The following is a 144,179-nucleotide window of genomic DNA, read 5'->3' as shown; positions in this document are numbered from 1 at the left end:
CGTTGTATTGGTTTTTCGGAAGTGTTAGACCTGTAAGAGAAAAATTTAAACGGTTGGGAAAGGCCATGGGATGTAGAAATATTTTTTTCACATTTACTTCCTTGTAAAAACAGGTAAATCAATAGGGTTTTTCGTACGGATAAGTACCCAGTGAACGGTTCGTTTAGCTTTATATATTGTTCCGGGTGGGCGTTGTATTGGTTTTTCAGAAGTGTTAGACCTGTAAGAGAAAAATTTAAATGGTTGGGAAAGGCCATGGGATGTAGAAATATTTTTTTCACATTTACTTCCTTGTAAAAACAGGTAAATCAATAGGGTTTTTCGTACGGATAAGTACCCAGTGAACGGTTCGTTTAGCTTTATATATTGTTCCGGGTGGGCGTTGTATTGGTTTTTCGGAAGTGTTAGACCTGTAAGAGAAAAATTTAAACGGTTGGGAAAGGCCATGGGATGTAGAAATATTTTTTTCACATTTACTTCCTTGTAAAAACAGGTAAATCAATAGGGTTTTTCGTACGGATAAGTACCCAGTGAACGGTTCGTTTAGCTTTATATATTGTTCCGGGTGGGCGTTGTATTGGTTTTTCAGAAGTGTTAGACCTGTAAGAGAAAAATTTAAATGGTTGGGAAAGGCCATGGGATGTAGAAATATTTTTTTCACATTTACTTCCTTGTAAAAACAGGTAAATCAATAGGGTTTTTCGTACGGATAAGTACCCAGTGAACGGTTTGTTTAGCTTTATATATTGTTCCGGGTGGGCGTTGTATTGGTTTTTCAGAAGTGTTAGACCTGTAAGAGAAAAATTTAAATGGCTGGGAAAGGCCATGGGATGTAGAAATATTTTTTTCACATTTTACTTCCTTATAAAAACAGGAAAATCAATAGGAATTTTGGTACGGATATGTACCCAGTGAACGGTTCGTTTAGCTTTATATATTGGTCCAGGTGGGCGTTGTATTGGTTTTTCGGAAGCGTTAGACCTGTAAGAAAAAAATTTAAATGGTTGGGAAAGGCCATGGGATGTAGAAATATTTTTTTCACATTTTATTTCCTTGTAAAAACAGGTAAATCAATAGGGTTTTTCGTACGGATAAGTGCCCAGTGAACGGTTCGTTTAGCTTTATATATTGTTCCGGGTGGGCGTTGTTTTGGTTTTTCGGAAGTGTTAGACCTGTAAGAGAAAAATTTAAATGGTTGGGAAAGGCCATGGGATGTAGAAATATTTTTTTCACATATACTTCCTTGTAAAAACAGGTAAATCAATAGGGTTTTTCGTACGGATAAGTACGCAGTGAACGGTTCGTTTAGCTTTATATATTGTTCCGGGTGGGCGTTGTATTGGTTTTTCGGAAGTGTTAGACCTGTAAGAGAAAAATTTAAATGGCTGGGAAAGGCCATGGGATGTAGAAATATTTTTTTCACATTTTACTTCCTTATAAAAACAGGAAAATCAATAGGGATTTTGGTACGGATATGTACCCAGTGAACGGTTCGTTTAGCTTTATATATTGTTCCGGGTGGGCGTTGTATTGGTTTTTCGGAAGTGTTAGACCTGTAAGAGAAAAATTTAAATGGTTGGGAAAGGCCATGGGATGTAGAAATATTTTTTTCACATTTTATTTCCTTTTAAAAACAGGTAAATCAATAGGGTTTTTCGTACGGATAAGTGCCCAGTGAACGGTTTGTTTAGCTTTATACATTGTTCCGGGTGGGCGTTGTATTGTTTTTTCGGAAGTGTTAGACCTGTAAGAGAAAAATTTAAATGGTTGGGAAAGGCCATGGGATGTAGAAATATTTTTTTCACATTTTACTTCCTAATAAAAACTGGAAAATCAATAGGGATTTTCGTACGGATATGTACACAGTGAACGGTTCGTTTAGCTTTATATATTGTTCCGGGTGGGCGTTGTATTGGTTTTTCGGAAGTGTTAGACCTGTAAGAGAAAAATTTAAATGGTTGGGAAAGGCCATGGGATGTAGAAATATTTTTTTCACATATACTTCCTTGTAAAAACAGGTAAATCAATAGGGTTTTTCGTACGGATAAGTACCCAGTGAACGGTTCGTTTATCTTTATATATTCTTCCGGGTGGGCGTTGTATTGGTTTTTCGGATGTGTTAGACCTGTAAGAGAAAAATTTAAATGGTTGGGAAAGGCCATGGGATGTAGAAATATTTTTTTCACATTTACTTCCTTGTAAAAACAGGTAAATCAATAGGGTTTTTCGTATGGATAAGTACCCAGTGAACTGTTCGTTTAGCTTTATATATTGTTCCGGGTGGGCGTTATATTGTTTTTTCGGAAGTGTTAGACCTGTAAGAGAAAAATTTAAATGGTTGGGAAAGGCCATGGGATGTAGAAATATTTTTTTCACATTTTACTTCCTTGTAAAAACAGGTAAATCAATAGGGATTTTCGTACGGATAATTACCCAGTGAACGGTTCGTTTAGCTTTATATATTGTTCCGGGTGGGCTATTGTTTTTTCGGAAGTGTTAGACCTGTAAGAGAAAAATTTAAATGGTTGGGAAAGGCCATGGGATGTAGAAATATTTTTTTCACATTTTATTTCCTTGTAAAAACAGGAAAATCGATAGGGATTTTCATACGGATAAGTACCCAGTGAACGGTTCGTTTAGCTTTATATATTGGTCCGGGTGGGCGTTGTATTGGTTTTTCGGAAGCGTTAGACCTGTAAGAAAAAAATTTAAATGGTTGGGAAAGGCCATGGGATGTAGAAATATTTTTTTCACATTTTATTTCCTTGTAAAAACAGGTAAATCAATAGGGTTTTTCGTACGGATAAGTGCCCAGTGAACGGTTCGTTTAGCTTTATATATTGTTCCGGGTGGGCGTTGTTTTGGTTTTTCGGAAGTGTTAGACCTGTAAGAGAAAAATTTAAATGGTTGGGAAAGGCCATGGGATGTAGAAATATTTTTTTCACATATACTTCCTTGTAAAAACAGGTAAATCGATAGGGTTTTTCGTACGGATAAGTACGCAGTGAACGGTTCGTTTAGCTTTATATATTGTTCCGGGTGGGCGTTGTATTGGTTTTTCGGAAGTGTTAGACCTGTAAGAGAAAAATTTAAATGGTTGGGAAAGGCCATGGGATGTAGAAATATTTTTTTCACATTTACTTCCTTGTAAAAACAGGTAAATCAATAGGGTTTTTCGTACGGATAAGTACCCAGTGAACGGTTCGTTTAGCTTTATATATTGTTCCGGGTGGGCGTTGTATTGGTTTTTCAGAAGTGTTAGACCTGTAAGAGAAAAATTTAAATGGCTGGGAAAGGCCATGGGATGTAGAAATATTTTTTTCACATTTTACTTCCTTATAAAAACAGGAAAATCAATAGGGATTTTGGTACGGATATGTACTCAGTGAACGGTTCATTTAGCTTTATATATTGGTCCGGGAGGGCATTGTATTGGTTTTTCGGAAGCGTTAGACCTGTAAGAAAAAAATTTAAATGGTTGGGAAAGGCCATGGGATGTAGAAATATTTTTTTCACATTTTATTTCCTTGTAAAAACAGGTAAATCAATAGGGTTTTTCGTACGGATAAGTGCCCAGTGAACGGTTTGTTTAGCTTTATACATTGTTCCGGGTGGGTGTTGTATTGTTTTTTCGGAAGTGTTAGACCTGTAAGAGAAAAATTTAAATGGTTGGGAAAGGCCATGGGATGTAGAAATATTTTTTTCACATTTTACTTCCTTGTAAAAACAGGAAAATCGATAGGGATTTTCATACGGATAAGTACCCAGTGAACGGTTCGTTTATCTTTATATATTCTTCCGGGTGGGCGTTGTATTGGTTTTTCGGATGTGTTAGACCTGTAAGAGAAAAATTTAAATGGTTGGGAAAGGCCATGGGATGTAGAAATATTTTTTTCACATTTACTTCCTTGTAAAAACAGGTAAATCAATAGGGTTTTTCGTACGGATAAGTACCCAGTGAACTGTTCGTTTAGCTTTATATATTGTTCCGGGTGGGCGTTATATTGTTTTTTCGGAAGTGTTAGACCTGTAAGAGAAAAATTTAAATGGTTGGGAAAGGCCATGGGATGTAGAAATATTTTTTTCACATTTTACTTCCTTGTAAAAACAGGAAAATCGATAGGGATTTTCATACGGATAAGTACCCAGTGAACGGTTCGTTTATCTTTATATATTCTTCCGGGTGGGCGTTGTATTGTTTTTTCGGAAGTGTTAGACCTGTAAGAGAAAAATTTAAATGGTTGGGAAAGGCCATGGGATGTAGAAATATTTTTTTCACATTTTATTTCCTTGTAAAAACAGGTAAATCAATAGGGTTTTTCGTACGGATAAGTGCCCAGTGAACGGTTCGTTTAGCTTTATATATTGTTCCGGGTGGGCGTTGTTTTGGTTTTTCGGAAGTGTTAGACCTGTAAGAGAAAAATTTAAATGGTTGGGAAAGGCCATGGGATGTAGAAATATTTTTTTCACATATACTTCCTTGTAAAAACAGGTAAATCGATAGGGTTTTTCGTACGGATAAGTACGCAGTGAACGGTTCGTTTAGCTTTATATATTGTTCCGGGTGGGCGTTGTATTGGTTTTTCGGAAGTGTTAGACCTGTAAGAGAAAAATTTAAATGGTTGGGAAAGGCCATGGGATGTAGAAATATTTTTTTCACATTTACTTCCTTGTAAAAACAGGTAAATCAATAGGGTTTTTCGTACGGATAAGTACCCAGTGAACGGTTCGTTTAGCTTTATATATTGTTCCGGGTGGGCGTTGTATTGGTTTTTCAGAAGTGTTAGACCTGTAAGAGAAAAATTTAAATGGCTGGGAAAGGCCATGGGATGTAGAAATATTTTTTTCACATTTTACTTCCTTATAAAAACAGGAAAATCAATAGGGATTTTGGTACGGATATGTACTCAGTGAACGGTTCATTTAGCTTTATATATTGGTCCGGGTGGGCGTTGTATTGGTTTTTCGGAAGCGTTAGACCTGTAAGAAAAAAATTTAAATGGTTGGGAAAGGCCATGGGATGTAGAAATATTTTTTTCACATTTTATTTCCTTGTAAAAACAGGTAAATCAATAGGGTTTTTCGTACGGATAAGTGCCCAGTGAACGGTTTGTTTAGCTTTATACATTGTTCCGGGTGGGTGTTGTATTGTTTTTTCGGAAGTGTTAGACCTGTAAGAGAAAAATTTAAATGGTTGGGAAAGGACATGGGATGTAGAAATATTTTTTTCACATTTTACTTCCTTGTAAAAACAGGAAAATCGATAGGGATTTTCATACGGATAAGTACCCAGTGAACGGTTCGTTTATCTTTATATATTCTTCCGGGTGGGCGTTGTATTGGTTTTTCGGATGTGTTAGACCTGTAAGAGAAAAATTTAAATGGTTGGGAAAGGCCATGGGATGTAGAAATATTTTTTTCACATTTACTTCCTTGTAAAAACAGGTAAATCAATAGGGTTTTTCGTACGGATAAGTACCCAGTGAACTGTTCGTTTAGCTTTATATATTGTTCCGGGTGGGCGTTATATTGTTTTTTCGGAAGTGTTAGACCTGTAAGAGAAAAATTTAAATGGTTGGGAAAGGCCATGGGATGTAGAAATATTTTTTTCACATTTTACTTCCTTGTAAAAACAGGAAAATCGATAGGGATTTTCATACGGATAAGTACCCAGTGAACGGTTCGTTTATCTTTATATATTCTTCCGGGTGGGCGTTGTATTGTTTTTTCGGAAGTGTTAGACCTGTAAGAGAAAAATTTAAATGGTTGGGAAAGGCCATGGGATGTAGAAATATTTTTTTCACATTTTATTTCCTTGTAATACAGGTAAATCAATTGGGTTTTTCGTACGGATAAGTGCCCAGTGAACGGTTTGTTTAGATTTATACATTGTTCCGGGTGGGCGTTGTATTGTTTTTTCGGAAGTGTTAGACCTGTAAGAGAAAAATTTAAATGGTTGGGAAAGGCCATGGGATGTAGAAATATTTTTTTCACATTTTACTTCCTTGTAAAAACAGGTAAATCAATAGGGATTTTCGTACGGATAATTACCCAGTGAACGGTTCGTTTAGCTTTATATGTTGTTCAGGGTGGGCGTTGTATTGGTTTTTTGGAAGTGTTAGACATGTAAGAGAAAAATTTAAAAGGTTGGGAAAGGCCATGGGATGTAGAAATATTTTTTTCACATTTTACTTCCTTATAAAAACAGGAAAATCAATAGGGATTTTCGTACGGATATGTACCCAGTGAACGGTTCGTTTAGCTTTATATATTGTTCCGGGTGGGCGTTGTATTGGTTTTTCGGAAGCGTTAGACCTGTAAGAAAAAAATTTAAATGGTTGGGAAAGGCCATGGGATGTAGAAATATTTTTTTCACATTTTATTTCCTTGTAAAAACAGGTAAATCAATAGGGTTTTTCGTACGGATAAGTGCCCAGTGAACGGTTTGTTTAGCTTTATACATTGTTCCGGGTGGGCTATTGTTTTTTCGGAAGTGTTAGACCTGTAAGAGAAAAATTTAAATGGTTGGGAAAGGCCATGGGATGTAGAAATATTTTTTTCACATTTTACTTCCTTGTAAAAACAGGAAAATCGATAGGGATTTTCATACGGATAAGTACCCAGTGAACGGTTCGTTTATCTTTATATATTCTTCCGGGTGGGCGTTGTATTGGTTTTTCGGATGTGTTAGACCTGTAAGAGAAAAATTTAAATGGTTGGGAAAGGCCATGGGATGTAGAAATATTTTTTTCACATTTACTTCCTTGTAAAAACAGGTAAATCAATAGGGTTTTTCGTACGGATAAGTACCCAGTGAACCGTTCGTTTAGCTTTATATATTGTTCCGGGTGGGCGTTGTATTGTTTTTTCGGAACTGTTAGACCTGTAAGAGAAAAATTTAAATGGTTGGGAAAGGCCATGGGATGTAGAAATATTTTTTTCCCATTTTACTTCCTTGTAAAAACAGGTAAATCAATAGTGATTTTCGTACGGATAAGTACCCAGTGAACGGTTCGTTTAGCTTTATATATTGTTCCGGGTGGGCGTTGTATTGGTTTTTTGGAAGTGTTAGACATGTAAGAGAAAAATTTAAATGGTTGGGAAAGGCCATGGGATGTAGAAATATTTTTTTCACATTTTACTTCCTTATAAAAACAGGAAAATCAATAGGGATTTTCATACGGATATGTACCCAGTGAACGGTTCGTTTAGCTTTATATATTGTTCCGGGTGGGCGTTGTATTGGTTTTTCGGAAGCGTTAGACCTGTAAGAAAAAAATTTAAATGGTTGGGAAAGGCCATGGGATGTAGAAATATTTTTTTCACATTTTATTTCCTTGTAAAAACAGGTAAATCAATAGGGTTTTTCGTACGGATAATTGCCCAGTGAACGGTTTGTTTAGCTTTATACATTGTTCCGGGTGGGCGTTGTATTGTTTTTTCGGAAGTGTTAGACCTGTAAGAGAAAAATTTAAATGGTTGGGAAAGGCCATGGGATGTAGAAATATTTTTTTCACATTTTACTTCCTAATAAAAACTGGAAAATCAATAGGGATTTTCGTACGGATATGTACCCAGTGAACGGTTCGTTTAGCTTTATATATTGTTCCGGGTGGGCGTTGTATTGGTTTTTCGGAAGTGTTAGACCTGTAAGAGAAAAATTTAAATGGTTGGGAAAGGCCATGGGATGTAGAAATATTTTTTTCACATATACTTCCTTGTAAAAACAGGTAAATCAATAGGGTTTTTCGTACGGATAAGTACCCAGTGAACGGTTCGTTTATCTTTATATATTCTTCCGGGTGGGCGTTGTATTGGTTTTTCGGATGTGTTAGACCTGTAAGAGAAAAATTTAAATGGTTGGGAAAGGCCATGGGATGTAGAAATATTTTTTTCACATTTACTTCCTTGTAAAAACAGGTAAATCAATAGGGTTTTTCGTACGGATAAGTACCCAGTGAACTGTTCGTTTAGCTTTATATATTGTTCCGGGTGGGCGTTATATTGTTTTTTCGGAAGTGTTAGACCTGTAAGAGAAAAATTTAAATGGTTGGGAAAGGCCATGGGATGTAGAAATATTTTTTTCACATTTTACTTCCTTGTAAAAACATGTAAATCTATAGGGATTTTCGTACGGATAATTACCCAGTGAACGGTTCGTTTAGCTTTATATATTGTTCCGGGTGGGCTATTGTTTTTTCGGAAGAGTTAGACCTGTAAGAGAAAAATTTAAATGGTTGGGAAAGGCCATGGGATGTAGAAATATTTTTTTCACATTTTATTTCCTTGTAAAAACAGGAAAATCGATAGGGATTTTCATACGGATAAGTACCCAGTGAACGGTTCGTTTAGCTTTATATATTGGTCCGGGTGGGCGTTGTATTGGTTTTTCGGAAGCGTTAGACCTGTAAGAGAAAAATTTAAATGGTTGGGAAAGGCCATGGGATGTAGAAATATTTTTTTCACATTTTACTTCCTTGTAAAAACAGGAAAATCGATAGGGATTTTCATACGGATAAGTACCCAGTGAACGGTTCGTTTATCTTTATATATTCTTCCGGGTGGGCGTTGTATTGGTTTTTCGGATGTGTTAGACCTGTAAGAGAAAAATTTAAATGGTTGGGAAAGGCCATGGGATGTAGAAATATTTTTTTCACCTTTACTTCCTTGTAAAAACAGGTAAATCAATAGGGTTTTTCGTACGGATAAGTACCCAGTGAACTGTTCGTTTAGCTTTATATATTGTTCCGGGTGGGCGTTATATTGTTTTTTCGGAAGAGTTAGACCTGTAAGAGAAAAATTTAAATGGTTGGGAAAGGCCATGGGATGTAGAAATATTTTTTTCACATTTTACTTCCTTGTAAAAACAGGAAAATCGATAGGGATTTTCATACGGATAAGTACCCAGTGAACGGTTCGTTTATCTTTATATATTCTTCCGGGTGGGCGTTGTATTGTTTTTTCGGAAGTGTTAGACCTGTAAGAGAAAAATTTAAATGGTTGGGAAAGGCCATGGGATGTAGAAATATTTTTTTCACATTTTATTTCCTTGTAATACAGGTATATCAATAGGGTTTTTCGTACGGATAAGTGCCCAGTGAACGGTTCGTTTAGCTTTATATATTGTTCCGGGTGGGCGTTGTTTTGGTTTTTCGGAAGTGTTAGACCTGTAAGAGAAAAATTTAAATGGTTGGGAAAGGCCATGGGAGGTAGAAATATTTTTTTCACATATACTTCCTTGTAAAAACAGGTAAATCAATAGGGTTTTTCGTACGGATAAGTACCCAGTGAACGGTTCGTTTAGCTTTATATATTGTTCCGGGTGGGCGTTGTATGGGTTTTTCGGAAGTGTTAGACCTGTAAGAGAAAAATTTAAATGGTTGGGAAAGGCCATGGGATGTAGAAATATTTTTTCACATTTACTTCCTTGTAAAAACAGGTAAATCAATAGGGTTTTTCGTACGGATAAATACCCAGTGAACGGTTCGTTTAGCTTTATATATTGTTCCGGGTGGGCGTTGTATTGGTTTTTTGGAAGCGTTAGACCTGTAAGAAAAAAATTTAAATGGTTGGGAAAGGCCATGGGATGTAGAAATATTTTTTTCACATTTTATTTCCTTGTAAAAACAGGTAAATCAATAGGGTTTTTCGTACGGATAAGTGCCCAGTGAACGTTTTGTTTAGATTTATACATTGTTCCGGGTGGGCGTTGTATGGGTTTTTCGGAAGTGTTAGACCTGTAAGAGAAAAATTTAAATGGTTGGGAAAGGCCATGGGATGTAGAAATATTTTTTCACATTTACTTCCTTGTAAAAACAGGTAAATCAATAGGGTTTTTCGTACGGATAAATACCCAGTGAACGGTTCGTTTAGCTTTATATATTGTTCCGGGTGGGCGTTGTATTGGTTTTTTGGAAGCGTTAGACCTGTAAGAAAAAAATTTAAATGGTTGGGAAAGGCCATGGGATGTAGAAATATTTTTTTCACATTTTATTTCCTTGTAAAAACAGGTAAATCAATAGGGTTTTTCGTACGGATAAGTGCCCAGTGAACGTTTTGTTTAGATTTATACATTGTTCCGGGTGGGCGTTGTATTGTTTTTTCGGAAGTGTTAGACCTGTAAGAGAAAAATTTAAATGGTTGGGAAAGGCCATGGGATGTAGAAATATTTTTTTCACATTTTACTTCCTTGTAAAAACAGGTAAATCAATAGGGATTTTCGTACGGATAATTACCCAGTGAACGGTTCGTTTAGCTTTATATGTTGTTCAGGGTGGGCGTTGTATTGGTTTTTTGGAAGTGTTAGACATGTAAGAGAAAAATTTAAAAGGTTGGGAAAGGCCATGGGAGGTAGAAATATTTTTTTCACATATACTTCCTTGTAAAAACAGGTAAATCAATAGGGTTTTTCGTACGGATAAGTACCCAGTGAACGGTTCGTTTAGCTTTATATATTGTTCCGGATGGGCGTTGTATGGGTTTTTCGGAAGTGTTAGACCTGTAAGAGAAAAATTTAAATGGTTGGGAAAGGCCATGGGATGTAGAAATATTTTTTCACATTTACTTCCTTGTAAAAACAGGTAAATCAATAGGGTTTTTCGTACGGATAAATACCCAGTGAACGGTTCGTTTAGCTTTATATATTGTTCCGGGTGGGCGTTGTATTGGTTTTTCGGAAGCGTTAGACCTGTAAGAAAAAAATTTAAATGGTTGGGAAAGGCCATGGGATGTAGAAATATTTTTTTCACATTTTATTTCCTTGTAAAAACAGGTAAATCAATTGGGTTTTTCGTACGGATAAGTGCCCAGTGAACGGTTTGTTTAGATTTATACATTGTTCCGGGTGGGCGTTGTATTGTTTTTTCGGAAGTGTTAGACCTGTAAGAGAAAAATTTAAATGGTTGGGAAAGGCCATGGGATGTAGAAATATTTTTTTCACATTTTACTTCCTTGTAAAAACAGGTAAATCAATAGGGATTTTCGTACGGATAATTACCCAGTGAACGGTTCGTTTAGCTTTATATGTTGTTCAGGGTGGGCGTTGTATTGGTTTTTTGGAAGTGTTAGACATGTAAGAGAAAAATTTAAAAGGTTGGGAAAGGCCATGGGATGTAGAAATATTTTTTTCACATTTTACTTCCTTATAAAAACAGGAAAATCAATAGGGATTTTCGTACGGATATGTACCCAGTGAACGGTTCGTTTAGCTTTATATATTGTTCCGGGTGGGCGTTGTATTGGTTTTTCGGAAGCGTTAGACCTGTAAGAAAAAAATTTAAATGGTTGGGAAAGGCCATGGGATGTAGAAATATTTTTTTCACATTTTATTTCCTTGTAAAAACAGGTAAATCAATAGGGTTTTTCGTACGGATAAGTGCCCAGTGAACGGTTTGTTTAGCTTTATACATTGTTCCGGGTGGGCTATTGTTTTTTCGGAAGTGTTAGACCTGTAAGAGAAAAATTTAAATGGTTGGGAAAGGCCATGGGATGTAGAAATATTTTTTTCACATTTTACTTCCTTGTAAAAACAGGAAAATCGATAGGGATTTTCATACGGATAAGTACCCAGTGAACGGTTCGTTTATCTTTATATATTCTTCCGGGTGGGCGTTGTATTGGTTTTTCGGATGTGTTAGACCTGTAAGAGAAAAATTTAAATGGTTGGGAAAGGCCATGGGATGTAGAAATATTTTTTTCACATTTACTTCCTTGTAAAAACAGGTAAATCAATAGGGTTTTTCGTACGGATAAGTACCCAGTGAACCGTTCGTTTAGCTTTATATATTGTTCCGGGTGGGCGTTGTATTGTTTTTTCGGAACTGTTAGACCTGTAAGAGAAAAATTTAAATGGTTGGGAAAGGCCATGGGATGTAGAAATATTTTTTTCCCATTTTACTTCCTTGTAAAAACAGGTAAATCAATAGTGATTTTCGTACGGATAAGTACCCAGTGAACGGTTCGTTTAGCTTTATATATTGTTCCGGGTGGGCGTTGTATTGGTTTTTTGGAAGTGTTAGACATGTAAGAGAAAAATTTAAATGGTTGGGAAAGGCCATGGGATGTAGAAATATTTTTTTCACATTTTACTTCCTTATAAAAACAGGAAAATCAATAGGGATTTTCATACGGATATGTACCCAGTGAACGGTTCGTTTAGCTTTATATATTGTTCCGGGTGGGCGTTGTATTGGTTTTTCGGAAGCGTTAGACCTGTAAGAAAAAAATTTAAATGGTTGGGAAAGGCCATGGGATGTAGAAATATTTTTTTCACATTTTATTTCCTTGTAAAAACAGGTAAATCAATAGGGTTTTTCGTACGGATAAGTGCCCAGTGAACGGTTTGTTTAGCTTTATACATTGTTCCGGGTGGGCGTTGTATTGTTTTTTAGGAAGTGTTAGACCTGTAAGAGAAAAATTTAAATGGTTGGGAAAGGCCATGGGATGTAGAAATATTTTTTTCACATTTTACTTCCTAATAAAAACTGGAAAATCAATAGGGATTTTCGTACGGATATGTACCCAGTGAACGGTTCGTTTAGCTTTATATATTGTTCCGGGTGGGCGTTGTATTGGTTTTTCGGAAGTGTTAGACCTGTAAGAGAAAAATTTAAATGGTTGGGAAAGGCCATGGGATGTAGAAATATTTTTTTCACATATACTTCCTTGTAAAAACAGGTAAATCAATAGGGTTTTTCGTACGGATAAGTACCCAGTGAACGGTTCGTTTATCTTTATATATTCTTCCGGGTGGGCGTTGTATTGGTTTTTCGGATGTGTTAGACCTGTAAGAGAAAAATTTAAATGGTTGGGAAAGGCCATGGGATGTAGAAATATTTTTTTCACATTTACTTCCTTGTAAAAACAGGTAAATCAATAGGGTTTTTCGTACGGATAAGTACCCAGTGAACTGTTCGTTTAGCTTTATATATTGTTCCGGGTGGGCGTTATATTGTTTTTTCGGAAGTGTTAGACCTGTAAGAGAAAAATTTAAATGGTTGGGAAAGGCCATGGGATGTAGAAATATTTTTTTCACATTTTACTTCCTTGTAAAAACAGGTAAATCAATAGGGATTTTCGTACGGATAATTACCCAGTGAACGGTTCGTTTAGCTTTATATATTGTTCCGGGTGGGCTATTGTTTTTTCGGAAGTGTTAGACCTGTAAGAGAAAAATTTAAATGGTTGGGAAAGGCCATGGGATGTAGAAATATTTTTTCACATTTTATTTCCTTGTAAAAACAGGAAAATCGATTGGGATTTTCATACGGATAAGTACCCAGTGAACGGTTCGTTTAGCTTTATATATTGGTCCGGGTGGGCGTTGTATTGGTTTTTCGGAAGCGTTAGACCTGTAAGAGAAAAATTTAAATGGTTGGGAAAGGCCATGGGATGTAGAAATATTTTTTTCACATTTTACTTCCTTGTAAAAACAGGAAAATCGATAGGGATTTTCATACGGATAAGTACCCAGTGAACGGTTCGTTTATCTTTATATATTCTTCCGGGTGGGCGTTGTATTGGTTTTTCGGATGTGTTAGACCTGTAAGAGAAAAATTTAAATGGTTGGGAAAGGCCATGGGATGTAGAAATATTTTTTTCACATTTACTTCCTTGTAAAAACAGGTAAATCAATAGGGTTTTTCGTATGGATAAGTACCCAGTGAACTGTTCGTTTAGCTTTATATATTGTTCCGGGTGGGCGTTATATTGTTTTTTCGGAAGTGTTAGACCTGTAAGAGAAAAATTTAAATGGTTGGGAAAGGCCATGGGATGTAGAAATATTTTTTTCACATTTTACTTCCTTGTAAAAACAGGAAAATCGATAGGGATTTTCATACGGATAAGTACCCAGTGAACGGTTCGTTTATCTTTATATATTCTTCCGGGTGGGCGTTGTATTGTTTTTTCGGAAGTGTTAGACCTGTAAGAGAAAAATTTAAATGGTTGGGAAAGGCCATGGGATGTAGAAATATTTTTTTCACATTTTACTTCCTTGTAAAAACAGGAAAATCGATAGGGATTTTCATACGGATAAGTACCCAGTGAACGGTTCGTTTATCTTTATATATTCTTCCGGGTGGGCGTTGTATTGTTTTTTCGGAAGTGTTAGACCTGTAAGAGAAAAATTTAAATGGTTGGGAAAGGCCATGGGATGTAGAAATATTTTTTTCACATTTTATTTCCTTGTAATACAGGTAAATCAATAGGGTTTTTCGTACGGATAAGTGCCCAGTGAACGGTTCGTTTAGCTTTATATATTGTTCCGGGTGGGCGTTGTTTTGGTTTTTCGGAAGTGTTAGACCTGTAAGAGAAAAATTTAAATGGTTGGGAAAGGCCATGGGAGGTAGAAATATTTTTTTCACATATACTTCCTTGTAAAAACAGGTAAATCAATAGGGTTTTTCGTACGGATAAGTACCCAGTGAACGGTTCGTTTAGCTTTATATATTGTTCCGGGTGGGCGTTGTATGGGTTTTTCGGAACTGTTAGACCTGTAAGAGAAAAATTTAAATGGTTGGGAAAGGCCATGGGATGTAGAAATATTTTTTTCCCATTTTACTTCCTTATAAAAACAGGAAAATCAATAGGGATTTTCGTACGGATATGTACCCAGTGAACGGTTTGTTTAGCTTTATACATTGTTCCGGGTGGCCGTTGTATTGTTTTTTCGGAAGTGTTAGACCTGTAAGAGAAAAATTAAATGGTTGGGAAAGGCCATGGTATGTAGAAATATTTTTTTCACATTTTATTTCCTTTTAAAAACAGGTAAATCAATAGGGATTTTCGTACGGATATTTACCCAGTGAACGGTTCGTTTAGCTTTATATATTGTTCCGGGTGGGCGTTGTATTGGTTTTTTGGAAGTGTTAGACCTGTAAGAGAAAAATTTAAATGGTTGGGAAAGGCCATGGGATGTAGAAATATTTTTTTCACATTTTATTTCCTTTTAAAAACAGGTAAATCAATAGGGATTTTTGTACGGATAATTACCCAGTGAACGGTTCGTGTAGCTTTATATATTGTTCCGGGTGGGCGTTGTTTTGGTTTTTCGGAAGTGTTACTGTAAGAGAAAAATTTAAATGGTTGGGAAAGGCCATGGGATGTAGAAATATTTTTTTCACATTTTATTTCCTTGTAAAAACAGGTAAATCAATAGGGTTTTTCGTACGGATAAGTGCCCAGTGAACGGTTCGTTTAGCTTTATATATTGTTCCGGGTGGGCGTTGTTTTGGTTTTTCGGAAGTGTTAGACCTGTAAGAGAAAAATTTAAATGGTTGGGAAAGGCCATGGGATGTAGAAATATTTTTTTCACATATACTTCCTTGTAAAAACAGGAAAATCAATAGGGATTTTCGTACGGATAAGTACCCAGTGAACCGTTCGTTTAGCTTTATATATTGTTCCGGGTGGGCGTTGTTTTGGTTTTTCGGAAGTGTTAGACCTGTAAGAGAAAAATTTAAATGGTTGGGAAAGGCCATGGGATGTAGAAATATTTTTTTCACATTTTATTTCCTTGTAAAAACAGGTAAATCAATAGGGATTTTCGTACGGATAAGTGCCCAGTGAACGGTTCGTTTAGCTTTATATATTGTTCCGGGTGGGCGTTGTATTGGTTTTTCAGAAGTGTTAGACCTGTAAAAGAAAAATTTAAATGGTTGGGAAAGGCCATGGGATGTAGAAATATTTTTTTCACATTTTATTTCCTTGTAAAAACAGGTAAATCAATAACGTTTTTCGTACGGATAAGTACCCAGTGAACGGTTCGTTTAGCTTTATATATTGTTCCGGGTGGGCGTTGTATTGGTTTTTCAGAAGTGTTGGACCTGTAAGAGAAAAATTTAAATGGTTGGGAAAGGCCATGGGATGTAGAAATATTTTTTTCACATTTTATTTCCTTTTAAAAACAGCTAAATCAATAGGGATTTTCGTACGGATAAGTACCCAATGAACGGTTCGTTTAGCTTTATATATTGTTCCGGGTGGGCGTTGTATCGGTTTTCTGGAAGTGTTAGACCTGTAAGAGAAAAATTTAAATGGTTGGAAAAGGCCATGGGATGTAGAAATATTTTTTTCACATTGACTTCCTTGTAAAAACAGGTAAATCAATAGGGTTTTTCGTACGGATAAGTACCCAGTGAACGGTTCGTTTAGCTTTATATATTGTTCCGGGTGGGCGTTGTATTGGTTTTTCAGAAGTGTTAGACCTGTAAGAGAAAAATTTAAATGGTTGGGAAAGGCCATGGAATGTAGAAATATTTTTTTCACATTTTACTTCCTTTTAAAAACAGGTAAATCAATAGGGATTTTTGTACGGATAAGTACCCAGTGAACGGTTCGTTTAGCTTTATATATTGTTCCGGGTGGGCGTTGTATTGGTTTTTTGGAAGTGTTAGACCTGTAAGAGAAAAATTTAAATGGTTGGGAAAGGCTATGGGATGTAGAAATATTTTTTTCACATTTTACTTCCTTATAAAAACAGGAAAATCAATAGGGATTTTCGTACGGATATGTACCCAGTGAACGGTTCGTTTAGCTTTATATATTGTTCCGGGTGGGCGTTGTATTGGTTTTTCGGAAGCATTAGACCTGTAAGAAAAAAATTTAAATGGTTGGGAAAGGCCATGGGATGTAGAAATATTTTTTTCACATTTTATTTCCTTGTAAAAACAGGTAAATCAATAGGGTTTTTCGTACGGATAAGTGCCCAGTGAACGGTTCGTTTAGCTTTATATATTGTTCCGGGTGGGAGTTGTATTGGTTTTTCGTAAGTGTTAGACCTGTAAGAGAAAAATTTAAATGGTTGGGAAAGGCCATGGGATGTAGAAATATTTTTTTCACATATACTTCCTTGTAAAAACAGGTAAATCAATAGGGTTTTTCGTACGGATAAGTACCCAGTGAACGGTTCGTTTAGCTTTATATATTGTTCCGGGTGGGCGTTGTATTGGTTTTTCAGAAGTGTTAGACCTGTAAAAGAAAATTTTAAATGGTTGCGAAAGGCCATGGGATGTAGAAATATTTTTTTCACATTTTATTTCCTTGTAAAAACAGGTAAATCAATAGGGTTTTTCGTACGGATAAGTGCCCAGTGAACGGTTTGTTTAGCTTTATACATTGTTCCGGGTGGGCGTTGTATTGTTTTTTCGGAAGTGTTAGACCTGTAAGAGAAAAATTTAAATGGTTGGGAAAGGCCATGGGATGTAGAAATATTTTTTTCACATTTTACTTCCTTGTAAAAACAGGAAAATCGATAGGGATTTTCATACGGATAAGTACCCAGTGAACGGTTCGTTTATCTTTATATATTCTTCCGGGTGGGCGTTGTATTGGTTTTTATGAAGTGTTAGACCTGTAAGAGAAAAATTTAAATGGTTGGGAAAGGCCATGGGATGTAGAAATATTTTTTTCACATTTACTTCCTTGTAAAAACAGATAATCAATAGGGTTTTTCGTACGGATAAGTACCCAGTGAACCGTTCGTTTAGCTTTATATATTGTTCCGGGTGGGCGTTGTTTTGGTTTTTCGGAAGTGTTAGACCTGTAAGAGAAAAATTTAAATGGTTGGGAAAGGCCATGGGATGTAGAAATATTTTTTTCACATTTTACTTCCTTGTAAAAACAGGAAAATCAATAGGGATTTTCGTACGGATAAGTACCCAGTGAACCGTTCGTTTACCTTTATATATTGTTCCGGGTGGGCGTTGTATTGTTTTTTCGGAAGTGTTAGACCTGTAAGAGAAAAATTTAAATGGTTGGGAAAGGCCATGGGATGTAGAAATATTTTTTTCACATTTTACTTCCTTGTAAAAACAGGTAAATCAATAGGGATTTTCGTACGGATAATTACCCAGTGAACGGTTCGTTTAGCTTTATATATTGTTCCGGGTGGGCGTTGTATTGGTTTTTTGGAAGTGTTAGACATGTAAGAGAAAAATTTAAATGGTTGGGAAAGGCCATGGGATGTAGAAATATTTTTTTCACATTTTACTTCCTTATAAAAACAGGAAAATCAATAGGGATTTTCGTACGGATATTTACCCAGTGAACGGTTCGTTTAGCTTTATATATTGTTCCGGGTGGGCGTTGTATTGGTTTTTCGGAAGCGTTAGACCTGTAAGAAAAAAATTTAAATGGTTGGGAAAGGCCATGGGATGTAGAAATATTTTTTTCACATTTTATTTCCTTGTAAAAACAGGTAAATCAATAGGGATTTTCGTACGGATAAGTGCCCAATGAAGGCTGCATTTAGCTTTATATATTGTTCCGGGTGGGCGTTGTATTGGTTTTTCAGAAGTGTTAGACCTGTAAAAGAAAAATTTAAATGGTTGGGAAAGGCCATGGGATGTAGAAATATTTTTTTCACATTTTATTTCCTTTTAAAAACAGGTAAATCAATAGGGATTTTCGTACGGATAAGTACCCAGTGAACGGTTCGTTTAGCTTTATATATTGTTCCGGGTGGGCGTTGTATTGGTTTTTTGGAAGTGTTAGACCTGTAAGAGCAAAATTTAAATGGTTGGGAAAGGCCATGGGATGTAGAAATATTTTTTTCACATTTACTTCCTTGTAAAAACAGGTAAATCAATAGAGTTTTTCGTACGGATAAGTACCCAGTGAACGTTTCGTTTAGCTTTATATATTGTTCCGGGTGGGCGTTGTATTGGTTTTTCAGAAGTGTTAGACCTGTAAGAGAAAAATTTAAATGGTTGGGAAAGGCCATGGTATGTAGAAATATTTTTTTCACATTTTATTTCCTTTTAAAAACAGGTAAATCAATAGGGATTTTCGTACGGATACTTACCCTCTGAACGGTTCGTTTAGCTTTATATATTGTTCCGGGTGGGCGTTGTATTGGTTTTTTGGAAGTGTTAGACCTGTAAGAGAAAAATTTAAATGGTTGGGAAAGGCCATGGGATGTAGAAATATTTTTTTCACATTTTATTTCCTTGTAAAAACAGGTAAATCAATAGGGTTTTTCGTACGGATAAGTGCCCAGTGAACGGTTCGTTTAGCTTTATATATTGTTCCGGGTGGGCGTGGTATTGGTTTTTCGGTAGTGTTAGACCTGTAAGAGAAAAATTAAGATGGTTGGGAAAGGCCATGGGATGTAGAAATATTTTTTTCACATTTTACTTCCTTGTAAAAACAGGAAAATCGATAGGGATTTTCGGACGGATAAGTACCTAGTGAACGGTTCGTTTATCTTTATATATTCTTCCGGGTGGGCGTTGTATTGTTTTTTCGGAAGTGTTAGACCTGTAAGAGAAAAATTTAAATGGTTGGGAAAGGCCATGGGATGTAGAAATATTTTTTTCACATTTTACTTCCTTGTAAAAACAGGAAAATCAATAGGGATTTTCGTACGGATAAGTACCCAGTGAACCGTTCGTTTAGCTTTATATATTGTTCCGGGTGGGCGTTGTTTTGGTTTTTCGGAAGAGTTAGACCTGTAAGAGAAAAATTTAAATGGTTGGGAAAGGCCATGGGATGTAGAAATATTTTTTTCACATTATCTTCCTTGTAAAAACAGGTAAATCAATAGGGTTTTTCGTACGGATAAGTACCCAGTGAACCGTTCGTTTAGCTTTATATATTGTTCCGGGTGGGCGTTGTATTGTTTTTTCGGAAGTTTTAGACCTGTAAGAGAAAAATTTAAATGGTTGGGAAAGGCCATGGGATGTAGAAATATTTTTTTCACATTTTACTTCCTTGTAAAAACAGGAAAATCAATAGGGATTTTCGTACGGATAAGTACCCAGTGAACCATTCGTTTAGCTTTATATATTGTTCCGGGCGGGCGTTGTTTTGGTTTTTCGGAAGTGTTAGACCTGTAAGAGAAAAATTTAAATGGTTGGGAAAGGCCATGGGATGTAGAAATATTTTTTTCACATTTTATTTCCTTGTAAAAACAGGTAAATCAATAGGGTTTTTCGTACGGATAAGTGCCCAGTGAACGGTTCGTTTAGCTTTATATATTGTTCCGGGTGGGCGTTGTTTTGGTTTTTCGGAAGTGTTAGACCTGTAAGAGAAAAATTTAAAAGGTTGGGAAAGGCCATGGGATGTAAAAATATTTTTTTCACATTTTACTTCCTTGTAAAAACAGGAAAATCGATAGGGATTTTCATACGGATAAGTACCCAGTGAACGGTTCGTTTATCTTTATATATTCTTCCGGGTGGGCGTTGTATTGGTTTTTCTGAAGTGTTAGACCTGTAAGAGAAAAATTTAAATTGTTGGGAAAGGCCATGGGATGTAGAAATATTTTTTTCACATTTACTTCCTTGTAAAAACAGGTAAATCAATAGGGTTTTTCGTACGGATAAGTACCCAGTGAACCGTTCGTTTAGCTTTATACATTGTTCCGGGTGGGCGTTGTATTGTTTTTTCGGAAGTGTTAGACCTGTAAGAGAAAAATTTAAATGGTTGGGAAAGGCCATGGGATGTTGAAATATTTTTTTCACATTTTACTTCCTTGTAAAAACTGGAAAATCGATAGGGATTTTCATACGGATAAGTACCCAGTGAACGGTTCGTTTATCTTTATATATTCTTCCGGGTGGGCGTTGTATTGGTTTTTCGGATGTGTTAGACCTGTAAGAGAAAAATTTAAATGGTTGGGAAAGGCCATGGGATGTAGAAATATTTTTTTCACATTTACTTCCTTGTAAAAACAGGTAAATCAATAGGGTTTTTGTACGGATAAGTACCCAGTGAACCGTTCGTTTAGCTTTATATATTATTCCGGGTGGGCGTTGTTTTGGTTTTTCGGAAGTGTTAGACCTGTAAGAGAAAAATTTAAATGGTTGGGAAAGGCCATGGGATGTAGAAATATTTTTTTCACATTTTACTTGCTTGTAAAAACAGGAAAATCGATAGGGATTTTCATACGGATAAGTACCCAGTGAACCGTTCGTTTATCTTTATATATTCTTCCGGGTGGGCGTTGTATTGGTTTTTATGAAGTGTTAGACCTGTAAGAGAAAAATTTAAATGGTTGGGAAAGGCCATGGGATGTAGAAATATTTTTTTCACATTTACTTCCTTGTAAAAACAGATAATCAATAGGGTTTTTCGTACGGATAAGTACCCAGTGAACGGTTCGTTTAGCTTTATATATTGTTCCGAGTGGGCGTTGTTTTGGTTTTTCGGAAGTGTTAGACCTGTAAGAGAAAAATTTAAATGGTAGGGAAAGGCCATGGGATGTAGAAATATTTTTTTCACATATACTTCCTTGTTAAAACAGGTAAATCAATAGGGTTTTTCGTACGGATAAGTACCCAGTGAACGGTTCGTTTAGCTTTATATATTGTTCCGGGTGGTCGTTGTATTGGTTTTTCAGAAGTGTTAGACCTGTAAGAGAAAAATTTAAATGGTTGGGAAAGGCCATGGGATGTAGAAATATTTTTTTCACATTTAATTCCTTGTAAAAACAGGTAAATCAATAGGGTTTTTCGTACGGATAAGTACCCAGTGAACCGTTCGTTTAGCTTTATATATTGTTCCGGGTGGGCGTTGTATTGTTTTTTCGGAAGTGTTAGACCTGTAAGAGAAAAATTTAAATGGTTGGGAAAGGCCATGAGATGTAGAAATATTTTTTTCACATTTTACTTCCTTGTAAAAACAGGAAAATCAATAGGGATTTTCGTACGGATATGTACCCAGTGAACCGTTCGTTTAGCTTTATATATTGTTCCGGGTGGGCGTTGTTTTGGTTTTTCGGAAGTGTTAGACCTGTAAGAGAAAAATTTAAATGGTTGGGAAAGGCCATGGGATGTAGAAATATTTTTTTCACATTTTACTTCCTTGTAAAAACAGGAAAATCGATAGGGATTTTCATACGGATAAGTACCCAGTGAACGTTTCGTTTATCTTTATATATTCTTCCGGGTGGGCGTTGTATTGGTTTTTCTGAAGTGTTAGACCTGTAAGAGAAAAATTTAAATGGTTGGGAAAGGCCATGGGATGTAGAAATATTTTTTTCACATTTACTTCCTTGTAAAAACAGGTAAATCAATAGGGATTTTCGTACGGATAATTACCCAGTGAACGGTTCGTTTAGCTTTATATATTGTTCCGGGTGGGCGTTGTATTGGTTTTTCAGAAGTGTTAGACCTGTAAGAGAAAAATTTAAATGGTTGGGAAAGGCCATGGTATGTAGAAATATTTTTTTCACATTTTATTTCCTTTTAAAAACAGGTAAATCAATAGGGATTTTCGTACGGATACTTACCCTGTGAACGGTTCGTTTAGCTTTATATATTGTTCCGGGTGGGCGTTGTATTGGTTTTTTGGAAGTGTTAGACCTGTAAGAGAAAAATTTAAATGGTTGGGAAAGGCCATGGGATGTAGAAATATTTTTTTCACATTTTATTTCCTTGTAAAAACAGGTAAATCAATAGGGTTTTTCGTACGGATAAGTGCCCAGTGAACGGTTCGTTTAGCTTTATATATTGTTCCGGGTGGGCGTGGTATTGGTTTTTCGGTAGTGTTAGACCTGTAAGAGAAAAATTTAAATGGTTGGGAAAGGCCATGGGATGTAGAAATATTTTTTTCACATTTTACTTCCTTGTAAAAACAGGAAAATCGATAGGGATTTTCGGACGGATAAGTACCTAGTGAACGGTTCGTTTATCTTTATATATTCTTCCGGGTGGGCGTTGTATTGTTTTTTCGGAAGTGTTAGACCTGTAAGAGAAAAATTTAAATGGTTGGGAAAGGCCATGGGATGTAGAAATATTTTTTTCACATTTTATTTCCTTGTAAAAACAGGAAAATCAATAGGGATTTTCGTACGGATAAGTACCCAGTGAACCGTTCGTTTAGCTTTATATATTGTTCCGGGTGGGCGTTGTTTTGGTTTTTCGGAAGAGTTAGACCTGTAAGAGAAAAATTTAAATGGTTGGGAAAGGCCATGGGATGTAGAAATATTTTTTTCACATTTACTTCCTTGTAAAAACAGGTAAATCAATAGGGTTTTTCGTACGGATAAGTACCCAGTGAACCGTTCGTTTAGCTTTATATATTGTTCCGGGTGGGCGTTGTATTGTTTTTTCGGAAGTTTTAGACCTGTAAGAGAAAAATTTTAATGGTTGGGAAAGGCCATGGGATGTAGAAATATTTTTTTCACATTTTACTTCCTTGTAAAAACAGGAAAATCAATAGGGATTTTCGTACGGATAAGTACCCAGTGAACCATTCGTTTAGCTTTATATATTGTTCCGGGTGGGCGTTGTTTTGGTTTTTCGGAAGTGTTAGACCTGTAAGAGAAAAATTTAAATGGTTGGGAAAGGCCATGGGATGTAGAAATATTTTTTTCACATTTTATTTCCTTGTAAAAACCGGTAAATCAATAGGGTTTTTCGTACGGATAAGTGCCCAGTGAACGGTTCGTTTAGCTTTATATATTGTTCCGGGTGGGCGTTGTTTTGGTTTTTCGGAAGTGTTAGACCTGTAAGAGAAAAATTTAAAAGGTTGGGAAAGGCCATGGGATGTAGAAATATTTTTTTCACATTTTACTTCCTTGTAAAAACAGGAAAATCGATAGGGATTTTCATACGGATAAGTACCCAGTGAACGGTTCGTTTATCTTTATATATTCTTCCGGGTGGGCGTTGTATTGGTTTTTCTGAAGTGTTAGACCTGTAAGAGAAAAATTTAAATTGTTGGGAAAGGCCATGGGATGTAGAAATATTTTTTTCACATTTACTTCCTTGTAAAAACAGGTAAATCAATAGGGTTTTTCGTACGGATAAGTACCCAGTGAACCGTTCCTTTAGCTTTATACATTGTTCCGGGTGGGCGTTGTATTGTTTTTTCGGAAGTGTTAGACCTGTAAGAGAAAAATTTAAATGGTTGGGAAAGGCCATGGGATGTTGAAATATTTTTTTCACATTTTACTTCCTTGTAAAAACTGGAAAATCGATAGGGATTTTCATACGGATAAGTACCCAGTGAACGGTTCGTTTATCTTTATATATTCTTCCGGGTGGGCGTTGTATTGGTTTTTCGGATGTGTTAGACCTGTAAGAGAAAAATTTAAATGGTTGGGAAAGGCCATGGGATGTAGAAATATTTTTTTCACATTTACTTCCTTGTAAAAACAGGTAAATCAATAGGGTTTTTCGTACGGATAAGTACCCAGTGAACCGTTCGTTTAGCTTTATATATTGTTCCGGGTGGGCGTTGTTTTGGTTTTTCGGAAGTGTTAGACCTGTAAGAGAAAAATTTAAATGGTTGGGAAAGGCCATGGGATGTAGAAATATTTTTTTCACATTTTACTTCCTTGTAAAAACAGGAAAATCGATAGGGATTTTCATACGGATAAGTACCCAGTGAACGTTTCGTTTAGCTTTATATATTGTTCCGGGTGGGCGTTGTATTGGTTTTTCAGAAGTGTTAGACCTGTAAGAGAAAAATTTAAATGGTTGGGAAAGGCCATGGTATGTAGAAATATTTTTTTCACATTTTATTTCCTTTTAAAAACAGGTAAATCAATAGGGATTTTCGTACGGATACTTACCCTGTGAACGGTTCGTTTAGCTTTATATATTGTTCCGGGTGGGCGTTGTATTGGTTTTTTGGAAGTGTTAGACCTGTAAGAGAAAAATTTAAAAGGTTGGGAAAGGCCATGGGATGTAGAAATATTTTTTTCACATTTTACTTCCTTGTAAAAACAGGAAAATCGATAGGGATTTTCATACGGATAAGTACCCAGTGAACGGTTCGTTTATCTTTATATATTCTTCCGGGTGGGCGTTGTATTGTTTTTTCTGAAGTGTTAGACCTGTAAGAGAAAAATTTAAATTGTTGGGAAAGGCCATGGGATGTAGAAATATTTTTTTCACATTTACTTCCTTGTAAAAACAGGTAAATCAATAGTGTTTTTCGTACGGATAAGTACCCAGTGAACCGTTCGTTTAGCTTTATATATTGTTCCGGGTGGGCGTTGTTTTGGTTTTTCGGAAGAGTTAGACCTGTAAGAGAAAAATTTAAATGGTTGGGAAAGGCCATGGGATGTAGAAATATTTTTTTCACATTTACTTCCTTGTAAAAACAGGTAAATCAATAGGGTTTTTCGTACGGATAAGTACCCAGTGAACCGTTCGTTTAGCTTTATATATTGTTCCGGGTGGGCGTTGTATTGTTTTTTCGGAAGTTTTAGACCTGTAAGAGAAAAATTTAAATGGTTGGGAAAGGCCATGGGATGTAGAAATATTTTTTTCACATTTTACTTCCTTGTAAAAACAGGAAAATCAATAGGGATTTTCGTACGGATAAGTACCCAGTGAACCATTCGTTTAGCTTTATATATTGTTCCGGGTGGGCGTTGTTTTGGTTTTTCGGAAGTGTTAGACCTGTAAGAGAAAAATTTAAATGGTTGGGAAAGGCCATGGGATGTAGAAATATTTTTTTCACATTTTATTTCCTTGTAAAAACCGGTAAATCAATAGGGTTTTTCGTACGGATAAGTGCCCAGTGAACGGTTCGTTTAGCTTTATATATTGTTCCGGGTGGGCGTTGTTTTGGTTTTTCGGAAGTGTTAGACCTGTAAGAGAAAAATTTAAAAGGTTGGGAAAGGCCATGGGATGTAGAAATATTTTTTTCACATTTTACTTCCTTGTAAGAACAGGAAAATCGATAGGGATTTTCATACGGATAAGTACCCAGTGAACGGTTCGTTTATCTTTATATATTCTTCCGGGTGGGCGTTGTATTGGTTTTTCGGATGTGTTAGACCTGTAAGAGAAAAATTTAAATGGTTGGGAAAGGCCATGGGATGTAGAAATATTTTTTTCACATTTACTTCCTTGTAAAAACAGGTAAATCAATAGGGTTTTTCGTACGGATAAGTACCCAGTGAACCGTTCGTTTAGCTTTATATATTGTTCCGGGTGGGCGTTGTTTTGGTTTTTCGGAAGTGTTAGACCTGTAAGAGAAAAATTTAAATGGTTGGGAAAGGCCATGGGATGTAGAAATATTTTTTTCACATTTTATTTCCTTGTAAAAACAGGTAAATCAATAGGGTTTTTCGTACGGATAAGTGCCCAGTGAACGGTTCGTTTAGCTTTATATATTGTTCCGAGTGGGCGTTGTTTTGGTTTTTCGGAAGTGTTAGACCTGTAAGAGAAAAATTTAAATGGTAGGGAAAGGCCATGGGATGTAGAAATATTTTTTTCACATATACTTCCTTGTTAAAACAGGTAAATCAATAGGGTTTTTCGTACGGATAAGTACCCAGTGAACGGTTCGTTTAGCTTTATATATTGTTCCGGGTGGTCGTTGTATTGGTTTTTCGGAAGTGTTAGACCTGTAAGAGAAAAATTTAAATGGTTGGGAAAGGCCATGGGATGTAGAAATATTTTTTTCACATTTACTTCCTTGTAAAAACAGGTAAATCAATAGGGTTTTTCGTACGGATAAGTACCCAGTGAACCGTTCGTTTAGCTTTATATATTGTTCCGGGTGGGCGTTGTATTGTTTTTTCGGAAGTGTTAGACCTGTAAGAGAAAAATTTAAATGGTTGGGAAAGGCCATGGGATGTAGAAATATTTTTTTCACATTTTACTTCCTTGTAAAAACAGGAAAATCAATAGGGATTTTCGTACGGATATGTACCCAGTGAACCGTTCGTTTAGCTTTATATATTGTTCCGGGTGGGCATTGTTTTGGTTTTTCGGAAGTGTTAGACCTGTAAGAGAAAAATTTAAATGGTTGGGAAAGGCCATGGGATGTAGAAATATTTTTTTCACATTTTACTTCCTTGTAAAAACAGGAAAATCGATAGGGATTTTCATACGGATAAGTACCCAGTGAACGTTTCGTTTATCTTTATATATTCTTCCGGGTGGGCGTTGTATTGGTTTTTCTGAAGTGTTAGACCTGTAAGAGAAAAATTTAAATGGTTGGGAAAGGCCATGGGATGTAGAAATATTTTTTTCACATTTACTTCCTTGTAAAAACAGGTAAATCAATAGGGTTTTTCGTACGGATAAGTACCCAGTGAACCGTTCGTTTAGCTTTATATATTGTTCCGGGTGGGCGTTGTATTGTTTTTTCGGAAGTTTTAGACCTGTAAGAGAAAAATTTAAATGGTTGGGAAAGGCCATGGGATGTAGAAATATTTTTTTCACATTTTACTTCCTTGTAAAAACAGGAAAATCAATAGGGATTTTCGTACGGATAAGTACCCAGTGAACCGTTCGTTTAGCTTTATATATTGTTCCGGGTGGGCGTTGTTTTGGTTTTTCGGAAGTGTTAGACCTGTAAGAGAAAAATTTAAATGGTTGGGAAAGGCCATGGGATGTAGAAATATTTTTTTCACATTTTATTTCCTTGTAAAAACAGGTAAATCAATAGGGTTTTTCGTACGGATAAGTGCCCAGTGAACGGTTCGTTTAGCTTTATATATTGTTCCGGGTGGGCGTTGTTTTGGTTTTTCGGAAGTGTTAGACCTGTAAGAGAAAAATTTAAAAGGTTGGGAAAGGCCATGGGATGTAGAAATATTTTTTTTCACATTTTACTTCCTTGTAAAAACAGGAAAATCGATAGGGATTTTCATACGGATAAGTACCCAGTGAACGGTTCGTTTATCTTTATATATTCTTCCGGGTGGGCGTTGTATTGTTTTTTCTGAAGTGTTAGACCTGTAAGAGAAAAATTTAAATTGTTGGGAAAGGCCATGGGATGTAGAAATATTTTTTTCACATTTACTTCCTTGTAAAAACAGGTAAATCAATAGTGTTTTTCGTACGGATAAGTACCCAGTGAACCGTTCGTTTAGCTTTATATATTGTTCCGGGTGGGCGTTGTATTGTTTTTTCGGAAGTGTTAGACCTGTAAGAGAAAAATTTAAATGGTTGGGAAAGGCCATGGGATGTAGAAATATTTTTTTCACATTTTATTTCCTTGTAAAAACAGGTAAATCAATAGGGTTTTTCGTACGGATAAGTGCCCAGTGAACGGTTCGTTTAGCTTTATATATTGTTCCGGGTGGGCGTTGTTTTGGTTTTTCGGAAGTGTTAGACCTGTAAGAGAAAAATTTAAATGGTTGGGAAAGGCCATGGGATGTAGAAATATTTTTTTCACATATAAAGGTAAAGGTATCCCCTGTGCAAGCACCGAGTCATGTCTGACCCTTGGGGTGACGCCCTCTAGCGTTTTCATGGCAGACTCAATACGGGGTGGTTTGCCAGTGCCTTCCCCAGTCATTACCGTTTGGCCATGGGATGTAGAAATATTTTTTTCACATTTTATTTCCTTGTAAAAACAGGTAAATCAATAGGGTTTTTCGTACGGATAAGTACCCAGTGAACGGTTCGTTTAGCTTTATATATTGTTCCGGGTGGGCGTTGTATTGGTTTTTCAGAAGTGTTAGACCTGTAAGAGAAAAATTTAAATGGTTGGGAAAGGCCATGGTATGTAGAAATATTTTTTTCACATTTTAATTCCTTGTAAAAACAGGTAAATCAATAGGGTTTTTCGTACGGATAAGTGCCCAGTGAACGGTTCGTTTATCTTTATATATTGTTCCGGGTGGGCGTGGTATTGGTTTTTCGGTAGTGTTAGACCTGTAAGAGAAAAATTTAAATGGTTGGGAAAGGCCATGGGATGTAGAAATATTTTTTTCACATTTTACTTCCTTATAAAAACAGGAAAACCAATAGGGATTTTCGTACGGATATGTACCCAGTGAACGGTTCGTTTAGCTTTATATATTGTTCCAGGTGGGCGTTGTATTGGTTTTTCGGAAGCGTTAGACCTGTAAGAAAAAAATTTAAATGGTTGGGAAAGGCCATGGGATGTAGAAATATTTTTTTCACATTTTATTTCCTTGTAAAAACAGGTAAATCAATAGGGTTTTTCGTACGGATAAGTGCCCAGTGAACGGTTCGTTTAGCTTTATATATTGTTCCGGGTGGGCGTTGTTTTGGTTTTTCGGAAGTGTTAGACCTGTAAGAGAAAAATTTAAATGGTTGGGAAAGGCCATGGGATGTAGAAATATTTTTTTCACATATACTTCCTTGTAAAAACAGGTAAATCAATAGGGTTTTTCGTACGGATAAGTACCCAGTGAACGGATCGTTTAGCTTTATATATTGTTCCGGGTGGGCGTTGTAATGGTTTTTCGTAAGTATTAGACCTGTAAGAGAAAAATTTAAATGGTTGGGAAAGGCCATGGGATGTAGAAATATTTTTTTCACATTTTATTTCCTTTTAAAAACAGGTAAATCAATAGGGATTTTCGTACGGATAATTACCCAGTGAACGGTTCGTGTAGCTTTATATATTGTTCCGGGTGGGCGTTGTATTGGTTTTTTGTAAGTGTTAGACCTGTAAGAGAAAAATTTTAATGGTTGGGAAAGGCCATGGGATGTAGAAATATTTTTTTCACATTTTACTTCCTTGTAAAAACTGGAAAATCAATAGGGATTTTCATACGGATATGTACCCAGTGAACGGTTCGTTTAGCTTTATATATTGTTCCGGTTGGGCGTTGTATTGGTTTTTCGGAAGCGTTAGACCTGTAAGAAAAATATTTAAATGGTTGGGAAAGGCCATGGGATGTAGAAATATTTTTTTCACATTTTATTTCCTTGTAAAAACAGGTAAATCAATAGGGTTTTTCGTACGGATAAGTGCCCAGTGAACGGTTTGTTTAGCTTTATGCATTGTTCCGGGTTGGCGTTGTATTGTTTTTTCGGAAGTGTTAGACCTGTAAGAGAAAAATTTAAATGGTTGGGAAAGGCCATGGGATGTAGAAATATTTTCTTCACATTTACTTCCTTGTAAAAACAGGTAAATCAATAGGGTTTTTCGTACGGATAAGTACCCAGTGAACCGTTCGTTTAGCTTTATATATTGTTCCGGGTGGGCGTTGTATTGTTTTTTCGGAAGTGTTAGACCTGTAAGAGAAAAATTTAAATGGTTGGGAAAGGCCATGGGATGTAGAAATATTTTTTTCACATTTTACTTCCTTGTAAAAACAGGAAAATCAATAGGGATTTTCGTACGGATAAGTACCCAGTGAACCGTTCGTTTAGCTTTATATATTGTTCCGGGTGGGCGTTGTTTTGGTTTTTCGGAAGTGTTAGACCTGTAAGAGAAAAATTTAAATGGTTGGGAAAGGCCATGGGATGTAGAAATATTTTTTTCACATTTTACTTCCTTGTAAAAACAGGAAAATCGATTGGGATTTTCATACGGATAAGTACCCAGTGAACGGTTCGTTTATCTTTATATATTCTTCCGGGTGGGCGTTGTATTGGTTTTTCTGAAGTGTTATACCTGTAAGAGAAAAATTTAAATGGTTGGGAAAGGCCATGGGATGTAGAAATATTTTTTTCACATTTACTTCGTTGTAAAAACAGGTAAATCAATAGGGTTTTTCGTACGGATAAGTACCCAGTGAACCGTTCGTTTAGCTTTATATATTGTTCCGGGTGGGCGTTGTATTGTTTTTTCGGAAGTGTTAGACCTGTAAGAGAAAAATTTAAATGGTTGGGAAAGGCCATGAGATGTAGAAATATTTTTTTCACATTTTACTTCCTTGTAAAAACAGGAAAATCAATAAGGATTTTCGTACGGATAAGTACCCAGTGAACCGTTCGTTTACCTTTATATATTGTTCCGGGTGGGCGTTGTTTTGGTTTTTCGGAAGAGTTAGACCTGTAAGAGAAAAATTTAAATGGTTGGGAAAGGCCATGGGATGTAGAAATATTTTTTTCACATTTACTTCCTTGTAAAAACAGGTAAATCAATAGGGTTTTTCGTACGGATAAGTACCCAGTGAACCGTTCGTTTAGCTTTATATATTGTTCCGGGTGGGCGTTGTATTGTTTTTTCGGAAGTTTTAGACCTGTAAGAGAAAAATTTAAATGGTTGGGAAAGGCCATGGGATGTAGAAATATTTTTTTCACATTTTACTTCCTTGTAAAAACAGGAAAATCAATAGGGATTTTCGTACGGATAAGTACCCAGTGAACCGTTCGTTTAGCTTTATATATTGTTCCGGGTGGGCGTTGTTTTGGTTTTTCGGAAGTGTTAGACCTGTAAGAGAAAAATTTAAATGGTTGGGAAAGGCCATGGGATGTAGAAATATTTTTTTCACATTTTATTTCCTTGTAAAAACAGGTAAATCAATAGGGTTTTTCGTACGGATAAGTGCCCAGTGAACGGTTCGTTTAGCTTTATATATTGTTCCGGGTGGGCGTTGTTTTGGTTTTTCGGAAGTGTTAGACCTGTAAGAGAAAAATTTAAAAGGTTGGGAAAGGCCATGGGATGTAGAAATATTTTTTTCACATTTTATTTCCTTGTAAAAACAGGTAAATCAATAGGGTTTTTCGTACGGATAAGTGCCCAGTGAACGGTTCGTTTAGCTTTATATATTGTTCCGGGTGGGCGTTGTTTTGGTTTTTCGGAAGTGTTAGACCTGTAAGAGAAAAATTTAAATGGTTGGGAAAGGCCATGGGATGTAGAAATATTTTTTTCACATATACTTCCTTGTAAAAACAGGTAAATCAATAGGGTTTTTCGTACGGATAAGTACCCAGTGAACGGTTCGTTTAGATTTATATATTGTTCCGGGTGGGCGTTGTATTGGTTTTTCGGAAGTGTTAGACCTGTAAGAGAAAAATTTAAATGGTTGGGAAAGGCCATGGGATGTAGAAATATTTTTTTCACATTTACTTCCTTGTAAAAACAGGTAAATCAATAGGGTTTTTCGTCCGGATAAGTACCCAGGGAACGGTTCGTTTATCTTTATATATTCTTCCGGGTGGGCGTTGTATTGGTTTTTCGGAAGTTTTAGACATGTAAGAGAAAAATTTAAATGGTTGGGAAAGGCCATGGGATGTAGAAATATTTTTTTCACATTTTATTTCCTTGTAAAAACAGGTAAATCAATAGGGTTTTTCGTACGGATAAGTGCCCAGTGAACGGTTCGTTTAGCTTTATATATTGTTCCGGGTGGGCGTTGTTTTGGTTTTTCGGAAGTGTTAGACCTGTAAGAGAAAAATTTAAATGGTTGGGAAAGGCCATGGGATGTAGAAATATTTTTTTCACATATACTTCCTTGTAAAAACAGGTAAATCAATAGGGTTTTTCGTACGGATAAGTACCCAGTGAACGGTTCGTTTAGATTTATATATTGTTCCGGGTGGGCGTTGTATTGGTTTTTCGGAAGTGTTAGACCTGTAAGAGAAAAATTTAAATGGTTGGGAAAGGCCATGGGATGTAGAAATATTTTTTTCACATTTACTTCCTTGTAAAAACAGGTAAATCAATAGGGTTTTTCGTACGGATAAGTACCCAGTGAACGGTTCGTTTATCTTTATATATTCTTCCGGGTGGGCGTTGTATTGGTTTTTCGGAAGTTTTAGACCTGTAAGAGAAAAATTTAAATGGTTGGGAAAGGCCATGGGATGTAGAAATATTTTTTTCACATTTACTTCCTTGTAAAAACAGGTAAATCAATAGGGTTTTTCGTACGGATAAGTACCCAGTGAACCGTTCGTTTAGCTTTATATATTGTTCCGGGTGGGCGTGGTATTGTTTTTTCGGAAGTGTTAGACCTGTAAGAGAAAAATTTAAATGGTTGGGAAAGGCCATGGGATGTAGAAATATTTTTTTCACATTTTAATTCCTTGTAAAAACAGGAAAATCAATAGGGATTTTCGTACCGATAAGTACCCAGTGAACCGTTCGTTTAGCTTTATATATTGTTCCGGGTGGGCGTTGTTTTGGTTTTTCGGAAGTGTTAGACCTGTAAGAGAAAAATTTAAATGGTTGGGAAAGGCCATGGGATGTAGAAATATTTTTTTCACATTTTATTTCCTTGTAAAAACAGGTAAATCAATAGGGTTTTTCGTACGGATAAGTGCCCAGTGAACGGTTCGTTTAGCTTTATATATTGTTCCGGGTGGGCGTTGTTTTGGTTTTTCGGAAGTGTTAGACCTGTAAGAGAAAAATTTAAATGGTTGGGAAAGGCCATGGGATGTAGAAATATTTTTTTCACATATACTTCCTTGTAAAAACAGGTAAATCAATAGGGTTTTTCGTACGGATAAGTACCCAGTGAACGGTTCATTTAGATTTATATATTGTTCCGGGTGGGCGTTGTATTGGTTTTTCGGAAGTGTTAGACCTGTAAGAGAAAAATTTAAATGGTTGGGAAAGGCCATGGGATGTAGAAATATTTTTTTCACATTTTATTTCCTTTTAAAAACAGGTAAATCAATAGGGATTTTCGTACGGATAAGTACCCAGTGAACGGTTCGTTTAGCTTTATATATTGTCCCGGGTGGGCGTTGTATTGGTTTTTTGGAAGTGTTAGACCTGTAAGAGAAAAATTTAAATGGTTGGGAAAGGCCATGGGATGTAGAAATATTTTTTTCACATTTTATTTCCTTTTAAAAACAGGTAACTCAATAGGGATTTTCGTACGGATAATTACCCAGTGAACGGTTCGTTTAGCTTTATATATTGTTCCGGGTGGGCGTTGTATTGGTTTTTTGGAAGTGTTAGACCTGTAAGAGAAAAATTTAAGTGGTTGGGAAAGGCCATGGGATGTAGAAATATTTTTTTCACATTTTACTTCCTAATAAAAACTGGAAAATCAATAGGGATTTTCGTACGGATATGTACCCCGTGAACGGTTCGTTTAGCTTTATATATTGTTCCGGGTGGGCGTTGTATTGGTTTTTCGGAAGTGTTAGACTTGTAAGAGAAAAATTTAAATGGTTGGGAAAGGCCATGGGATGTAGAAATATTTTTTTCACATATACTTCCTTGTAAAAACAGGTAAATCAATAGGGTTTTTTGTACGGATAAGTACCCAGTGAACGGTTCGTTTAGCTTTATATATTGTTCCGGGTGGGCGTTGTATTGGTTTTTCGGAAGTGTTAGATCTGTAAGAGAAAAATTTAAATGGTTGGGAAAGGCCATGGGATGTAGAAATATTTTTTTCACATTTACTTCCTTGTAAAAACAGGTAAATCAATAGGGTTTTTCGTACGGATAAGTACCCAGTGAACGGTTCGTTGAGCTTTATATATTGTTCCGGTTGGGCGTTGTATTGGTTTTTCAGAAGTGTTAGACCTGTAAAAGAAAAATTTAAATGGTTGGGAAAGGCCATGGGATGGAGAAATATTTTTTTCACATTTTATTTCCTTTTAAAAACAGGTAAATCAATAGGGATTTTCGTACGGATAAGTACCCAGTGAACGGTTCGTTTAGCTTTATATATTGTTCCGGGTGGGCGTTGTATTGGTTTTTTGGAAGTGTTAGACCTGTAAGAGAAAAATTTAAATGGTTGGGAAAGGCCATGGGATGTAGAAATATTTTTTTCACATTTACTTCCTTGTAAAAACAGGTAAATCAATAGGGTTTTTCGTACGGATAAGTACCCAGTGAACCGTTCGTTTAGCTTTATATATTGTTCCGGGTGGGCGTTGTATTGTTTCTTCGGAAGTGTTAGACCTGTAAGAGAAAAATTTAAATGGTTGGGAAAGGCCATGGGATGTAGAAATATTTTTTTCACATTTTACTTCCTTGTAAAAACAGGAAAATCAATAGGGATTTTCGTACAGATAAGTACCCAGTGAACCGTTCGTTTAGCTTTATATATTGTTCCGGGTGGGCGTTGTTTTGGTTTTTCGGAAGTGTTAGACTTGTAAGAGAAAAATTTAAATGGTTGGGAAAGGCCATGGGATGTAGAAATATTTTTTTCACATTTTATTTCCTTGTAATACAGGTAAATCAATAGGGTTTTTCGTACGGATAAGTGCCCAGTGAACGGTTCGTTTAGCTTTATATATTGTTCCGGGTGGGCGTTGTTTTGGTGTTTCGGAAGTGTTAGACCTGTAAGAGAAAAATTTAAATGGTTGGGAAAGGCCATGGGATGTAGAAATATTTTTTTCACATATACTTCCTTGTAAAAACAGGTAAATCAATAGGGTTTTTCGTACGGATAAGTACCCAGTGAACGGTTCGTTTAGCTTTATATATTGTTCCGGGTGGGCGTTGTATTGGTTTTTCGGAAGTGTTAGACCTGTAAGAGAAAAATTTAAATGCTTGGGAAAGGCCATGGGATGTAGAAATATTTTTTTCACATTTACTTCCTTGTAAAAACAGGTAAATCAATAGGGTTTTTTGTACGGATAAGTACCCAGTGAACGGTTCGTTTAGCTTTATATATTGTTCCGGGTGGGCGTTGTATTGGTTTTTCAGAAGTGTTAGACCTGTAAGAGAAAAATTTAAATGGTTGGGAAAGGCCATGGGATGTAGAAATATTTTTTTCACATTTTATTTCCTTTTAAAAACACGTAAATCAATAGGGATTATCGTACGGATAAGTACCCAGTGAACGGTTCGTTTAGCTTTATATATTGTTCCGGGTGGGCGTTGTATTGGTTTTTCGGAAGTATTAGACCTGTAAGAGAAAAATTTAAATGGATGGGAAAGGCCATGGGATGTAGAAATATTTTTTTCACATTTACTTCCTTGTAAAAACAGGTAAATCAATAGGGTTTTTCGTACGGATAAGTACCCAGTGAACGGTTCGTTTAGCTTTATATATTGTTCCGAGTGGCCGTTGTATTGGTTTTTTGGAAGTGTTAGACATGTAAGAGAAAAATTTAAATGGTTGGGAAAGGCCATGGGATGTAGAAATATTTTTTTCACATTTTACTTCCTTATAAAAACAGGAAAATCAATAGGGATTTTCGTACGGATATGTACCCAGTGAACGGTTCGTTTAGCTTTATATATTGTTCCGGGTGGGCGTTGTATTGGTTTTTCGGAAGCGTTAGACCTGTAAGAAAAAAATTTAAATGGTTGGGAAAGGCCATGGGATGTAGAAATATTTTTTTCACATTTTATTTCCTTGTAAAAACAGGTAAATCAATAGGGTTTTTTGTACGGATAAGTGCCCAGTGAACGGTTTGTTTAGCTATATACATTGTTCCGGGTGGGCGTTGTATTGTTTTTTCGGAAGTGTTAGACCTGTAAGAGAAAAATTTAAATGGTTGGGAAAGGCCATGGGATGTAGAAATATTTTTTTCACATTTTACTTCCTTGTAAAAACAGGAAAATCGATAGGGATTTTCATACGGATAAGTACCCAGTGAACCGTTCGTTTAGCTTTATATATTGTTCCGGGTGGGCGTTGTTTTGGTTTTTCGGAAGTGTTAGACCTGTAAGAGAAAAATTTAAATGGTTGGGAAAGGCCATGGGACGTAGAAATATTTTTTTCACATTTTATTTCCTTGTAATACAGGTAAATCAATAGGGTTTTTCGTACGGATAAGTGCCCAGTGAACGGTTCGTTTAGCTTTATATATTGTTCCGGGTGGGCGTTGTTTTGGTTTTTCGGAAGTGTTAGACCTGTAAGAGAAAAATTTAAATGGTTGGGAAAGGCCATGGGATGTAGAAATATTTTTTTCACTTATACTTCCTTGTAAAAACAGGTAAATCAATAGGGTTTTTCGTACGGATAAGTACCCAGTGAACGGTTCGTTTAGCTTTATATATTGTTCCGGGTGGGCGTTGTATTGGTTTTTCGGAAGTGTTAGACCTGTAAGAGAAAAATTTAAATGGTTGGGAAAGGCCATGGGATGTAGAAATATTTTTTTCACATTTACTTCCTTGTAAAAACAGGTAAATCAATAGGGTTTTTCGTACGGATAAGTACCCAGTGAAAGGTTCGTTTAGCTTTATATATTGTTCCGGGTGGGCATTGTATTGGTTTTTCAGAAGTGTTAGACCTGTAAGAGAAAAATTTAAATGGTTGGGAAAGGCCATGGGATGTAGAAATATTTTTTTCACATTTTATTTCCATTTAAAAACAGGTAAATCAATAGGGATTTTCGTACGGATAAGTGCCCAGTGAACGGTTCGTTTAGCTTTATATATTGTTCCGGGTGGGCGTTGTTTTGGTTTTTCGGAAGTGTTAGACCTGTAAGAGAAAAATTTAAATGGTTGGGAAAGGCCATGGGATGTAGAAATATTTTTTTCACTTATACTTCCTTGTAAAAACAGGTAAATCAATAGGGTTTTTCGTACGGATAAGTACCCAGTGAACGGTTCGTTTAGCTTTATATATTGTTCCGGGTGGGCGTTGTATTGGTTTTTCGGAAGTGTTAGACCTGTAAGAGAAAAATTTAAATGGTTGGGAAAGGCCATGGGATGTAGAAATATTTTTTTCACATTTACTTCCTTGTAAAAACAGGTAAATCAATAGGGTTTTTCGTACGGATAAGTACCCAGTGAAAGGTTCGTTTAGCTTTATATATTGTTCCGGGTGGGCATTGTATTGGTTTTTCAGAAGTGTTAGACCTGTAAGAGAAAAATTTAAATGGTTGGGAAAGGCCATGGGATGTAGAAATATTTTTTTCACATTTTATTTCCATTTAAAAACAGGTAAATCAATAGGGATTTTCGTACGGATAAGTGCCCAGTGAACGGTTCGTTTAGCTTTATATATTGTTCCGGGTGGGCGTTGTTTTGGTTTTTCGGAAGTGTTAGACCTGTAAGAGAAAAATTTAAATGGTTGGGAAAGGCCATGGGATGTAGAAATATTTTTTTCACATATACTTCCTTGTAAAAACAGGTAAATCAATAGGGTTTTTCGTACGGATAAGTACCCAGTGAACGGTTCGTTTAGCTTTATATATTGTTCCGGGTGGGCGTTGTATTGGTTTTTCGGAAGTGTTAGACCTGTAAGAGAAAAATTTAAATGCTTGGGAAAGGCCATGGGATGTAGAAATATTTTTTTCACATTTACTTCCTTGTAAAAACAGGTAAATCAATAGGGTTTTTTGTACGGATAAGTACCCAGTGAACGGTTCGTTTAGCTTTATATATTGTTCCGGGTGGGCGTTGTATTGGTTTTTCAGAAGTGTTAGACCTGTAAGAGAAAAATTTAAATGGTTGGGAAAGGCCATGGGATGTAGAAATATTTTTTTCACATTTTATTTCCTTTTAAAAACACGTAAATCAATAGGGATTATCGTACGGATAAGTACCCAGTGAACGGTTCGTTTAGCTTTATATATTGGTCCGGGTGGGCGTTGTATTGGTTTTTCGGAAGTGTTAGACCTGTAAGAGAAAAATTTAAATGGTTGGGAAAGGCCATGGGATGTAGAAATATTTTTTTCACATTTACTTCCTTGTAAAAACAGGTAAATCAATAGGGTTTTTCGTACGGATAAGTACCCAGTGAACGGTTCGTTTAGCTTTATATATTGTTCCGAGTGGCCGTTGTATTGGTTTTTTGGAAGTGTTAGACATGTAAGAGAAAAATTTAAATGGTTGGGAAAGGCCATGGGATGTAGAAATATTTTTTTCACATTTTACTTCCTTATAAAAACAGGAAAATCAATAGGGATTTTCGTACGGATATGTACCCAGTGAACGGTTCGTTTAGCTTTATATATTGTTCCGGGTGGGCGTTGTATTGGTTTTTCGGAAGTGTTAGACCTGTAAGAGAAAAATTTAAATGGTTGGGAAAGGCCATGGGATGTAGAAATATTTTTTTCACATTTTATTTCCTTGTAAAAACAGGTAAATCAGTAGGGATTTTCGTGCGGATAAGTACCCAGTGAACGGTTCGTTTAGCTTTATATATTGTTCTGGGTGGGCGTTGTATTGGTTTTTCGGAAGTGTTACACCTGTAAGAGAAAAATTTAAATGGTTGGGAAAGGCCATGGGATGTAGAAATATTTTTTCACATTTTATTTCCTTGTAAAAACAGGTAAATCAATAGGGATTTTCGTACGGATAAGTGCCCAGTGAACGGTTCGTTTAGCTTTATATATTGTTCCGCGTGGGCGTTGTATTGGTTTTTCGGAAGCGTTAGACGTGTAAGAGAAAAATTTAAATGGTTGGGAAAGGCCATGGGATGTAGAAATATTTTTTTCACATTTTATTTCCTTGTAAAAACAGGTAAATCAATAGGGATTTTCTTACATCTAAGTGCCCAGTGAACGGTTCGTTTAGCTTTATATATTGTTCCGGGTGGGCGTTGTATTGGTTTTTCGGAAGTGTTAGACCTGTAAGAGAAAAATTTAAATGGTTGGGAAAGGCCATGGGATGTAGAAATATTTTTTTCACATTTTATTTCCTTGTAAATACAGGTAAATCAGTAGGGATTTTCGTGCGGATAAGTACCCAGTGAACGGTTCGTTTAGCTTTATATATTGTTCTGGGTGGGCGTTGTATTGGTTTTTCGGAAGTGTTACACCTGTAAGAGAAAAATTTAAATGGTTGGGAAAGGCCATGGGATGTAGAAATATTTTTTCACATTTTATTTCCTTGTAAAAACAGGTAAATCAATAGGGATTTTCGTACGGATAAGTGCCCAGTGAACGGTTCGTTTAGCTTTATATATTGTTCCGCGTGGGCGTTGTATTGGTTTTTCGGAAGCGTTAGACGTGTAAGAGAAAAATTTAAATGGTTGGGAAAGGCCATGGGATGTAGAAATATTTTTTTCACATTTTATTTCCTTGTAAAAACAGGTAAATCAATAGGGATTTTCTTACATCTAAGTGCCCAGTGAACGGTTCGTTTAGCTTTATATATTGTTCCGGGTGGGCGTTGTATTGGTTTTTCGGAAGTGTTAGACCTGTAAGAGAAAAATTTAAATGGTTGGGAAAGGCCATGAGATGTAGAAATATTTTTTTCACATTTTATTGCCTTGTAAAAACAGGTAAATCCATAGGAATTTTCGTACGGATAAGTACCCAGTGAACGGTTCGTTTAGCTTTATATATTGTTCCGGGTGGGCGTTGTATTGGTTTTTCGGAAGTGTTAGACCTGTAAGAGAAAAATTTAAATGTTTGGGAAAGGCCATGGGATGTAGAAATATTTTTTTCACATTTTATTTCCTTGTAAATACAGGTAAATCAGTAGGGATTTTCGTACGGATAAGTACCCAGTGAACGGTTCGTTTAGCTTTATATATTGTTCCGGGTGGGCGTTGCATTGGTTTTTCGGAAGTGTTAGACCTGTAAGAGAAAAATTTAAATGGTTGGGAAAGGCCATGGGATGTAGAAATATTTTTTCACATTTTATTTCCTTGTAAAAACAGGTAAATCAATAGGGATTTTCGTACGGATAAGTGCCCAGTGAACGGTTCGTTTAGCTTTATATATTGTTCCGCGTGGGCGTTGTATCGGTTTTTCGGAAGTGTTAGACGTGTAAGAGAAAAATTTAAATGGTTGGGAAAGGCCATGGGATGTAGAAATATTTTTTTCACATTTTATTTCCTTGTAAAAACAGGTAAATCAATAGGGATTTTCTTACATCTAAGTGCCCAGTGAACGGTTCGTTTAGCTTTATATATTGTTCCGGGTGGGCGTTGTATTGGTTTTTCGGAAGTGTTAGACCTGTAAGAGAAAAATTTAAATGGTTGGGAAAGGCCATGGGATGTAGAAATATTTTTTTCACATTTTATTGCCTTGTAAAAACAGGTAAATCCATAGGAATTTTCGTACGGATAAGTACCCAGTGAACGGTTCGTTTAGCTTTATATATTGTTCCGGGTGGGCGTTGTATTGGTTTTTCGGAAGTGTTAGACCTGTAAGAGAAAAATTTAAATGTTTGGGAAAGGCCATGGGATGTAGAAATATTTTTTTCACATTTTATTTCCTTGTAAAAACAGGTAAATCAATAGGGATTTTCGTACGGATAAGTGCCCATTGAACGGTTCGTTTAGCTTTATATATTGTTCCGGGTGGGCGTTGTATTGGTTTTTCGGAAGTGTTAGACCTGTAAGAGAAAAATTTATATGGTTGGGAAAGGCCATGGGATGTAGAAATATTTTTTCACATTTTATTTCCTTGTAAAAACAGGTAAATCAATAGGGATTTTCGTACGGATAAGTGCCCAGTGTTCGGTTCGTTTACCTTTATATATTGTTCCGGGTGGGCGTTGTATTGGTTTTTCAGAAGTGTTAGACCTGTAGGAGAAAAATTTAAATGGTTGGGAAAGGCCATGGGATGTAGAAATATTTTTTTCACATTTTATTTCCTTGTAAAAACAGGTAAATCAATAGGGATTTTCGTACGGATAAGTGCCCAGTGAACGGTTCGTTTAGCTTTATATATTGTTCCGCGTGGGCGTTGAATTGGTTTTTCAAAAGTGTTAGACGTGTAAGAGAAAAATTTAAATGGTTGGGAAAGGCCATGGGATGTAGAAATATTTTTTTCACATTTTATTTCCTTGTAATACAGGTAAATCAATAGGGTTTTTCGTACGGATAAGTGCCCAGTGAACGGTTCGTTTAGCTTTATATATTGTTCCGGGTGGGCGTTGTTTTGGTTTTTCGGAAGTGTTAGACCTGTAAGAGAAAAATTTAAATGGTTGGGAAAGGCCATGGGATGTAGAAATATTTTTTTCACTTATACTTCCTTGTAAAAACAGGTAAATCAATAGGGTTTTTCGTACGGATAAGTACCCAGTGAACGGTTCGTTTAGCTTTATATATTGTTCCGGGTGGGCGTTGTATTGGTTTTTCGGAAGTGTTAGACCTGTAAGAGAAAAATTTAAATGGTTGGGAAAGGCCATGGGATGTAGAAATATTTTTTTCACATTTACTTCCTTGTAAAAACAGGTAAATCAATAGGGTTTTTCGTACGGATAAGTACCCAGTGAAAGGTTCGTTTAGCTTTATATATTGTTCCGGGTGGGCATTGTATTGGTTTTTCAGAAGTGTTAGACCTGTAAGAGAAAAATTTAAATGGTTGGGAAAGGCCATGGGATGTAGAAATATTTTTTTCACATTTTATTTCCATTTAAAAACAGGTAAATCAATAGGGATTTTCGTACGGATAAGTGCCCAGTGAACGGTTCGTTTAGCTTTATATATTGTTCCGGGTGGGCGTTGTTTTGGTTTTTCGGAAGTGTTAGACCTGTAAGAGAAAAATTTAAATGGTTGGGAAAGGCCATGGGATGTAGAAATATTTTTTTCACATATACTTCCTTGTAAAAACAGGTAAATCAATAGGGTTTTTCGTACGGATAAGTACCCAGTGAACGGTTCGTTTAGCTTTATATATTGTTCCGGGTGGGCGTTGTATTGGTTTTTCGGAAGTGTTAGACCTGTAAGAGAAAAATTTAAATGCTTGGGAAAGGCCATGGGATGTAGAAATATTTTTTTCACATTTACTTCCTTGTAAAAACAGGTAAATCAATAGGGTTTTTTGTACGGATAAGTACCCAGTGAACGGTTCGTTTAGCTTTATATATTGTTCCGGGTGGGCGTTGTATTGGTTTTTCAGAAGTGTTAGACCTGTAAGAGAAAAATTTAAATGGTTGGGAAAGGCCATGGGATGTAGAAATATTTTTTTCACATTTTATTTCCTTTTAAAAACACGTAAATCAATAGGGATTATCGTACGGATAAGTACCCAGTGAACGGTTCGTTTAGCTTTATATATTGGTCCGGGTGGGCGTTGTATTGGTTTTTCGGAAGTGTTAGACCTGTAAGAGAAAAATTTAAATGGTTGGGAAAGGCCATGGGATGTAGAAATATTTTTTTCACATTTACTTCCTTGTAAAAACAGGTAAATCAATAGGGTTTTTCGTACGGATAAGTACCCAGTGAACGGTTCGTTTAGCTTTATATATTGTTCCGAGTGGCCGTTGTATTGGTTTTTTGGAAGTGTTAGACATGTAAGAGAAAAATTTAAATGGTTGGGAAAGGCCATGGGATGTAGAAATATTTTTTTCACATTTTACTTCCTTATAAAAACAGGAAAATCAATAGGGATTTTCGTACGGATATGTACCCAGTGAACGGTTCGTTTAGCTTTATATATTGTTCCGGGTGGGCGTTGTATTGGTTTTTCGGAAGTGTTAGACCTGTAAGAGAAAAATTTAAATGGTTGGGAAAGGCCATGGGATGTAGAAATATTTTTTTCACATTTTATTTCCTTGTAAAAACAGGTAAATCAGTAGGGATTTTCGTGCGGATAAGTACCCAGTGAACGGTTCGTTTAGCTTTATATATTGTTCTGGGTGGGCGTTGTATTGGTTTTTCGGAAGTGTTACACCTGTAAGAGAAAAATTTAAATGGTTGGGAAAGGCCATGGGATGTAGAAATATTTTTTCACATTTTATTTCCTTGTAAAAACAGGTAAATCAATAGGGATTTTCGTACGGATAAGTGCCCAGTGAACGGTTCGTTTAGCTTTATATATTGTTCCGCGTGGGCGTTGTATTGGTTTTTCGGAAGCGTTAGACGTGTAAGAGAAAAATTTAAATGGTTGGGAAAGGCCATGGGATGTAGAAATATTTTTTTCACATTTTATTTCCTTGTAAAAACAGGTAAATCAATAGGGATTTTCTTACATCTAAGTGCCCAGTGAACGGTTCGTTTAGCTTTATATATTGTTCCGGGTGGGCGTTGTATTGGTTTTTCGGAAGTGTTAGACCTGTAAGAGAAAAATTTAAATGGTTGGGAAAGGCCATGGGATGTAGAAATATTTTTTTCACATTTTATTTCCTTGTAAATACAGGTAAATCAGTAGGGATTTTCGTGCGGATAAGTACCCAGTGAACGGTTCGTTTAGCTTTATATATTGTTCTGGGTGGGCGTTGTATTGGTTTTTCGGAAGTGTTACACCTGTAAGAGAAAAATTTAAATGGTTGGGAAAGGCCATGGGATGTAGAAATATTTTTTCACATTTTATTTCCTTGTAAAAACAGGTAAATCAATAGGGATTTTCGTACGGATAAGTGCCCAGTGAACGGTTCGTTTAGCTTTATATATTGTTCCGCGTGGGCGTTGTATTGGTTTTTCGGAAGCGTTAGACGTGTAAGAGAAAAATTTAAATGGTTGGGAAAGGCCATGGGATGTAGAAATATTTTTTTCACATTTTATTTCCTTGTAAAAACAGGTAAATCAATAGGGATTTTCTTACATCTAAGTGCCCAGTGAACGGTTCGTTTAGCTTTATATATTGTTCCGGGTGGGCGTTGTATTGGTTTTTCGGAAGTGTTAGACCTGTAAGAGAAAAATTTAAATGGTTGGGAAAGGCCATGAGATGTAGAAATATTTTTTTCACATTTTATTGCCTTGTAAAAACAGGTAAATCCATAGGAATTTTCGTACGGATAAGTACCCAGTGAACGGTTCGTTTAGCTTTATATATTGTTCCGGGTGGGCGTTGTATTGGTTTTTCGGAAGTGTTAGACCTGTAAGAGAAAAATTTAAATGTTTGGGAAAGGCCATGGGATGTAGAAATATTTTTTTCACATTTTATTTCCTTGTAAATACAGGTAAATCAGTAGGGATTTTCGTACGGATAAGTACCCAGTGAACGGTTCGTTTAGCTTTATATATTGTTCCGGGTGGGCGTTGTATTGGTTTTTCGGAAGTGTTACACCTGTAAGAGAAAAATTTAAATGGTTGGGAAAGGCCATGGGATGTAGAAATATTTTTTTCACATTTTATTTCCTTGTAAAAACAGGTAAATCAGTAGGGATTTTCGTGCGGATAAGTACCCAGTGAACGGTTCGTTTAGCTTTATATATTGTTCTGGGTGGGCGTTGTATTGGTTTTTCGGAAGTGTTACACCTGTAAGAGAAAAATTTAAATGGTTGGGAAAGGCCATGGGATGTAGAAATATTTTTTCACATTTTATTTCCTTGTAAAAACAGGTAAATCAATAGGGATTTTCGTACGGATAAGTGCCCAGTGAACGGTTCGTTTAGCTTTATATATTGTTCCGCGTGGGCGTTGTATTGGTTTTTCGGAAGCGTTAGACGTGTAAGAGAAAAATTTAAATGGTTGGGAAAGGCCATGGGATGTAGAAATATTTTTTTCACATTTTATTTCCTTGTAAAAACAGGTAAATCAATAGGGATTTTCTTACATCTAAGTGCCCAGTGAACGGTTCGTTTAGCTTTATATATTGTTCCGGGTGGGCGTTGTATTGGTTTTTCGGAAGTGTTAGACCTGTAAGAGAAAAATTTAAATGGTTGGGAAAGGCCATGGGATGTAGAAATATTTTTTTCACATTTTATTTCCTTGTAAATACAGGTAAATCAGTAGGGATTTTCGTGCGGATAAGTACCCAGTGAACGGTTCGTTTAGCTTTATATATTGTTCTGGGTGGGCGTTGTATTGGTTTTTCGGAAGTGTTACACCTGTAAGAGAAAAATTTAAATGGTTGGGAAAGGCCATGGGATGTAGAAATATTTTTTCACATTTTATTTCCTTGTAAAAACAGGTAAATCAATAGGGATTTTCGTACGGATAAGTGCCCAGTGAACGGTTCGTTTAGCTTTATATATTGTTCCGCGTGGGCGTTGTATTGGTTTTTCGGAAGCGTTAGACGTGTAAGAGAAAAATTTAAATGGTTGGGAAAGGCCATGGGATGTAGAAATATTTTTTTCACATTTTATTTCCTTGTAAAAACAGGTAAATCAATAGGGATTTTCTTACATCTAAGTGCCCAGTGAACGGTTCGTTTAGCTTTATATATTGTTCCGGGTGGGCGTTGTATTGGTTTTTCGGAAGTGTTAGACCTGTAAGAGAAAAATTTAAATGGTTGGGAAAGGCCATGAGATGTAGAAATATTTTTTTCACATTTTATTGCCTTGTAAAAACAGGTAAATCCATAGGAATTTTCGTACGGATAAGTACCCAGTGAACGGTTCGTTTAGCTTTATATATTGTTCCGGGTGGGCGTTGTATTGGTTTTTCGGAAGTGTTAGACCTGTAAGAGAAAAATTTAAATGTTTGGGAAAGGCCATGGGATGTAGAAATATTTTTTTCACATTTTATTTCCTTGTAAATACAGGTAAATCAGTAGGGATTTTCGTACGGATAAGTACCCAGTGAACGGTTCGTTTAGCTTTATATATTGTTCCGGGTGGGCGTTGCATTGGTTTTTCGGAAGTGTTAGACCTGTAAGAGAAAAATTTAAATGGTTGGGAAAGGCCATGGGATGTAGAAATATTTTTTCACATTTTATTTCCTTGTAAAAACAGGTAAATCAATAGGGATTTTCGTACGGATAAGTGCCCAGTGAACGGTTCGTTTAGCTTTATATATTGTTCCGCGTGGGCGTTGTATCGGTTTTTCGGAAGTGTTAGACGTGTAAGAGAAAAATTTAAATGGTTGGGAAAGGCCATGGGATGTAGAAATATTTTTTTCACATTTTATTTCCTTGTAAAAACAGGTAAATCAATAGGGATTTTCTTACATCTAAGTGCCCAGTGAACGGTTCGTTTAGCTTTATATATTGTTCCGGGTGGGCGTTGTATTGGTTTTTCGGAAGTGTTAGACCTGTAAGAGAAAAATTTAAATGGTTGGGAAAGGCCATGGGATGTAGAAATATTTTTTTCACATTTTATTGCCTTGTAAAAACAGGTAAATCCATAGGAATTTTCGTACGGATAAGTACCCAGTGAACGGTTCGTTTAGCTTTATATATTGTTCCGGGTGGGCGTTGTATTGGTTTTTCGGAAGTGTTAGACCTGTAAGAGAAAAATTTAAATGTTTGGGAAAGGCCATGGGATGTAGAAATATTTTTTTCACATTTTATTTCCTTGTAAAAACAGGTAAATCAATAGGGATTTTCGTACGGATAAGTGCCCATTGAACGGTTCGTTTAGCTTTATATATTGTTCCGGGTGGGCGTTGTATTGGTTTTTCGGAAGTGTTAGACCTGTAAGAGAAAAATTTATATGGTTGGGAAAGGCCATGGGATGTAGAAATATTTTTTCACATTTTATTTCCTTGTAAAAACAGGTAAATCAATAGGGATTTTCGTACGGATAAGTGCCCAGTGTTCGGTTCGTTTACCTTTATATATTGTTCCGGGTGGGCGTTGTATTGGTTTTTCAGAAGTGTTAGACCTGTAGGAGAAAAATTTAAATGGTTGGGAAAGGCCATGGGATGTAGAAATATTTTTTTCACATTTTATTTCCTTGTAAAAACAGGTAAATCAATAGGGATTTTCGTACGGATAAGTGCCCAGTGAACGGTTCGTTTAGCTTTATATATTGTTCCGCGTGGGCGTTGAATTGGTTTTTCAAAAGTGTTAGACGTGTAAGAGAAAAATTTAAATGGTTGGGAAAGGCCATGGGATGTAGAAATATTTTTTTCACATTTTATTTCCTTGTAAATACACGTAAATCAGTAGGGATTTTCGTACGGATAAGTACCCAGTGAACGGTTCGTTTAGCTTTATATATTGTTCCGGGTGGGCGTTGTATTGGTTTTTCGGAAGTGTTAGACCTGTAAGAGAAAAATTTAAATAGTTGGGAAAGGCCATGGGATGTAGAAATATTTTTTTCACATTTTATTTCCTTGTAAAAACAGGTAAATCAATAGGGATTTTCTTACATCTAAGTACCCAGTGAACGGTTCGTTTAGCTTTATATATTGTTCCGGGTGGGCGTTGTATTGGTTTTTCAGAAGTGTTAGACATGTAAGAGAAAAATTTAAATGGTTGGGAAAGGCCATGGGATGTAGAAATATTTTTTTCACATTTTATTTCCTTGTAAAAACAGGTAAATCAATAGGGATTTTCTTACATCTAAGTACCCAGTGAACGGTTCGTTTAGCTTTATATATTGTTCCGGGTGGGCGTTGTATTGGTTTTTCGGAAGTGTTAGACCTGTAAGAGAAAAATTTAAATGGTTGGGAAAGGCCATGGGATGTAGAAATATTTTTTTCACATTTTATTTCCTTGTAAAAACAGGTAAATCAATAGGGATTTTCGTGCAGATAAGTACCCAGTGAATGGTTCGTTTAGCTTTATATATTGTTCCGGGTGGGCGTTGTATTGGTTTTTCGGAAGTGTTAGACCTGTAAGAGAAAAATTTAAATGGTTGGGAAAGGCCATGGGATGTAGAAATATTTTTTCACATTTTATTTCCTTGTAAAAACAGGTAAATCAATAGGGATTTTCTTACATCTAAGTACCCAGTGAACGGTTCGTTTAGCTTTATATATTGTTCCGCGTGGGCGTTGTATTGGTTTTTCGGAAGTGTTAGACCTGTAAGAGAAAAATTTAAATGGTTGGGAAAGGCCATGGGATGTAGAAATATTTTTTTCACATTTTATTTCCTTGTAAAAACAGGTAAATCAATAGGGATTTTCGTGCAGATAAGTACCCAGTGAATGGTTCGTTTAGCTTTATATATTGTTCCGGGTGGGCGTTGTATTGGTTTTTCGGAAGTGTTAGACCTGTAAGAGAAAAATTTAAATGGTTGGGAAAGGCCATGGGATGTAGAAATATTTTTTCACATTTTATTTCCTTGTAAAAACAGGTAAATCAATAGGGATTTTCTTACATCTAAGTACCCAGTGAACGGTTCGTTTAGCTTTATATATTGTTCCGCGTGGGCGTTGTATTGGTTTTTCGGAAGTGTTAGACGTGTAAGAGAAAAATTTATGTGTTTGGGAATGGCCATGGGATGTAGAAATATTTTTTTCACATTTTATTTCCTTGTAAAAACAGGTAAATCAATAGGGATTTTCTTACATCTAAGTACCCAGTGAACGGTTCGTTTAGCTTTAGATATTGTTCCGCGTGGGCGTTGTATTGGTTTTTCGGAAGTGTTAGACGTGTAAGAGAAAAATTTAAATGGTTGGGAAAGGCCATGGGATGTAGAAATATTTTTTTCACATTTTATTTCCTTGTAAATACAGGTAAATCAGTAGGGATTTTCGTACGGATAAGTACCCAGTGAACGGTTCGTTTAGCTTTATATATTGTTCCGGGTGGGCGTTGTATTGGTTTTTCGGAAGTGTTAGACCTGTAAGAGAAAAATTTAAATGGTTGGGAAAGGCCATGGGATGTAGAAATATTTTTTCACATTTTATTGCCTTGTAAAAACAGGTAAATCAATAGGAATTTTCGTACGGATAAGTGCCCAGTGAACGGTTCGTTTAGCTTTATATATTGTTCCGGGTGGGCGTTGTATTGGTTTTTCGGAAGTGTTAGACGTGTAAGAGAAAAATTTAAATGGTTGGGAAAGGCCATGGGATGTAGAAATATTTTTTTCACATTTTATTGCCTTGTTAAAACAGGTAAATCAATAGGGATTTTCTTACATCTAAGTGCCCAGTGAACGGTTCGTTTAGCTATATATATTGTTCTGGGTGGGCATTGTATTGGTTTTTCGGAAGTGTTAGACCTGTAAGAGAAAAATTTAAATGGTTGGGAAAGGCCATGGGATGTAGAAATATTTTTTTCACATTTTATTGCCTTGTAAAAACAGGTAAATCCATAGGAATTTTCGTACGGATAAGTACCCAGTGAACGGTTCGTTTAGCTTTATATATTGTTCCGCGTGGGCGTTGTATTGGTTTTTCGGAAGTGTTAGACCTGTAAGAGAAAAATTTAAATGTTTGGGAAAGGACATGGGATGTAGAAATATTGTTTTCACATTTTATTTCCTTGTAAAAACAGGTAAATCCATAGGGATTTTCGTACGGATAAGTGCCCAGTGAACGGTACGTTTAGCTTTATATATTGTTCCGGGTGGGCGTTGTATTGGTTTTTCGGAAGTGTTAGACCTGTAAGAGAAAAATTTAAATGGTTGGGAAAGGCCATGGGATGTAGAAATATTTTTTTCATATTTTATTTCCTTGTAAAAAAGGTAAATCAATAGGGATTTTCTTAAATCTAAGTACCCAGTGAACGGTTCGTTTAGCTTTATATATTGTTCCGGGTGGGCGTTGTATTGGTTTTTCGGAAGTGTTAGACCTGTAAGAGAAAAATTTAAATGGTTGGGAAAGGCCATGGGATGTAGAAATATTTTTTTCACATTTTATTTCCTTGTAAAAACAGGTAAATCAGTAGGGATTTTCGTGCGGATAAGTACCCAGTGAACGGTTCGTTTAGCTTTATATATTGTTCTGGGTGGGCGTTGTATTGGTTTTTCGGAAGTGTTACACCTGTAAGAGAAAAATTTAAATGGTTGGGAAAGGCCATGGGATGTAGAAATATTTTTTCACATTTTATTTCCTTGTAAAAACAGGTAAATCAATAGGGATTTTCGTACGGATAAATGCCCAGTGAACGGTTCGTTTAGCTTTATATATTGTTCCGCGTGGGCGTTGTATTGGTTTTTCGGAAGCGTTAGACGTGTAAGAGAAAAATTTAAATGGTTGGGAAAGGCCATGGGATGTAGAAATATTTTTTTCACATTTTATTTCCTTGTAAAAACAGGTAAATCAATAGGGATTTTCTTACATCTAAGTGCCCAGTGAACGGTTCGTTTAGCTTTATATATTGTTCCGGGTGGGCGTTGTATTGGTTTTTCGGAAGTGTTAGACCTGTAAGAGAAAAATTTAAATGGTTGGGAAAGGCCATGGGATGTAGAAATATTTTTTTCACATTTTATTTCCTTGTAAAAACAGGTAAATCCATAGGAATTTTCGTACGGATAAGTACCCAGTGAACGGTTCGTTTAGCTTTATATATTGTTCCGGGTGGGCGTTGTATTGGTTTTTCGGAAGTGTTAGACCTGTAAGAGAAAAATTTAAATGTTTGGGAAAGGCCATGGGATGTAGAAATATTTTTTCACATTTTATTTCCTTGTAAAAACAGGTAAATCAATAGGGATTTTCGTACGGATAAGTGCCCAGTGAACGGTTCGTTTAGCTTTATATATTGTTCCGCGTGGGCGTTGTATTGGTTTTTCGGAAGTGTTAGACGTGTAAGAGAAAAATTTATGTGTTTGGGAATGGCCATGGGATGTAGAAATATTTTTTTCACATTTTATTTCCTTGTAAAAACAGGTAAATCAATAGGGATTTTCTTACATCTAAGTACCCAGTGAACGGTTCGTTTAGCTTTAGATATTGTTCCGCGTGGGCGTTGTATTGGTTTTTCGGAAGTGTTAGACGTGTAAGAGAAAAATTTAAATGGTTGGGAAAGGCCATGGGATGTAGAAATATTTTTTTCACATTTTATTTCCTTGTAAAAACAGGTAAATCAATAGGGATTTTCGTACATCTAAGTACCCAGTGAACGGTTCGTTTAGCTTTATATATTGTTCCGGGTGGGCGTTGTATTGGTTTTTCAGAAGTGTTAGACCTGTAAGAGAAAAATTTAAATGGTTGGGAAAGGCCATGGGATGTAGAAATATTTTTTTCACATTTTATTTCCTTGTAAATACAGGTAAATCAGTAGGGATTTTCGTACGGATAAGTACCCAGTGAACGGTTCGTTTAGCTTTATATATTGTTCCGGGTGGGCGTTGTATTGGTTTTTCGGAAGTGTTAGACCTGTAAGAGAAAAATTTAAATGGTTGGGAAAGGCCATGGGATGTAGAAATATTTTTTCACATTTTATTGCCTTGTAAAAACAGGTAAATCAATAGGAATTTTCGTACGGATAAGTGCCCAGTGAACGGTTCGTTTAGCTTTATATATTGTTCCGGGTGGGCGTTGTATTGGTTTTTCGGAAGTGTTAGACGTGTAAGAGAAAAATTTAAATGGTTGGGAAAGGCCATGGGATGTAGAAATATTTTTTTCACATTTTATTGCCTTGTTAAAACAGGTAAATCAATAGGGATTTTCTTACATCTAAGTGCCCAGTGAACGGTTCGTTTAGCTTTATATATTGTTCTGGGTGGGCGTTGTATTGGTTTTTCGGAAGTGTTAGACCTGTAAGAGAAAAATTTAAATGGTTGGGAAAGGCCATGGGATGTAGAAATATTTTTTTCACATTTTATTGCCTTGTAAAAACAGGTAAATCCATAGGAATTTTCGTACGGATAAGTACCCAGTGAACGGTTCGTTTAGCTTTATATATTGTTCCACGTGGGCGTTGTATTGGTTTTTCGGAAGTGTTAGACCTGTAAGAGAAAAATTTAAATGTTTGGGAAAGGCCATGGGATGTAGAAATATTTTTTTCACATTTTATTTCCTTGTAAATACAGGTAAATCAGTAGGGATTTTCGTACGGATAAGTACCCAGTGAACGGTTCGTTTAGCTTTATATATTGTTCTGGGTGGGCGTTGTATTGGTTTTTCAGAAGTGTTAGACCTGTAAGAGAAAAATTTAAATGGTTGGGAAAGGCCATGGGATGTAGAAATATTTTTTCACATTTTATTTCCTTGTAAAAACAGGTAAATCAATAGGGATTTTCGTACGGATAAGTGCCCAGTGAACGGTTCGTTTAGCTTTATATATTGTTCCGCGTGGGCGTTGTATCGGTTTTTCGGAAGTGTTAGACGTGTAAGAGAAAAATTTAAATGGTTGGGAAAGGCCATGGGATGTAGAAATATTTTTTTCACATTTTATTTCCTTGTAAAAACAGGTAAATCAATAGGGATTTTCTTACATCTAAGTACCCAGTGAACGGTTCGTTTAGCTTTATATATTGTTCCGGGTGGGCGTTGTATTGGTTTTTCAGAAGTGTTAGACCTGTAAGAGAAAAATTTAAATGGTTGGGAAAGGACATGGGATGTAGAAATATTGTTTTCACATTTTATTTCCTTGTAAAAACAGGTAAATCCATAGGGATTTTCGTACGGATAAGTGCCCAGTGAACGGTACGTTTAGCTTTATATATTGTTCTGGGTGGGCGTTGTATTGGTTTTTCGGAAGTGTTAGACCTGTAAGAGAAAAATTTAAATGGTTGGGAAAGGCCATGGGATGTAGAAATATTTTTTTCACATTTTATTGCCTTGTAAAAACAGGTAAATCCATAGGAATTTTCGTACGGATAAGTACCCAGTGAACGGTTCGTTTAGCTTTATATATTGTTCTGGGTGGGCGTTGTATTGGTTTTTCGGAAGTGTTAGACCTGTAAGAGAAAAATTTAAATGGTTGGGAAAGGCCATGGGATGTAGAAATATTTTTTTCACATTTTATTGCCTTGTAAAAACAGGTAAATCCATAGGAATTTTCGTACGGATAAGTACCCAGTGAACGGTTCGTTTAGCTTTATATATTGTTCCACGTGGGCGTTGTATTGGTTTTTCGGAAGTGTTAGACCTGTAAGAGAAAAATTTAAATGTTTGGGAAAGGCCATGGGATGTAGAAATATTTTTTTCACATTTTATTTCCTTGTAAATACAGGTAAATCAGTAGGGATTTTCGTACGGATAAGTACCCAGTGAACGGTTCGTTTAGCTTTATATATTGTTCTGGGTGGGCGTTGTATTGGTTTTTCAGAAGTGTTAGACCTGTAAGAGAAAAATTTAAATGGTTGGGAAAGGCCATGGGATGTAGAAATATTTTTTCACATTTTATTTCCTTGTAAAAACAGGTAAATCAATAGGGATTTTCGTACGGATAAGTGCCCAGTGAACGGTTCGTTTAGCTTTATATATTGTTCCGCGTGGGCGTTGTATCGGTTTTTCGGAAGTGTTAGACGTGTAAGAGAAAAATTTAAATGGTTGGGAAAGGCCATGGGATGTAGAAATATTTTTTTCACATTTTATTTCCTTGTAAAAACAGGTAAATCAATAGGGATTTTCTTACATCTAAGTACCCAGTGAACGGTTCGTTTAGCTTTATATATTGTTCCGGGTGGGCGTTGTATTGGTTTTTCAGAAGTGTTAGACCTGTAAGAGAAAAATTTAAATGGTTGGGAAAGGACATGGGATGTAGAAATATTGTTTTCACATTTTATTTCCTTGTAAAAACAGGTAAATCCATAGGGATTTTCGTACGGATAAGTGCCCAGTGAACGGTACGTTTAGCTTTATATATTGTTCTGGGTGGGCGTTGTATTGGTTTTTCGGAAGTGTTAGACCTGTAAGAGAAAAATTTAAATGGTTGGGAAAGGCCATGGGATGTAGAAATATTTTTTTCACATTTTATTGCCTTGTAAAAACAGGTAAATCCATAGGAATTTTCGTACGGATAAGTACCCAGTGAACGGTTCGTTTAGCTTTATATATTGTTCCACGTGGGCGTTGTATTGGTTTTTCGGAAGTGTTAGACCTGTAAGAGAAAAATTTAAATGTTTGGGAAAGGCCATGGGATGTAGAAATATTTTTTTCACATTTTATTTCCTTGTAAATACAGGTAAATCAGTAGGGATTTTCGTACGGATAAGTACCCAGTGAACGGTTCGTTTAGCTTTATATATTGTTCTGGGTGGGCGTTGTATTGGTTTTTCAGAAGTGTTAGACCTGTAAGAGAAAAATTTAAATGGTTGGGAAAGGCCATGGGATGTAGAAATATTTTTTCACATTTTATTTCCTTGTAAAAACAGGTAAATCAATAGGGATTTTCGTACGGATAAGTGCCCAGTGAACGGTTCGTTTAGCTTTATATATTGTTCCGCGTGGGCGTTGTATCGGTTTTTCGGAAGTGTTAGACGTGTAAGAGAAAAATTTAAATGGTTGGGAAAGGCCATGGGATGTAGAAATATTTTTTTCACATTTTATTTCCTTGTAAAAACAGGTAAATCAATAGGGATTTTCTTACATCTAAGTACCCAGTGAACGGTTCGTTTAGCTTTATATATTGTTCCGGGTGGGCGTTGTATTGGTTTTTCAGAAGTGTTAGACCTGTAAGAGAAAAATTTAAATGGTTGGGAAAGGACATGGGATGTAGAAATATTGTTTTCACATTTTATTTCCTTGTAAAAACAGGTAAATCCATAGGGATTTTCGTACGGATAAGTGCCCAGTGAACGGTACGTTTAGCTTTATATATTGTTCCGGGTGGGCGTTGTATTGGTTTTTCGGAAGTGTTAGACCTGTAAGAGAAAAATTTAAATGGTTGGGAAAGGCCATGGGATGTAGAAATATTTTTTTCACATTTTATTTCCTTGTAAAAAAGGTAAATCAATAGGGATTTTCTTAAATCTAAGTACCCAGTGAACGGTTCGTTTAGCTTTATATATTGTTCTGGGTGGGCGTTGTATTGGTTTTTCGGAAGTGTTACACCTGTAAGAGAAAAATTTAAATGGTTGGGAAAGGCCATGGGATGTAGAAATATTTTTTCACATTTTATTTCCTTGTAAAAACAGGTAAATCAATAGGGATTTTCGTACGGATAAGTGCCCAGTGAACGGTTCGTTTAGCTTTATATATTGTTCCGCGTGGGCGTTGTATTGGTTTTTCGGAAGCGTTAGACGTGTAAGAGAAAAATTTAAATGGTTGGGAAAGGCCATGGGATGTAGAAATATTTTTTTCACATTTTATTTCCTTGTAAAAACAGGTAAATCAATAGGGATTTTCTTACATCTAAGTGCCCAGTGAACGGTTCGTTTAGCTTTATATATTGTTCCGGGTGGGCGATGTATTGGTTTTTCGGAAGTGTTAGACCTGTAAGAGAAAAATTTAAATGGTTGGGAAAGGCCATGGGATGTAGAAATATTTTTTTCACATTTTATTGCCTTGTAAAAACAGGTAAATCCATAGGAATTTTCGTACGGATAAGTACCCAGTGAACGGTTCGTTTAGCTTTATATATTGTTCCGGGTGGGCGTTGTATTGGTTTTTCGGAAGTGTTAGACCTGTAAGAGAAAAATTTAAATGTTTGGGAAAGGCCATGGGATGTAGAAATATTTTTTTCACATTTTATTTCCTTGTAAAAACAGGTAAATCAATAGGGATTTTCGTACGGATAAGTGCCCAGTGAACGGTTCGTTTAGCTTTATATATTGTTCCGCGTGGGCGTTGTATTGGTTTTTCGGAAGCGTTAGACGTGTAAGAGAAAAATTTAAATGGTTGGGAAAGGCCATGGGATGTAGAAATATTTTTTTCACATTTTATTTCCTTGTAAAAACAGGTAAATCAATAGGGATTTTCTTACATCTAAGTGCCCAGTGAACGGTTCGTTTAGCTTTATATATTGTTCCGGGTGGGCGTTGTATTGGTTTTTCAGAAGTGTTAGACCTGTAAGAGAAAAATTTAAATGGTTGGGAAAGGCCATGGGATGTAGAAATATTTTTTTCACATTTTATTTCCCTGTAAAAACAGGTAAATCCATAGGAATTTTCGTACGGATAAGTACCCAGTGAACGGTTCGTTTAGCTTTATATATTGTTCCGGGTGGGCGTTGTATTGGTTTTTCGGAAGTGTTAGACCTGTAAGAGAAAAATTTAAATGTTTGGGAAAGGCCATGGGATGTAGAAATATTTTTTTCACATTTTATTTCCTTGTAAATACAGGTAAATCAGTAGGGATTTTCGTGCGGATAAGTACACAGTGAACGGTTCGTTTAGCTTTATATATTGTTCTGGGTGGGCGTTGTATTGGTTTTTCGGAAGTGTTACACCTGTAAGAGTAAAATTTAAATGGTTGGGAAAGGCCATGGGATGTAGAAATATTTTTTCACATTTTATTTCCTTGTAAAAACAGGTAAATCAATAGGGATTTTCGTACGGATAAGTGCCCAGTGAACGGTTCGTTTACCTTTATATATTGTTCCGCGTGGGCGTTGTATTGGTTTTTCGGAAGCGTTAGACGTGTAAGAGAAAAATTTAAATGGTTGGGAAAGGCCATGGGATGTAGAAATATTTTTTTCACATTTTATTTCCTTGTAAAAACAGGTAAATCAATAGGGATTTTCTTACATCTAAGTGCCCAGTGAACGGTTCGTTTAGCTTTATATATTGTTCCGGGTGGGCGATGTATTGGTTTTTTGGAAGTGTTAGACCTGTAAGAGAAAAATTTAAATGGTTGGGAAAGGCCATGGGATGTAGAAATATTTTTTTCACATTTTATTGCCTTGTAAAAACAGGTAAATCCATAGGAATTTTCGTACGGATAAGTACCCAGTGAACGGTTCGTTTAGCTTTATATATTGTTCCGGGTGGGCGTTGTATTGGTTTTTCGGAAGTGTTAGACCTGTAAGAGAAAAATTTAAATGTTTGGGAAAGGCCATGGGATGTAGAAATATTTTTTTCACATTTTATTTCCTTGTAAATACAGGTAAATCAGTAGGGATTTTCGTACGGATAAGTACCCAGTGAACGGTTCGTTTAGCTTTATATATTGTTCCGGGTGGGCGTTGCATTGGTTTTTCGGAAGTGTTAGACCTGTAAGAGAAAAATTTAAATGGTTGGGAAAGGCCATGGGATGTAGAAATATTTTTTCACATTTTATTTCCTTGTAAAAACAGGTAAATCAATAGGGATTTTCGTACGGATAAGTGCCCAGTGAACGGTTCGTTTAGCTTTATATATTGTTCCGCGTGGGCGTTGTATCGGTTTTTCGGAAGTGTTAGACGTGTAAGAGAAAAATTTAAATGGTTGGGAAAGGCCATGGGATGTAGAAATATTTTTTTCACATTTTATTTCCTTGTAAAAACAGGTAAATCAATAGGGATTTTCTTACATCTAAGTACCCAGTGAACGGTTCGTTTAGCTTTATATATTGTTCCGGGTGGGCGTTGTATTGGTTTTTCAGAAGTGTTAGACCCGTAAGAGAAAAATTTAAATGGTTGGGAAAGGACATGGGATGTAGAAATATTTTTTTCACATTTTATTTCCTTGTAAAAACAGGTAAATCCATAGGGATTTTCGTACGGATAAGTGCCCATTGAACGGTTCGTTTAGCTTTATATATTGTTCCGGGTGGGCGTTGTATTGGTTTTTCGGAAGTGTTAGACCTGTAAGAGAAAAATTTATATGGTTGGGAAAGGCCATGGGATGTAGAAATATTTTTTCACATTTTATTTCCTTGTAAAAACAGGTAAATCAATAGGGATTTTCGTACGGATAAGTGCCCAGTGATCGGTTCGTTTACCTTTATATATTGTTCCGGGTGGGCGTTGTATTGGTTTTTCGGAAGTGTTAGACCTGTAGGAGAAAAATTTAAATGGTTGGGAAAGGCCATGGGATGTAGAAATATTTTTTTCACATTTTATTTCCTTGTAAAAACAGGTAAATCAATAGGGATTTTCGTACGGATAAGTGCCCAGTGAACGGTTCGTTTAGCTTTATATATTGTTCCGGGTGGGCGTTGTATTGGTTTTTCGGAAGTGTTAGACGTGTAAGAGAAAAATTTAAATGGTTGGGAAAGGCCATGGGATGTAGAAATATTTTTTTCACATTTTATTGCCTTGTAAAAACAGGTAAATCCATAGGAATTTTCGTACGGATAAGTGCCTAGTGAACGGTTCGTTTAGCTTTATATATTGTTCCGGGTGGGCGTTGTATTGGTTTTTCGGAAGTGTTAGACCTGTAAGAGAAAAATTTAAATGGTTGGGAAAGGCCATGGGATGTAGAAATATTTTTTTCACATTTTATTTCCTTGTAAATACAGGTAAATCAATAGGGATTATCGTACGGATAAGTGCCCAGTGAACGGTTCGTTTAGCTTTATATATTGTTCCGGGTGGGCGTTGTATTGGTTTTTCGGAAGTGTTAGACCTGTAAGAGAAAAATTTAAATGGCTGGGAAAGGCCATGGGATGTAGAAATATTTTTTTCACATTTTATTTCCTTGTAAATACAGGTAAATCAGTAGGGATTTTCGTACGGATAAGTACCCAGTGAACGGTTCGTTTAGCTTTATATATTGTTCCGGGTGGACGTTGTTTTGGTTTTTCGGAAGTGTTAGACCTGTAAGAGAATAATTTAAATGGTTGGGAAAGGACATGGGATGTAGAAATATTTTTTCACATTTTATTTCCTTGTAAAAACAGGTAAATCAATAGGGATTTTCGTACGGATAAGTGCCCAGTGAACGGTTCGTTTAGCTTTATATATTGTTCCGCGTGGGCGTTGAATTGGTTTTTCAAAAGTGTTAGACGTGTAAGAGAAAAATTTAAATGGTTGGGAAAGGCCATGGGATGTAGAAATATTTTTTTCACATTTTATTTCCTTGTAAATACAGGTAAATCAGTAGGGATTTTCTTACGGATAAGTACCCAGTGAACGGTTCGTTTAGCTTTTTATATTGTTCCGGGTGGACGTTGTATTGGTTTTTCGGAAGTGTTAGACCTGTAAGAGAAAAATTTAAATGGTTGGGAAAGGCCATGGGATGTAGAAATATTTTTTTCACATTTTATTTCCTTGTAAAAACAGGTAAATCAATAGGGATTTTCTTACATCTAAGTACCCAGTGAACGGTTCGTTTAGCTTTATATATTGTTCCGGGTGGGCGTTGTATTGGTTTTTCAGAAGTGTTAGACATGTAAGAGAAAAATTTAAATGGTTGGGAAAGGCCATGGGATGTAGAAATATTTTTTTCACATTTTATTTCCTTGTAAAAACAGGTAAATCAATAGGGATTTTCTTACATCTAAGTACCCAGTGAACGGTTCGTTTAGCTTTATATATTTTTCCGGGTGGGCGTTGTATTGGTTTTTCGGAAGTGTTAGACCTGTAAGAGAAAAATTTAAATGGTTGGGAAAGGCCATGGGATGTAGAAATATTTTTTTCACATTTTATTTCCTTGTAAAAACAGGTAAATCAATAGGGATTTTCGTGCAGATAAGTACCCAGTGAATGGTTCGTTTAGCTTTATATATTGTTCCGGGTGGGCGTTGTATTGGTTTTTCGGAAGTGTTAGACCTATAAGAGAAAAATTTAAATGGTTGGGAAAGGCCATGGGATGTAGAAATATTTTTTCACATTTTATTTCCTTGTAAAAACAGGTAAATCAATAGGGATTTTCTTACATCTAAGTACCCAGTGAACGGTTCGTTTAGCTTTATATATTGTTCCGCGTGGGCGTTGTATTGGTTTTTCGGAAGTGTTAGACGTGTAAGAGAAAAATTTATGTGGTTGGGAATGGCCATGGGATGTAGAAATATTTTTTTCACATTTTATTTCCTTGTAAAAACAGGTAAATCAATAGGGATTTTCTTACATCTAAGTACCCAGTGAACGGTTCGTTTAGCTTTAGATATTGTTCCGCGTGGGCGTTGTATTGGTTTTTCGGAAGTGTTAGACGTGTAAGAGAAAAATTTAAATGGTTGGGAAAGGCCATGGGATGTAGAAATATTTTTTTCACATTTTATTTCCTTGTAAAAACAGGTAAATCAATAGGGATTTTTTTACATCTAAGTACCCAGTGAACGGTTCGTTTAACTTTATATATTGTTCCGGGTGGGCGTTGTATTGGTTTTTCGGAAGTGTTAGACCTGTAAGAGAAAAATTTAAATGGTTGGGAAAGGCCATGGGATGTAGAAATATTTTTTTCACATTTTATTTCCTTGTAAATACAGGTAAATCAGTAGGGATTTTCGTACGGATAAGTACCCAGTGAACGGTTCGTTTAGCTTTATATATTGTTCCGGGTGGGCGTTGTATTGGTTTTTCGGAAGTGTTAGACCTGTAAGAGAAAAATTTAAATGGTTGGGAAAGGCCATGGGATGTAGAAATATTTTTTTCACATTTTATTGCCTTGTAAAAACAGGTAAATCAATAGGAATTTTCGTACGGATAAGTGCCCAGTGAACGGTTCGTTTAGCTTTATATATTGTTCCGGGTGGGCGTTGTATTGGTTTTTCGGAAGTGTTAGACGTGTAAGAGAAAAATTTAAATGGTTGGGAAAGGCCATGGGATGTAGAAATATTTTTTTCACATTTTATTGCCTTGTAAAAACAGGTAAATCAATAGGGATTTTCTTACATCTAAGTGCCCAGTGAACGGTTCGTTTAGCTTTATATATTGTTCCGGGTGGGCGTTGTATTGGTTTTTCGGAAGTGTTAGACCTGTAAGAGAAAAATTTAAATGGTTGGGAAAGGCCATGGGATGTAGAAATATTTTTTTCACATTTTATTGCCTTGTAAAAACAGGTAAATCCATAGGAATTTTCGTACGGATAAGTACCCAGTGAACGGTTCGTTTAGCTTTATATATTGTTCCGGGTGGGCGTTGTATTGTTTTTTCGGAAGTGTTTGACCTGTAAGAGAAAAATTTAAATGTTTGGGAAAGGCCATGGGATGTAGAAATATTTTTTTCACATTTTATTTCCTTGTAAAAACAGGTAAATCAGTAGGGATTTTCGTACGGATAAGTACCCAGTGAACGGTTCGTTTAGCTTTATATATTGTTCTGGTTGGGCGTTGTATTGGTTTTTCGGAAGTGTTAGACCTGTAAGAGAAAAATTTAAATGGTTGGGAAAGGCCATGGGATGTAGAAATATTTTTTCACATTTTATTTCCTTGTAAAAACAGGTAAATCAATAGGGATTTTCGTACGGATAAGTGCCCAGTGAACGGTTCGTTTAGCTTTATATATTGTTCCGCGTGGGCGTTGTATCGGTTTTTCGGAAGTGTTAGACGTGTAAGAGAAAAATTTAAATGGTTGGGAAAGGCCATGGGATGTAGAAATATTTTTTTCACATTTTATTTCCTTGTAAAAACAGGTAAATCAATAGGGATTTTCTTACATCTAAGTACCCAGTGAACGGTTCGTTTAGCTTTATATATTGTTCCGGGTGGGCGTTGTATTGGTTTTTCAGAAGTGTTAGACCTGTAAGAGAAAAATTTAAATGGTTGGGAAAGGACATGGGATGTAGAAATATTTTTTTCACATTTTATTTCCTTGTAAAAACAGGTAAATCCATAGGGATTTTCGTACGGATAAGTGCCCAGTGAACGGTTCGTTTAGCTTTATATATTGTTCCGGGTGGGCGTTGTATTGGTTTTTCAGAAGTGTTAGACCTGTAAGAGAAAAATTTATATGGTTGGGAAAGGCCATGGGATGTAGAAATATTTTTTCACATTTTATTTCCTTGTAAAAACAGGTAAATCAGTAGGGATTTTCTTACATCTAAGTACCCAGTGAACGGTTCGTTTAGCTTTATATATTGTTCTGGGTGGGCGTTGTATTGGTTTTTCGGAAGTGTTACACCTGTAAGAGAAAAATTTAAATGGTTGGGAAAGGCCATGGGATGTAGAAATATTTTTTCACATTTTATTTCCTTGTAAAAACAGGTAAATCAATAGGGATTTTTGTACGGATAAGTGCCCAGTGAACGGTTCGTTTAGCTTTATATATTGTTCCGCGTGGGCGTTGTATTGGTTTTTCGGAAGCGTTAGACGTGTAAGAGAAAAATTTAAATGGTTGGGAAAGGCCATGGGATGTAGAAATATTTTTTTCACATTTTATTTCCTTGTAAAAACAGGTAAATCAATAGGGATTTTCTTACATCTAAGTGCCCAGTGAACGGTTCGTTTAGCTTTATATATTGTTCCGGGTGGGCGTTGTATTGGTTTTTCGGAAGTGTTAGACCTGTAAGAGAAAAATTTAAATGGTTGGGAAAGGCCATGGGATGTAGAAATATTTTTTTCACATTTTATTTCCTTGTAAAAACAGGTAAATCCATAGGAATTTTCGTACGGATAAGTACCCAGTGAACGGTTCGTTCAGCTTTATATATTGTTCCGGGTGGGCGTTGTATTGGTTTTTCGGAAGTGTTAGACCTGTAAGAGAAAAATTTAAATGTTTGGGAAAGGCCATGGGATGTAGAAATATTTTTTTCACATTTTATTTCCTTGTAAATACAGGTAAATCAGTAGGGATTTTCGTGCGGATAAGTACCCAGTGAACGGTTCGTTTAGCTTTATATATTGTTCTGGGTGGGCGTTGTATTGGTTTTTCGGAAGTGTTACACCTGTAAGAGAAAAATTTAAATGGTTGGGAAAGGCCATGGGATGTAGAAATATTTTTTCACATTTTATTTCCTTGTAAAAACAGGTAAATCAATAGGGATTTTCGTACGGATAAGTGCCCAGTGAACGGTTCGTTTAGCTTTATATATTGTTCCGCGTTGGCGTTGTATTGGTTTTTCGGAAGCGTTAGACGTGTAAGAGAAAAATTTAAATGGTTGGGAAAGGCCATGGGATGTAGAAATATTTTTTTCACATTTTATTTCCTTGTAAAAACAGGTAAATCAATAGGGATTTTCTTACATCTAAGTGCCCAGTGAACGGTTCGTTTAGCTTTATATATTGTTCCGGGTGGGCGTTGTATTGGTTTTTCGGAAGTGTTAGACCTGTAAGAGAAAAATTTAAATGGTTGGGAAAGGCCATGGGATGTAGAAATATTTTTTTCACATTTTATTGCCTTGTAAAAACAGGTAAATCCATAGGAATTTTCGTACGGATAAGTACCCAGTGAACGGTTCGTTTAGCTTTATATATTGTTCCGGGTGGGCGTTGTATTGGTTTTTCGGAAGTGTTAGAACTGTAAGAGAAAAATTTAAATGTTTGGGAAAGGCCATGGGATGTAGAAATATTTTTTTCACATTTTATTTCCTTGTAAAAACAGGTAAATCAGTAGGGATTTTCGTACGGATAAGTACCCAGTGAACGGTTCGTTTAGCTTTATATATTGTTCTGGGTGGGCGTTGTATCGGTTTTTCGGAAGTGTTAGACGTGTAAGAGAAAAATTTAAATGGTTGGGAAAGGCCATGGGATGTAGAAATATTTTTTTCACATTTTATTTCCTTGTAAAAACAGGTAAATCAATAGGGATTTTCTTACATCTAAGTACCCAGTGAACGGTTCATTTAGCTTTATATATTGTTCCGGGTGGGCGTTGTATTGGTTTTTCAGAAGTGTTAGACCCGTAAGAGAAAAATTTAAATGGTTGGGAAAGGACATGGGATGTAGAAATATTTTTTTCACATTTTATTTCCTTGTAAAAACAGGTAAATCCATAGGGATTTTCGTACGTATAAGTGCCCAGTGAACGGTTCGTTTAGCTTTATATATTGTTCCGGGTGGGCGTTGTATTGGTTTTTCGGAAGTGTTAGACCTGTAAGAGAAAAATTTATATGGTTGGGAAAGGCCATGGGATGTAGAAATATTTTTTCACATTTTATTTCCTTGTAAAAACAGGTAAATCAATAGGGATTTTCTTACATCTAAGTACCCAGTGAACGGTTCGTTTAGCTTTATATATTGTTCCGGGTGGGCGTTGTATTGGTTTTTCGGAAGTGTTAGACCTGTAAGAGAAAAATTTAAATGGTTGGGAAAGGCCATGGGATGTAGAAATATTTTTTTCACATTTTAATTCCTTGTAAAAACAGGTAAATCAATAGGGATTTTCTTACATCTAAGTACCCAGTGAACGGTTCGTTTAGCTTTATATATTGTTCCGGGTGGGCGTTGTATTGGTTTTTCGGAAGTGTTAGACCTGTAAGAGAAAAATTTAAATGGTTGGGAAAGGCCATGGGATGTAGAAATATTTTTTTCACATTTTATTTCCTTGTAAAAACAGGTAAATCAGTAGGGATTTTCGTGCGGATAAGTACCCAGTGAACGGTTCGTTTAGCTTTATATATTGTTCTGGGTGGGCGTTGTATTGGTTTTTCGGAAGTGTTAAACCTGTAAGAGAAAAATTTAAATGGTTGGGAAAGGCCATGGGATGTAGAAATATTTTTTCACATTTTATTTCCTTGTAAAAACAGGTAAATCAATAGGGATTTTCGTACGGATAAGTGCCCAGTGAACGGTTCGTTTAGCTTTATATATTGTTCCGCGTGGGCGTTGTATTGGTTTTTCGGAAGCGTTAGACGTGTAAGAGAAAAATTTAAATGGTTGGGAAAGGCCATGGGATGTAGAAATATTTTTTTCACATTTTATTTCCTTGTAAAAACAGGTAAATCAATAGGGATTTTCTTACATCTAAGTACCCAGTGAACGGTTCGTTTAGCTTTATATATTGTTCCGCATGGGCGTTGTATTGGTTTTTCGGAAGAGTTAGACATGTAAGAGAAAAATTTATATGGTTGGGAAAGGCCATGGGATGTAGAAATATTTTTTTCACATTTTATTTCCTTGTAAAAACAGGTAAATCAATAGGGATTTTCTTACATCTAAGTACCCAGTGAACGGTTCGTTTAGCTTTATATATTGTTCCGGGTGGGCGTTGTATTGGTTTTTCGGAAGTGTTAGACCTGTAAGAGAAAAATTTATATGGTTGGGAAAGGCCATGGGATGTAGAAATATTTTTTTCACATTTTATTTCCTTGTAAAAACAGGTTAATCAATAGGGATTTTCGTACGGATAAGTGCCCAGTGAACGGTTCGTTTAGCTTTATATATTGTTCCGGGTGGGCGTTGTATTGGTTTTTCGGAAGTGTTAGACCTGTAAGAGAAAAATTTAAATGTTTGGGAAAGGCCATGGGATGTAGAAATATTTTTTTCACATTTTATTTCCTTGTAAAAACAGGTTAATCAATAGGGATTTTCGTACGGATAAGTGCCCAGTGAACGGTTCGTTTAGCTTTATATATTGTTCCGGGTGGGCGTTGTATTGGTTTTTCGGAAGTGTTAGACCTGTAAGAGAAAAATTTAAATGTTTGGGAAAGGCCATGGGATGTAGAAATATTTTTTTCACATTTTATTTCCTTGTAAAAACAGGTAAATCAGTAGGGATTTTCGTATGGATAAGTACCCAGTGAACGGTTCGTTTAGCTTTATATATTGTTCTGGGTGGGCGTTGTATTGGTTTTTCGGAAGTGTTAGACCTGTAAGAGAAAAATTTAAATGGATGGGAAAGGCCATGGGATGTAGAAATATTTTTTCACATTTTATTTCCTTGTAAAAACAGGTAAATCAATAGGGATTTTCGTACGGATAAGTGCCCAGTGAACGGTTCGTTTAGCTTTATATATTGTTCCGCGTGGGCGTTGTATCGGTTTTTCGGAAGTGTTAGACGTGTAAGAGAAAAATTTAAATGGTTGGGAAAGGCCATGGGATGTAGAAATATTTTTTTCACATTTTATTTCCTTGTAAAAACAGGTAAATCAATAGGGATTTTCTTACATCTAAGTACCCAGTGAACGGTTCGTTTAGCTTTATATATTGTTCCGGGTGGGCGTTGTATTGGTTTTTCAGAAGTGTTAGACCTGTAAGAGAAAAATTTAAATGGTTGGGAAAGGACATGGGATGTAGAAATATTTTTTTCACATTTTATTTCCTTGTAAAAACAGGTAAATCCATAGGGATTTTCATACGGATAAGTGCCCAGTGAACGGTTCGTTTAGCTTTATATATTGTTCCGGGTGGGCGTTGTATTGGTTTTTCGGAAGTGTTAGACCTGTAAGAGAAAAATTTATATGGTTGGGAAAGGCCATGGGATGTAGAAATATTTTTTCACATTTTATTTCCTTGTAAAAACAGGTAAATCAATAGGGATTTTCTTACATCTAAGTACCCAGGGAACGGTTCGTTTAGCTTTATATATTGTTCCGGGTGGGCGTTGTATTGGTTTTTCGGAAGTGTTAGACCTGTAAGAGAAAAATTTAAATGGTTGGGAAAGGCCATGGGATGTAGAAATATTTTTTTCACATTTTATTTCCTTGTAAAAAAGGTTAATCAATAGGGATTTTCTTAAATCTAAGTACCCAGTGAACGGTTCGTTTAGCTTTATATATTGTTCCGGGTGGGCGTTGTATTGGTTTTTCGGAAGTGTTAGACCTGTAAGAGAAAAATTTAAATGGTTGGGAAAGGCCATGGGATGTAGAAATATTTTTTTCACATTTTATTTCCTTGTAAAAACAGGTAAATCAGTAGGGATTTTCGTGCGGATAAGTACCCAGTGAACGGTTCGTTTAGCTTTATATATTGTTCTGGGTGGGCGTTGTATTGGTTTTTCGGAAGTGTTACACCTGTAAGAGAAAAATTTAAATGGTTGGGAAAGGCCATGGGATGTAGAAATATTTTTTCACATTTTATTTCCTTGTAAAAACAGGTAAATCAATAGGGATTTTCGTACGGATAAGTGCCCAGTGAACGGTTCGTTTAGCTTTATATATTGTTCCGCGTGGGCGTTGTATTGGTTTTTCGGAAGCGTTAGACGTGTAAGAGAAAAATTTAAATGGTTGGGAAAGGCCATGGGATGTAGAAATATTTTTTTCACATTTTATTTCCTTGTAAAAACAGGTAAATCAATAGGGATTTTCTTACATCTAAGTGCCCAGTGAACGGTTCGTTTAGCTTTATATATTGTTCCGGGTGGGCGTTGTATTGGTTTTTCGGAAGTGTTAGACCTGTAAGAGAAAAATTTAAATGGTTGGGAAAGGCCATGGGATGTAGAAATATTTTTTTCACATTTTATTTCCTTGTAAAAACAGGTAAATCCATAGGAATTTTCGTACGGATAAGTACCCAGTGAACGGTTCGTTTAGCTTTATATATTGTTCCGGGTGGGCGTTGTATTGGTTTTTTGGAAGTGTTAGACCTGTAAGAGAAAAATTTAAATGTTTGGGAAAGGCCATGGGATGTAGAAATATTTTTTTCACATTTTATTTCCTTGTAAATACAGGTAAATCAGTAGGGATTTTCGTGCGGATAAGTACCCAGTGAACGGTTCGTTTAGCTTTATATATTGTTCTGGGTGGGCGTTGTATTGGTTTTTCGGAAGTGTTACACCTGTAAGAGAAATATTTAAATGGTTGGGAAAGGCCATGGGATGTAGAAATATTTTTTCACATTTTATTTCCCTGTAAAAACAGGTAAATCAATAGGGATTTTCGTACGAATAAGTGCCCAGTGAACGGTTCGTTTAGCTTTATATATTGTTCCGCGTGGGCTTTGTATTGGTTTTTCGGAAGTGTTAGACGTGTAAGAGAAAAATTTAAATGGTTGGGAAAGGCCATGGGATGTAGAAATATTTTTTTCACATTTTATTTCCTTGTAAAAACAGGTAAATCAATAGGGATTTTCTTACATCTAAGTACCCAGTGAACGGTTCGTTTAGCTTTATATATTGTTCCGGGTGGGCGTTGTATTGGTTTTTCGGAAGTGTTAGACCTGTAAGAGAAAAATTTAAATGGTTGGGAAAGGCCATGGGATGTAGAAATATTTTTTTCACATTTTATTTCCTTGTAAAAAAGGTAAATCAATAGGGATTTTCTTAAATCTAAGTACCCAGTGAACGGTTCGTTTAGCTTTATATATTGTTCCGGGTGGGCGTTGTATTGGTTTTTCGGAAGTGTTAGACCTGTAAGAGAAAAATTTAAATGGTTGGGAAAGGCCATGGGATGTAGAAATATTTTTTTCACATTTTATTTCCTTGTAAAAACAGGTAAATCAGTAGGGATTTTCGTGCGGATAAGTACCCAGTGAACGGTTCGTTTAGCTTTATATATTGTTCTGGGTGGGCGTTGTATTGGTTTTTCGGAAGTGTTACACCTGTAAGAGAAAAATTTAAATGGTTGGGAAAGGCCATGGGATGTAGAAATATTTTTTCACATTTTATTTCCTTGTAAAAACAGGTAAATCAATAGGGATTTTCGTACGGATAAGTGCCCAGTGAACGGTTCGTTTAGCTTTATATATTGTTCCGCGTGGGCGTTGTATTGGTTTTTCGGAAGCGTTAGACGTGTAAGAGAAAAATTTAAATGGTTGGGAAAGGCCATGGGATGTAGAAATATTTTTTTCACATTTTATTTCCTTGTAAAAACAGGTAAATCAATAGGGATTTTCTTACATCTAAGTGCCCAGTGAACGGTTCGTTTAGCTTTATATATTGTTCCGGGTGGGCGTTGTATTGGTTTTTCGCAAGTGTTAGACCTGTAAGAGAAAAATTTAAATGGTTGGGAAAGGCCATGGGATGTAGAAATATTTTTTTCACATTTTATTTCCTTGTAAAAACAGGTAAATCCATAGGAATTTTCGTACGGATAAGTACCCAGTGAACGGTTCGTTTAGCTTTATATATTGTTCCGGGTGGGCGGTGTATTGGTTTTTCGGAAGTGTTAGACCTGTAAGAGAAAAATTTAAATGGTTGGGAAAGGCCATGGGATGTAGAAATATTTTTTTCACATTTTATTTCCTTTTAAAAACAGGTAAATCAATAGGGATTTTCGTACGGATAAGTACCCAGTGAACGGTTCGTTTAGCTTTATATATTGTTCCGGGTGGGCGTTGTATTGGTTTTTCGGAAGTGTTAGACCTGTAAGAGAAAAATTTAAATGGTTGGGAAAGGCCATGGGATGTAGAAATATTTTTTTCACATTTTAATTCCTTGTAAAAACAGGAAAATCAATAGGGATTTTCGTACGGATATGTACCCAGTGAACGGTTCGTTTAGCTTTATATATTGTTCCGGGTGGGCGTTGTATTGGTTTTTCGGAGGCGTTAGACCTGTAAGAGAAAAATTTAAATGGTTGGGAAAGGCCATGGGATGTAGAAATATTTTTTTCACATTTTATTTCCGTTTAAAAACAGGTAAATCAATAGGGATTTTCGTACGGATAAGTACCCAGTGAACGGTTCGTTTAGTTTTATATATTGTTCCGGGTGGGCGTTGTATTGGTTTTTCGCATGTGTTATACCTGTAAGAGAAAAATTTAAACGGTTGGGAAAGGCCATGGGATGTAGAAATATTTTTTTCACATTTTACGTCCTTGTAAAAACAGGAAAATCGATAGGGATTTTCGTACGGATAAGTGCCCAGTGAATGGTGCATTTAGCTTTATATATTGTTCCGGGTGGGCGTTGTATTGGTTTTTCGCAAGTATTAGACCTGTAAGAGAAAAATTTAAATGGTTGGGAAAGGCCATGGGATGTAGAAATATTTTTTTCACATTTACTTCCTTGTAAAAAGAGGTAAATCAATAGGGTTTTTCGTACGGATAAGTGCCCAGTGAACGGTTCGTTTAGCTTTATATATTGTTCCGGGTGGGGGTTGTATTGGTTTTTCGGAAGTGTTAGACCTGTAAGAGAAAAATTTAAATGGTTGGGAAAGGCCATGGGATGTAGAAATATTTTTTTCACATTTTATTTACTTTTAAAAACAGGTAAATCAATATGGATTTTCGTACGGATAAGTACCTAGTGAACCGTTCGTTTAGCTTTATATATTGTTCCGGGTGGGCGTTGTATTGGTTTTTTGGAAGTGTTAGACCTGTAAGAGAAAAATTTAAACGGTTGGAAGAGGCCATGGGATGTAGAAATATTTTTTTCACATTTTAATTTCTTGTAAAAACAGGAAAATCAATAGGGATTTTCGTACGGATATGTACCCAGTGAACGGTTCGTTTAGCTTTATATATTGTTCCGGGTGGGCGTTGTATTGGTTTTTCGGAAGCGTTAGACCTGTAAGAGAAAAATTTAAATGGTTGGGAAAGGCCATGGGATGTAGAAATATTTTTTTCACATTTTATTTCCTTGTAAAAACAGGTAAATCAATAGGGTTTTTCGTACGGATAAGTGCCCAGTGAACGGTTCGTTTAGCTTTATATATTGTTCCGGGTGGGGGTTGTTTTGGTTTTTCAGAAGTGTTAGACCTGTAAGAGAAAAATTTAAATTGTTGGGAAAGGCCATGGGATGTAGAAATATTGTTTTCACATTTTACTTCCTTGTAAAAAAAGGAAAATCAATAGGGATTTTCGTACGGATAAGTACCCAGTGAACCGTTCGTTTAGCTTTATATATTGTTCCGGGTGGGCGTTGTATTGGTTTTTCGGAAGTGTTAGACCTGTAAGAGTAAAATTTAAATGGTTGGGAAAGGCCATGGGATGTAGAAATATTTTTTTCACATTTTACTTCCTTGTAAAAACAGGAAAAAAAATAGGGATTTTTGTACGGATAAGTACCCAGTGAACGGTTCGTTTAGCTTCATATATTTTTCCGGGTGGGAGTTGTATTGCTTTTTCGCAAGTGTTAGACCTGTAAGAGAAAAATTTAAATAGTTGGGAAAGGCCATGGGATGTAGAAATATTTTTTTCACATTTTATTTCCTTGTAAAAACAGGTAAATCAATAGGGTTTTTCGTACGGATAAGTGCCCAGTGAACGGTTCGTTTAGCTTTATATATTGTTCCGGGTGGGCATTGTTTTCGTTTTTCAGAAGTGTTAGACCTGTAAGAGAAAAATTTAAATGGTTGGGAAAGGCCATGGGATGTAGAAATATTTTTTTCACATTTTATTTCCTTGTAAAAACAGGTAAATCAATAGGGTTTTTCGTATTTTTATTTTTTTATTTATTTATTTAGATTTATATACCGCCCTCCCCGAAGGCTCAGGGCGGTTTACATTAAAACTAATCAACGATACATGAAACAGTCTTTGTTAAAACATACAGTAAATAATAACAGTGGTTGTAACCATATAACAGAATAATGTAACAGTATAACAGTATAATAAAATAATATAACGATGGAACGGTGCAATACCACAACAGGTCCAGAGCGCTCTGGTGGAGTTCTGGGAGGAAGGGGGGAGATGGGGGGAGGGGGGGAGCGGGGGCCCTTCATTCGCTGTTGGTTGTGCCTGGTCTCAACCAAATGCCTGGTGGAGGAGCTCCTTTTTGCAGGCCCTGCGGAACTGTTTAAGCTCCGTCAGGGCCCTGATCTCCTCCGGGAGCTCATTCCACCAGGTGGGGGCCAGTACAGAGAATGCTCTGGCCCTGGTCGAGACCAGGCGGACTTCTTTAGGGCCAGGGACCATTAGCCGGTTGGTGGCGGTGGAGCGCAGAGCTCTTTTAGGGGCATAGGCAGGGAGGCGGTCCCTCAGGTACACTGGGCCCTGACCGTGAATGGCCTTGAAGGTAATTACCAGAACCTTTAGTCTGATCCGGAATTCAACTGGCAACCACTGCAGTTGGTGGAGAATGGGCCGGATGTGGGACCTCCACGGTGTTGCTGTGAGGATCCTGGCCGCTGCGTTTTGGACCAGCTGTAGTTTCCGGGTCAAGGCTAAGGGCAGGCCTGCGTAGAGCGAGTTACAGAAGTCCAGTCTAGAGGTGACCGTCGCATGGATCACTGTGGCTAGGTGTTCCGGGGCCAGGTAGGGCGCTAGTAGTTTGGCTTGGCGGAGATGGTAAAATGCCAGCCGCGCTACCTTTGTGATCTGGGCTTCCATTGTAAGGGAAGTATCCAGAATCACGCCTAGGTTCCTGGCGGAGTGAGCCGTAGAGAGCTGTACTCCATCCAGGGCAGGCAGGCACGCTTCCTCGCATGGGCCCTTCCTACCCAGCCACAGGACCTCCGTCTTTGAAGGATTGAGCTTCAGACGACTCTGCTTCAGCCATCTCGTCACTGCTTCCAGGCAGCTGGCTAATGCTTCTGGGGGGGAGTCAGGGCGGCCATCCATCAGGAGGAAGAGCTGGGTGTCATCGGCATATTGATGACAACCCAGCCCAAACCTCCGTACCAGTTGTGCGAGAGGGCGCATAAAGATATTGAATAGGATAGGAGAGAGGACCGCTCCTTGTGGGACTCCACAAGTAAGTTGACGACGGTCTGATGTTTTGTCTCCAATTGCAACCCTCTGTCTACGATCCCGGAGGAAGGAGATCAGCCATTGGAGGGCTGTCTCTCGTATTCCGGCATCGGTGAGGCGGCGAGCTAGAAGCTCATGATCGACTGTGTCGAACGCTGCTGAGAGGTCTAATAATATCAGCAGTGCCGACCCGCCTCGGTCCAACTGGCGACGGAGGTCATCCGTCAGGGCGACTAGCGCTGTCTCTACCCCATGGCCAGGCCGGAAGCCTGACTGGGATGGGTCTAGGACCGAAGCTTCTTCCAGGTACTCTGTTAGTTGGTTTGCGACAGCCCTTTCAATCATCTTCCCCAGAAACGCTAAATGCGAGACGGGTCGATAGTTGTTGGGCTCTCGCGGGTCTAAGGATGATTTTTTCAGCAGTGGGCGTACCACAGCCTCTTTCAGTCCCTCCGGGAATTCTCCCGTTGTGAGAGATAGATTGATTATCTCCCGGAGGGGGCCCTTTATCCTTATGTCCGCTGTTCTTAGGAGCCAGGATGGGCAAGGGTCTAGTGGGCATGTGGTTGGCCTCGCTGTTGCTAGTATCCTGTCCACTTCGGTCAGCGTGAGTCGTCTGAAGTTACTCAAGGTATTCTCCAAAGACGGCCAAGGGGCCTCTAGTTCACTTTCTGTATCTAAGGTTGGAGGGAGGTCATGGCGGAGTGTCGAGATTTTATCCGCAAAATGACTCGCAAATGCCTCACAGCTGATATCCAATTTGCTACTGTTTTGTTGCCCTTCAGCCAGGGCAGTAAGAGACCGAACTACCTTAAACAATTGAGCCGGGCGTGAGTCTGCGGATGCGATGGTAGCCGAGTAAAAATTGCGTTTCACTGACTTCACCGCCATCTCATAGGCCTTCATCTGCATTCTATAAGATGTTCTCGAGGCTTCGTCACGAGTCTTCCTCCAAACTCGCTCTAGCCGTCTCAGTTCCCGTTTCTTGTTGCGAAGCTCCTCGGTGTACCAAGGGGCCCGCTTGAGACGGGGCCGGAGAGGGCGTCGGGGGGCTATCTCATCAATGGCAGCCAGCAGTCTGTCATGCCAGTCGCTGACCAGGCCATTGAGAGAAGTGCCAGGAGGCATTGGCTCCCGCAGAGCATTCAGGAATCCAATTGGATCCATAAGTCTCCGCGGGCGAGCTAAAATTTGCTCGGCGCCCAACTGAGGTGGGAGTGGTAGCCATAGCCGAGCCTTCAGGGCATAGTGGTCTGACCATGGCACGGCAGTTGCCGTGACCAGATCCACATTCAGACCTACGCCGAAAATAAGATCCAGGGTGTGACCTGCTTGGTGGGTGGGGCCAACAACAAACTGCGAGAGCCCTAGTGTCGCCATGGTTGACACTAGGTCCTGCCCAGTTCTAGAAGACGGCAGCTCAGCATGGACGTTAAAGTCCCCAAGGACTAATAGACTGGGAAACTGTAGCGTCCAGGCCGCCACCGCCTCTAGCAGGGCAGGCAGGGCATCTGGTGGTGCATTGGGCGCGCGGTACACTAACCAGATGGCCACGCTCTCGGTTGATCCCCATCCGAGGCCAACACATTCAATGCCTGGTATTGATGGCGCAGGAAGGGCCCTGAAGGAGAAAGCCTCTCGGATCAGGATTGCCACCCCTCCTCCCCGCCCCGCTGTCCGGGACTGGTGGAGGACAGAAAACCCGGCAGGGGCTAGATCTTTGAGGGCGACTGTTTCGCCTTTCCTGGTCCAGGTTTCTGTCACGAACGCCAGGTCCACTCTTTGCTCTGCAAAATAGTTTTGCAGGGTAGAGGTTTTGTTGTTTATTGACCTGGCGTTGCACAGCACCAGTGTCAGAGGCGGGTTATTCACCTTTGCCTCCACCCTAGTGTCGCGAGGGATGGGGCGGAGTCTGGAGGGGGCCCGTGTATGGTTGATTTCCGGGCCCCTTGGTCGCCGCCATCCGCTGTCTCTGCCTCTGCCCCTTATTGTTGGGATCCCTGACCCTTTCAGGGCCCCCGCTTTCTCCCCTTCCTCCGTTCTTTCAAATATGATGGGCTCCATGGACACTGTTGGTTTTAGTTCTTGGTTTTGCGGTTTAGCTAGGGTTGTTGCCCACCCTGGTTCTGTGCTTATTGCTGGTTTCTAATGTAGGTGTAGGGTTTTGTGTATCTGTGGAAGGTTGGTCCCGATCGCTATTTATAGCCTCTCAGGACTTCCCAGTTCCAATTGTGACAGTTATGTGCTATGTGTAGGATGTGTATCTGGAGGGGTAGCCCCGATCGCCTGTTGCGGCACCTCAGGGTTGCCCAGTCCAGGGTGTGTGGTGTATGTGTGGCCTCTGTGTTATTTCATGTTGTGATTTGGGACTGGATGTTTGTGGGTTGGGTGGAATTGGGTTGGACAGTTAGCGTTGTTTGGCAAGTGGAGGGTGGGTTGTTAGGTATGGTCTGAATTAATTAGTTGTTAGAATTGGTTGATTGGGGTGGGTTTGGGTGGTTCAGTTGGTAGTTGGGTAGTTCAATTGGTTGGTGGAGTTGATTGATTTGGGGTGGCTTGGGTAGTTCAGGCGATAGTTGGGTAGTTCAATTAGTTGATAGAATTGATTGTTTGGTAGAATTGATTGTTTTGGGGTGGGTTTGGGAAGTTCAATTTTAGGATTTAGTTGATTAATTGGTGGAATTAATTGTTTTGGGTGGGTTTGGGATAGTTAAATTGATGGTGGGGTTGTGGTAGATCAGTTGATGATAATTGTTCGGATGGGTAGATGGGTAAGGTGTTAATTTAATTTGGGGTCAGTCAATGGTCAGATGGGTTGTCGTTAGGTTGAGGGTTGGGGGTTAATTCTTCTCCCTTTTTTTATAATTCCTGTGCATAGATTGTTGTCTCTTTCCCTCCCTTTTAAAAATTTTTCTCCTTTTTCTATTCCCCCCCACCACCCCTGCTCTTTCCCTCCCCCCCTCTTTTTTCCCCTCCCCTTTTCTGTGCACACCACAATGTTTCCACTTGATTCTTCTCTTAGTTTGTTTGAAGTTTTCCCCTTATTCTCCCCCTCCCCTCCGTTTTCTGTCTGTACAGTTTTTCCCGCCTAAATTCTTCCCGCTTTTTTTCTTCCCGCCTAAATTCTTCCTGCTTAATTTCTAATTTCCCTCCCCTTTGAAATAGGCATCAACCTTAGTCAGCTCGGTTAGTCCGTTTGATTTCCCTTCCCCCTTCTGAGAATGTCTGTTTGTGCCTTCTTCCCTCCCCCCTGCAGATGGGATATTTATGGCAATCCCCCCCCCCCAGGATTTGGTATTAATCTTATTCAGTTCGTTAGTCCGTTTGATTTCCCTTCCCCCTTCTGAGAATAAATAAATGGTCCGTTTGTACCTTCTTCCCTCCCCCCTACAGATGGGATAGTTATGGCAAGTCCCGTTTCCCCCCCCCCCCAGGGCTTGGTACTTCTCTTTCTTTATTGTTCTGCAGGTGAGTGTTCCTTTGCCTTTCCTTCTTCTTTCTTTTCTGTTTGCTTCTTTTCCTTGTCGCTCGGCTGTAGTGCAGGGTCGGCGCTGGGCAGGCAGCAGCAGCAGAGGGTCAGGCTTTGTTTGGTGGTGGTTGGGCACGGGTGGTGGACACGGCGCAGCTATGGCGAGGCGGAATCAGTAGAGGTCCAGGCTCCGTTCCTGCGGGGTCCTGGCTCTGATCGGGCGGCAGCTGTGGGCTTGAATGGAAGGCGAAGCGTGGTAATGGCGTCCTGTCGATCTTCGGCGGTGGAACAGCCGCAGCAGAGGGTCCGGCCCCGTTCACGTGGTGGCCGCGGTGCTGATGGTGGGCGTGGCACAGTAGCAGCGGTCAGCTGTGGCTGAAGTCCGGCTCCGCTTGGGCGGCTGCAGGAGGGTCCCTCTGCAGCAGGCCGTTTCCCGCAGCGACGCTGACAGGCCGCTCCAGTGGATCTGCTGGTCGGCTCTCCCTGGCTGTTCTCAGCAAGCTCCAGGTTCCTCCGGCCGTGGGGCTGTTCAGGCTTGGTAGATGGTCAGTGGGCAGCCCCAGCACAGTCCTTGATGGCAATCCCGGAGGGCTTTGTTGTTAGCTAGCCGTTGTTGTTTTCGTTTGTTTTGTTTTGGTTGGTTTTCTTACCGTTTCTGTTTTTCTTTCTTTGGTTCTTCTTATCTGTTCTTGTTTCTATTTGTAGTGGTTTTGTTGTTTCGATTCTTTTGCGTTTCTTCAGATATCTGTAGTTAAATTGGTGGGGTTCTTTTTGTTTTTGTTTCTTTTTTTAGAGTGATCAATTCTAGGTGCTTTTTGGCGGCTATTTTTGGGCTGGGCCTGTTTAGTTTCAGGAGCAGTCTGATTTCATGACTGCTCCAGCCGCCCTCTTGGAGGGAATGGATAAGTGCCCAGTGAACGGTTCGTTTAGCTTTATATATTCTTCTGGGTGGGCGTTGTATTGGTTTTTTGGAAGTGTTAGACCTGTAAGAGAAAAATTTAAATGGTTGGGAAAGGCCATGGGATGTAGAAATATTTTTTTCACATTTACTTCCTTGTAAAAACAGGTAAATCAATAGGGTTTTTCGTACGGATAAGTACCCAGTGAACGGTTCGTTTAGCTTTATATATTGTTCCGGGTGGGCGTTGTATTGGTTTTTCGCATGTGTTATACCTGTAAGAGAAAAATTTAAATGGTTGGGAAAGGCCATGGGATGTAGAAATATTTTTTTCACATTTTACGTCCTTGTAAAAACTGGAAAATCGATAGGGATTTTCGTACGGATAAGTGCCCAGTGAACGGTGCATTTAGCTTTATATATTGTTCCGGGTGGGCGTTGTATTGGTTTTTCGCAAGTGTTAGACCTGTAAGAGAAAAATTTAAATGGTTGGGAAAGGCCATGGGATGTAGAAATATTTTTTTCACATTTACTTCCTTGTAAAAACAGGTAAATCAATAGGGTTTTTCGTACGGATAAGTGCCCAGTGAACGGTTCGTTTAGCTTTATATATTGTTCCGGGTGGGCGTTGTATTGTTTTTTCGGAAGTGTTAGACCTGTAAGAGAAAAATTTAAATGGTTGGGAAAGGCCATGGGATGTAGAAATATTTTTTTCACATTTTATTTCCTTTTAAAAACAGGTAAATCAATAGGGATTTTCGTACGGATAAGTACCCAGTGAACGGTTTGTTTAGCTTTATATATTGTTCCGGGTGGGCGTTGTATTGGTTTTTCGGAAGTGTTAGACCTGTAAGAGAAAAATTTAAATGGTTGGGAAAGGCCATGGGATGTAGAAATATTTTTTTCACATTTTAATTCCTTTTAAAAACAGGTAAATGAATAGGGATTTTTGTACGGATAAGTACCCAGTGAACGGTTCGTTTAGCTTCATATATTTTTCCGGGTGGGAGTTGTATTGCTTTTTCGCAAGTGTTAGACCTGTAAGAGAAAAATTTAAATAGTTGGGAAAGGCCATGGGATGTAGAAATATTTTTTTCACATTTTATTTCCTTGTAAAAACAGGTAAATCAATAGGGTTTTTCGTACGGATAAGTGCCCAGTGAACGGTTCGTTTAGCTTTATATATTGTTCCGGGTGGGCATTGTTTTCGTTTTTCAGAAGTGTTAGACCTGTAAGAGAAAAATTTAAATGGTTGGGAAAGGCCATGGGATGTAGAAATATTTTTTTCACATTTTATTTCCTTGTAAAAACAGGTAAATCAATAGGGTTTTTCGTATGGATAAGTGCCCACTGAACGGTTCGTTTAGCTTTATATATTGTTCCGGGTGGGCGTTGTTTTGGATTTTCGGAAGTGTTAGACCTGTAAGAGAAAAATTTAAATGGTTGGGAAAGGCCATGGGATGTAGAAATATTTTTTTCACATTTTACTTCCTTGTAAAAACAGGAAAATCGATAGGGATTTTCGTACGGATAAGTACCCAGTGAACGGTTCGTTTATCTTTATATATTCTTCTGGGTGGGCGTTGTATTGGTTTTTTGGAAGTGTTAGACCTGTAAGAGAAAAATTTAAATGGTTGGGAAAGGCCATGGGATGTAGAAATATTTTTTTCACATTTACTTCCTTGTAAAAACAGGTAAATCAATAGGGTTTTTCGTACGGATAAGTACCCAGTGAACGGTTCGTTTAGCTTTATATATTGTTCCGGGTGGGCGTTGTATTGGTTTTTCGCATGTGTTATACCTGTAAGAGAAAAATTTAAATGGTTGGGAAAGGCCATGGGATGTAGAAATATTTTTTTCACATTTTACGTCCTTGTAAAAACTGGAAAATCGATAGGGATTTTCGTACGGATAAGTGCCCAGTGAACGGTGCATTTAGCTTTATATATTGTTCCGGGTGGGCGTTGTATTGGTTTTTCGCAAGTGTTAGACCTGTAAGAGAAAAATTTAAATGGTTGGGAAAGGCCATGGGATGTAGAAATATTTTTTTCACATTTACTTCCTTGTAAAAACAGGTAAATCAATAGGGTTTTTCGTACGGATAAGTGCCCAGTGAACGGTTCGTTTAGCTTTATATATTGTTCCGGGTGGGCGTTGTATTGGTTTTTCGGAAGTGTTAGACCTGTAAGAGAAAAATTTAAATGGTTGGGAAAGGCCATGGGATGTAGAAATATTTTTTTCACATTTTATTTCCTTTTAAAAACAGGTAAATCAATAGGGATTTTCGTACGGATAAGTACCCAGTGAACGGTTTGTTTAGCTTTATATATTGTTCCGGGTGGGCGTTGTATTGGTTTTTCGGAAGTGTTAGACCTGTAAGAGAAAAATTTAAATGGTTGGGAAAGGCCATGGGATGTAGAAATATTTTTTTCACATTTTAATTCCTTGTAAAAACAGGAAAATCAATAGGAATTTTCGTACGGATATGTACCCAGTGAACGGTTCGTTTAGCTTTATATATTGTTCCGGGTGGGCGTTGTATTGGTTTTTCGGAAGCGTTAGACCTGTAAGAGAAAAATTTAAATGGTTGGGAAAGGCCATGGGATGTAGAAATATTTTTTTCACATTTTATTTCCTTGTAAAAACAGGTAAATCAATAGGGTTTTTCGTACGGATAAGTGCCCAGTGAACGGTTCGTTTAGCTTTATATATTGTTCCGGGTGGGGGTTGTTTTGGTTTTTCGGAAGTGTTAGACCTGTAAGAGAAAAATTTAAATGGTTGGGAAAGGCCATGGGATGTAGAAATATTTTTTTCACATTTTACTTCCTTGTAAAAACAGCAAAATCAATAGGGATTTTCGTACGGATAAGTACCCAGTGAACCGTTCGTTTAGCTTTATATATTGTTCCGGGTGGGCGTTGTATTTGTTTTTCGGAAGTGTTAGACCTGTAAGAGTAAAATTTAAATGGTTGGGACAGGCCATGGGATGTAGAAATATTTTTTTCACATTTTACTTCCTTGTAAAAACAGGAAAAAAAATAGGGATTTTTGTACGGATAAGTACCCAGTGAACGGTTCGTTTAGCTTTATATATTTTTCCGGGTGGGAGTTGTATTGGTTTTTCGCAAGTGTTAGACCTGTAAGAGAAAAATTTAAATAGTTGGGAAAGGCCATGGGATGTAGAAATATTTTTTTCACATTTTATTTCCTTGTAAAAACAGATAAATCAATAGGGTTTTTCGTACGGATAAGTGCCCAGTGAACGGTTCGTTTAGCTTTATATATTGTTCCGGGTGGGGGTTGTTTTGGTTTTTCGGAAGTGTTAGACCTGTAAGAGAAAAATTTAAATGGTTGGGAAAGGCCATGGGATGTAGAAATATTTTTTTCACATTTTACTTCCTTGTAAAAACAGCAAAATCAATAGGGATTTTCGTACGGATAAGTACCCAGTGAACCGTTCGTTTAGCTTTATATATTGTTCCGGGTGGGCGTTGTATTTGTTTTTCGGAAGTGTTAGACCTGTAAGAGTAAAATTTAAATGGTTGGGACAGGCCATGGGATGTAGAAATATTTTTTTCACATTTTACTTCCTTGTAAAAACAGGAAAAAAAATAGGGATTTTTGTACGGATAAGTACCCAGTGAACGGTTCGTTTAGCATTATATATTTTTCCGGGTGGGAGTTGTATAGGTTTTTCGCAAGTGTTAGACCTGTAAGAGAAAAATTTAAATAGTTGGGAAAGGCCATGGGATGTAGAAATATTTTTTTCACATTTTATTTCCTTGTAAAAACAGATAAATCAATAGGGTTTTTCGTACGGATAAGTGCCCAGTGAACGGTTCGTTTAGCTTTATATATTGTTCCGGGTGGGCATAGTTTTGGTTTTTCAGAAGTGTTAGACCAGTAAGAGAAAAATTTAAATGGTTCGGAAAGGCCATGGGATGTAGAAATATTTTTTTCACTTTTACTTCCTTGTAAAAACAGGTAAATCAATAGGGTTTTTCGTACGGATAAGTACCCAGTGAACGGTTCGTTTAGCTTTATATATTGTTCCGGGTGGGCGTTGTATTGTTTTTTCGGAAGTGTTAGACCTGTAAGAGAAAAATTTAAATTGTTGGGAAAGGCCATGGGATGTAGAAATATTTTTTTCACATTTTACTTCCTTGTAAAAACAGGAAAATCAATAGGGATTTTCGTACGGATAAGTACCCAGTGAACCGTTCGTTTAGCTTTATATATTGTTCCGGGTGGGCGTTGTATTGGTTTTTCGGAAGTGTTAGACCTGTAAGAGTAAAATTTAAATGGTTGGGAAAGGCTATGGGATGTAGAAAAATTTTTTTCACATTTTACTTCCTTGTAAAAAAAGGAAAAAAAATAGGGATTTTTGTACGGATAAGTACCCAGTGAACGGTTCGTTTAGCTTTATATATTGTTCCGAGTGGGCATTGTTTTGGTTTTTCAGAAGTGTTAGACCTGTAAGAGAAAAATTTAAATGGTTGGGAAAGGCCATGGGATGTAGAAATATTTTTTTCACATTTTACTTCCTTGTAAAAACAGGAAAAAAAATAGGGATTTTTGTACGGATAAGTACCCAGTGAACGGTTCGTTTAGCTTCATATATTTTTCCGGGTGGGAGTTGTATTGCTTTTTCGCAAGTGTTAGACCTGTAAGAGAAAAATTTAAATAGTTGGGAAAGGCCATGGGATGTAGAAATATTTTTTTCACATTTTATTTCCTTGTAAATACAGGTAAATCAATAGGGTTTTTCGTACGGATAAGTGCCCAGTGAACGGTTCGTTTAGCTTTATATATTGTTCCGGGTGGATATTGTTTTCGTTTTTCAGAAGTGTTAGACCTGTAAGAGAAAAATTTAAATGGTTGGGAAAGGCCATGGGATGTAGAAATATTTTTTTCACATTTTATTTCCTTGTAAAAACAGGTAAATCAATAGGGTTTTTCGTACGGATAAGTGCCCAGTGAACGGTTCGTTTAGCTTTATATATTGTTCCGGGTGGGCGTTGTTTTGGATTTTCGGAAGTGTTAGACCTGTAAGAGAAAAATTTAAATGGTTGGGAAAGGCCATGGGATGTAGAAATATTTTTTTCACATTTTACTTCCTTGTAAAAACAGGAAAATCGATAGGGATTTTCGTACGGATAAGTACCCAGTGAACGGTTCGTTTATCTTTATATATTCTTCCGGGTGGGCGTTGTATTGGTTTTTTGGAAGTGTTAGACCTGTAAGAGAAAAATTTTAATGGTTGGGAAAGGCCATGGGATGTAGAAATATTTTTTTCACATTTACTTCCTTGTAAAAACAGGTAAATCAATAGGGTTTTTCGTACGGATAAGTACCCAGTGAACGGTTCGTTTAGCTTTATATATTGTTCCGGGTGGGCGTTGTATTGGTTTTTCGCATGTGTTATACCTGTAAGAGAAAAATTTAAATGGTTGGGAAAGGCCATGGGATGTAGAAATATTTTTTTCACATTTTACGTCCTTGTAAAAACTGGAAAATCGATAGGGATTTTCGTACGGATAAGTGCCCAGTGAACGGTGCATTTAGCTTTATATATTGTTCCGGGTGGGCGTTGTATTGGTTTTTCGCAAGTGTTAGACCTGTAAGAGAAAAATTTAAATGGTTGGGAAAGGCCATGGGATGTAGAAATATTTTTTTCACATTTACTTCCTTGTAAAAACAGGTAAATCAATAGGGTTTTTCGTACGAATAAGTGCCCAGTGAACGGTTCGTTTAGCTTTATATATTGTTCCGGGTGGGCGTTGTATTGGTTTTTCGGAAGTGTTAGACCTGTAAGAGAAAAATTTAAATGGTTGGGAAAGGCCATGGGATGTAGAAATATTTTTTTCACATTTTATTTCCTTTTAAAAACAGGTAAATCAATAGGGATTTTCGTACGGATAAGTACCCAGTGAACGGTTTGTTTAGCTTTATATATTGTTCCGGGTGGGCGTTGTATTGCTTTTTCGGAAGTGTTAGACCTGTAAGAGAAAAATTTAAATGGTTGGGAAAGGCCATGGGATGTAGAAATATTTTTTTCACATTTTAATTCCTTGTAAAAACAGGAAAATCAATAGGGATTTTCGTACGGATATGTACCGAGTGAACGGTTCGTTTAGCTTTATATATTGTTCCGGGTGGGCGTTGTATTGGTTTTTCGGAAGCGTTAGACCTGTAAGAGAAAAATTTAAATGGTTGGGAAAGGCCATGGGATGTAGAAATATTTTTTTCACATTTTATTTCCTTGTAAAAACAGGTAAATCAATAGGGTTTTTCGTACGGATAAGTGCCCAGTGAACGGTTCGTTTAGCTTTATATATTGTTCCGGGTGGGGGTTGTTTTGGTTTTTCGGAAGTGTTAGACCTGTAAGAGAAAAATTTAAATGGTTGGGAAAGGCCATGGGATGTAGAAATATTTTTTTCACATTTTACTTCCTTGTAAAAACAGGAAAATCAATAGGGATTTTCGTACGGATAAGTACCCAGTGAACCGTTCGTTTAGCTTTATATATTGTTCCGGGTGGGCGTTGTATTTGTTTTTCGGAAGTGTTAGACCTGTAAGAGTAAAATTTAAATGGTTGGGAAAGGCCATGGGATGTAGAAATATTTTTTTCACATTTTACTTCCTTGTAAAAACAGGAAAAAAAATAGGGATTTTTGTACGGATAAGTACCCAGTGAACGGTTCGTTTAGCTTTATATATTTTTCCGGGTGGGAGTTGTATTGGTTTTTCGCAAGTGTTAGACCTGTAAGAGAAAAATTTAAATAGTTGGGAAAGGCCATGGGATGTAGAAATATTTTTTTCACATTTTATTTCCTTGTAAAAACAGATAAATCAATAGGGTTTTTCGTACGGATAAGTGCCCAGTGAACGGTTCGTTTAGCTTTATATATTGTTCCGGGTGGGCATAGTTTTGGTTTTTCAGAAGTGTTAGACCAGTAAGAGAAAAATTTAAATGGTTCGGAAAGGCCATGGGATGTAGAAATATTTTTTTCACTTTTACTTCCTTGTAAAAACAGGTAAATCAATAGGGTTTTTCGTACGGATAAGTACCCAGTGAACGGTTCGTTTAGCTTTAAATATTGTTCCGGGTGGGCGTTGTATTGTTTTTTCGGAAGTGTTAGACCTGTAAGAGAAAAATTTAAATTGTTGGGAAAGGCCATGGGATGTAGAAATATTTTTTTCACATTTTACTTCCTTGTAAAAACAGGAAAATCAATAGGGATTTTCGTACGGATAAGTACCCAGTGAACCGTTCGTTTAACTTTATATATTGTTCCGGGTGGGCGTTGTATTGGTTTTTCGGAAGTGTTAGACCTGTAAGAGTAAAATTTAAATGGTTGGGAAAGGCTATGGGATGTAGAAATATTTTTTTCACATTTTACTTCCTTGTAAAAAAAGGAAAAAAAATAGGGATTTTTGTACGGATAAGTACCCAGTGAACGGTTCGTTTAGCTTTATATATTTTTCCGGGTGGGAGTTGTATTGGTTTTTCGCAAGTGTTAGACCTGTAAGAGAAAAATTTAAATGGTTGGGAAAGGCCATGGGATGTACAAATATTTTTTTCACATTTTATTTCCTTGTAAAAACTGGTAAAAGAATAGGGTTTTTCGTACGGATAAGTGCCCAGTGAACGGTGCATTTAGCTTTATATATTGTTCCGGGTGGGCGTTGTATTGGTTTTTCGCAAGTGTTAGACCTGTAAGAGAAAAATTTAAATGGTTGGGAAAGGCCATGGGATGTAGAAATATTTTTTTCACATTTACTTCCTTGTAAAAACAGGAAAATCAATAGGGATTTTCGTACGGATATGTACCGAGTGAACGGTTCGTTTAGCTTTATATATTGTTCCGGGTGGGCGTTGTATTGGTTTTTCGGAAGCGTTAGACCTGTAAGAGAAAAATTTAAATGGTTGGGAAAGGCCATGGGATGTAGAAATATTTTTTTCACATTTTATTTCCTTGTAAAAACAGGTAAATCAATAGGGTTTTTCGTACGGATAAGTGCCCAGTGAACGGTTCGTTTAGCTTTATATATTGTTCCGGGTGGGGGTTGTTTTGGTTTTTCGGAAGTGTTAGACCTGTAAGAGAAAAATTTAAATGGTTGGGAAAGGCCATGGGATGTAGAAATATTTTTTTCACATTTTACTTCCTTGTAAAAACAGGAAAATCAATAGGGATTTTCGTACGGATAAGTACCCAGTGAACCGTTCGTTTAGCTTTATATATTGTTCCGGGTGGGCGTTGTATTTGTTTTTCGGAAGCGTTAGACCTGTAAGAGTAAAATTTAAATGGTTGGGAAAGGCCATGGGATGTAGAAATATTTTTTTCACATTTTACTTCCTTGTAAAAACAGGAAAAAAAATAGGGATTTTCGTACGGATAAGTACCCAGTGAACGGTTCGTTTAGCTTTATATATTTTTCCGGGTGGGAGTTGTATTGGTTTTTCGCAAGTGTTAGACCTGTAAGAGAAAAATTTAAATAGTTGGGAAAGGCCATGGGATGTAGAAATATTTTTTTCACATTTTATTTCCTTGTAAAAACAGATAAATCAATAGGGTTTTTCGTACGGATAAGTGCCCAGTGAACGGTTCGTTTAGCTTTATATATTGTTCCGGGTGGGCATAGTTTTGGTTTTTCAGAAGTGTTAGACCAGTAAGAGAAAAATTTAAATGGTTCGGAAAGGCCATGGGATGTAGAAATATTTTTTTCACTTTTACTTCCTTGTAAAAACAGGTAAATCAATAGGGTTTTTCGTACGGATAAGTACCCAGTGAACGGTTCGTTTAGCTTTAAATATTGTTCCGGGTGGGCGTTGTATTGTTTTTTCGGAAGTGTTAGACCTGTAAGAGAAAAATTTAAATTGTTGGGAAAGGCCATGGGATGTAGAAATATTTTTTTCACATTTTACTTCCTTGTAAAAACAGGAAAATCAATAGGGATTTTCGTACGGATAAGTACCCAGTGAACCGTTCGTTTAACTTTATATATTGTTCCGGGTGGGCGTTGTATTGGTTTTTCGGAAGTGTTAGACCTGTAAGAGTAAAATTTAAATGGTTGGGAAAGGCTATGGGATGTAGAAATATTTTTTTCACATTTTACTTCCTTGTAAAAAAAGGAAAAAAAATAGGGATTTTTGTACGGATAAGTACCCAGTGAACGGTTCGTTTAGCTTTATATATTTTTCCGGGTGGGAGTTGTATTGGTTTTTCGCAAGTGTTAGACCTGTAAGAGAAAAATTTAAATGGTTGGGAAAGGCCATGGGATGTACAAATATTTTTTTCACATTTTATTTCCTTGTAAAAACTGGTAAAAGAATAGGGTTTTTCGTACGGATAAGTGCCCAGTGAACGGTGCATTTAGCTTTATATATTGTTCCGGGTGGGCGTTGTATTGGTTTTTCGCAAGTGTTAGACCTGTAAGAGAAAAATTTAAATGGTTGGGAAAGGCCATGGGATGTAGAAATATTTTTTTCACATTTACTTCCTTGTAAAAACAGGTAAATCAATAGGGTTTTTCGTACGGATAAGTGCCCAGTGAACGGTTCGTTTAGCTTTATATATTGTTCCGGGTGGGCGTTGTATTGGTTTTTCGGAAGTGTTAGACCTGTAAGAGAAAAATTTAAATGGTTGGGAAAGGCCATGGGATGTAGAAATATTTTTTTCACATTTTATTTCCTTTTAAAAACAGGTAAATCAATAGGGATTTTCGTACGGATAAGTACCCAGTGAACGGTTTGTTTAGCTTTATATATTGTTCCGGGTGGGCGTTGTATTGGTTTTTCGGAAGTGTTAGACCTGTAAGAGAAAAATTTAAATGGTTGGGAAAGGCCATGGGATGTAGAAATATTTTTTTCACATTTTAATTCCTTGTAAAAACAGGAAAATCAATAGGGATTTTCGTACGGATATGTACCCAGTGAACGGTTCGTTTAGCTTTATATATTGTTCCGGGTGGGCGTTGTATTGGTTTTTCGGAAGCGTTAGACCTGTAAGAGAAAAATTTAAATGGTTGGGAAAGGCCATGGGATGTAGAAATATTTTTTTCACATTTTATTTCCTTGTAAAAACAGGTAAATCAATAGGGTTTTTCGTACGGATAAGTGCCCAGTGAACGGTTCGTTTAGCTTTATATATTGTTCCGGGTGGGGGTTGTTTTGGTTTTTCGGAAGTGTTAGACCTGTAAGAGAAAAATTTAAATGGTTGGGAAAGGCCATGGGATGTAGAAATATTTTTTTCACATTTTACTTCCTTGTAAAAACAGCAAAATCAATAGGGATTTTCGTACGGATAAGTACTCAGTGAACCGTTCGTTTAGCTTTATATATTGTTCCGGGTGGGCGTTGTATTTGTTTTTCGGAAGTGTTAGACCTGTAAGAGAAAAATTTAAATGGTTGGGAAAGGCCATGGGATGTAGAAATATTTTTTTCACTTTTACTTCCTTGTAAAAACAGGTAAATCAATAGGGTTTTTCGTACGGATAAGTACCCAGTGAACGGTTCGTTTAGCTTTAAATATTGTTCCGGGTGGGCGTTGTATTGTTTTTTCGGAAGTGTTAGACCTGTAAGAGAAAAATTTAAATTGTTGGGAAAGGCCATGGGATGTAGAAATATTTTTTTCACATTTTACTTCCTTGTAAAAACAGGAAAATCAATAGGGATTTTCGTACGGATAAGTGCCCAGTGAACGGTTCGTTTAGCTTTATATATTGTTCCGGGTGGGCGTTGTTTTGGATTTTCGGAAGTGTTAGACCTGTAAGAGAAAAATTTAAATGGTTGGGAAAGGCCATGGGATGTAGAAATATTTTTTTCACATTTTACTTCCTTGTAAAAACAGGTAAATCAATAGGGTTTTTCGTACGGATAAGTGCCCAGTGAACGGTTCGTTTAGCTTTATATATTGTTCCGGGTGGGCGTTGTTTTGGATTTTCGGAAGTGTTAGACCTTTAAGAGAAAAATTTAAATGGTTGGGAAAGGCCATGGGATGTAGAAATATTTTTTTCACATTTTACTTCCTTGTAAAAACAGGAAAATCGATAGGGATTTTCGTACGGATAAGTACCCAGTGAACGGTTCGTTTATCTTTATATATTCTTCTGGGTGGGCGTTGTATTGGTTTTTTGGAAGTGTTAGACCTGTAAGAGAAAAATTTAAATGGTTGGGAAAGGCCATGGGATGTAGAAATATTTTTTTCACATTTACTTCCTTGTAAAAACAGGTAAATCAATAGGGTTTTTCGTACGGATAAGTACCCAGTGAACGGTTCGTTTAGCTTTATATATTGTTCCGGGTGGGCGTTGTATTGGTTTTTCGCATGTGTTATACCTGTAAGAGAAAAATTTAAATGGTTGGGAAAGGCCATGGGATGTAGAAATATTTTTTTCACATTTTACGTCCTTGTAAAAACTGGAAAATCGATAGGGATTTTCGTACGGATAAGTGCCCAGTGAACGGTGCATTTAGCTTTATATATTGTTCCGGGTGGGCGTTGTATTGGTTTTTCGCAAGTGTTAGACCTGTAAGAGAAAAATTTAAATGGTTGGGAAAGGCCATGGGATGTAGAAATATTTTTTTCACATTTACTTCCTTGTAAAAACAGGTAAATCAATAGGGTTTTTCGTACGGATAAGTGCCCAGTGAACGGTTCGTTTAGCTTTATATATTGTTCCGGGTGGGCGTTGTATTGGTTTTTCGGAAGTGTTAGACCTGTAAGAGAAAAATTTAAATGGTTGGGAAAGGCCATGGGATGTAGAAATATTTTTTTCACATTTTATTTCCTTTTAAAAACAGGTAAATCAATAGGGATTTTCGTACGGATAAGTACCCAGTGAACGGTTTGTTTAGCTTTATATATTGTTCCGGGTGGGCGTTGTATTGGTTTTTCGGAAGTGTTAGACCTGTAAGAGAAAAATTTAAATGGTTGGGAAAGGCCATGGGATGTAGAAATATTTTTTTCACATTTTAATTCCTTGTAAAAACAGGAAAATCAATAGGAATTTTCGTACGGATATGTACCCAGTGAACGGTTCGTTTAGCTTTATATATTGTTCCGGGTGGGCGTTGTATTGGTTTTTCGGAAGCGTTAGACCTGTAAGAGAAAAATTTAAATGGTTGGGAAAGGCCATGGGATGTAGAAATATTTTTTTCACATTTTATTTCCTTGTAAAAACAGGTAAATCAATAGGGTTTTTCGTACGGATAAGTGCCCAGTGAACGGTTCGTTTAGCTTTATATATTGTTCCGGGTGGGGGTTGTTTTGGTTTTTCGGAAGTGTTAGACCTGTAAGAGAAAAATTTAAATGGTTGGGAAAGGCCATGGGATGTAGAAATATTTTTTTCACATTTTACTTCCTTGTAAAAACAGCAAAATCAATAGGGATTTTCGTACGGATAAGTACCCAGTGAACCGTTCGTTTAGCTTTATATATTGTTCCGGGTGGGCGTTGTATTTGTTTTTCGGAAGTGTTAGACCTGTAAGAGTAAAATTTAAATGGTTGGGACAGGCCATGGGATGTAGAAATATTTTTTTCACATTTTACTTCCTTGTAAAAACAGGAAAAAAAATAGGGATTTTTGTACGGATAAGTACCCAGTGAACGGTTCGTTTAGCTTTATATATTTTTCCGGGTGGGAGTTGTATTGGTTTTTCGCAAGTGTTAGACCTGTAAGAGAAAAATTTAAATAGTTGGGAAAGGCCATGGGATGTAGAAATATTTTTTTCACATTTTATTTCCTTGTAAAAACAGATAAATCAATAGGGTTTTTCGTACGGATAAGTGCCCAGTGAACGGTTCGTTTAGCTTTATATATTGTTCCGGGTGGGGGTTGTTTTGGTTTTTCGGAAGTGTTAGACCTGTAAGAGAAAAATTTAAATGGTTGGGAAAGGCCATGGGATGTAGAAATATTTTTTTCACATTTTACTTCCTTGTAAAAACAGCAAAATCAATAGGGATTTTCGTACGGATAAGTACCCAGTGAACCGTTCGTTTAGCTTTATATATTGTTCCGGGTGGGCGTTGTATTTGTTTTTCGGAAGTGTTAGACCTGTAAGAGTAAAATTTAAATGGTTGGGACAGGCCATGGGATGTAGAAATATTTTTTTCACATTTTACTTCCTTGTAAAAACAGGAAAAAAAATAGGGATTTTTGTACGGATAAGTACCCAGTGAACGGTTCGTTTAGCTTTATATATTTTTCCGGGTGGGAGTTGTATAGGTTTTTCGCAAGTGTTAGACCTGTAAGAGAAAAATTTAAATAGTTGGGAAAGGCCATGGGATGTAGAAATATTTTTTTCACATTTTATTTCCTTGTAAAAACAGATAAATCAATAGGGTTTTTCGTACGGATAAGTGCCCAGTGAACGGTTCGTTTAGCTTTATATATTGTTCCGGGTGGGCATAGTTTTGGTTTTTCAGAAGTGTTAGACCAGTAAGAGAAAAATTTAAATGGTTCGGAAAGGCCATGGGATGTAGAAATATTTTTTTCACTTTTACTTCCTTGTAAAAACAGGTAAATCAATAGGGTTTTTCGTACGGATAAGTACCCAGTGAACGGTTCGTTTAGCTTTATATATTGTTCCGGGTGGGCGTTGTATTGTTTTTTCGGAAGTGTTAGACCTGTAAGAGAAAAATTTAAATTGTTGGGAAAGGCCATGGGATGTAGAAATATTTTTTTCACATTTTACTTCCTTGTAAAAACAGGAAAATCAATAGGGATTTTCGTACGGATAAGTACCCAGTGAACCGTTCGTTTAGCTTTATATATTGTTCCGGGTGGGCGTTGTATTGGTTTTTCGGAAGTGTTAGACCTGTAAGAGTAAAATTTAAATGGTTGGGAAAGGCTATGGGATGTAGAAATATTTTTTTCACATTTTACTTCCTTGTAAAAAAAGGAAAAAAAATAGGGATTTTTGTACGGATAAGTACCCAGTGAACGGTTCGTTTAGCTTTATATATTGTTCCGAGTGGGCATTGTTTTGGTTTTTCAGAAGTGTTAGACCTGTAAGAGAAAAATTTAAATGGTTGGGAAAGGCCATGGGATGTAGAAATATTTTTTTCACATTTTACTTCCTTGTAAAAACAGGAAAAAAAATAGGGATTTTTGTACGGATAAGTACCCAGTGAACGGTTCGTTTAGCTTCATATATTTTTCCGGGTGGGAGTTGTATTGCTTTTTCGCAAGTGTTAGACCTGTAAGAGAAAAATTTAAATAGTTGGGAAAGGCCATGGGATGTAGAAATATTTTTTTCACATTTTATTTCCTTGTAAATACAGGTAAATCAATAGGGTTTTTCGTACGGATAAGTGCCCAGTGAACGGTTCGTTTAGCTTTATATATTGTTCCGGGTGGATATTGTTTTCGTTTTTCAGAAGTGTTAGATCTGTAAGAGAAAAATTTAAATGGTTGGGAAAGGCCATGGGATGTAGAAATATTTTTTTCACATTTTATTTCCTTGTAAAAACAGGTAAATCAATAGGGTTTTTCGTACGGATAAGTGCCCAGTGAACGGTTCGTTTAGCTTTATATATTGTTCCGGGTGGGCGTTGTTTTGGATTTTCGGAAGTGTTAGACCTGTAAGAGAAAAATTTAAATGGTTGGGAAAGGCCATGGGATGTAGAAATATTTTTTTCACATTTTACTTCCTTGTAAAAACAGGAAAATCGATAGGGATTTTCGTACGGATAAGTACCCAGTGAACGGTTCGTTTATCTTTATATATTCTTCCGGGTGGGCGTTGTATTGGTTTTTTGGAAGTGTTAGACCTGTAAGAGAAAAATTTTAATGGTTGGGAAAGGCCATGGGATGTAGAAATATTTTTTTCACATTTACTTCCTTGTAAAAACAGGTAAATCAATAGGGTTTTTCGTACGGATAAGTACCCAGTGAACGGTTCGTTTCGCTTTATATATTGTTCCGGGTGGGCGTTGTATTGGTTTTTCGCATGTGTTATACCTGTAAGAGAAAAATTTAAATGGTTGGGAAAGGCCATGGGATGTAGAAATATTTTTTTCACATTTTACGTCCTTGTAAAAACTGGAAAATCGATAGGGATTTTCGTACGGATAAGTGCCCAGTGAACGGTGCATTTAGCTTTATATATTGTTCCGGGTGGGCGTTGTATTGGTTTTTCGGAAGTGTTAGACCTGTAAGAGAAAAATTTAAATGGTTGGGAAAGGCCATGGGATGTAGAAATATTTTTTTCACATTTACTTCCTTGTAAAAACAGGTAAATCAATAGGGTTTTTCGTACGAATAAGTGCCCAGTGAACGGTTCGTTTAGCTTTATATATTGTTCCGGGTGGGCGTTGTATTGGTTTTTCGGAAGTGTTAGACCTGTAAGAGAAAAATTTAAATGGTTGGGAAAGGCCATGGGATGTAGAAATATTTTTTTCACATTTTATTTCCTTTTAAAAACAGGTAAATCAATAGGGATTTTCGTACGGATAAGTACCCAGTGAACGGTTTGTTTAGCTTTATATATTGTTCCGGGTGGGCGTTGTATTGCTTTTTCGGAAGTGTTAGACCTGTAAGAGAAAAATTTAAATGGTTGGGAAAGGCCATGGGATGTAGAAATATTTTTTTCACATTTTAATTCCTTGTAAAAACAGGAAAATCAATAGGGATTTTCGTACGGATATGTACCGAGTGAACGGTTCGTTTAGCTTTATATATTGTTCCGGGTGGGCGTTGTATTGGTTTTTCGGAAGCGTTAGACCTGTAAGAGAAAAATTTAAATGGTTGGGAAAGGCCATGGGATGTAGAAATATTTTTTTCACATTTTATTTCCTTGTAAAAACAGGTAAATCAATAGGGTTTTTCGTACGGATAAGTGCCCAGTGAACGGTTCGTTTAGCTTTATATATTGTTCCGGGTGGGGGTTGTTTTGGTTTTTCGGAAGTGTTAGACCTGTAAGAGAAAAATTTAAATGGTTGGGAAAGGCCATGGGATGTAGAAATATTTTTTTCACATTTTACTTCCTTGTAAAAACAGGAAAATCAATAGGGATTTTCGTACGGATAAGTACCCAGTGAACCGTTCGTTTAGCTTTATATATTGTTCCGGGTGGGCGTTGTATTTGTTTTTCGGAAGTGTTAGACCTGTAAGAGTAAAATTTAAATGGTTGGGAAAGGCCATGGGATGTAGAAATATTTTTTTCACATTTTACTTCCTTGTAAAAACAGGAAAAAAAATAGGGATTTTTGTACGGATAAGTACCCAGTGAACGGTTCGTTTAGCTTTATATATTTTTCCGGGTGGGAGTTGTATTGGTTTTTCGCAAGTGTTAGACCTGTAAGAGAAAAATTTAAATAGTTGGGAAAGGCCATGGGATGTAGAAATATTTTTTTCACATTTTATTTCCTTGTAAAAACAGATAAATCAATAGGGTTTTTCGTACGGATAAGTGCCCAGTGAACGGTTCGTTTAGCTTTATATATTGTTCCGGGTGGGCATAGTTTTGGTTTTTCAGAAGTGTTAGACCAGTAAGAGAAAAATTTAAATGGTTCGGAAAGGCCATGGGATGTAGAAATATTTTTTTCACTTTTACTTCCTTGTAAAAACAGGTAAATCAATAGGGTTTTTCGTACGGATAAGTACCCAGTGAACGGTTCGTTTAGCTTTAAATATTGTTCCGGGTGGGCGTTGTATTGTTTTTTCGGAAGTGTTAGACCTGTAAGAGAAAAATTTAAATTGTTGGGAAAGGCCATGGGATGTAGAAATATTTTTTTCACATTTTACTTCCTTGTAAAAACAGGAAAATCAATAGGGATATTCGTACGGATAAGTACCCAGTGAACCGTTCGTTTAACTTTATATATTGTTCCGGGTGGGCGTTGTATTGGTTTTTCGGAAGTGTTAGACCTGTAAGAGTAAAATTTAAATGGTTGGGAAAGGCTATGGGATGTAGAAATATTTTTTTCACATTTTACTTCCTTGTAAAAAAAGGAAAAAAAATAGGGATTTTTGTACGGATAAGTACCCAGTGAACGGTTCGTTTAGCTTTATATATTTTTCCGGGTGGGAGTTGTATTGGTTTGTCGCAAGTGTTAGACCTGTAAGAGAAAAATTTAAATGGTTGGGAAAGGCCATGGGATGTACAAATATTTTTTTCACATTTTATTTCCTTGTAAAAACTGGTAAAAGAATAGGGTTTTTCGTACGGATAAGTGCCCAGTGAACGGTGCATTTAGCTTTATATATTGTTCCGGGTGGGCGTTGTATTGGTTTTTCGCAAGTGTTAGACCTGTAAGAGAAAAATTTAAATGGTTGGGAAAGGCCATGGGATGTAGAAATATTTTTTTCACATTTACTTCCTTGTAAAAACAGGTAAATCAATAGGGTTTTTCGTACGGATAAGTGCCCAGTGAACGGTTCGTTTAGCTTTATATATTGTTCCGGGTGGGCGTTGTATTGGTTTTTCGGAAGTGTTAGACCTGTAAGAGAAAAATTTAAATGGTTGGGAAAGGCCATGGGATGTAGAAATATTTTTTTCACATTTTATTTCCTTTTAAAAACAGGTAAATCAATAGGGATTTTCGTACGGATAAGTACCCAGTGAACGGTTTGTTTAGCTTTATATATTGTTCCGGGTGGGCGTTGTATTGGTTTTTCGGAAGTGTTAGACCTGTAAGAGAAAAATTTAAATGGTTGGGAAAGGCCATGGGATGTAGAAATATTTTTTTCACATTTTAATTCCTTGTAAAAACAGGAAAATCAATAGGGATTTTCGTACGGATATGTACCCAGTGAACGGTTCGTTTAGCTTTATATATTGTTCCGGGTGGGCGTTGTATTGGTTTTTCGGAAGCGTTAGACCTGTAAGAGAAAAATTTAAATGGTTGGGAAAGGCCATGGGATGTAGAAATATTTTTTTCACATTTTATTTCCTTGTAAAAACAGGTAAATCAATAGGGTTTTTCGTACGGATAAGTGCCCAGTGAACGGTTCGTTTAGCTTTATATATTGTTCCGGGTGGGGGTTGTTTTGGTTTTTCGGAAGTGTTAGACCTGTAAGAGAAAAATTTAAATGGTTGGGAAAGGCCATGGGATGTAGAAATATTTTTTTCACATTTTACTTCCTTGTAAAAACAGCAAAATCAATAGGGATTTTCGTACGGATAAGTACTCAGTGAACCGTTCGTTTAGCTTTATATATTGTTCCGGGTGGGCGTTGTATTTGTTTTTCGGAAGTGTTAGACCTGTAAGAGAAAAATTTAAATGGTTCGGAAAGGCCATGGGATGTAGAAATATTTTTTTCACTTTTACTTCCTTGTAAAAACAGGTAAATCAATAGGGTTTTTCGTACGGATAAGTACCCAGTGAACGGTTCGTTTAGCTTTAAATATTGTTCCGGGTGGGCGTTGTATTGTTTTTTCGGAAGTGTTAGACCTGTAAGAGAAAAATTTAAATTGTTGGGAAAGGCCATGGGATGTAGAAATATTTTTTTCACATTTTACTTCCTTGTAAAAACAGGAAAATCAATAGGGATTTTCGTACGGATAAGTACCCAGTGAACCGTTCGTTTAACTTTATATATTGTTCCGGGTGGGCATTGTATTGGTTTTTCGGAAGTGTTAGACCTGTAAGAGTAAAATTTAAATGGTTGGGAAAGGCTATGGGATGTAGAAATATTTTTTTCACATTTTACTTCCTTGTAAAAAAAGGAAAAAAAATAGGGATTTTTGTACGGATAAGTACCCAGTGAACGGTTCGTTTAGCTTTATATATTTTTCCGGGTGGGAGTTGTATTGGTTTTTCGCAAGTGTTAGACCTGTAAGAGAAAAATTTAAATGGTTGGGAAAGGCCATGGGATGTACAAATATTTTTTTCACATTTTATTTCCTTGTAAAAACTGGTAAAAGAATAGGGTTTTTCGTACGGATAAGTGCCCAGTGAACGGTGCATTTAGCTTTATATATTATTCCGGGTGGGCGTTGTATTGGTTTTTCGCAAGTGTTAGACCTGTAAGAGAAAAATTTAAATGGTTGGGAAAGGCCATGGGATGTAGAAATATTTTTTTCACATTTACTTCCTTGTAAAAACAGGTAAATCAATAGGGTTTTTCGTACGGATAAGTGCCCAGTGAACGGTTCGTTTAGCTTTATATATTGTTCCGGGTGGGCGTTGTATTGGTTTTTCGGAAGTGTTAGACCTGTAAGAGAAAAATTTAAATGGTTGGGAAAGGCCATGGGATGTAGAAATATTTTTTTCACATTTTATTTCCTTTTAAAAACAGGTAAATCAATAGGGATTTTCGTACGGATAAGTACCCAGTGAACGGTTTGTTTAGCTTTATATATTGTTCCGGGTGGGCGTTGTATTGGTTTTTCGGAAGTGTTAGACCTGTAAGAGAAAAATTTAAATGGTTGGGAAAGGCCATGGGATGTAGAAATATTTTTTTCACATTTTAATTCCTTGTAAAAACAGGAAAATCAATAGGGATTTTCGTACGGATATGTACCCAGTGAACGGTTCGTTTAGCTTTATATATTGTTCCGGGTGGGCGTTGTATTGGTTTTTCGGAAGCGTTAGACCTGTAAGAGAAAAATTTAAATGGTTGGGAAAGGCCATGGGATGTAGAAATATTTTTTTCACATTTTATTTCCTTGTAAAAACAGGTAAATCAATAGGGTTTTTCGTACGGATAAGTGCCCAGTGAACGGTTCGTTTAGCTTTATATATTGTTCCGGGTGGGGGTTGTTTTGGTTTTTCGGAAGTGTTAGACCTGTAAGAGAAAAATTTAAATGGTTGGGAAAGGCCATGGGATGTAGAAATATTTTTTTCACATTTTACTTCCTTGTAAAAACAGCAAAATCAATAGGGATTTTCGTACGGATAAGTACTCAGTGAACCGTTCGTTTAGCTTTATATATTGTTCCGGGTGGGCGTTGTATTTGTTTTTCGGAAGTGTTAGACCTGTAAGAGTAAAATTTAAATGGTTGGGACAGGCCATGGGATGTAGAAATATTTTTTTCACATTTTACTTCCTTGTAAAAACAGGAAAAAAAATAGGGATTTTTGTACGGATAAGTACCCAGTGAACGGTTCGTTTAGCTTTATATATTTTTCCGGGTGGGAGTTGTATTGGTTTTTCGCAAGTGTTAGACCTGTAATAGAAAAATTTAAATAGTTGGGAAAGGCCATGGGATGTAGAAATATTTTTTTCACATTTTATTTCCTTGTAAAAACAGATAAATCAATAGGGTTTTTCGTACGGATAAGTGCCCAGTGAACGGTTCGTTTAGCTTTATATATTGTTCCGGGTGGGGGTTGTTTTGGTTTTTCGGAAGTGTTAGACCTGTAAGAGAAAAATTTAAATGGTTGGGAAAGGCCATGGGATGTAGAAATATTTTTTTCACATTTTACTTCCTTGTAAAAACAGCAAAATCAATAGGGATTTTCGTACGGATAAGTACCCAGTGAACCGTTCGTTTAGCTTTATATATTGTTCCGGGTGGGCGTTGTATTTGTTTTTCGGAAGTGTTAGACCTGTAAGAGTAAAATTTATATGGTTGGGACAGGCCATGGGATGTAGAAATATTTTTTTCACATTTTACTTCCTTGTAAAAACAGGAAAAAAAATAGGGATTTTTGTACGGATAAGTACCCAGTGAACGGTTCGTTTAGCTTTATATATTTTTCCGGGTGGGAGTTGTATTGGTTTTTCGCAAGTGTTAGACCTGTAAGAGAAAAATTTAAATAGTTGGGAAAGGCCATGGGATGTAGAAATATTTTTTTCACATTTTATTTCCTTGTAAAAACAGATAAATCAATAGGGTTTTTCGTACGGATAAGTGCCCAGTGAACGGTTCGTTTAGCTTTATATATTGTTCCGGGTGGGCATAGTTTTGGTTTTTCAGAAGTGTTAGACCAGTAAGAGAAAAATTTAAATGGTTCGGAAAGGCCATGGGATGTAGAAATATTTTTTTCACTTTTACTTCCTTGTAAAAACAGGTAAATCAATAGGGATTTTCGTACGGATAAGTACCCAGTGAACCGTTCGTTTAGCTTTATATATTGTTCCGGGTGGGCGTTGTATTGGTTTTTCGGAAGTGTTAGACCTGTAAGAGTAAAATTTAAATGGTTGGGAAAGGCTATGGGATGTAGAAATATTTTTTTCACATTTTACTTCCTTGTAAAAAAAGGAAAAAAAATAGGGATTTTTGTACGGATAAGTACCCAGTGAACGGTTCGTTTAGCTTTATATATTTTTCCGGGTGGGAGTTGTATTGGTTTTTCGCAAGTGTTAGACCTGTAAGAGAAAAATTTAAATGGTTGGGAAAGGCCATGGGATGTACAAATATTTTTTTCACATTTTATTTCCTTGTAAAAACTGGTAAAAGAATAGGGTTTTTCGTACGGATAAGTGCCCCGTGAACGGTTCGTTTAGCTTTATATATTGTTCCGAGTGGGCATTGTTTTGGTTTTTCAGAAGTGTTAGACCTGTAAGAGAAAAATTTAAATGGTTGGGAAAGGCCATGGGATGTAGAAATATTTTTTTCACATTTTATTTCCTTGTAAAAACAGGTAAATCAATAGGGTTTTTCGTACGGATAAGTGCCCAGTGAACGGTTCGTTTAGCTTTATATAATGTTCCGGGTGGGCGTTGTATTGGTTTTTCGGAAGTGTTAGACCTGTAAGAGAAAAATTTAAATGGTTGGGAAAGGCCATGGGATGTAGAAATATTTTTTTCACATTTACTTCCTTGTAAAAACAGGTAAATCAATAGGGTTTTTCGTACGGATAAGTACCCAGTGAACGGTTCGTTTAGCTTTATATATTTTTCCGGGTGGGAGTTCTATTGGTTTTTCGGAAGTGTTAGACCTGTAAGAGAAAAATTTAAATGGTTGGGAAAGGCCATGGGATGTAGAAATATTTTTTTCACATTTTATTTCCGTTTAAAAACAGGTAAATCAATAGGGATTTTCGTACGGATAAGTACCCAGTGAACGGTTCGTTTAGCTTTATATATTGTTCCGGGTGGGCGTTGTATTGGTTTTTCGCATGTGTTATACCTGTAAGAGAAAAATTAAATGGTTGGGAAAGGCCATGGGATGTAGAAATATTGTTTTCACATTTTACTTCCTTGTAAAAACAGGAAAAAAAATAGGGATTTTTGTACGGATAAGTACCCAGTGAACGGTTCGTTTAGCTTCATATATTTTTCCGGGTGGGAGTTGTATTGCTTTTTCGCAAGTGTTAGACCTGTAAGAGAAAAATTTAAATAGTTGGGAAAGGCCATGGGATGTAGAAATATTTTTTTCACATTTTATTTCCTTGTAAAAACAGGTAAATCAATAGGGTTTTTCGTACGGATAAGTGCCCAGTGAACGGTTCGTTTAGCTTTATATATTGTTCCGGGTGGGCATTGTTTTCGTTTTTCAGAAGTGTTAGACCTGTAAGAGAAAAATTTAAATGGTTGGGAAAGGCCATGGGATGTAGAAATATTTTTTTCACATTTTATTTCCTTGTAAAAACAGGTAAATCAATAGGGTTTTTCGTACGGATAAGTGCCCAGTGAACGGTTCTTTTAGCTTTATATATTGTTCCGGGTGGGCGTTGTTTTGGATTTTCGGAAGTGTTAGACCTGTAAGAGAAAAATTTAAATGGTTGGGAAAGGCCATGGGATGTAGAAATATTTTTTTCACATTTTACTTCCTTGTAAAAACAGGAAAATCGATAGGGATTTTCGTACGGATAAGTACCCAGTGAACGGTTCGTTTATCTTTATATATTCTTCCGGGTGGGCGTTGTATTGGTTTTTTGGAAGTGTTAGACCTGTAAGAGAAAAATTTTAATGGTTGGGAAAGGCCATGGGATGTAGAAATATTTTTTTCACATTTACTTCCTTGTAAAAACAGGTAAATCAATAGGGTTTTTCGTACGGATAAGTACCCAGTGAACGGTTCGTTTAGCTTTATATATTGTTCCGGGTGGGCGTTGTATTGGTTTTTCGCATGTGTTATACCTGTAAGAGAAAAATTTAAATGGTTGGGAAAGGCCATGGGATGTAGAAATATTTTTTTCACATTTTACGTCCTTGTAAAAACTGGAAAATCGATAGGGATTTTCGTACGGATAAGTGCCCAGTGAACGGTGCATTTAGCTTTATATATTGTTCCGGGTGGGCGTTGTATTGGTTTTTCGCAAGTGTTAGTCCTGTAAGAGAAAAATTTAAATGGTTGGGAAAGGCCATGGGATGTAGAAATATTTTTTTCACATTTACTTCCTTGTAAAAACAGGTAAATCAATAGGATTTTTCGTACGAATAAGTGCCCAGTGAACGGTTCGTTTAGCTTTATATATTGTTCCGGGTGGGCGTTGTATTGGTTTTTCGGAAGTGTTAGACCTGTAAGAGAAAAATTTAAATGGTTGGGAAAGGCCATGGGATGTAGAAATATTTTTTTCACATTTTATTTCCTTTTAAAAACAGGTAAATCAATAGGGATTTTCGTACGGATAAGTACCCAGTGAACGGTTTGTTTAGCTTTATATATTGTTCCGGGTGGGCGTTGTATTGCTTTTTCGGAAGTGTTAGACCTGTAAGAGAAAAATTTAAATGGTTGGGAAAGGCCATGGGATGTACAAATATTTTTTTCACATTTTATTTCCTTGTAAAAACTGGTAAAAGAATAGGGTTTTTCGTACGGATAAGTGCCCCGTGAACGGTTCGTTTAGCTTTATATATTGTTCCGAGTGGGCATTGTTTTGGTTTTTCAGAAGTGTTAGACCTGTAAGAGAAAAATTTAAATGGTTGGGAAAGGCCATGGGATGTAGAAATATTTTTTTCACATTTTATTTCCTTGTAAAAACAGGTAAATCAATAGGGTTTTTCGTACGGATAAGTGCCCAGTGAACGGTTCGTTTAGCTTTATATAATGTTCCGGGTGGGCGTTGTATTGGTTTTTCGGAAGTGTTAGACCTGTAAGAGAAAAATTTAAATGGTTGGGAAAGGCCATGGGATGTAGAAATATTTTTTTCACATTTACTTCCTTGTAAAAACAGGTAAATCAATAGGGTTTTTCGTACGGATAAGTACCCAGTGAACGGTTCGTTTAGCTTTATATATTTTTCCGGGTGGGAGTTCTATTGGTTTTTCGGAAGTGTTAGACCTGTAAGAGAAAAATTTAAATGGTTGGGAAAGGCCATGGGATGTAGAAATATTTTTTTCACATTTTATTTCCGTTTAAAAACAGGTAAATCAATAGGGATTTTCGTACGGATAAGTACCCAGTGAACGGTTCGTTTAGCTTTATATATTGTTCCGGGTGGGCGTTGTATTGGTTTTTCGCATGTGTTATACCTGTAAGAGAAAAATTAAATGGTTGGGAAAGGCCATGGGATGTAGAAATATTGTTTTCACATTTTACTTCCTTGTAAAAACAGGAAAAAAAATAGGGATTTTTGTACGGATAAGTACCCAGTGAACGGTTCGTTTAGCTTCATATATTTTTCCGGGTGGGAGTTGTATTGCTTTTTCGCAAGTGTTAGACCTGTAAGAGAAAAATTTAAATAGTTGGGAAAGGCCATGGGATGTAGAAATATTTTTTTCACATTTTATTTCCTTGTAAAAACAGGTAAATCAATAGGGTTTTTCGTACGGATAAGTGCCCAGTGAACGGTTCGTTTAGCTTTATATATTGTTCCGGGTGGGCATTGTTTTCGTTTTTCAGAAGTGTTAGACCTGTAAGAGAAAAATTTAAATGGTTGGGAAAGGCCATGGGATGTAGAAATATTTTTTTCACATTTTATTTCCTTGTAAAAACAGGTAAATCAATAGGGTTTTTCGTACGGATAAGTGCCCAGTGAACGGTTCTTTTAGCTTTATATATTGTTCCGGGTGGGCGTTGTTTTGGATTTTCGGAAGTGTTAGACCTGTAAGAGAAAAATTTAAATGGTTGGGAAAGGCCATGGGATGTAGAAATATTTTTTTCACATTTTACTTCCTTGTAAAAACAGGAAAATCGATAGGGATTTTCGTACGGATAAGTACCCAGTGAACGGTTCGTTTATCTTTATATATTCTTCCGGGTGGGCGTTGTATTGGTTTTTTGGAAGTGTTAGACCTGTAAGAGAAAAATTTTAATGGTTGGGAAAGGCCATGGGATGTAGAAATATTTTTTTCACATTTACTTCCTTGTAAAAACAGGTAAATCAATAGGGTTTTTCGTACGGATAAGTACCCAGTGAACGGTTCGTTTAGCTTTATATATTGTTCCGGGTGGGCGTTGTATTGGTTTTTCGCATGTGTTATACCTGTAAGAGAAAAATTTAAATGGTTGGGAAAGGCCATGGGATGTAGAAATATTTTTTTCACATTTTACGTCCTTGTAAAAACTGGAAAATCGATAGGGATTTTCGTACGGATAAGTGCCCAGTGAACGGTGCATTTAGCTTTATATATTGTTCCGGGTGGGCGTTGTATTGGTTTTTCGCAAGTGTTAGACCTGTAAGAGAAAAATTTAAATGGTTGGGAAAGGCCATGGGATGTAGAAATATTTTTTTCACATTTACTTCCTTGTAAAAACAGGTAAATCAATAGGGTTTTTCGTACGAATAAGTGCCCAGTGAACGGTTCGTTTAGCTTTATATATTGTTCCGGGTGGGCGTTGTATTGGTTTTTCGGAAGTGTTAGACCTGTAAGAGAAAAATTTAAATGGTTGGGAAAGGCCATGGGATGTAGAAATATTTTTTTCACATTTTATTTCCTTTTAAAAACAGGTAAATCAATAGGGATTTTCGTACGGATAAGTACCCAGTGAACGGTTTGTTTAGCTTTATATATTGTTCCGGGTGGGCGTTGTATTGCTTTTTCGGAAGTGTTAGACCTGTAAGAGAAAAATTTAAATGGTTGGGAAAGGCCATGGGATGTAGAAATATTTTTTTCACATTTTAATTCCTTGTAAAAACAGGAAAATCAATAGGGATTTTCGTACGGATATGTACCGAGTGAACGGTTCGTTTAGCTTTATATATTGTTCCGGGTGGGCGTTGTATTGGTTTTTCGGAAGCGTTAGACCTGTAAGAGAAAAATTTAAATGGTTGGGAAAGGCCATGGGATGTAGAAATATTTTTTTCACATTTTATTTCCTTGTAAAAACAGGTAAATCAATAGGGTTTTTCGTACGGATAAGTGCCCAGTGAACGGTTCGTTTAGCTTTATATATTGTTCCGGGTGGGCGTTGTATTGGTTTTTCGGAAGCGTTAGACCTGTAAGAGAAAAATTTAAATGGTTGGGAAAGGCCATGGGATGTAGAAATATTTTTTTCACATTTTACTTCCTTGTAAAAACAGCAAAATCAATAGGGATTTTCGTACGGATAAGTACTCAGTGAACCGTTCGTTTAGCTTTATATATTGTTCCGGGTGGGCGTTGTATTTGTTTTTCGGAAGTGTTAGACCTGTAAGAGTAAAATTTAAATGGTTGGGACAGGCCATGGGATGTAGAAATATTTTTTTCACATTTTACTTCCTTGTAAAAACAGGAAAAAAAATAGGGATTTTTGTACGGATAAGTACCCAGTGAACGGTTCGTTTAGCTTTATATATTTTTCCGGGTGGGAGTTGTATTGGTTTTTCGCAAGTGTTAGACCTGTAAGAGAAAAATTTAAATAGTTGGGAAAGGCCATGGGATGTAGAAATATTTTTTTCACATTTTATTTCCTTGTAAAAACAGATAAATCAATAGGGTTTTTCGTACGGATAAGTGCCCAGTGAACGGTTCGTTTAGCTTTATATATTGTTCCGGGTGGGGGTTGTTTTGGTTTTTCGGAAGTGTTAGACCTGTAAGAGAAAAATTTAAATGGTTGGGAAAGGCCATGGGATGTAGAAATATTTTTTTCACATTTTACTTCCTTGTAAAAACAGCAAAATCAATAGGGATTTTCGTACGGATAAGTACCCAGTGAACCGTTCGTTTAGCTTTATATATTGTTCCGGGTGGGCGTTGTATTTGTTTTTCGGAAGTGTTAGACCTGTAAGAGTAAAATTTATATGGTTGGGACAGGCCATGGGATGTAGAAATATTTTTTTCACATTTTACTTCCTTGTAAAAACAGGAAAAAAAATAGGGATTTTTGTACGGATAAGTACCCAGTGAACGGTTCGTTTAGCTTTATATATTTTTCCGGGTGGGAGTTGTATTGGTTTTTCGCAAGTGTTAGACCTGTAAGAGAAAAATTTAAATAGTTGGGAAAGGCCATGGGATGTAGAAATATTTTTTTCACATTTTATTTCCTTGTAAAAACAGATAAATCAATAGGGTTTTTCGTACGGATAAGTGCCCAGTGAACGGTTCGTTTAGCTTTATATATTGTTCCGGGTGGGCATAGTTTTGGTTTTTCAGAAGTGTTAGACCAGTAAGAGAAAAATTTAAATGGTTCGGAAAGGCCATGGGATGTAGAAATATTTTTTTCACTTTTACTTCCTTGTAAAAACAGGTAAATCAATAGGGATTTTCGTACGGATAAGTACCCAGTGAACCGTTCGTTTAGCTTTATATATTGTTCCGGGTGGGCGTTGTATTGGTTTTTCGGAAGTGTTAGACCTGTAAGAGTAAAATTTAAATGGTTGGGAAAGGCTATGGGATGTAGAAATATTTTTTTCACATTTTACTTCCTTGTAAAAAAAGGAAAAAAAATAGGGATTTTTGTACGGATAAGTACCCAGTGAACGGTTCGTTTAGCTTTATATATTTTTCCGGGTGGGAGTTGTATTGGTTTTTCGCAAGTGTTAGACCTGTAAGAGAAAAATTTAAATGGTTGGGAAAGGCCATGGGATGTACAAATATTTTTTTCACATTTTATTTCCTTGTAAAAACTGGTAAAAGAATAGGGTTTTTCGTACGGATAAGTGCCCCGTGAACGGTTCGTTTAGCTTTATATATTGTTCCGAGTGGGCATTGTTTTGGTTTTTCAGAAGTGTTAGACCTGTAAGAGAAAAATTTAAATGGTTGGGAAAGGCCATGGGATGTAGAAATATTTTTTTCACATTTTATTTCCTTGTAAAAACAGGTAAATCAATAGGGTTTTTCGTACGGATAAGTGCCCAGTGAACGGTTCGTTTAGCTTTATATAATGTTCCGGGTGGGCGTTGTATTGGTTTTTCGGAAGTGTTAGACCTGTAAGAGAAAAATTTAAATGGTTGGGAAAGGCCATGGGATGTAGAAATATTTTTTTCACATTTACTTCCTTGTAAAAACAGGTAAATCAATAGGGTTTTTCGTACGGATAAGTACCCAGTGAACGGTTCGTTTAGCTTTATATATTTTTCCGGGTGGGAGTTCTATTGGTTTTTCGGAAGTGTTAGACCTGTAAGAGAAAAATTTAAATGGTTGGGAAAGGCCATGGGATGTAGAAATATTTTTTTCACATTTTATTTCCGTTTAAAAACAGGTAAATCAATAGGGATTTTCGTACGGATAAGTACCCAGTGAACGGTTCGTTTAGCTTTATATATTGTTCCGGGTGGGCGTTGTATTGGTTTTTCGCATGTGTTATACCTGTAAGAGAAAAATTAAATGGTTGGGAAAGGCCATGGGATGTAGAAATATTGTTTTCACATTTTACTTCCTTGTAAAAACAGGAAAAAAAATAGGGATTTTTGTACGGATAAGTACCCAGTGAACGGTTCGTTTAGCTTCATATATTTTTCCGGGTGGGAGTTGTATTGCTTTTTCGCAAGTGTTAGACCTGTAAGAGAAAAATTTAAATAGTTGGGAAAGGCCATGGGATGTAGAAATATTTTTTTCACATTTTATTTCCTTGTAAAAACAGGTAAATCAATAGGGTTTTTCGTACGGATAAGTGCCCAGTGAACGGTTCGTTTAGCTTTATATATTGTTCCGGGTGGGCATTGTTTTCGTTTTTCAGAAGTGTTAGACCTGTAAGAGAAAAATTTAAATGGTTGGGAAAGGCCATGGGATGTAGAAATATTTTTTTCACATTTTATTTCCTTGTAAAAACAGGTAAATCAATAGGGTTTTTCGTACGGATAAGTGCCCAGTGAACGGTTCTTTTAGCTTTATATATTGTTCCGGGTGGGCGTTGTTTTGGATTTTCGGAAGTGTTAGACCTGTAAGAGAAAAATTTAAATGGTTGGGAAAGGCCATGGGATGTAGAAATATTTTTTTCACATTTTACTTCCTTGTAAAAACAGGAAAATCGATAGGGATTTTCGTACGGATAAGTACCCAGTGAACGGTTCGTTTATCTTTATATATTCTTCCGGGTGGGCGTTGTATTGGTTTTTTGGAAGTGTTAGACCTGTAAGAGAAAAATTTTAATGGTTGGGAAAGGCCATGGGATGTAGAAATATTTTTTTCACATTTACTTCCTTGTAAAAACAGGTAAATCAATAGGGTTTTTCGTACGGATAAGTACCCAGTGAACGGTTCGTTTAGCTTTATATATTGTTCCGGGTGGGCGTTGTATTGGTTTTTCGCATGTGTTATACCTGTAAGAGAAAAATTTAAATGGTTGGGAAAGGCCATGGGATGTAGAAATATTTTTTTCACATTTTACGTCCTTGTAAAAACTGGAAAATCGATAGGGATTTTCGTACGGATAAGTGCCCAGTGAACGGTGCATTTAGCTTTATATATTGTTCCGGGTGGGCGTTGTATTGGTTTTTCGCAAGTGTTAGACCTGTAAGAGAAAAATTTAAATGGTTGGGAAAGGCCATGGGATGTAGAAATATTTTTTTCACATTTACTTCCTTGTAAAAACAGGTAAATCAATAGGATTTTTCGTACGAATAAGTGCCCAGTGAACGGTTCGTTTAGCTTTATATATTGTTCCGGGTGGGCGTTGTATTGGTTTTTCGGAAGTGTTAGACCTGTAAGAGAAAAATTTAAATGGTTGGGAAAGGCCATGGGATGTAGAAATATTTTTTTCACATTTTATTTCCTTTTAAAAACAGGTAAATCAATAGGGATTTTCGTACGGATAAGTACCCAGTGAACGGTTTGTTTAGCTTTATATATTGTTCCGGGTGGGCGTTGTATTGCTTTTTCGGAAGTGTTAGACCTGTAAGAGAAAAATTTAAATGGTTGGGAAAGGCCATGGGATGTACAAATATTTTTTTCACATTTTATTTCCTTGTAAAAACTGGTAAAAGAATAGGGTTTTTCGTACGGATAAGTGCCCCGTGAACGGTTCGTTTAGCTTTATATATTGTTCCGAGTGGGCATTGTTTTGGTTTTTCAGAAGTGTTAGACCTGTAAGAGAAAAATTTAAATGGTTGGGAAAGGCCATGGGATGTAGAAATATTTTTTTCACATTTTATTTCCTTGTAAAAACAGGTAAATCAATAGGGTTTTTCGTACGGATAAGTGCCCAGTGAACGGTTCGTTTAGCTTTATATAATGTTCCGGGTGGGCGTTGTATTGGTTTTTCGGAAGTGTTAGACCTGTAAGAGAAAAATTTAAATGGTTGGGAAAGGCCATGGGATGTAGAAATATTTTTTTCACATTTACTTCCTTGTAAAAACAGGTAAATCAATAGGGTTTTTCGTACGGATAAGTACCCAGTGAACGGTTCGTTTAGCTTTATATATTTTTCCGGGTGGGAGTTCTATTGGTTTTTCGGAAGTGTTAGACCTGTAAGAGAAAAATTTAAATGGTTGGGAAAGGCCATGGGATGTAGAAATATTTTTTTCACATTTTATTTCCGTTTAAAAACAGGTAAATCAATAGGGATTTTCGTACGGATAAGTACCCAGTGAACGGTTCGTTTAGCTTTATATATTGTTCCGGGTGGGCGTTGTATTGGTTTTTCGCATGTGTTATACCTGTAAGAGAAAAATTAAATGGTTGGGAAAGGCCATGGGATGTAGAAATATTGTTTTCACATTTTACTTCCTTGTAAAAACAGGAAAAAAAATAGGGATTTTTGTACGGATAAGTACCCAGTGAACGGTTCGTTTAGCTTCATATATTTTTCCGGGTGGGAGTTGTATTGCTTTTTCGCAAGTGTTAGACCTGTAAGAGAAAAATTTAAATAGTTGGGAAAGGCCATGGGATGTAGAAATATTTTTTTCACATTTTATTTCCTTGTAAAAACAGGTAAATCAATAGGGTTTTTCGTACGGATAAGTGCCCAGTGAACGGTTCGTTTAGCTTTATATATTGTTCCGGGTGGGCATTGTTTTCGTTTTTCAGAAGTGTTAGACCTGTAAGAGAAAAATTTAAATGGTTGGGAAAGGCCATGGGATGTAGAAATATTTTTTTCACATTTTATTTCCTTGTAAAAACAGGTAAATCAATAGGGTTTTTCGTACGGATAAGTGCCCAGTGAACGGTTCTTTTAGCTTTATATATTGTTCCGGGTGGGCGTTGTTTTGGATTTTCGGAAGTGTTAGACCTGTAAGAGAAAAATTTAAATGGTTGGGAAAGGCCATGGGATGTAGAAATATTTTTTTCACATTTTACTTCCTTGTAAAAACAGGAAAATCGATAGGGATTTTCGTACGGATAAGTACCCAGTGAACGGTTCGTTTATCTTTATATATTCTTCCGGGTGGGCGTTGTATTGGTTTTTTGGAAGTGTTAGACCTGTAAGAGAAAAATTTTAATGGTTGGGAAAGGCCATGGGATGTAGAAATATTTTTTTCACATTTACTTCCTTGTAAAAACAGGTAAATCAATAGGGTTTTTCGTACGGATAAGTACCCAGTGAACGGTTCGTTTAGCTTTATATATTGTTCCGGGTGGGCGTTGTATTGGTTTTTCGCATGTGTTATACCTGTAAGAGAAAAATTTAAATGGTTGGGAAAGGCCATGGGATGTAGAAATATTTTTTTCACATTTTACGTCCTTGTAAAAACTGGAAAATCGATAGGGATTTTCGTACGGATAAGTGCCCAGTGAACGGTGCATTTAGCTTTATATATTGTTCCGGGTGGGCGTTGTATTGGTTTTTCGCAAGTGTTAGACCTGTAAGAGAAAAATTTAAATGGTTGGGAAAGGCCATGGGATGTAGAAATATTTTTTTCACATTTACTTCCTTGTAAAAACAGGTAAATCAATAGGGTTTTTCGTACGAATAAGTGCCCAGTGAACGGTTCGTTTAGCTTTATATATTGTTCCGGGTGGGCGTTGTATTGGTTTTTCGGAAGTGTTAGACCTGTAAGAGAAAAATTTAAATGGTTGGGAAAGGCCATGGGATGTAGAAATATTTTTTTCACATTTTATTTCCTTTTAAAAACAGGTAAATCAATAGGGATTTTCGTACGGATAAGTACCCAGTGAACGGTTTGTTTAGCTTTATATATTGTTCCGGGTGGGCGTTGTATTGCTTTTTCGGAAGTGTTAGACCTGTAAGAGAAAAATTTAAATGGTTGGGAAAGGCCATGGGATGTAGAAATATTTTTTTCACATTTTAATTCCTTGTAAAAACAGGAAAATCAATAGGGATTTTCGTACGGATATGTACCGAGTGAACGGTTCGTTTAGCTTTATATATTGTTCCGGGTGGGCGTTGTATTGGTTTTTCGGAAGCGTTAGACCTGTAAGAGAAAAATTTAAATGGTTGGGAAAGGCCATGGGATGTAGAAATATTTTTTTCACATTTTATTTCCTTGTAAAAACAGGTAAATCAATAGGGTTTTTCGTACGGATAAGTGCCCAGTGAACGGTTCGTTTAGCTTTATATATTGTTCCGGGTGGGGGTTGTTTTGGTTTTTCGGAAGTGTTAGACCTGTAAGAGAAAAATTTAAATGGTTGGGAAAGGCCATGGGATGTAGAAATATTTTTTTCACATTTTACTTCCTTGTAAAAACAGGAAAATCAATAGGGATTTTCGTACGGATAAGTACCCAGTGAACCGTTCGTTTAGCTTTATATATTGTTCCGGGTGGGCGTTGTATTTGTTTTTCGGAAGTGTTAGACCTGTAAGAGTAAAATTTAAATGGTTGGGAAAGGCCATGGGATGTAGAAATATTTTTTTCACATTTTACTTCCTTGTAAAAACAGGAAAAAAAATAGGGATTTTTGTACGGATAAGTACCCAGTGAACGGTTCGTTTAGCTTTATATATTTTTCCGGGTGGGAGTTGTATTGGTTTTTCGCAAGTGTTAGACCTGTAAGAGAAAAATTTAAATAGTTGGGAAAGGCCATGGGATGTAGAAATATTTTTTTCACATTTTATTTCCTTGTAAAAACAGATAAATCAATAGGGTTTTTCGTACGGATAAGTGCCCAGTGAACGGTTCGTTTAGCTTTATATATTGTTCCGGGTGGGCATAGTTTTGGTTTTTCAGAAGTGTTAGACCAGTAAGAGAAAAATTTAAATGGTTCGGAAAGGCCATGGGATGTAGAAATATTTTTTTCACATTTTACTTCCTTGTAAAAACAGGAAAATCAATATGGATTTTCGTACGGATAAGTACCCAGTGAACCGTTCGTTTAACTTTATATATTGTTCCGGGTGGGCGTTGTATTGGTTTTTCGGAAGTGTTAGACCTGTAAGAGTAAAATTTAAATGGTTGGGAAAGGCTATGGGATGTAGAAATATTTTTTTCACATTTTACTTCCTTGTAAAAAAAGGAAAAAAAATAGGGATTTTTGTACGGATAAGTACCCAGTGAACGGTTCGTTTAGCTTTATATATTTTTCCGGGTGGGAGTTGTATTGGTTTTTCGCAAGTGTTAGACCTGTAAGAGAAAAATTTAAATGGTTGGGAAAGGCCATGGGATGTACAAATATTTTTTTCACATTTTATTTCCTTGTAAAAACTGGTAAAAGATTAGGGTTTTTCGTACGGATAAGTGCCCAGTGAACGGTTCGTTTAGCTTTATATATTGTTCCGAGTGGGCATTGTTTTGGTTTTTCAGAAGTGTTAGACCTGTAAGAGAAAAATTTAAAAGGTTGGGAAAGGCCATGGGATGTAGAAATATTTTTTTCACATTTTATTTCCTTGTAAAAACAGGTAAATCAATAGGGTTTTTCGTACGGATAAGTGCCCAGTGAACGGTTCGTTTAGCTTTATATAATGTTCCGGGTGGGCGTTGTATTGGTTTTTCGGAAGTGTTAGACCTGTAAGAGAAAAATTTAAATGGTTGGGAAAGGCCATGCGATGTAGAACTATTTTTTTCACATTTACTTCCTTGTAAAAACAGGTAAATCAATAGGGTTTTTCGTACGGATAAGTACCCAGTGAACGGTTCGTTTAGCTTTATATATTTTTCCGGGTGGGAGTTTTATTGGTTTTTCGCAAGTGTTAGACCTGTAAGAGAAAAATTTAAATGGTTGGGAAAGGCCATGGGATGTAGAAATATTTTTTTCACATTTTATTTCCGTTTAAAAACAGGTAAATCAATAGGGATTTTCGTACGGATAAGTACCCAGTGAACGGTTCGTTTAGCTTTATATATTGTTCCGGGTGGGCGTTGTATTGGTTTTTCGCATGTGTTATACCTGTAAGAGAAAAATTAAATGGTTGGGAAAGGCCATGGGATGTAGAAATATTTTTTTCACATTTTACGTCCTTGAAAAAACAGGAAAATCGATAGGGATTTTCGTACGGATAAGTGCCCAGTGAACGGTGCATTTAGCTTTATATATTGTTCCGGGTGGGCGTTGTATTGGTTTTTCGCAAGTGTTAGACCTGTAAGAGAAAAATTTAAATGGTTGGGAAAGGCCATGGGATGTAGAAATATTTTTTTCACATTTACTTCCTTGTAAAAACAGGTAAATCAATAGTGTTTTTCGTACGGATAAGTGCCCAGTGAACGGTTCGTTTAGCTTTATATATTGTTCCGGGTGGGCGTTGCATTGGTTTTTCGGAAGCGTTAGACCTGTAAGAGAAAAATTTAAATGGTTGGGAAAGGCCATGGGATGTAGAAATATTTTTTTCACATTTACTTCCTTGTAAAAACAGGTAAATCAATAGGGTTTTTCGTACGGATAAGTACCCAGTGAACGGTTCGTTTAGCTTTATATATTTTTCCGGGTGGGAGTTGTATTGGTTTTTCGCAAGTGTTAGACCTGTAACAGAAAAATTTAAATGGTTGGGAAAGGCCATGGGATGTAGAAATATTTTTTTCACATTTTATTTCCGTTTAAAAACAGGTAAATCAATTGCTATTTTCGTACAGATAAGTAACCAGTGAACGGTTCGTTTAGCTTTATATATTGTTTCGGGTGGGCGTTGTATTGGTTTTTCGCATGTGTTATACCTGTAAGAGAAAAATTTAAATGGTTGGGAAAGGCCATGGGATGTAGAAATATTTTTTTCACATTTTACGTCCTTGTAAAAACAGGAAAATCGATAGGGATTTTCGTACGGATAAGTGCCCAATGAACGGTGCATTTAGCTTTATATATTGTTCCGGGTGGGCGTTGTATTGGTTTTTCGCAAGTGTTAGACCTGTAAGAGTAAAATTTAAATGGTTGGGAAAGGCCATGGGATGTAGAAATATTTTTTTCACATTTTACTTCCTTGTAAAAACAGGAAAAAAAATAGGGATTTTTGTACGGATAAGTACCCAGTGAACGGTTCGTTTAGCTTCATATATTTTTCCGGGTGGGAGTTGTATTGCTTTTTCGCAAGTGTTAGACCTGTAAGAGAAAAATTTAAATAGTTGGGAAAGGCCATGGGATGTAGAAATATTTTTTTCACATTTTATTTCCTTGTAAAAACAGGTAAATCAATAGGGTTTTTCGTACGGATAAGTGCCCAGTGAACGGTTCGTTTAGCTTTATATATTGTTTCGGGTGGGCATTGTATTGGTTTTTCGCATGTGTTATACCTGTAAGAGAAAAATTTAAATGGTTGGGAAAGGCCATGGGATGTAGAAATATTTTTTTCACATTTTACGTCCTTGTAAAAACAGGAAAATCGATAGGGATTTTCGTACGGATAAGTGCCCAATGAACGGTGCATTTAGCTTTATATATTGTTCCGGGTGGGCGTTGTATTGGTTTTTCGCAAGTGTTAGACCTGTAAGAGTAAAATTTAAATGGTTGGGAAAGGCCATGGGATGTAGAAATATTTTTTTCACATTTTACTTCCTTGTAAAAACAGGAAAAAAATAGGGATTTTTGTACGGATAAGTACCCAGTGAACGGTTCGTTTAGCTTCATATATTTTTCCGGGTGGGAGTTGTATTGCTTTTTCGCAAGTGTTAGACCTGTAAGAGAAAAATTTAAATAGTTGGGAAAGGCCATGGGATGTAGAAATATTTTTTTCACATTTTATTTCCTTGTAAAAACAGGTAAATCAATAGGGTTTTTCGTACGGATAAGTGCCCAGTGAACGGTTCGTTTAGCTTTATATATTGTTCCGAGTGGGCATTGTTTTGGTTTTTCAGAAGTGTTAGACCTGTAAGAGAAAAATTTAAAGGGTTGGGAAAGGCCATGGGATGTAGAAATATTTTTTTCACATTTTATTTCCTTGTAAAAACAGGTAAATCAATAGGGTTTTTCGTACGGATAAGTGCCCAGTGAACGGTTCGTTTAGCTTTATATAATGTTCCGGGTGTGCGTTGTATTGGTTTTTCGGAAGTGTTAGACCTGTAAGAGAAAAATTTAAATGGTTGGGAAAGGCCATGGGATGTAGAAATATTTTTTTCACATTTACTTCCTTGTAAAAACAGGTAAATCAATAGGGTTTTTCGTACGGATAAGTACCCAGTGAACGGTTCGTTTAGCTTTATATATTTTTCCGGGTGGGAGTTGTATTGGTTTTTCGCAAGTGTTAGACCTGTAAGAGAAAAATTTAAATGGTTGGGAAAGGCCATGGGATGTAGAAATATTTTTTTCACATTTTATTTCCGTTTAAAAACAGGTAAATCAATAAGGATTTTCGTACGGATAAGTACCCAGTGAACGGTTCGTTTAGCTTTATATATTGTTCCGGGTGGGCGTTGTATTGGTTTTTCGCATGTGTTATACCTGTAAGAGAAAAATTTAAATGGTTGGGAAAGGCCATGGGATGTAGAAATATTTTTTTCACATTTTACGTCCTTGAAAAAACAGGAAAATCGATAGGGATTTTCGTACGGATAAGTGCCCAGTGAACGGTGCATTTAGCTTTATATATTGTTCCGGGTGGGCGTTGTATTGGTTTTTCGCAAGTGTTAGACCTGTAAGAGAAAAATTTAAATGGTTGGGAAAGGCCATGGGATGTAGAAATATTTTTTTCACATTTACTTCCTTGTAAAAACAGGTAAATCAATAGGGTTTTTCGTACGGATAAGTGCCCAGTGAACGGTTCGTTTAGCTTTATATATTGTTCCGGGTGGGCGTTGCATTGGTTTTTCGGAAGCGTTAGACCTGTAAGAGAAAAATTTAAATGGTTGGGAAAGGCCATGGGATGTAGAAATATTTTTTTCACATTTACTTCCTTGTAAAAACAGGTAAATCAATAGGGTTTTTCGTACGGATAAGTACCCAGTGAACGGTTCGTTTAGCTTTATATATTTTTCCGGGTGGGAGTTGTATTGGTTTTTCGCAAGTGTTAGACCTGTAAGAGAAAAATTTAAATGGTTGGGAAAGGCCATGGGATGTAGAAATATTTTTTTCACATTTTATTTCTGTTTAAAAACAGGTAAATCAATAGGGATTTTCGTACGGATAAGTACCCAGTGAACGGTTCGTTTAGCTTTATATATTGTTTCGGGTGGGCGTTCTATTGGTTTTTCGCATGTGTTATACCTGTAAGAGAAAAATTTAAATGGTTGGGAAAGGCCATGGGATGTAGAAATATTTTTTTCACATTTTACGTCCTTGTAAAAACAGGAAAATAGATAGGGATTTTCGTACGGATAAGTGCCCAATGAACGGTGCATTTAGCTTTATATATTGTTCCGGGTGGGCGTTGTATTGGTTTTTCGCAAGTGTTAGACCTGTAAGAGTAAAATTTAAATGGTTGGGAAAGGCCATGGGATGTAGAAATATTTTTTTCACATTTTACTTCCTTGTAAAAACAGATAAATCAATAGGGTTTTTCGTACGGATAAGTGCCCAGTGAACGGTTCGTTTAGCATTATATATTGTTCCGGGTGGGCGTTGTTTTGGATTTTCGGAAGTGTTAGACCTGTAAGAGAAAAATTTAAATGGTTGGGAAAGGCCATGGGATGTAGAAATATTTTTTTCACATTTTATTTCCTTGTAAAAACAGGAAAATCGATAGGGATTTTCGTACGGATAAGTACCCAGTGAACGGTTCGTTTAGCTTTATATATTTTTCCGGGTGGGAGTTGTATTGGTTTTTCGCAAGTGTTAGACCTGTAAGAGAAAAATTTAAATGGTTGGGAAAGGCCATGGGATGTAGAAATATTTTTTTCACATTTTATTTCCGTTTAAAAACAGGTAAATCAATAGGGATTTTCGTACGGATAAGTACCCAGTGAACGGTTCGTTTAGCTTTATATATTGTTCCGGGTGGGCGTTGCATTGGTTTTTCGCATGTGTTATACCTGTAAGAGAAAAATTTAAATGGTTGGGAAAGGCCATGGGATGTAGAAATATTTTTTTCACATTTTACGTCCTTGAAAAAACAGGAAAATCGATAGGGATTTTCGTACGGATAAGTGGCCAGTGAACGGTGCATTTAGCTTTATATATTGTTCCGGGTGGGCGTTGTATTGGTTTTTCGCAAGTGTTAGACCTGTAAGAGAAAAATTTAAATGGTTGGGAAAGGCCATGGGATGTAGAAATATTTTTTTCACATTTACTTCCTTGTAAAAACAGGTAAATCAATAGGGTTTTTCGTACGGATAAGTGCCCAGTGAACGGTTCGTTTAGCTTTATATATTGTTCCGGGTGGGCGTTGTATTGGTTTTTCGCAAGTGTTAGACCTGTAAGAGAAAAATTTAAATGGTTGGGAAAGGCCATGGGATGTAGAAATATTTTTTTCACATTTTATTTCCTTGTAAAAACAGGTAAATCAATAGGGTTTTTCGTACGGATAAGTGCCCAGTGAACGGTTCGTTTAGCTTTATATATTGTTCCGGGTGGGGGTTGTTTTGGTTTTTCGGAAGTGTTAGACCTGTAAGAGAAAAATTTAAATGGTTGGGAAAGGCCATGGGATGTAGAAATATTGTTTTCACATTTTACTTCCTTGTAAAAACAGGAAAATCAATAGGGATTTTCGTACGGATAAGTGCCCAGTGAACGGTTCGTTTAGCTTTATATAATGTTCCGGGTGGGCGTTGTATTGGTTTTTCGGAAGTGTTAGACCTGTAAGAGAAAAATTTAAATGGTTGGGAAAGGCCATGGGATGTAGAAATATTTTTTTTAACATTTACTTCCTTGTAAAAACAGGTAAATCAATAGGGTTTTTCGTACGGATAAGTACCCAGTGAACGGTTCGTTTAGCTTTATATATTTTTCCGGGTGGGAGTTGTATTGGTTTTTCGCAAGTGTTAGACCAGTAAGAGAAAAATTTAAATGGTTGGGAAAGGCCATGGGATGTAGAAATATTTTTTTCACATTTTATTTCCTTGTAAAAACAGGTAAATCAATAGGGTTTTTCGTACGGATAAGTGCCCAGTGAACGGTTCGTTTAGCTTTATATATTGTTCCGGGTGGGCATTGTTTTCGTTTTTCAGAAGTGTTAGACCTGTAAGAGAAAAATTTAAATGGTTGGGAAAGGCCATGGGATGTAGAAATATTTTTTTCACATTTTATTTCCTTGTAAAAACAGGTAAATCAATAGGGTTTTTCGTACGGATAAGTGCCCAGTGAACGGTTCGTTTAGCTTTATATAATGTTCCGGGTGGGCGTTGTTTTGGATTTTCGGAAGTGTTAGACCTGTAAGAGAAAAATTTAAATGGTTGGGAAAGGCCATGGGATGTAGAAATATTTTTTTCACATTTTACTTCCTTGTAAAAACAGGAAAATCGATAGGGATTTTCGTACGGATAAGTACCCAGTGAACGGTTCGTTTAGCTTTATATATTGTTCCGGGTGGGCGTTGTATTGGTTTTTCGGAAGCGTTAGACCTGTAAGAGAAAAATTTAAATGGTTGGGAAAGGCCATGGGATGTAGAAATATTTTTTTCACATTTTATTTCCTTGTAAAAACAGGTAAATCAATAGGGTTTTTCGTACGGATAAGTGCCCAGTGAACGGTTCGTTTAGCTTTATATATTGTTCCGGGTGGGGGTTGTTTTGGTTTTTCGGAAGTGTTAGACCTGTAAGAGAAAAATTTAAATGGTTGGGAAAGGCCATGGGATGTAGAAATATTGTTTTCACATTTTACTTCCTTGTAAAAACAGGAAAATCAATAGGGATTTTCGTACGGATAAGTGCCCAGTGAACGGTTCGTTTAGCTTTATATAATGTTCCGGGTGGGCGTTGTATTGGTTTTTCGGAAGTGTTAGACCTGTAAGAGAAAAATTTAAATGGTTGGGAAAGGCCATGGGATGTAGAAATATTTTTTTCACATTTACTTCCTTGTAAAAACAGGTAAATCAATAGGGTTTTTCGTACGGATAAGTACCCAGTGAACGGTTCGTTTAGCTTTATATATTTTTCCGGGTGGGAGTTGTATTGGTTTTTCGCAAGTGTTAGACCAGTAAGAGAAAAATTTAAATGGTTGGGAAAGGCCATGGGATGTAGAAATATTTTTTTCACATTTTATTTCCGTTTAAAAACAGGTAAATCAATAGGGATTTTCGTACGGATAAGTACCCAGTGAACGGTTCGTTTAGCTTCATATATTTTTCTGGGTGGGAGTTGTATTGCTTTTTCGCAAGTGTTAGACCTGTAAGAGAAAAATTTAAATAGTTGGGAAAGGCCATGGGATGTAGAAATATTTTTTTCACATTTTATTTCCTTGTAAAAACAGGTAAATCAATAGGGTTTTTCGTACGGATAAGTGCCCAGTGAACGGTTCGTTTAGCTTTATATATTGTTCCGGGTGGCATTGTTTTCGTTTTTCAGAAGTGTTAGACCTGTAAGAGAAAAATTTAAATGGTTGGGAAAGGCCATGGGATGTAGAAATATTTTTTTCACATTTTATTTCCTTGTAAAAACAGGTAAATCAATAGGGTTTTTCGTACGGATAAGTGCCCAGTGAACGGTTCGTTTAGCTTTATATATTGTTCCGGGTGGGCATTGTTTTCGTTTTTCAGAAGTGTTAGACCTGTAAGAGAAAAATTTAAATGGTTGGGAAAGGCCATGGGATGTAGAAATATTTTTTTCACATTTTATTTCCTTGTAAAAACAGGTAAATCAATAGGGTTTTTCGTACGGATAAGTGCCCAGTGAACGGTTCGTTTAGCTTTATATATTGTTCCGGGTGGGCGTTGTTTTGGATTTTCGGAAGTGTTAGACCTGTAAGAGAAAAATTTAAATGGTTGGGAAAGGCCATGGGATGTAGAAATATTTTTTTCACATTTTATTTCCTTGTAAAAACAGGAAAATCGATAGGGATTTTCGTACGGATAAGTACCCAGTGAACGGTTCGTTTAGCTTTATATATTTTTCCGGGTGGGAGTTGTATTGGTTTTTCGCAAGTGTTAGACCTGTAAGAGAAAAATTTAAATGGTTGGGAAAGGCCATGGGATGTAGAAATATTTTTTTCACATTTTATTTCCGTTTAAAAACAGGTAAATCAATAGGGATTTTCGTACGGATAAGTACCCAGTGAACGGTTCGTTTAGCTTTATATATTGTTCCGGGTGGGCGTTGCATTGGTTTTTCGCATGTGTTATACCTGTAAGAGAAAAATTTAAATGGTTGGGAAAGGCCATGGGATGTAGAAATATTTTTTTCACATTTTACGTCCTTGAAAAAACAGGAAAATCGATAGGGATTTTCGTACGGATAAGTGGCCAGTGAACGGTGCATTTAGCTTTATATATTGTTCCGGGTGGGCGTTGTATTGGTTTTTCGCAAGTGTTAGACCTGTAAGAGAAAAATTTAAATGGTTGGGAAAGGCCATGGGATGTAGAAATATTTTTTTCACATTTACTTCCTTGTAAAAACAGGTAAATCAATAGGGTTTTTCGTACGGATAAGTGCCCAGTGAACGGTTCGTTTAGCTTTATATATTGTTCCGGGTGGGCGTTGTATTGGTTTTTCGCAAGTGTTAGACCTGTAAGAGAAAAATTTAAATGGTTGGGAAAGGCCATGGGATGTAGAAATATTTTTTTCACATTTTATTTCCTTGTAAAAACAGGTAAATCAATAGGGTTTTTCGTACGGATAAGTGCCCAGTGAACGGTTCGTTTAGCTTTATATATTGTTCCGGGTGGGGGTTGTTTTGGTTTTTCGGAAGTGTTAGACCTGTAAGAGAAAAATTTAAATGGTTGGGAAAGGCCATGGGATGTAGAAATATTGTTTTCACATTTTACTTCCTTGTAAAAACAGGAAAATCAATAGGGATTTTCGTACGGATAAGTGCCCAGTGAACGGTTCGTTTAGCTTTATATAATGTTCCGGGTGGGCGTTGTATTGGTTTTTCGGAAGTGTTAGACCTGTAAGAGAAAAATTTAAATGGTTGGGAAAGGCCATGGGATGTAGAAATATTTTTTTTAACATTTACTTCCTTGTAAAAACAGGTAAATCAATAGGGTTTTTCGTACGGATAAGTACCCAGTGAACGGTTCGTTTAGCTTTATATATTTTTCCGGGTGGGAGTTGTATTGGTTTTTCGCAAGTGTTAGACCAGTAAGAGAAAAATTTAAATGGTTGGGAAAGGCCATGGGATGTAGAAATATTTTTTTCACATTTTATTTCCGTTTAAAAACAGGTAAATCAATAGGGATTTTCGTACGGATAAGTACCCAGTGAACGGTTCGTTTAGCTTCATATATTTTTCCGGGTGGGAGTTGTATTGCTTTTTCGCAAGTGTTAGACCTGTAAGAGAAAAATTTAAATAGTTGGGAAAGGCCATGGGATGTAGAAATATTTTTTTCACATTTTATTTCCTTGTAAAAACAGGTAAATCAATAGGGTTTTTCGTACGGATAAGTGCCCAGTGAACGGTTCGTTTAGCTTTATATATTGTTCCGGGTGGGCATTGTTTTCGTTTTTCAGAAGTGTTAGACCTGTAAGAGAAAAATTTAAATGGTTGGGAAAGGCCATGGGATGTAGAAATATTTTTTTCACATTTTATTTCCTTGTAAAAACAGGTAAATCAATAGGGTTTTTCGTACGGATAAGTGCCCAGTGAACGGTTCGTTTAGCTTTATATAATGTTCCGGGTGGGCGTTGTTTTGGATTTTCGGAAGTGTTAGACCTGTAAGAGAAAAATTTAAATGGTTGGGAAAGGCCATGGGATGTAGAAATATTTTTTTCACATTTTACTTCCTTGTAAAAACAGGAAAATCGATAGGGATTTTCGTACGGATAAGTACCCAGTGAACGGTTCGTTTAGCTTTATATATTGTTCCGGGTGGGCGTTGTATTGGTTTTTCGGAAGCGTTAGACCTGTAAGAGAAAAATTTAAATGGTTGGGAAAGGCCATGAGATGTAGAAATATTTTTTTCACATTTTATTTCCTTGTAAAAACAGGTAAATCAATAGGGTTTTTCGTACGGATAAGTGCCCAGTGAACGGTTCGTTTAGCTTTATATATTGTTCCGGGTGGGGGTTGTTTTGGTTTTTCGGAAGTGTTAGACCTGTAAGAGAAAAATTTAAATGGTTGGGAAAGGCCATGGGATGTAGAAATATTGTTTTCACATTTTACTTCCTTGTAAAAACAGGAAAATCAATAGGGATTTTCGTACGGATAAGTGCCCAGTGAACGGTTCGTTTAGCTTTATATAATGTTCCGGGTGGGCGTTGTATTGGTTTTTCGCAAGTGTTAGACCTGTAAGAGAAAAATTTAAATGGTTGGGAAAGGCCATGGGATGTAGAAATATTTTTTTCACATTTACTTCCTTGTAAAAACAGGTAAATCAATAGGGTTTTTCGTACGGATAAGTACCCAGTGAACGGTTCGTTTAGCTTTATATATTTTTCCGGGTGGGAGTTGTATTGGTTTTTCGCAAGTGTTAGACCAGTAAGAGAAAAATTTAAATGGTTGGGAAAGGCCATGGGATGTAGAAATATTTTTTTCACATTTTATTTCCGTTTAAAAACAGGTAAATCAATAGGGATTTTCGTACGGATAAGTACCCAGTGAACGGTTCGTTTAGCTTCATATATTTTTCCGGGTGGGAGTTGTATTGCTTTTTCGCAAGTGTTAGACCTGTAAGAGAAAAATTTAAATAGTTGGGAAAGGCCATGGGATGTAGAAATATTTTTTTCACATTTTATTTCCTTGTAAAAACAGGTAAATCAATAGGGTTTTTCGTACGGATAAGTGCCCAGTGAACGGTTCGTTTAGCTTTATATATTGTTCCGGGTGGCATTGTTTTCGTTTTTCAGAAGTGTTAGACCTGTAAGAGAAAAATTTAAATGGTTGGGAAAGGCCATGGGATGTAGAAATATTTTTTTCACATTTTATTTCCTTGTAAAAACAGGTAAATCAATAGGGTTTTTCGTACGGATAAGTGCCCAGTGAACGGTTCGTTTAGCTTTATATATTGTTCCGGGTGGGCATTGTTTTCGTTTTTCAGAAGTGTTAGACCTGTAAGAGAAAAATTTAAATGGTTGGGAAAGGCCATGGGATGTAGAAATATTTTTTTCACATTTTATTTCCTTGTAAAAACAGGTAAATCAATAGAGTTTTTCGTACGGATAAGTGCCCAGTGAACGGTTCGTTTAGCTTTATATATTGTTCCGGGTGGGCGTTGTTTTGGATTTTCGGAAGTGTTAGACCTGTAAGAGAAAAATTTAAATGGTTGGGAAAGGCCATGGGATGTAGAAATATTTTTTTCACATTTTACTTCCTTGTAAAAACAGGAAAATCGATAGGGATTTTCGTACGGATAAGTACCCAGTGAACGGTTCGTTTATCTTTATATATTCTTCCGGGTGGGCGTTGTATTGGTTTTTTGGAAGTGTTAGACCTGTAAGAGAAAAATTTAAATGGTTGGGAAAGGCCATGGGATGTAGAAATATTTTTTTCACATTTTATTTCCTTGTAAAAACAGGTAAATCAATAGGGTTTTTCGTACGGATAAGTGCCCAGTGAACGGTTCGTTTAGCTTTATATATTGTTCCGGGTGGGCATTGTTTTCGTTTTTCAGAAGTGTTAGACCTGTAAGAGAAAAATTTAAATGGTTGGGAAAGGCCATGGGATGTAGAAATATTTTTTTCACATTTTATTTCCTTGTAAAAACAGGTAAATCAATAGGGTTTTTCGTACGGATAAGTGCCCAGTGAACGGTTCGTTTAGCTTTATATAATGTTCCGGGTGGGTGTTGTTTTGGATTTTCAGAAGTGTTAGACCTGTAAGAGAAAAATTTAAATGGTTGGGAAAGGCCATGGGATGTAGAAATATTTTTTTCACATTTTACTTCCTTGTAAAAACAGGAAAATCGATAGGGATTTTCGTACGGATAAGTACCCAGTGAACGGTTCGTTTAGCTTTATATATTGTTCCGGGTGGGCGTTGTATTGGTTTTTCGGAAGCGTTAGACCTGTAAGAGAAAAATTTAAATGGTTGGGAAAGGCCATGGGATGTAGAAATATTTTTTTCACATTTTATTTCCTTGTAAAAACAGGTAAATCAATAGGGTTTTTCGTACGGATAAGTGCCCAGTGAACGGTTCGTTTAGCTTTATATATTGTTCCGGGTGGGGGTTGTTTTGGTTTTTCGGAAGTGTTAGACCTGTAAGAGAAAAATTTAAATGGTTGGGAAAGGCCATGGGATGTAGAAATATTGTTTTCACATTTTACTTCCTTGTAAAAACAGGAAAATCAATAGGGATTTTCGTACGGATAAGTGCCCAGTGAACGGTTCGTTTAGCTTTATATAATGTTCCGGGTGGGCGTTGTATTGGTTTTTCGGAAGTGTTAGACCTGTAAGAGAAAAATTTAAATGGTTGGGAAAGGCCATGGGATGTAGAAATATTTTTTTCACATTTACTTCCTTGTAAAAACAGGTAAATCAATAGGGTTTTTCGTACGGATAAGTACCCAGTGAACGGTTCGTTTAGCTTTATATATTTTTCCGGGTGGGAGTTGTATTGGTTTTTCGCAAGTGTTAGACCAGTAAGAGAAAAATTTAAATGGTTGGGAAAGGCCATGGGATGTAGAAATATTTTTTTCACATTTTATTTCCGTTTAAAAACAGGTAAATCAATAGGGATTTTCGTACGGATAAGTACCCAGTGAACGGTTCGTTTAGCTTCATATATTTTTCCGGTTGGGAGTTGTATTGCTTTTTCGCAAGTGTTAGACCTGTAAGAGAAAAATTTAAATAGTTGGGAAAGGCCATGGGATGTAGAAATATTTTTTTCACATTTTATTTCCTTGTAAAAACAGGTAAATCAATAGGGTTTTTCGTACGGATAAGTGCCCAGTGAACGGTTCGTTTAGCTTTATATATTGTTCCGGGTGGGCATTGTTTTCGTTTTTCAGAAGTGTTAGACCTGTAAGAGAAAAATTTAAATGGTTGGGAAAGGCCATGGGATGTAGAAATATTTTTTTCACATTTTATTTCCTTGTAAAAACAGGTAAATCAATAGGGTTTTTCGTACGGATAAGTGCCCAGTGAACGGTTCGTTTAGCTTTATATATTGTTCCGGGTGGGCGTTGTATTGGTTTTTCGGAAGCGTTAGACCTGTAAGAGAAAAATTTAAATGGTTGGGAAAGGCCATGGGATGTAGAAATATTTTTTTCACATTTTATTTCCTTGTAAAAACAGGTAAATCAATAGGGTTTTTCGTACGGATAAGTGCCCAGTGAACGGTTCGTTTAGCTTTATATATTGTTCCGGGTGGGGGTTGTTTTGGTTTTTCGGAAGAGTTAGACCTGTAAGAGAAAAATTTAAATGGTTGGGAAAGGCCATGGGATGTAGAAATATTGTTTTCACATTTTACTTCCTTGTAAAAACAGGAAAATCAATAGGGATTTTCGTACGGATAAGTGCCCAGTGAACGGTTCGTTTAGCTTTATATAATGTTCCGGGTGGGCGTTGTATTGGTTTTTCGGAAGTGTTAGACCTGTAAGAGAAAAATTTAAATGGTTGGGAAAGGCCATGGGATGTAGAAATATTTTTTTCACATTTACTTCCTTGTAAAAACAGGTAAATCAATAGGGTTTTTCGTACGGATAAGTACCCAGTGAACGGTTCGTTTAGCTTTATATATTTTTCCGGGTGGGAGTTGTATTGGTTTTTCGCAAGTGTTAGACCAGTAAGAGAAAAATTTAAATGGTTGGGAAAGGCCATGGGATGTAGAAATATTTTTTTCACATTTTATTTCCGTTTAAAAACAGGTAAATCAATAGGGATTTTCGTACGGATAAGTACCCAGTGAACGGTTCGTTTAGCTTCATATATTTTTCCGGTTGGGAGTTGTATTGCTTTTTCGCAAGTGTTAGACCTGTAAGAGAAAAATTTAAATAGTTGGGAAAGGCCATGGGATGTAGAAATATTTTTTTCACATTTTATTTCCTTGTAAAAACAGGTAAATCAATAGGGTTTTTCGTACGGATAAGTGCCCAGTGAACGGTTCGTTTAGCTTTATATATTGTTCCGGGTGGGCATTGTTTTCGTTTTTCAGAAGTGTTAGACCTGTAAGAGAAAAATTTAAATGGTTGGGAAAGGCCATGGGATGTAGAAATATTTTTTTCACATTTTATTTCCTTGTAAAAACAGGTAAATCAATAGGGTTTTTCGTACGGATAAGTGCCCAGTGAACGGTTCGTTTAGCTTTATATATTGTTCCGGGTGGGCATTGTTTTCGTTTTTCAGAAGTGTTAGACCTGTAAGAGAAAAATTTAAATGGTTGGGAAAGGCCATGGGATGTAGAAATATTTTTTTCACATTTTATTTCCTTGTAAAAACAGGTAAATCAATAGAGTTTTTCGTACGGATAAGTGCCCAGTGAACGGTTCGTTTAGCTTTATATATTGTTCCGGGTGGGCGTTGTTTTGGATTTTCGGAAGTGTTAGACCTGTAAGAGAAAAATTTAAATGGTTGGGAAAGGCCATGGGATGTAGAAATATTTTTTTCACATTTTACTTCCTTGTAAAAACAGGAAAATCGATAGGGATTTTCGTACGGATAAGTACCCAGTGAACGGTTCGTTTATCTTTATATATTCTTCCGGGTGGGCGTTGTATTGGTTTTTTGGAAGTGTTAGACCTGTAAGAGAAAAATTTAAATGGTTGGGAAAGGCCATGGGATGTAGAAATATTTTTTTCACATTTACTTCCTTGTAAAACCAGGTAAATCAATAGGGTTTTTCGTACGGATAAGTACCCAGTGAACGGTTCGTTTAGCTTTATATATTTTTCCGGGTGGGAGTTGTATTGGTTTTTCGCAAGTGTTAGACCTGTAAGAGAAAAATTAAAATGGTTGGGAAAGGCCATGGGATGTAGAAATATTTTTTTCACATTTTATTTCCGTTTAAAAACAGGTAAATCAATAGGGATTTTCGTACGGATAGGTACCCAGTGAACGGTTCGTTTAGCCTTATATATTGTTCCGGGTGGGCGTTGTATTGGTTTTTCGCATGTGTTATACCTGTATGAGAAAAATTTAAATGGTTGGGAAAGGCCATGGGATGTAGAAATATTTTTTTCACATTTTACGTCCTTGTAAAAACTGGAAAATCGATAGGGATTGTAGTACGGATAAGTGCCCAGTGAACGGTGCATTTAGCTTTATATATTGTTCCGGGTGGGCATTGTATTGGTTTTTCGGAAGTGTTAGACCTGTAAGAGAAAAATTTAAATGGTTGGGAAAGGCCATGGGATGTAGAAATATTTTTTTCACATTTTATTTCCTTTTAAAAACAGGTAAATCAATAGAGATTTTCGTACGGATAAGTGCCCAGTGAACGGTTCGTTTAGCTTTATATATTGTTCCGGTTGGGCGTTGTATTGGTTTTTCGGAAGCGTTAGACCTGTAAGAGAAATATTTAAATGGTTGGGAAAGGCCATGGGATGTAGAAATATTTTTTTCACATTTTATTTCCTTGTAAAAACAGGTAAATCAATAGGGTTTTTCGTACGGATAAGTGCCCAGTGAACGGTTCGTTTAGCTTTATATAATGTTCCGGGTGGGCGTTGTTTTGGATTTTCGGAAGTGTTAGACCTGTAAGAGAAAAATTTAAATGGTTGGGAAAGGCCATGGGATGTAGAAATATTTTTTTCACATTTTACTTCCTTGTAAAAACAGGAAAATCGATAGGGATTTTCGTACTGATAAGTACCCAGTGAACGGTTCGTTTAGCTTTATATATTGTTCCGGGTGGGCGTTGTATTGGTTTTTCGGAAGCGTTAGACCTGTAAGAGAAAAATTTAAATGGTTGGGAAAGGCCATGGGATGTAGAAATATTTTTTTCACATTTTATTTCCTTGTAAAAACAGGTAAATCAATAGGGTTTTTCGTACGGATAAGTGCCCAGTGAACGGTTCGTTTAGCTTTATATATTGTTCCGGGTGGGGGTTGTTTTGGTTTTTCGGAAGTGTTAGACCTGTAAGAGAAAAATTTAAATGGTTGGGAAAGGCCATGGGATGTAGAAATATTGTTTTCACATTTTACTTCCTTGTAAAAACAGGAAAATCAATAGGGATTTTCGTACGGATAAGTGCCCAGTGAACGGTTCGTTTAGCTTTATATAATGTTCCGGGTGGGCGTTGTATTGGTTTTTCGGAAGTGTTAGACCTGTAAGAGAAAAATTTAAATGGTTGGGAAAGGCCATGGGATGTAGAAATATTTTTTTCACATTTACTTCCTTGTAAAAACAGGTAAATCAATAGGGTTTTTCGTACGGATAAGTACCCAGTGAACGGTTCGTTTAGCTTTATATATTTTTCCGGGTGGGAGTTGTATGGGTTTTTCGCAAGTGTTAGACCAGTAAGAGAAAAATTTAAATGGTTGGGAAAGGCCATGGGATGTAGAAATATTTTTTTCACATTTTATTTCCGTTTAAAAACAGGTAAATCAATAGGGATTTTCGTACGGATAAGTACCCAGTGAACGATTCGTTTAGCTTCATATATTTTTCCGGTTGGGAGTTGTATTGCTTTTTCGCAAGTGTTAGACCTGTAAGAGAAAAATTTAAATAGTTGGGAAAGGCCATGGGATGTAGAAATATTTTTTTCACATTTTATTTCCTTGTAAAAACAGGTAAATCAATAGGGTTTTTCGTACGGATAAGTGCCCAGTGAACGGTTCGTTTAGCTTTATATATTGTTCCGGGTGGGCATTGTTTTCGTTTTTCAGAAGTGTTAGACCTGTAAGAGAAAAATTTAAATGGTTGGGAAAGGCCATGGGATGTAGAAATATTTTTTTCACATTTTATTTCCTTGTAAAAACAGGTAAATCAATAGGGTTTTTCGTACGGATAAGTGCCCAGTGAACGGTTCGTTTAGCTTTATATATTGTTCCGGGTGGGCATTGTTTTCGTTTTTCAGAAGTGTTAGACCTGTAAGAGAAAAATTTAAATGGTTGGGAAAGGCCATGGGATGTAGAAATATTTTTTTCACATTTTATTTCCTTGTAAAAACAGGTAAATCAATAGAGTTTTTCGTACGGATAAGTGCCCAGTGAACGGTTCGTTTAGCTTTATATATTGTTCCGGGTGGGCGTTGTTTTGGATTTTCGGAAGTGTTAGACCTGTAAGAGAAAAATTTAAATGGTTGGGAAAGGCCATGGGATGTAGAAATATTTTTTTCACATTTTACTTCCTTGTAAAAACAGGAAAATCGATAGGGATTTTCGTACGGATAAGTACCCAGTGAACGGTTCGTTTATCTTTATATATTCTTCCGGGTGGGCGTTGTATTGGTTTTTTGGAAGTGTTAGACCTGTAAGAGAAAAATTTAAATGGTTGGGAAAGGCCATGGGATGTAGAAATATTTTTTTCACATTTACTTCCTTGTAAAACCAGGTAAATCAATAGGGTTTTTCGTACGGATAAGTACCCAGTGAACGGTTCGTTTAGCTTTATATATTTTTCCGGGTGGGAGTTGTATTGGTTTTTCGCAAGTGTTAGACCTGTAAGAGAAAAATTAAAATGGTTGGGAAAGGCCATGGGATGTAGAAATATTTTTTTCACATTTTATTTCCGTTTAAAAACAGGTAAATCAATAGGGATTTTCGTACGGATAAGTACCCAGTGAACGGTTCGTTTAGCCTTATATATTGTTCCGGGTGGGCGTTGTATTGGTTTTTCGCATGTGTTATACCTGTATGAGAAAAATTTAAATGGTTGGGAAAGGCCATGGGATGTAGAAATATTTTTTTCACATTTTACGTCCTTGTAAAAACTGGAAAATCGATAGGGATTTTCGTACGGATAAGTGCCCAGTGAACGGTGCATTTAGCTTTATATATTGTTCCGGGTGGGCATTGTATTGGTTTTTCGGAAGTGTTAGACCTGTAAGAGAAAAATTTAAATGGTTGGGAAAGGCCATGGGATGTAGAAATATTTTTTTCACATTTTATTTCCTTTTAAAAACAGGTAAATCAATAGAGATTTTCGTACGGATAAGTGCCCAGTGAACGGTTCGTTTAGCTTTATATATTGTTCCGGTTGGGCGTTGTATTGGTTTTTCGGAAGCGTTAGACCTGTAAGAGAAATATTTAAATGGTTGGGAAAGGCCATGGGATGTAGAAATATTTTTTTCACATTTTATTTCCTTGTAAAAACAGGTAAATCAATAGGGTTTTTCGTACGGATAAGTGCCCAGTGAACGGTTCGTTTAGCTTTATATATTGTTCCGGGTGGGGGTTGTTTTGGTTTTTCGGAAGTGTTAGACCTGTAAGAGAAAAATTTAAATGGTTGGGAAAGGCCATGGGATGTAGAAATATTGTTTTCACATTTTACTTCCTTGTAAAAACAGGAAAATCAATAGGGATTTTCGTACGGATAAGTGCCCAGTGAACGGTTCGTTTAGCTTTATATAATGTTCCGGGTGGGCGTTGTATTGGTTTTTCGGAAGTGTTAGACCTGTAAGAGAAAAATTTAAATGGTTGGGAAAGGCCATGGGATGTAGAAATATTTTTTTCACATTTTATTTCCTTGTAAAAACAGGTAAATCAATAGGGTTTTTCGTACGGATAAGTGCCCAGTGAACGGTTCGTTTAGCTTTATATATTGTTCCGGGTGGGCATTGTTTTCGTTTTTCAGAAGTGTTAGACCTGTAAGAGAAAAATTTAAATGGTTGGGAAAGGCCATGGGATGTAGAAATATTTTTTTCACATTTTACTTCCTTGTAAAAACAGGAAAATCGATAGGGATTTTCGTACGGATAAGTACCCAGTGAACGGTTCGTTTATCTTTATATATTCTTCCGGGTGGGCGTTGTATTGGTTTTTTGGAAGTGTTAGACCTGTAAGAGAAAAATTTAAATGGTTGGGAAAGGCCATGGGATGTAGAAATATTTTTTTCACATTTACTTCCTTGTAAAACCAGGTAAATCAATAGGGTTTTTCGTACGGATAAGTACCCAGTGAACGGTTCGTTTAGCTTTATATATTTTTCCGGGTGGGAGTTGTATTGGTTTTTCGCAAGTGTTAGACCTGTAAGAGAAAAATTAAAATGGTTGGGAAAGGCCATGGGATGTAGAAATATTTTTTTCACATTTTATTTCCGTTTAAAAACAGGTAAATCAATAGGGATTTTCGTACGGATAAGTACCCAGTGAACGGTTCGTTTAGCCTTATATATTGTTCCGGGTGGGCGTTGTATTGGTTTTTCGCATGTGTTATACCTGTATGAGAAAAATTTAAATGGTTGGGAAAGGCCATGGGATGTAGAAATATTTTTTTCACATTTTACGTCCTTGTAAAAACTGGAAAATCGATAGGGATTTTCGTACGGATAAGTGCCCAGTGAACGGTGCATTTAGCTTTATATATTGTTCCGGGTGGGCATTGTATTGGTTTTTCGGAAGTGTTAGACCTGTAAGAGAAAAATTTAAATGGTTGGGAAAGGCCATGGGATGTAGAAATATTTTTTTCACATTTTATTTCCTTTTAAAAACAGGTAAATCAATAGAGATTTTCGTACGGATAAGTGCCCAGTGAACGGTTCGTTTAGCTTTATATATTGTTCCGGTTGGGCGTTGTATTGGTTTTTCGGAAGCGTTAGACCTGTAAGAGAAATATTTAAATGGTTGGGAAAGGCCATGGGATGTAGAAATATTTTTTTCACATTTTATTTCCTTGTAAAAACAGGTAAATCAATAGGGTTTTTCGTACGGATAAGTGCCCAGTGAACGGTTCGTTTAGCTTTATATATTGTTCCGGGTGGGGGTTGTTTTGGTTTTTCGGAAGTGTTAGACCTGTAAGAGAAAAATTTAAATGGTTGGGAAAGGCCATGGGATGTAGAAATATTGTTTTCACATTTTACTTCCTTGTAAAAACAGGAAAATCAATAGGGATTTTCGTACGGATAAGTGCCCAGTGAACGGTTCGTTTAGCTTTATATAATGTTCCGGGTGGGCGTTGTATTGGTTTTTCGGAAGTGTTAGACCTGTAAGAGAAAAATTTAAATGGTTGGGAAAGGCCATGGGATGTAGAAATATTTTTTTCACATTTACTTCCTTGTAAAAACAGGTAAATCAATAGGGTTTTTCGTACGGATAAGTACCCAGTGAATGGTTCGTTTAGCTTTATATATTTTTCCGGGTGGGAGTTGTATTGGTTTTTCGCAAGTGTTAGACCTGTAAGAGAAAAATTTAAATGGTTGGGAAAGGCCATGGGATATAGAAATATTTTTTTCACATTTTATTTCCTTGTAAAAACAGGTAAAACAATAGGGTTTTTCGTACGGATAAGTGCCCAGTGAACGGTTCGTTTAGCTTTATATATTGTTCCGAGTGGGCATTGTTTTGGTTTTTCAGAGGTGTTAGACCTGTAAGAGAAAAATTTAAAGGGTTGGGAAAGGCCATGGGATGTAGAAATATTTTTTTCACATTTTATTTCCTTGTAAAAACAGGTAAATCAATAGGGTTTTTCGTACGGATAAGTGCCTAGTGAACGGTTCGTTTAGCTTTATATAATGTTCCGGGTGGGCGTTGTTTTGGATTTTCGGAAGTGTTAGACCTGTAAGAGAAAAATTTAAATGGTTGGGAAAGGCCATGGGATGTAGAAATATTTTTTTCACATTTTACTTCCTTGTAAAAACAGGAAAATCGATAGGGATTTTCGTACGGATAAGTACCCAGTGAACGGTTCGTTTATCTTTATATATTCTTCCGGGTGGGCGTTGTATTGGTTTTTCGGAAGCGTTAGACCTGTAAGAGAAAAATTCAAAGGATTGGGAAAGGCCATGGGATGTAGAAATATTTTTTTCACATTTTATTTCCTTGTAAAAACAGGTAAATCAATAGGGTTTTTCGTACGGATAAGTGCCCAGTGAACGGTTCGTTTAGCTTTATATATTGTTCCGGGTGGGGGTTGTTTTGGTTTTTCGGAAGTGTTAGACCTGTAAGAGAAAAATTTAAATGGTTGGGAAAGGCCATGGGATGTAGAAATATTTTTTTCACATTTTACTTCCTTGTAAAAACAGGAAAATCAATAGGGATTTTCGTACGGATAAGTGCCCAGTGAACGGTTCGTTTAGCTTTATATAATGTTCCGGGTGGGCGTTGTATTGGTTTTTCGGAAGTGTTAGACCTGTAAGAGAAAAATTTAAATGGTTGGGAAAGGCCATGGGATGTAGAAATATTTTTTTCACATTTACTTCCTTGTAAAAACAGGTAAATCAATAGGGTTTTTCGTACGGATAAGTACCCAGTGAACGGTTCGTTTAGCTTTATATATTTTTCCGGGTGGGAGTTGTATTGGTTTTTCGCAAGTGTTAGACCAGTAAGAGAAAAATTTAAATGGTTGGGAAAGGCCATGGGATGTAGAAATATTTTTTTCACATTTTATTTCCGTTTAAAAACAGGTAAATCAATAGGGATTTTCGTACTGATAAGTACCCAGTGAACGGTTCGTTTAGCTTCATATATTTTTCCGGGTGGGAGTTGTATTGCTTTTTCGCAAGTGTTAGACCTGTAAGAGAAAAATTTAAATAGTTGGGAAAGGCCATGGGATGTAGAAATATTTTTTTCACATTTTATTTCCTTGTAAAAACAGGTAAATCAATAGGGTTTTTCGTACGGATAAGTGCCCAGTGAACGGTTCGTTTAGCTTTATATATTGTTCCGGGTGGGCATTGTTTTCGTTTTTCAGAAGTGTTAGACCTGTAAGAGAAAAATTTAAATGGTTGGGAAAGGCCATGGGATGTAGAAATATTTTTTTCACATTTTATTTCCTTGTAAAAACAGGTAAATAAATAATGTTTTTCGTACGGATAAGTGCCCAGTGAACGGTTCGTTTAGCTTTATATATTGTTCCGGGTGGGCGTTGTTCTGGATTTTCGGGAGTGTTAGACCTGTAAGAGAAAAATTTAAATGGTTGGGAAAGGCCATGGGATGTAGAAATATTTTTTTCACATTTTACTTCCTTGTAAAAACAGGAAAATCGATAGGGATTTTCGTACGGATAAGTACCCAGTGAACGGTTCGTTTATCTTTATATATTCTTCCGGGTGGGCGTTGTATTGGTTTTTTGGAAGTGTTAGACCTGTAAGAGAAAAATTTAAATGGTTGGGAAAGGCCATGGGATGTAGAAATATTTTTTTCACATTTACTTCTTTGTAAAAACAGGTAAATCAATAGGGTTTTTCGTACGGATAAGTACCCAGTGAACGGTTCGTTTAGCTTTATATATTTTTCCGGGTGGGAGTTGTATTGGTTTTTCGCAAGTGTTAGACCTGTAAGAGAAAAATTAAAATGGTTGGGAAAGGCCATGGGATGTAGAAATATTTTTTTCACATTTTATTTCCGTTTAAAAACAGGTAAATCAATAGGGATTTTCGTACGGATAAGTACCCAGTGAACGGTTCGTTTAGCTTTATATACTGTTCCGGGTGGGCGTTGTATTGGTTTTTCGCATGTGTTATACCTGTATGAGAAAAATTTAAATGGTTGGGAAAGGCCATGGGATGTAGAAATATTTTTTTCACATTTTACGTCCTTGTAAAAACTGGAAAATCGATAGGGATTTTCGTACGGATAAGTGCCCAGTGAACGGTACATTTAGCTTTATATATTGTTCCGGGTGGGCGTTGTATTGGTTTTTCGGAAGTGTTAGACCTGTAAGAGAAAAATTTAAATGGTTGGGAAAGGCCATGGGATGTAGAAATATTTTTTTCACATTTTACTTCCTTTTAAAAACAGGTAAATCAATAGAGATTTTCGTACGGATAAGTGCCCAGTGAACGGTTCGTTTAGCTTTATATATTGTTCCGGGTGGGCGTTGTATTGGTTTTTCGGAAGCGTTAGACCTGTAAGAGAAAAATTTAAATGGTTGGGAAAGGCCATGGGATGTAGAAATATTTTTTTCACATTTTATTTCCTTGTAAAAACAGGTAAATCAATAGGGTTTTTCGAACGGATAAGTGCCCAGTGAACGGTTCGTTTAGCTTTATATATTGTTCCGGGTGGGCGTTGTATTGGTTTTTCGCATGTGTTATACCTGTAAGAGAAAAATTTAAATGGTTGGGAAAGGCCATGGGATGTAGAAATATTTTTTTCACATTTTATTTCCTTGTAAAAACAGGTAAATCAATAGGGTTTTTCGTACGGATAAGTGCCCAGTGAACGGTTCGTTTAGCTTTATATATTGTTCCGGGTGGGCGTTGTATTGGTTTTTCACATGTGTTATACCTGTAAGAGAAAAATTTAAATGGTTGGGAAAGGCCATGGGATGTAGAAATATTTTTTTCACATTTTACGTCCTTGAAAAAACAGGAAAATCGATAGGGATTTTCGTACGGATAAGTGCCCAGTGAACGGTGCATTTAGCTTTATATATTGTTCCGGGTGGGCGTTGTATTGGTTTTTCGCAAGTGTTAGACCTCTAAGAGAAAAATTTAAATGGTTGGGAAAGGCCATGGGATGTAGAAATATTTTTTTCACATTTACTTCCTTGTAAAAACAGGTAAATCAATAGGGTTTTTCGTACGGATAAGTGCCCAGTGAACGGTTCGTTTAGCTTTATATATTGTTCCGGGTGGGCGTTGCATTGGTTTTTCGGAAGCGTTAGACCTGTAAGAGAAAAATTTAAATGGTTGGGAAAGGCCATGGGATGTAGAAATATTTTTTTCACATTTTATTTCCTTGTAAAAACAGGTAAATCAATAGGGTTTTTCGTACGGATAAGTGCCCAGTGAACGGTTCGTTTAGCTTTATATATTGTTCCGGGTGGGCGTTGCATTGGTTTTTCGCAAGTGTTAGACCTGTAAGAGAAAAATTAAAATGGTTGGGAAAGGCCATGGGATGTAGAAATATTTTTTTCACATTTTATTTCCGTTTAAAAACAGGTAAATCAATAGGGATTTTCGTACGGATAAGTACCCAGTGAACGGTTCGTTTAGCTTTATATATTGTTCCGGGTGGGCGTTGTATTGGTTTTTCGCATGTGTTATACCTGTATGAGAAAAATTTAAATGGTTGGGAAAGGCCATGGGATGTAGAAATATTTTTTTCACATTTTACGTCCTTGTAAAAACTGGAAAATCGATAGGGATTTTCGTACGGATAAGTGCCCAGTGAACGGTGCATTTAGCTTTATATATTGTTCCGGGTGGGCGTTGTATTTGTTTTTCGGAAGCGTTAGACCTGTAAGAGAAAAATTTAAATGGTTGGGAAAGGCCATGGGATGTAGAAATATTTTTTTCACATTTTATTTCCTTGTAAAAACAGGTAAATCAATAGGGTTTTTCGTACGGATAAGTGCCCAGTGAACGGTTCGTTTAGCTTTATATATTGTTCCGGGTGGGGGTTGTTTTGGTTTTTCGGAAGTGTTAGACCTGTAAGAGAAAAATTTAAATGGTTGGGAAAGGCCATGGGATGTAGAAATATTGTTTTCACATTTTACTTCCTTGTAAAAACAGGAAAATCAATAGGGATTTTCGTACGGATAAGTGCCCAGTGAACGGTTCGTTTAGCTTTATATAATGTTCTGGGTGGGCGTTGTATTGGTTTTTCGGAAGTGTTAGACCTGTAAGAGAAAAATTTAAATGGTTGGGAAAGGCCATGGGATGTAGAAATATTTTTTTCACATTTACTTCCTTGTAAAAACAGGTAAATCAATAGGGTTTTTCGTACGGATAAGTACCCAGTGAACGGTTCGTTTAGCTTTATATATTTTTCCGGGTGGGAGTTGTATTGGTTTTTCGCAAGTGTTAGACCTGTAAGAGAAAAATTTAAATGGTTGGGAAAGGCCATGGGATATAGAAATATTTTTTTCACATTTTATTTCCTTGTAAAAACAGGTAAAAGAATAGGGTTTTTCGTACGGATAAGTGCCCAGTGAACGGTTCGTTTAGCTTTATATATTGTTCCGAGTGGGCATTGTTTTGGTTTTTCAGAAGTGTTAGACCTGTAAGAGATAAATTTAAAGGGTTGGGAAAGGCCATGGGATGTAGAAATATTTTTTTCACATTTTATTTCCTTGTAAAAACAGGTAAATCAATAGGGTTTTTCGTACGGATAAGTGCCCAGTGAACGGTTCGTTTAGCTTTATATAATGTTCCGGGTGTGCGTTGTATTGGTTTTTCGGAAGTGTTAGACCTGTAAGAGAAAAATTTAAATGGTTGGGAAAGGCCATGGGATGTAGAAATATTTTTTCACATTTACTTCCTTGTAAAAACAGGTAAATCAATAGGGTTTTTCGTACGGATAAGTACCCAGTGAACGGTTCGTTTAGCTTTATATATTTTTCCGGGTGGGAGTTGTATTGGTTTTTCGCAAGTGTTAGACCTGTAAGAGAAAAATTTAAATGGTTGGGAAAGGCCATGGGATGTAGAAATATTTTTTTCACATTTTATTTCCGTTTAAAAACAGGTAAATCAATAGGGATTTTCGTACGGATAAGTACCCAGTGAACGGTTCGTTTAGCTTTATATATTGTTCCGGGTGGGCGTTGTATAGGTTTTTCGCATGTGTTATACCTGTAAGAGAAAAATTTAAATGGTTGGGAAAGGCCATGGGATGTAGAAATATTTTTTTCACATTTTACGTCCTTGAAAAAACAGGAAAATCGATAGGGATTTTCGTACGGATAAGTGCCCAGTGAACGGTGCATTTAGCTTTATATATTGTTCCGGGTGGGCGTTGTATTGGTTTTTCGCAAGTGTTAGACCTGTAAGAGAAAAATTTAAATGGTTGGGAAAGGCCATGGGATGTAGAAATATTTTTTTCACATTTACTTCCTTGTAAAAACAGGTAAATCAATAGGGTTTTTCGTACGGATAAGTACCCAGTGAACGGTTCGTTTAGCTTTATATATTTTTCCGGGTGGGAGTTGTATTGGTTTTTCGCAAGTGTTAGACCTGTAAGAGAAAAATTTAAATGGTTGGGAAAGGCCATGGGATATAGAAATATTTTTTTCACATTTTATTTCCTTGTAAAAACAGGTAAAAGAATAGGGTTTTTCGTACGGATAAGTGCCCAGTGAACGGTTCGTTCAGCTTTATATATTGTTCCGAGTGGGCATTGTTTTGGTTTTTCAGAAGTGTTAGACCTGTAAGAGATAAATTTAAAGGGTTGGGAAAGGCCATGGGATGTAGAAATATTTTTTTCACATTTTATTTCCTTGTAAAAACAGGTAAATCAATAGGGTTTTTCGTACGGATAAGTGCCCAGTGAACGGTTCGTTTAGCTTTATATAATGTTCCGGGTGTGCGTTGTATTGGTTTTTCGGAAGTGTTAGACCTGTAAGAGAAAAATTTAAATGGTTGGGAAAGGCCATGGGATGTAGAAATATTTTTTCACATTTACTTCCTTGTAAAAACAGGTAAATCAATAGGGTTTTTCGTACGGATAAGTACCCAGTGAACGGTTCGTTTAGCTTTATATATTTTTCCGGGTGGGAGTTGTATTGGTTTTTCGCAAGTGTTAGACCTGTAAGAGAAAAATTTAAATGGTTGGGAAAGGCCATGGGATGTAGAAATATTTTTTTCACATTTTATTTCCGTTTAAAAACAGGTAAATCAATAGGGATTTTCGTACGGATAAGTACCCAGTGAACGGTTCGTTTAGCTTTATATATTGTTCCGGGTGGGCGTTGTATAGGTTTTTCGCATGTGTTATACCTGTAAGAGAAAAATTTAAATGGTTGGGAAAGGCCATGGGATGTAGAAATATTTTTTTCACATTTTACGTCCTTGAAAAAACAGGAAAATCGATAGGGATTTTCGTACGGATAAGTGCCCAGTGAACGGTGCATTTAGCTTTATATATTGTTCCGGGTGGGCGTTGTATTGGTTTTTCGCAAGTGTTAGACCTGTAAGAGAAAAATTTAAATGGTTGGGAAAGGCCATGGGATGTAGAAATATTTTTTTCACATTTACTTCCTTGTAAAAACAGGTAAATCAATAGGGTTTTTCGTACAGATAAGTGCCCAGTGAACGGTTCGTTTAGCTTTATATATTGTTCCGGGTGGGGGTTGTTTTGGTTTTTCGGAAGTGTTAGACCTGTAAGAGAAAAATTTAAATGGTTGGGAAAGGCCATGGGATGTAGAAATATTTTTTTCACATTTTATTTCCTTGTAAAAACAGGTAAATCAATAGGGTTTTTCGTACGGATAAGTGCCCAGTGAACGGTTCGTTTAGCTTTATATATTGTTCCGGGTGGGCGTTGTTTTGGATTTTCGGAAGTGTTAGACCTGTAAGAGAAAAATTTAAATGGTTGGGAAAGGCCATGGGATGTAGAAATATTTTTTTCACATTTTACTTCCTTGTAAAAACAGGAAAATCGATAGGGATTTTCGTACGGATAAGTACCCAGTGAACGGTTCGTTTAGCTTTATATATTTTTCCGGGTGGGAGTTGTATTGGTTTTTCGCAAGTGTTAGACCTGTAAGAGAAAAATTTAAATGGTTGGGAAAGGCCATGGGATGTAGAAATATTTTTTTCACAGTTTATTTCCGTTTAAAAACAGGTAAATCAATAGGGATTTTCGTACGGATAAGTACCCAGTGAACGGTTCGTTTAGCTTTATATATTGTTCCGGGTGGGCGTTGTATTGGTTTTTCGCATGTGTTATACCTGTAAGAGAAAAATTTAAATGGTTGGGAAAGGCCATGGGATGTAGAAATATTTTTTTCACATTTTACGTCCTTGAAAAAACGGGAAAATCGATAGGGATTTTCGTACGGATAAGTGCCCAGTGAACGGTGCATTTAGCTTTATATATTGTTCCGGGTGGGCGTTGTATTGGTTTTTCGCAAGTGTTAGACCTGTAAGAGAAAAATTTAAATGGTTGGGAAAGGCCATGGGATGTAGAAATATTTTTTTCACATTTACTTCCTTGTAAAAACAGGTAAATGAATAGGATTTTTCGTACGGATAAGTGCCCAGTGAACGGTGCATTTAGCTTTATATATTGTTCCGGGTGGGCGTTGTATTGGTTTTTCGCAAGTGTTAGACCTGTAAGAGAAAAATTTAAACGGTTGGGAAAGGCCATGGGATGTAGAAATATTTTTTTCACATTTACTTCCTTGTAAAAACAGGTAAATCAATAGGGTTTTTCGTACGGATAAGTGCCCAGTGAACGGTTCGTTTAGCTTTATATATTGTTCCGGGTGGGCGTTGCATTGGTTTTTCGGAAGCGTTAGACCTGTAAGAGAAAAATTTAAATGGTTGGGAAAGGCCATGGGATGTAGAAATATTTTTTTCACATTTTATTTCCTTGTAAAAACAGGTAAATCAATAGGGTTTTTCGTACGGATAAGTGCCCAGTGAACGGTTCGTTTAGCTTTATATATTGTTCCGGGTGGGGGTTGTTTTGGTTTTTCGGAAGTGTTAGACCTGTAAGAGAAAAATTTAAATGGTTGGGAAAGGCCATGGGATGTAGAAATATTGTTTTCACATTTTACTTCCTTTTAAAAACAGGAAAATCAATAGGGATTTTCGTACGGATAAGTGCCCAGTGAACGGTTCGTTTAGCTTTATATAATGTTCCGGGTGGGCGTTGTATTGGTTTTTCGGAAGTGTTAGACCTGTAAGAGAAAAATTTAAATGGTTGGGAAAGGCCATGGGATGTAGAAATATTTTTTTCACATTTACTTCCTTGTAAAAACAGGTAAATCAATAGGGTTTTTCGTACGGATAAGTACCCAGTGAACGGTTCGTTTAGCTTTATATATTTTTCCGGGTGGGAGTTGTATTGGTTTTTCGCAAGTGTTAGACCTGTAAGAGAAAAATTTAAATGGTTGGGAAAGGCCATGGGATGTAGAAATATTTTTTTCACATTTTATTTCCGTTTAAAAACAGGTAAATCAATAGGGATTTTCGTACGGATAAGTACCCAGTGAACGGTTCGTTTAGCTTTATATATTGTTCCGGGTGGGCGTTGTATTGGTTTTTCGCATGTGTTATACCTGTAAGAGAAAAATTTAAATGGTTGGGAAAGGCCATGGGATGTAGAAATATTTTTTTCACATTTTACGTCCTTGTAAAAACAGGAAAATCGATAGGGATTTTCGTACGGATAAGTGCCCAATGAACGGTGCATTTAGCTTTATATATTGTTCCGGGTGGGGGTTGTTGTGGTTTTTCGGAAGTGTTAGACCTGTAAGAGAAAAATTTAAATAGTTGGGAAAGGCCATGGGATGTAGAAATATTTTTTTCACATTTTATTTCCTTGTAAAAACAGGTAAATCAATAGGGTTTTTCGTACGGATAAGTGCCCAGTGAACGGTTCGTTTAGCTTTATATATTGTTCCGGGTGGGCATTGTTTTCGTTTTTCAGAAGTTTTAGACCTGTAAGAGAAAAATTTAAATGGTTGGGAAAGGCCATGGGATGTAGAAATATTTTTTTCACATTTTATTTCCTTGTAAAAACAGGTAAATCAATAGGGTTTTTCGTACGGATAAGTGCCCAGTGAACGGTTCGTTTAGCTTTATATATTGTTCCGGGTGGGCGTTGTTTTGGATTTTCGGAACTGTTAGACCTGTAAGAGAAAAATTTAAATGGTTGGGAAAGGCCATGGGATGTAGAAATATTTTTTTCACATTTTACTTCCTTGTAAAAACAGGAAAATCGATAGGGATTTTCGTACGGATAAGTACCCAGTGAACGGTTCGTTTAGCTTTATATATTTTTCCGGGTGGGAGTTGTATTGGTTTTTCGCAAGTGTTAGACCTGTAAGAGAAAAATTTAAATGGTTGGGAAAGGCCATGGGATGTAGAAATATTTTTTCACATTTTATTTCCGTTTAAAAACAGGTAAATCAATAGGGATTTTCGTACGGATAAGTACCCAGTGAACGGTTCGTTTAGCTTTATATATTGTTCCGGGTGGGCGTTGTATTGGTTTTTCGCATGTGTTATACCTGTAAGAGAAAAATCTAAATGGTTGGGAAAGGCCATGGGATGTAGAAATATTTTTTTCACATTTTACGTCCTTGTAAAAACAGGAAAATCGATAGGGATTTTCGTACGGATAAGTGCCCAGTGAATGGTGCATTTAGCTTTATATATTGTTCCGGGTGGGCGTTGTATTGGTTTTTCGGAAGTGTTAGACCTGTAAGAGAAAAACTTAAATGGTTGGGAAAGGCCATGGGATGTAGAAATATTTTTTTCACATTTTACTTCCTTGTAAAAAGAGGAAAAAAAATAGGGATTTTTGTACGGATAAGTACCCAGTGAACGGTTCGTTTAGCTTTATATATTGTTCCGGGTGGGCGTTGTTTTGGATTTTCGGAAGTGTTAGACCTGTAAGAGAAAAATTTAAATGGTTGGGAAAGGCCATGGGATGTAGAAATATTGTTTTCACATTTTACTTCCTTGTAAAAACAGGAAAATCAATAGGGATTTTCGTACGGATAAGTGCCCAGTGAACGGTTCGTTTAGCTTTATATAATGTTCCGGGTGGGCGTTGTATTGGTTTTTCGGAAGTGTTAGACCTGTAAGAGAAAAATTTAAATGGTTGGGAAAGGCCATGGGATGTAGAAATATTTTTTTCACATTTACTTCCTTGTAAAAACAGGTAAATCAATAGGGTTTTTCGTACGGATAAATACCCAGTGAATGGTCCGTTTAGCTTCATATATTTTTCCGGGTGGGAGTTGTATTTGTTTTTCGCAAGTGTTAGACCTGTAAGAGAAAAATTTAAATGGTTGGGAAAGGCCATGGGATATAGAAATATTTTTTTCACATTTTATTTCCTTGTAAAAACAGGTAAAAGAATAGGGTTTTTCGTACGGATAAGTGCCCAGTGAACGGTTCGTTTAGCTTTATATATTGTTCCGAGTGGGCATTGTTTTGGTTTTTCATAGGTGTTAGACCTGTAAGAGAAAAATTTAAAGGGTTGGGAAAGGCCATGGGATGTAGAAATATTTTTTTCACATTTTATTTCCTTGTAAAAACAGGTAAATCAATAGGGTTTTTCGTACGGATAAGTGCCCAGTGAACGGTTCGTTTAGCTTTATATAATGTTCCGGGTGGGCGTTGTTTTGGATTTTCGGAAGTGTTAGACCTGTAAGAGAAAAATTTAAATGGTTGGGAAAGGCCATGGGATGTAGAAATATTTTTTTCACATTTTACTTCCTTGTAAAAACAGGAAAATCGATAGGGATTTTCGTACGGATAAGTACCCAGTGAACGGTTCGTTTATCTTTATATATTCTTCCGGGTGGGCGTTGTATTGGTTTTTCGGAAGCGTTAGACCTGTAAGAGAAAAATTTAAATGGTTGGGAAAGGCCATGGGATGTAGAAATATTTTTTTCACATTTTATTTCCTTGTAAAAACAGGTAAATCAATAGGGTTTTTCGTACGGATAAGTGCCCAGTGAACGGTTCGTTTAGCTTTATATATTGTTCCGGGTGGGGGTTGTTTTGGTTTTTCGGAAGTGTTAGACCTGTAAGAGAAAAATTTAAATGGTTGGGAAAGGCCATGGGATGTAGAAATATTTTTTTCACATTTTACTTCCTTGTAAAAACAGGAAAATCAATAGGGATTTTCGTACGGATAAGTGCCCAGTGAACGGTTCGTTTAGCTTTATATAATGTTCCGGGTGGGCGTTGTATTGGTTTTTCGGAAGTGTTAGACCTGTAAGAGAAAAATTTAAATGGTTGGGAAAGGCCATGGGATGTAGAAATATTTTTTTCACATTTACTTCCTTGTAAAAACAGGTAAATCAATAGGGTTTTTCGTACGGATAAGTACCCAGTGAACGGTTCGTTTAGCTTTATATATTTTTCCGGGTGGGAGTTGTATTGGTTTTTCGCAAGTGTTAGACCAGTAAGAGAAAAATTTAAATGGTTGGGAAAGGCCATGGGATGTAGAAATATTTTTTTCACATTTTATTTCCGTTTAAAAACAGGTAAATCAATAGGGATTTTCGTACGGATAAGTACCCAGTGAACGGTTCGTTTAGCGTCATATATTTTTCCGGGTGGGAGTTGTATTGCTTTTTCGCAAGTGTTAGACCTGTAAGAGAAAAATTTAAATAGTTGGGAAAGGCCATGGGATGTAGAAATATTTTTTTCACATTTTATTTCCTTGTAAAAACAGGTAAATCAATAGGGTTTTTCGTACGGATAAGTGCCCAGTGAACGGTTCGTTTAGCTTTATATATTGTTCCGGGTGGGCATTGTTTTCGTTTTTCAGAAGTGTTAGACCTGTAAGAGAAAAATTTAAATGGTTGGGAAAGGCCATGGGATGTAGAAATATTTTTTTCACATTTTATTTCCTTGTAAAAACAGGTAAATCAATAGGGTTTTTCGTACGGATAAGTGCCCAGTGAACGGTTCGTTTAGCTTTATATATTGTTCCGGGTGGGCGTTGTTCTGGATTTTAGGAAGTGTTAGACCTGTAAGAGAAAAATTTAAATGGTTGGGAAAGGCCATGGGATGTAGAAATATTTTTTTCACATTTTACTTCCTTGTAAAAACAGGAAAATCGATAGGGATTTTCGTACGGATAAGTACCCAGTGAACGGTTCGTTTATCTTTATATATTCTTCCGGGTGGGCGTTGTATTGGTTTTTTGGAAGTGTTAGACCTGTAAGAGAAAAATTTAAATGGTTGGGAAAGGCCATGGGATGTAGAAATATTTTTTTCACATTTACTTCTTTGTAAAAACAGGTAAATCAATAGGGTTTTTCGTACGGATAAGTACCCAGTGAACGGTTCGTTTAGCTTTATATATTTTTCCGGGTGGGAGTTGTATTGGTTTTTCGCAAGTGTTAGACCTGTAAGAGAAAAATTAAAATGGTTGGGAAAGGCCATGGGATGTAGAAATATTTTTTTCACATTTTATTTCCGTTTAAAAACAGGTAAATCAATAGGGATTTTCGTACGGATAAGTACCCAGTGAACGGTTCGTTTAGCTTTATATATTGTTCCGGGTGGGCGATGTATTGGTTTTTCGCATGTGTTATACCTGTATGAGAAAAATTTAAATGGTTGGGAAAGGCCATGGGATGTAGAAATATTTTTTTCACATTTTACGTCCTTGTAAAAACTGGAAAATCGATAGGGATTTTCGTACGGATAAGTGCCCAGTGAACGGTACATTTAGCTTTATATATTGTTCCGGGTGGGCGTTGTATTGGTTTTTCGGAAGTGTTAGACCTGTAAGAGAAAAATTTAAATGGTTGGGAAAGGCCATGGGATGTAGAAATATTTTTTTCACATTTTACTTCCTTTTAAAAACAGGTAAATCAATAGAGATTTTCGTACGGATAAGTGCCCAGTGAACGGTTCGTTTAGCTTTATATATTGTTCCGGGTGGGCGTTGTATTGGTTTTTCGGAAGCGTTAGACCTGTAAGAGAAAAATTTAAATGGTTGGGAAAGGCCATGGGATGTAGAAATATTTTTTTCACATTTTATTTCCTTGTAAAAACAGGTAAATCAATAGGGTTTTTCGTACGGATAAGTGCCCAGTGAACGGTTCGTTTAGCTTTATATATTGTTCCGGGTGGGCGTTGTATTGGTTTTTCGCATGTGTTATACCTGTAAGAGAAAAATTTAAATGGTTGGGAAAGGCCATGGGATGTAGAAATATTTTTTTCACATTTTATTTCCTTGTAAAAACAGGTAAATCAATAGGGTTTTTCGTACGGATAAGTGCCCAGTGAACGGTTCGTTTAGCTTTATATATTGTTCCGGGTGGGCGTTGTATTGGTTTTTCGCATGTGTTATACCTGTAAGAGAAAAATTTAAATGGTTGGGAAAGGCCATGGGATGTAGAAATATTTTTTTCACATTTTACGTCCTTGAAAAAACAGGAAAATCGATAGGGATTTTCGTACGGATAAGTGCCCAGTGAACGGTGCATTTAGCTTTATATATTGTTCCGGGTGGGCGTTGTATTGGTTTTTCGCAAGTGTTAGACCTCTAAGAGAAAAATTTAAATGGTTGGGAAAGGCCATGGGATGTAGAAATATTTTTTTCACATTTACTTCCTTGTAAAAACAGGTAAATCAATAGGGTTTTTCGTACGGATAAGTGCCCAGTGAACGGTTCGTTTAGCTTTATATATTGTTCCGGGTGGGCGTTGCATTGGTTTTTCGGAAGCGTTAGACCTCTAAGAGAAAAATTTAAATGGTTGGGAAAGGCCATGGGATGTAGAAATATTTTTTTCACATTTTACTTCCTTTTAAAAACAGGTAAATCAATAGAGATTTTCGTACGGATAAGTGCCCAG

This window comes from Paroedura picta, chromosome 2 (assembly GCF_049243985.1).
Source record: "Paroedura picta isolate Pp20150507F chromosome 2, Ppicta_v3.0, whole genome shotgun sequence".
NCBI lineage: Eukaryota > Metazoa > Chordata > Lepidosauria > Squamata > Gekkonidae > Paroedura > Paroedura picta.
The sequence above is the reverse complement of the archived record's forward strand: the minus strand, read 5'-3'. Positions refer to the sequence as shown.